At 45.0% G+C, this 120,765-nt stretch overlaps 4 protein-coding genes, 1 long non-coding RNA gene and 1 pseudogene across 15 annotated transcripts; 4 read left to right on the top strand and 2 right to left on the bottom strand.

Moving 5' to 3' along the window:
- The first annotated feature begins 11 nt into the window (after window positions 1-11).
- On the top strand, window positions 12-1,308 carry LOC117077268 (annotated as a pseudogene).
- A 3,456-nt stretch (window positions 1,309-4,764) lies between these two features.
- LOC117077466 (chondrosarcoma-associated gene 2/3 protein) lies at window positions 4,765-5,767 on the top strand. 2 transcript variants are annotated; one of them, XM_033201159.1, is made up of 2 exons: window positions 4,765-5,231; window positions 5,391-5,767. In XM_033201159.1, the coding sequence occupies exons 1-2, from the start codon at window positions 4,918-4,920 to the stop codon at window positions 5,458-5,460; spliced, it is 384 nt and encodes a 127-aa protein (XP_033057050.1). In that variant the 5' UTR covers window positions 4,765-4,917; the 3' UTR covers window positions 5,461-5,767. The 2 variants fall into 2 exon arrangements, with proteins under 2 accessions (XP_033057050.1, XP_033057051.1); XM_033201160.1 differs by having other exon boundaries at window positions 4,765-5,180.
- Window positions 5,768-14,773: 9,006 nt separating this feature from the next.
- LOC117078173 (melanoma-associated antigen 3-like) lies at window positions 14,774-18,773 on the bottom strand. Its single transcript, XM_033201649.1, has 3 exons — window positions 18,647-18,773; window positions 16,770-16,834; window positions 14,774-16,359 (listed from the first exon to the last, which is right to left on the bottom strand). The coding sequence occupies exon 3, from the start codon at window positions 16,292-16,294 to the stop codon at window positions 15,347-15,349; it is 948 nt and encodes a 315-aa protein (XP_033057540.1). The 5' UTR covers window positions 16,295-16,359; window positions 16,770-16,834; window positions 18,647-18,773; the 3' UTR covers window positions 14,774-15,346.
- LOC117078174 lies at window positions 18,771-24,294 on the top strand. Its single transcript, XR_004434942.1, has 4 exons — window positions 18,771-18,838; window positions 19,273-19,488; window positions 20,020-20,078; window positions 24,275-24,294. It is a non-coding gene; the product is annotated as an uncharacterized LOC117078174 (long non-coding RNA).
- Window positions 24,295-65,753: 41,459 nt separating this feature from the next.
- Window positions 65,754-69,233, bottom strand: CETN2 (centrin 2). Of its 3 annotated transcripts, none has more exons than XM_033201661.1 (5): window positions 69,122-69,233; window positions 68,014-68,172; window positions 67,563-67,691; window positions 66,955-67,092; window positions 65,754-66,365 (listed from the first exon to the last, which is right to left on the bottom strand). In XM_033201661.1, the coding sequence occupies exons 1-5, from the start codon at window positions 69,122-69,124 to the stop codon at window positions 66,276-66,278; spliced, it is 519 nt and encodes a 172-aa protein (XP_033057552.1). In that variant the 5' UTR covers window positions 69,125-69,233; the 3' UTR covers window positions 65,754-66,275. The 3 variants fall into 3 exon arrangements, with proteins under 3 accessions (XP_033057552.1, XP_033057550.1, XP_033057551.1); XM_033201659.1 differs by having other exon boundaries at window positions 68,981-69,128; XM_033201660.1 differs by lacking the exon at window positions 69,122-69,233 and adding an exon at window positions 68,756-68,824.
- Window positions 69,234-69,385: 152 nt separating this feature from the next.
- Window positions 69,386-108,779, top strand: NSDHL (NAD(P) dependent steroid dehydrogenase-like). Of its 8 annotated transcripts, XM_033201653.1 has the most exons (10): window positions 69,401-69,531; window positions 70,048-70,114; window positions 71,408-71,469; window positions 85,284-85,434; window positions 89,301-89,462; window positions 98,222-98,368; window positions 102,057-102,185; window positions 105,259-105,401; window positions 107,013-107,115; window positions 108,223-108,779. In XM_033201653.1, the coding sequence occupies exons 4-10, from the start codon at window positions 85,327-85,329 to the stop codon at window positions 108,553-108,555; spliced, it is 1,125 nt and encodes a 374-aa protein (XP_033057544.1). In that variant the 5' UTR covers window positions 69,401-69,531; window positions 70,048-70,114; window positions 71,408-71,469; window positions 85,284-85,326; the 3' UTR covers window positions 108,556-108,779. The 8 variants fall into 8 exon arrangements, with proteins under 8 accessions (XP_033057549.1, XP_033057548.1, XP_033057542.1 ...); XM_033201658.1 differs by lacking the exon at window positions 71,408-71,469 and having other exon boundaries at window positions 69,386-69,531; window positions 89,304-89,462; XM_033201652.1 differs by lacking the exon at window positions 71,408-71,469.
- Window positions 108,780-120,765: the final 11,986 nt, after the last annotated feature.

The raw sequence follows: 120,765 nt of genomic DNA on the forward strand, positions 1-120,765 counted from the left end.
CTGAGTCACCGGGTCCTCCCCAGAGTCCTTAGGGAGCCTCCACCCTCCCCACTACCATCAACTGTACTCTCTGGAGCCAATCCGATGAGGACTCTAGCACCAAGAAGAGGAAGGGCCAAGCACCTTTCCTGACCTGGAGACCGGGTTCCAAGCAGCACTCAGTAGGAAGGTGGCTGAGTTGGTACATATTCTGCTCCTAAAGTATCGAGCCAGGGAGCAATTCACAACGGCAGAAATACTGGAGAGTGTCATGAGAAATTGCCAGTACTGGCCAGGCACGGCGGCTCACGCCTCTAATCCCAGCACTTTGGGAGGCGGAGGCGGGTGGATCACAAGGTCAGGAGATCAAGACTGTGAAACCCCGTCTCTACTAAAAATACAACATATTAGCCGGGCGTGGTGGCGGGTGCCTGTAGTCCCAGCTACTCAGGAGACTGAGGCAGGAGAATGGCGTGAACGTGGGAGGCGGAGCTTACAGTGAGCCGAGATTGCACCACTGCACTCCAGCCTGGGTGACAGGCAAGACTCCGTCTCAAAAAAAAAAAAAAAAAAATGCCAGTACTTCTTTCCTGTAATCTTCAGCAAAGCCTCCGAGTACTTGCAGCTGGTCTTTGGCATTGAGGTGATGGAAGTGGTCCCCATCGGCCACTTGTACATCCTTGTCACCTGCCTGGGCCTCTCCTACAGTGGCCTGCCGGGCGACAATCAGATCATGCCCACAACAGACCTCCTGATAATCATCCTGGCCATAATAGCAAGAGAGGGAAACAGTGCCCCTGAGGAGAAAGTCTGGGAGGAGCTGAGTGTGTTGGAGCTGTCTGGCAGGAGGGAGGACAGTGTCTTAGCGAATCCCAGCAAGCTGCTCACCCAAGTATTGGTGCAGGAAAATTACCTGAGTACTGCAGGTGCCCTTCAGTGATCCTGCATGCTACGAGTTCCTGTGGGGTCCAAGGGCCCTCGTTGAAACCAGCTATGTGAAAGACCTGTACCATATGCTAAAGATCACTGGAGAGCCTCGAATTTCCTACCCACCCTTGCATGAATGGGCTTTGAGAGAGGGGGAAGAGTGAGTCTGAACGGGCGTTGCAGCCAGGGCCAGTGGGAGGGGGTCTGGGCCAGTGCACCTTCCAGGGCCCCATTTATTAGCTTCCGCTGCCTCGTGTGACATGAGGCCCATTCTTCACTCTTTGAAGAGAGCAGTCAGCATTTTCAGTAGTGGGTTTCTCTTCTATTGGATGACTTGGAGATTTATCTTTGTTTCCTGTTGGAATTGTTCAAATGTTCCTTTTAACAGATGGTTGAATGAACTTCAGCATCCAAATTTAAGAATGACAGTAGTGGCCGGGCGTGGTGGCTCAAGCCTGTAATCCCAGCACTTTGGGAGGCCGAGACGGGCGGATCATGAGGTCAGGAGATCAAGACCATCCTGGCTAACACGGTGAAACCCCATCTCCACTAAAAAAATACAAAAAACTACTGGGCGAGCTGGCAGGCACCTGTAGTCCCAGCTACTCGGGAGGCTGCGACAGGAGAATGGTGTAAACCCAGGAGGCGGAGCTTGCAGTGAGCTGAGATCCGGCCACTGCACCCCAGCCTGGGTGACAGAGCAAGGTTCCGTCTCAAAAAAAAAAAAAGAATGACAGTAGTCACACATAGTGCTGTTTTATAGTTTAGGAGCAAGAGTCGTGTTTTTTATTCAGATGGGAAATCCATTGCATTTCGTGAATTGTGACATAATAACAGCAGTGGAAAAGTATTTACTTGAATTGTGAAGAACTAGCAATAATACATGATACAAAGAACTCAAGACATTAAAAGATAATTCTTGCCTTTACCTCACTCTATTCTGCAAAATTGAAAAAAAAAAAAAACATGGATACCTGGATTTCCTTGGTTTCTTGAGAATGTAAGAAAAAATAAATCGGAATAAATAATTCTTCCTGTTCACTGGCTCATTTCTCTCCCATTCACTCAGCATCTGCTCTGTAGAAGGCCCCAGGTTAGTAGTGGTGATGCTAAGGTAAGCCAGACTCACGCCTACACATAGGGTCATAGAGTCTAGCAGCTGCACTCGTATAATTAAGGTGATGAGAAGTCCTGTAAGATGTAGAGGAAATGTAAGAGAGGGGTGAGGGTGTGGGGCTCCAGGTGAGTGTGGTGGAGTGTAAATGCCCTGAGCTGGGGCATTTGGGGCTTTGATAAATTGCAGTTCCTTCTGAAGGAGCTGACTCTAATGAAGCTGGGTGGGTCCAGGGTCAGATTCTCAGAGAGTGAGAGAAAAGCCTGGAATGGAAAGCAACTCTGAGTCGTTTATTTCGGATCGGGGATGAACAGAGAGGAGTCTCCACCTGGGGCAGAAATGGAAGGTGTCCTGTGCTTTTGTCCCACTGCTATTGAACACAACCAAGATCTAGGTGAAGGACATCCATCATTTGCAACGGTTTCCTGAGCAATAAGGCTGAATTTTCCAGCAGGGTGACCCAGAAGCCGCTGGCCAGGTGCTTTTCTGCCGAGCAGGGAGAGCCAGAGCTGACTCCATTAAAAAGGCATTCTAACTAGCTTATCTCAAGTGCAATTTGACCAATTGTAAGCATGAGCCAGATTTTAGATGGTAACAAAATGGATATAATAGTGGTTTGGGTGGGAAAGCAGCTGGGAGAGAGGGAAGGAGTTGGTCTTTGACACAGATTCTAGGAGCTTTGAGCTGCACCTGGCTGGGCAAAACACCTGCACACCCAAATTTTGAAGTACATTCTCTAAGAAGAGAAATACTTAACTGAATTTATGGGTGAAGTTTCCTTTTTGGGCTAATTGTTCCATGTCCTGTTGAGATGTATATTCTCTGATGACTCCTAGAGAACAACGACAACAACAACAAAATCCCAGAGTGTTAGGGCCTGGGGTTTAAAATTATTAGAAATAACAGCCATCGCCATTTGATAAACTACTAATTTACACCAGGCCTGGAGTTCTGTTGCTCCACATCTTCACTGGCCTTGGTTTGTTTTCTTTGTTTTGCTTTTTATTGATTTTGGACATTCTTTTTTTTGTGAGACGGAGTTTCACTCTTGTTGCCCAAGTTGGAGTGCAATGGCACCATCTCGGCTCACCGCAACCTCCGCCTCCCAGGTTCAAGCAATTCTCCTACCTCAGCCTCACTGGTAGCTGGGATTATAGGCATGTGCCACCACGCCCAGCTAATTTTGTTGTATTTTAGTAGAGACGGGGTTCTCCATGTTGGTCAAGCTTGTCTCGAACTCCCAACCTCAGGTGATGCACCTGCCTCGCCTTCCAAAGTGCTGGGATTACAGGCGTGAGCCACCGCGCCGGTCCGTTTGGACATTCATATAGGTGTGTAGTGGTATCTCATTTTAGTACACAATTATCTAATGCCAAAGGACACTCAGTACTTATATTATGCTTATTTGCCATGTGTGTATCTTCTTTGGTGTAAATGTTCAGATCTTAGACCGTTTTTATTTTTTTCTATCATTGAGCTTTAAGAGTTCATACATATTGTAGAGACAAGTTCTTTACCACATATGTCTACCACAGATGTTTTCTGCTAGTCTGTGGCTTCTGTTTTCATTCTCTTGACATTGTCCTTTGAAGAGCATAAGATTTTTATTTTAATAAAAGCAACTTGGCAAATTTTTCTTTCACTGATCATGCTTTTGGTGTTGAATTTAAAAACTCATCACCAAACTCAAAGTTATGTGGATATTCTCTTATGTTTTCTTATAGAGGTTGTATAGTTTTTGGATTTTTCATTAGGTCTATGATGTATCTTGAGTAAATTTTTGTGGAATATGTAGTGATATGTCCAGGTTATTATAATTTGTGTATAGATGTCTAATTGTTCAGGCACCTTTTATTGGAAAACATGTACGTTCACCATTATTGCCTTTGCTGTGAATCACCTGACTGTAAGTGTGCAGGTCTGTTTCTAAGATTTATTCTGTTTTATTAATCTACGTGTCCATTCTTTGCTAATACTCATGTCCTCCACCAAATTCATATTTTGAAGCCTTCAGCCCCAGGGTGTCTGTATTTGGAGATGACGCTTCTAAGGAAGAAACTAATGTTAAAAGAGGTCATAAGGGTAGGACCTTGATCCCATAGAATTAGTGTGGTTATAAGAAGGGAGAAGAGACAGAAGAAAGTTCTTTTGTGCCTGCATGACCTTTCTCTCTCTCTCTCTTCTTTCTTTCTCTCTCTCTCTTTTTCTCTTCTCTCTCTTTCTTTCTCTCTCTTTCTCTCTCTTTCTCTCTCTCTCTCTCTTTCTCTCTCTCTCTTTCTTTCTCTCTCTCACTCTTTCTCTCTCTCTTTTTCTCTCTCTCTTTCTCTCTCTTTCTTCTCTCTCTCTCTCTCTTCTCTCTCTCTCTTCTCTCTCTCTCTTCTTGCTCTCTCTCTCTCTTCTCTCTCTCTTCTCTCTTCTCTCTCTCTCTTCTCTCTGCACATGCACAGAGGAAGGCCAAAAACGGACATACTGAGAAAGGGCATCTACAAGCCAGGAATCATGCCATCACCAGAAGCCAACCTGCAGTCTACGATCTGGGACTTCCAAACTTCAAAAGTGTGAAAAAAAATAAATTTCTATTGTTTCAGCTACTCGTCTATAGCATTATGTTATGGCAGCCTGAGCTAAGACATAACCTCGGGTAACACAATTTTTTTTGTTTTGTCCTAGAAAAAAAAATTGTAATTTTGGCATTTAAAGTCTGTGGTTCACTTTGAGTTACATTTTTGTATGGTGCAAGATATGTGCAATGGCTAGAATTATGTGTCAACCTGTCTAGGCTATAGTGCTTAGCTGTGTGGTCAATCAGCAGTCCACATGTTGCTGTGAAGGTATTTTGTAGATGTGATGAACATTTACAATCAGTTGACTTTAAGTAAAGCAGTATAACTTCCATAATGTGGATGGGCCTCATCCAATTAGTTGAAGGTGTTAAGAGAAAATACCAAGCTTTCCGGGAAAAGGAATTCTACCACAAGACTAACATAAAAATGTGGTGTGAGTTTCTAGCCTGCTGGCCTGCCTTCACTGTCCTGGAGGAGGCATGGGGAGACCAGGTGGACTGGAGTAGACTGTTGAGAGATGCTGGTGTGGTGAACATGTCCAGGAAACCACGAGCCTCCAGCCCATTGTCCAACAACCACCCGCCGACACCAAAGAGGCGAGGAAGGGGAAAGCATCCTCTCAACCCTGGCCCAGAAGCCCTGTCAAAGTGAACGGCCCACCTAAGCTCTGACTCCTATCCTGTGCTCCCCTGGCAAAACGCCCACCCCAGTCTGTATCATTTCTCTATGAAGCCTCTGTTCTCCCCCCTCCTCCATCCTCTTCCCCAAACCAGTGCCCTTCTTTGATCTCCCTGTTGTCCTTCCAGGTTCCCGAGACAACCCGGAAGGGAAAAGGGACCCGCCAAGGAAGTTCCAGGAACAAAAGCCTCTCCCTGAAAGACCACCATTTCAAAAATCCCTGAGGAATGGAGTGGGCCAACACTATCCTGCCACTCTGACCAGCCAAATGAGGAACTCAATCAAAATGAGCCACAGCAGGACCACAAGGACATGGAGACTTCCACCGTCTCCAGCAACTCCTTGGGCAACCAGTAATTCCTGGGCAAGGCCAGAGACCTCAAGTCTATCTGTAAAGTCTCCAGAGGTCTAACCCCAGATAAGTAGCCAACAGGGTGTAGAGTACATTTTACACCCCACAGGGTACGCCCCATGGTGATGGAAATAAAATGAACATGTTGTAAAATGATGTGTGTGTCTGTGTGTCTCAAATGGTGGGGGTAGGGAGTAAGGGGGAAGAGGTGGGAGTGTGGGAAGGGAGGGAGGGGGGATCCTCTACAATTTCTTTAAATCCAACTTGCTCTTCTTTCTTTAGTTTCCTAGGGTGATAGTTTTGGTTATTGATTTTAGATTTTGTTTTCTAATATAAACATTTAAAATATGCTATATATTTCCCTCAAAGAAACACTCTAGCTGAATCCCACTTTTTGTATGGATATTCTTATTTTCATTCAACTTAATGCATTTTTTAGAATTCTCCTGAGACTCCCTCTTTGACCCACAGGTTATTTGGGAGCATATTTTAAAATTTCCAATGTTTGGGCTTTTTCAGATACCTTGGTGTTTGGTTTTGAGTTTATATTATGGTCTAAGAAGAGGCTTTCTATTATTTCTATTATTTTCAATTTGTAAGCTTTGTTTGATGGCCCAGAATACCATCTATCTTGGGAAATATTTCATGCACACTTGAGAGGATTGTTTATTCTGCCAATCTTGAATGCAGTGCTTTTCTTACTCTTTTATTTGGTCGGAGTAGTTAATGGTGCTTTTCAGGTCATCTATATACTTCCTGGTTTTCTGCTTACTTTTTCTCCTAAATACTGAGAAACAAATCAAACAGTTTTGACGAATATTTAGTCCCATGAAACCACAACCACAGTGAAGGTGCAAAATATATTCATCATCCCCAAAAGTTTCTTCCTGTCCATTTGCTGTCAAACCACCCCTTCAGTAGAAGTGATCCAAGGTGAGCAGAAGTGAGCATCCACCAACCATGAGCATTTTCCCTATTAACAAAGGCAGGTAGGCACAGAGAGCAGCAGTTGCTTTCACACACAGGCAGCATCCAGGAGGAAAACCAGATTGATAGTGTCATAGAAGGAGAGCTTTCTGGCCGGGACACAGGCTGTCGCTGCCTTTCTTGCACACTGCCAGTCCCCAAGTCTGGCTCTGCCTTCCTGGCCTCCCTGGCTCAGGTGGGTGATTCACACCACCTCTCCATCTCCCCCACCCCCCTACAGACTGAATTAAGGGACTTGCCACTTTCTTTTGTTTTGTTGACTTGGTGTTTCCTCAGCATATATTCAATAAAAGTTTCTGTAGGAATTATAAGTGCATGGAATGAATGAAATTACCAGGCATGGGAATTCTTTTATTCAAATTATGGAGTCTGCCTATCCCGGGCCTCCTGCCTACACGAAGAAACCCACAGTTCCTTCACCTGTGCTCCTTTGGGGTCAGAATTCCGTGGCAACTATCACAGAGCGGGTCACTGCAGACGCCTTCTCCCTAGGCCCAAACACTGTCATGGAGGTGAGGATGCTCCCAACAGGATGGTGCATGATGCTTCCTCTATTGGACCCCACATATCCCCATCAGTTCCACAAGGAAGGGTGCCAACTCCACTGCCTTGCTATCCAACCTGCTTATGTACACAGCATGGGCCAGCCCACTACGCAGACACTGTCTGGTGGCAATATAGGCCAGTGATCAGAGCCCCAGGACACCTGTCTCCTCATGTGCCAAGAGATCAGAAGTCTCACGAGTCCATCGGAGACATAGTCACCACCTGCATCTTTTTCATTGCATGTCCACAGTCAGTCCTTCATCTGCAGAGTTGGAGCTGACTAGTCCCAGGGCACTCTTCCTCCAACTTCCTCTCCATGCAGCCATGCTGCCACCTTACACTCCTCATAAATATTCCTGGCCTGTCTTGGCTGTTGCTCAGTCCAGGCTCTATGGAGGGTCCACAGGGGATAAAACAGCAGCCTGTAGCAGGCATGAAGACAACTCCCTGCCCTGGGACACTGGCAAAAGTGCACACAACCACTGGAGTGGTCGAGAGAGGGAGCTCACCCAGAATGATGCAGGGAGCCAGCCATACTCTTCGTAAGAGAGGGAAGGGGATTCTGAGGGAGGGTTGGGTGTTCAGCACACCGCTAAGGCCTGCTCCATTCCTTCAGACACATTCAGATCACATGGACCTCTCCAGCTGGTGATTATGATACTAGAATTTTCGAAGCCTATTCCTGTTCATTCTCCTGCCCTCCATCTTCCCTTACCCCTTCTGTCCCTCAGGTTCCTGCCCCCACCGGGCTGAACTCTGGATTCAGAGCTCTGAATGCCAGCCTGCCTGAGGATCTGCGGACTTGGTTTCATATATGGTCTCTCTCATGGACTCTGGCCTTTGCTCTCCCCTTGTATTCATTCATTTTCATACTGCTGTAAAGAAATACCTGAGACTGGGTAATTTATAATAAAAAAAAAAGAGCTTTAATGGACTGACAGTTCTACATGGCTGGGGAGGCCTGGCAATCATGGCAGAAGGCAAAGGAGCAAAGATATGTCTCACATGGCAGCAGGCAAGAGAGCATGTGCAGGGGAACTGCCCTTTGTGAAAACATCAGATTTCCTAAGACATATTCACCATGGCGATAACAGCATGGGGGAAACTTACCCCTGTGATTCAATTACTGAAGGGGTGGCCTGCCCCTCCACACCTGTGGGTGCTTCTCGTTAGGTGGAACGAGAGACTTGAGAAAAGAAATAATACACAGAGACAAAGTATAGAGAAAGAAAAGCGGGGCCCAGGGGACGGTGCTGTGCTTACAGAGGACCCACACCGCACCGGTCTCTGAGTTCCCTCAGTATTTATTGCCAAAAGATAAGGGAGTAAATCAGCAGTAAGACATACAGATACACGGAGATGTTCCATTTACCAGGGACGGGCAGGAGACAGATGTTTTTTTTTACTGAGATTTAGAGAGAATGGGATGGCCTTTAACCACCAGCAGCCTTTAGGCATTTGTTTAACAAAGCGCATTCCTTACAGCCCAAAATCCTTTTAACCTTACATCACCACAGCGATGTCTCTTGCAAGGACAAGGTTGGGGGTAGGGTCACAGATTAACAGCATCTCAAATACAGAGCCAAATGGAGTCTCTTAAATTTACTTCTTTCTATATAAACACAGTAACAAGCTGACCTCTCTTTTCACCACAAATTACCTCCCAACTTGTCCCTCCCATGACACCTGGAGATTAAGGGAGCTACAATTCAAGATGAGATTTGGGTGGGGAGACAACCAAACCATATCACTGCTGGATCCTTCCGATTACCCTCATGGGCCGAGGGTGTCCTGTCTGCTCTCCTTCCCTGGCTCCTGTTTATTCTGACCAAATCCTTCTCAAAGCACAAGAGAAATGTCCTGTCCCCACTTCAGAATTTGAAATCATGCCTAGAGAAATGTTGCTCAGCATGTCACTGTATAAATCCAACTTCATATGGCTAAGGGATTAAGTTAGTGTGTACTTAACCTAATCAGAGAAAGCAAAGACACAATTTAAAATAACAGTGAAATAATATATCTTCACCAAATTTTATTCATAATTTTCACCAAAAATTAGAAGATAGGTAACACAAAATCTTTCTGTGAGTGTAGGATATTCACGTCTATTCGTTTGTGAGAAAATTAATTGGTACAATATTTTTGGAATAAAATTTTGACAATACTTCTAAAAAGATAAACTATTCACACCATTTCCACTTTAACCCAATGTCCATGTTAATATGTCTTTCTTATCGGAAAGCCTGCATATTTGTCCAAAAACGAATGCTTATTTCAGTTCTATTAATCATAGCAACAAATGGGAAAGAACGTATGTGTTTATCAGGAAAAGAAAGGTTTAATTAACTATGGCACCCACCCACTTTAGAATTCTAGGGGATATTTACAAAAGTGATCACGATTGTAGGTACAGTTGCGGGAAGACCTTGCGTTCATCTTATTACGTGGGAAAGGCATGTGACATATCAATATGTACATCACTACTTGTGGGTGTTAGAAACACTATGTATTTTCATAAAACATCCATGTCTAAGAAATCCTTGACTGAGCTTTAAAATGCTGCACATGGATCTCATCCTCCACACTCTTCTTCATCAAATCACCACCAACTCTCACCCTTCTCCCTCCCTCTCAACTAACGGAACAACATCACCAACCTCAGAAGTCAGGTCAATAGAGAGTGTCTCCATCAGTTCACAGTCCCTCAGTTCCTAAAACTCTTACATGTCTTTCCACCTCACCATCTCCCTCACGCCCCCCAGAGACTGAGTTAAGGGTACTGCTGCTTTCTTGTGTTTTGTTGACTTGGTGTTTCCTCAGCATATATTCAATAAAAGTTTTCTGTAGGAATGAGTAAGTGCATAAAATGAATGAAATTACCAGGCATAGGAATTATTTGGTTCAAATTATGGAGTCTGCCTGGCCTGGGCCTCCTACCTGCATGAAGAAAAACCCACAGTTCCTTCACCTGTGCTCACTTGAGTTCAGAAATCGTGGAAACTACCACTGAGAGGGTCACTGCAGATGACTTATCCCCAGACCCAAAGACTGTCATGGAGGTGAGGATGCTCCCAACAGGATGCTTCCTGTATTGGACCCCACACATCCCCATCAGTTTAACAAGGAAGGCTGCCAACTCCAGCCTGCTCATGTACACACCTTGGGTCATCCCTGTACGCCAGACTATGTCTGCTGGCAACATAGGCCAGCGAATCACTGCCCTAGGACACCTGTCCCCTTGTGTGTCAAGAGTTCAGAAGCCACAGAAGTCCATCTGAGACACAGTCGCCACCTGGATCATTTTCAGGGCACATCCACAGCCAATCCTTCATCTGCAGAGTCTGAGCTGACTAGTCCCAGGGCACTCTTCCTCCCATTTCTCCTCCATGCAGCCCCACTGCCCCTTTCAACTGCTCATCCGCATTCCTGGCCTGTCTCGGCATTTGGTCATCAGTCAGCAACCCACTCACATAGCCCAGACTCTGTGGAGGGTCCCCAGGGGATAAAATACCAGCCCCCAGCAGGCAGGAAGACAGCTCCCACATGTGGGACGCTGGTGAAGGTGCAAAGGACCACTGGAATGTTCAAGAGAGGTAGCTGGCCCAGAATGATGCAGAGAGCCAGCCAAGCTCTTCCTGAGAGAGGGAAGGGGATTCTGAGGGCAGGAAGGTTGACCAGCACAGCCCTGGTGCATTCAGCCAACAGGCCTGCCCACTCAGATCACAGGCCCCCCTCCAGCTGCTGATGATGGTGCTGGGATTTCCCAAGCCTATTCCTATTCATTGTCCTGTCCTCCCTCCTCCTTCCCCCTTCTCTCCCTCAGCCCCGACTCCACCGGCCTGAAATCTGGATTTAGAGCTCAGAGTGCCAGCCTGCCTGGGGCTCTGTGGACTTGCTTTCTCATGTGGTCTCTCTCATGGATGCCAGCAACGGCTCTCCCCTGGATCCTCCTGGGATCCTCCCTCACGGGCTGAGGGTCTCCTGTCTGCTCTCATTACCTGGCTCCTCTTCAGTCTGACCAAATCCTTCTCAAAGCACAGAAGAAATGTCCTGTCCACATTTCAGAATTTTAAACTGATTGTGATTTTTATGAGAATTTGAATTGGTACAACATTTTTGTAATAAAATTTTAGAAATATTTTAAATGTTAAACTATTTTCGCCCTTTCACTTTAACCAATACCCGTGTAAATATATCCTTCTTAGAAGAAAACCATGTTTGCCTAACAATTCATATTCAGAGACGTTGATTTTATTGTATTTATCATACGGCAAATCGGAAACAACTTATATGTCCATTAGGAAGAAAGAGTTTAATTAATTATGGTGCATGCCTACTTTAGAATTAAAGAAAGTGGTTCCAAAGTGAGATAGATCTACTTATCTTATTATCTATCTATCTATCTATCTACCTATCTATCCTGTTGTGGAAATATCTTACATCCATTTTATAAAGTGATAAAGGAATATCAATATGTATATCATTGTTCTCGTATATTAGTAAAAACAACATATTTTTATAGTTTATCTGTCAATGAAAAGCCTAGAGTCAGCAGTAAAAAACTACACAAGATTGTTAACTGTGGTGACCTCTGCGGGGTGTGGGGTGGGTAGGCGTTGCTAACTGTGGAGGAGCTTTGCAAAGGGGAAAATAGTGAATAATCCACATTTCTATAATTTTTGCAATAAGAATACATACAATACTACATTTTAAATAGAAAATATTTAAACCTGGCAAACAGAAATACTAGCCATGTCAGTTTAAGTAACTGCCAGCCAATGCAACAGAACAACCATGAATGGCTTGCCACAACACGAGTTTATTTTATGTGCAAATAAGTTCTGATGCAGTTTGCCAGGTGCTCTCCACTCTCACGGGACCCAGGGATCCAAGCTGCTTCCACCTTGTGATTCCATCATCTCAAGATGAAGCTGCCATTTTGGCCGTTGAAAGCGGGGCGAAAGCGTGGAAATGGCACACTGGCTCCCACATGCCAGGATGTGACAAACCATGCTTCTGCTCCTATATTGGTATAAAGGAAATGTCACATGACCCATCCTAACTGCAAGGACTTTACTGTTCCCATGTGTCCAGGAAGGAGACAAAGACAAAATGTGGGTGAGTAGGATACCCTCCCCCATAAACTGTTACACAGTAGGTGCTCAACAAAAAGCAACTATGATTATTTGGTATTACACTACCCATCTCATTTCTAGGAGGAATTTCTGAGAAGGCCAAATTTGCCGTGACATTCTCCAACTTTTTCCAGTGTCAAATATGTGACTGATGTTTTCACATATACGATCACAACTAACTGCCCAATAATCTTAAAAGTCTCAGCAGGAAGCCTTTACTTTGCAATACCCTTTAAATCCATAGTAAGCTGAGAAATTTTCCTCCATTTGATTCCCGGTCAAAATGTTAACCTGTGAATTTGTGCTATCCTCCACGCGCCTGAACACCTGTCTGGTGCCTTTACGCACACTGAAGGCCAGTACTTTCCCGTGGAGCAGGTAAACAGACAAGAAACAGAAGGCTGCTTAATTATTCCTCTTTCATGAGAGTTGACATGTTTTCAAGGAATCTTTTTTAAACTCCTGGAGGACTCCAGATATTTAGGAATTCAGTCTCAGTAAGTAGATGTTTGTTCTACTGGGATTTCCCAAGGTTTTTCTCATCTAATACTCATGAGGGATGATTTGCTCTTTGACCATTTATCTGTGCATGTATTTAGAGGCGAATTCCAAAAGGAGGCACTGTGAAAGCTTGATTTCAAGTATCAAGGTGGTTCCAAATTCCTCTGACTTCAGGGTGATATCACACAAGAACCCTTAGATAATATGGCAAAGCAAACTACTCAGCCCATTCAGAAAACAATTAGAGAGTGTGTTGAAGACAACCAGAGTCGTAACCAGGTGTCTAAATGTCACTGTCCCCACGTGAATTTTTATATCAAAAGGATTGTTGATATCATATGGCTTCCTGGGTGAGAGATGGGACAGCCAGAGGACTTATACAGGGAAAAGGAATGCTCCCTGTCAGGAGGTGAGTAGCGGATTCTGGGCTGTTCTGTGGGGACCAGTGACGAGCTGATCAGCAGGCCAGGTAGGTTCCAGAGTCAGACAGGATACATGGAAGTGACCCGAGGAAATGTGCTGTAATTCTGAAAGTGCTGGGGCTGCACAGAAATGCCCACATCTGGGCAGCGTCAGCTCTCAGGGAACCCAGCGCACACCAGCCCCAAATGGTGTTTGATTGTCATTGTTGCGTTCCACGCCTGCTTCACTATGCTGGCCTCAAGGTCCTTCTTTTTGTCATCTGAGAGACATGGTGCGTGCTGAGATGAAAGATGAAGTACCCGTCAGGAGGTCAGCCTTGGGCTGGGAGAAGTGGGAACAGCATGGGCTCTAAAGGAATTCAGAACAGGGGTCGGGTTCTGCTCTGTTCCTGACTAGCCACGTGATCCTGTGAAATACCCAATAAATACCCTGTTTTTAGGTCTCAATTCACAAACCCTGAGCCTTGGATTCTTCATCTGTAAGCAGATGTGATAAGGCCTGTCTAGTAGGACACTTGGAGTGTATGCAACGCAGGTGAAGCACCTGGCTCTGGGCCTGGTATAGATTAGAAGTTTAACGAATGGCTGATGGCTGTTATTTCTCATATTTTTTAACCCCAGGCCCTAACACTGGGATTTTTTTGTTGTCGTAGTTCTCCAGGACTTATCAGAGAATATACAGCTCAATAGGTATTAGAATAATTAGCCCAAAAAGGAAGCTTCTTCCGTAAAATTCAGTTAAGTATTTCCTCTCAGAGAAAGCACTTCAAAATTTGAGTGTGTGGGAGTTTTGCCCAGACAGGTGCAGCTCTAAACTCCTAGAATGTGAGTCAAAGACCAACTCCTTCCCCCTCTCCCAGCTGCTTTCCCACCCAATCCACTATTTTCATCCATTTTGTTACCATCCAAAATCTAGCCCGTGCTTACAATTGGTCAAATTGCACTTGAGATAACCTAGTTAGAATGCCTTTTTCATGGAGTCAGCTCTGGCTCTCCCTGCCTGGCAGAAAAGCACCTGGCCAGTGGCTTCTGGGCCACGCTTCCCGGGGAATTCAGCCTCATCGCTCAGGAAACCCTTGCAGATGATGGGTGTCCATCACGTGCATCTTGGGCTGTGTTCAATAGCAGTGGGACAAAAGCACAGGACACCTTCCATTCCTGCCCCAGGTGGAGACTCCTCTCGGTTCATTCCCCATTCTAAAGAAACTGCTCAGAGTTGCTTTCCATTCCAGGCTTATCTCACACCCCCTGAAAATTTGGCCCTGCACCCACCCAGCTTCATTAGAGTCAGCTCCTTCAGATCCAACTGCAGTTTATCAAAGCCCCAAATGCCCCAGCTCAGGGCATTTACACTCCACCACTCTCACCTGGAGCCCCACACCCTCACCCCTCTCTTACATTTCCTGTACATCTTACAGGACTTCTCCCCACCTTAATTATATGACTATAGCTCCTAGACTCTACAACCCTATGTGTAGGCGTGAGTCTGGCTTACCCTATCATCTCCACTACTAACCCAGGGCCTTCCACAGAGCAGATGCTGAGTGAATGGAAAAGAAATGAGCCAGTGAACAGGAAGAATTATTTATTCAGATTTAATTTCTCTTGCATTCTCAAAGAAGCCAAGGAAATCCAGGTATGCATATTTGTTTGATTTTACAGAATAGACTGAGGTATCAGGCAAGAATTAACTATCTTTTAATGTATTGAGTTGTTTATCTTTTGCATGTTATTGCTAATTCGCTCACAATTTTAAGCAAATACTTTTTCCACTGCTGTTATTATATCACAATTCACAAAATGGAATGGATTTCCCAATCTGAATAAAAAACAAGACTCTTACTCCTAAACTATATAAACAGCACTATGTGTGACTACTGTCATTCACAAATTTGGATGCTAAAGTTCACTCAACCATCCGTTAAAAGGAACATTTGAACAATTCCAACAGGAAACAAAGATAAATCTCCAAGTCATCCAATAGAACAGAAACCCAAAACTGAGAATGCTGACTGCTCTCTTCAAAGAGTGAAGAATGGGCCTGATGTCACAGGAGGCAGTGGAAGATAATGAATGGGGCCCTGGAAGGTGCACTGGCCCAGACCCCTCCCACTGGCCCTGGCTGCACCGCGTACTCGGACTCACTCTTCCCCCTCTCTCAAAGCCCATTCATGCAGGGGTGGGTAGGAAAAGTGAGGTCCTCCAGTGATCTTTAGCATATGGTACAGGACTTTCACATAGCTGGTTTCAACAAGGGCCCTTGGACCCCACAGGAACTCGTAGCATGCAGGATCACTGCCTGGCACCTGCCGGTACTCCAGGTAGTTTTCCTGCACGAAATCTTGGGTGAGCAGCTTCCTGGGATCCGCAAAGATACTGTCGTCTTCCCTCTCGTCAAACACCTCCAACACATTCAGCTCCTCCCAGATTTTCTCCTCAGGAGCACTGTCGCCCTCTTTTGCGATTATGGCCAGGACGATTATCAGGAGGCCTGCCTTGGGCATGATCTGATTGTTGCCCAGCAGGCCATCGTAGGAGAGGCCCAGGCAGGTGACAAAGATGTACAAGTGGCGGACTGGGTCCACTTCCCTCAGCTCGATGCCAAAGACCAGCTGCAAGCAATCAGATGCTTTGCTGAAGATCACAGGAAAGAAGTACTGGCAATGTCTCATGACATTCTCCAGCATTTCTGCCTTTGTGACTGGCTCCTTGGCTCGATACTTGAGGAGCAGAAAATGAACCAACTCAGCCACTTTCCTACTGAGTGCCGCTTGGAAGCCGGACTCCAAGTCAGGAAAGGCGCTTGGACCCTCCTCTTCTTGGCTGCTGGAGTCCTCATCAGATTGGCTCCAGAGAGTGTAGTTGATGGCAGTGGGGAGGGTGGAGGCTCCCTGAGGACTCTGGGGAGGACCCGGTGACTCAGCAGCAGGCATCTCCCCCTGGGTGACTTCCACTACAGTAGAAGAGGAGGAGGCAGTCTCCTGCTCCTCAGTAGCAGGAGCCTGCGCACCCACCAGGCCCAGGGCATCTCCTTGGGCCTCAAGGCCTTCTTCAGGCTTGTAGTGCTGACTCCTCTGCTCAAGAGACATGTTTACTCTGGTCAGGGCAGCAGGCGGGAATGTGGGCAGGAGCTGGGCAATGGAGACCCACAGGCCTGGGGAGAGAGGAAGTGTGTGAGAGCCCTCAGCTGACAACTAAACTGAACCTTGGAGACTCTAACAAAGGTTTACGGCCGGGCGCGGTGGCTCAAGCCTGTAATCCCAGCACTTTGGGAGGCCGAGACGGGCGGATCACGAGGTCAGGAGATCGAGACCATCCCGGCTAACACGGTGAAACCCCGTCTCTACTAAAAATACAAAAACTAGCCGGGCGAGGTGGCCGGCGCCAGTAGTCCCAGCTACTCGGGAGGCTGAGGCAGGAGAATGGCGTAAACCCGGGAGGCGGAGCTTGCAGTGAGCTGAGATCTGGCCACTGCACTCCAGTCCGGGCGACAGAGCGAGACTCTGCCTCAAAAAAAAAAAAAAACAAAAACACAAACAAAAAAAAAAACAAAGGTTTACTTACAGATCTTCTCCTTCCGTGCTCCTCCAGGGGCCTCTGGTCCTCCTTGTCAGCCTGTCCCTCAGAACCTGAAGGAGGAAGTGAGAGAGCACCTCAGGTTATAGCTGGCCAGCGCATGCTGAGGCTGCAGGACTGAAAGTATTGAGGGTGAGGCCAGACGCTCTGGAGTCCCACGTGTTCTGGGGCTGGTGTGGCCCTTGGTGTGAATTCAAGTCAAACCTTCACTGTTGCCTCTATCTCAGCCCCCTCTACTCTGTGACCTGAGGTCACTGCCTCAGACACATCGTTACTGCTTTGTTCCTGGAGCTCCCGATTCCTGGAGAAGAATCCATGGGCCCTCAATGTGCAGACAGTAAACCCAGCCATGGATTCCCAGAACTGTCAGGAGGGTTGGCGAGACTCTGTGGGGTCCCCACTCTACTGGGGTGGAGGGTACCCTCTGTGCTCACTCAGGGCCCCCACCTTTCTCCTTACAGGGCTTAATCCCTCCCTTTTGCTGACCTGAGAATCTCTCATGTCAAGAACTCACATCCCTGATGTGGTACAGAAGGGCATGAGGGGACTCACATCTGGCCACACATACCCAGGTCCTCCCAGGAAGGACAACGAGAGATGTCCAAATTTACTGAAGTCCATGTGCCCTGGGTGAGGAGCCTGCTTGGTCCTCACCTCCACTCCTGGCAGAGTCTGAGAGCCTCCCTCTATTTACCTGAGTGCAGCCCCCTCAGACCAAGGCCTCCCCTTCCCTGCCATCAATGATCCTAGGATAATGGAGGGACCTCAGCTGAAGCCCTGCCCGGGTTCTCTGAGGTAACAGCAGGGGCAGGGTAGATTTTTTGGGGCCCGCAGTCCACATTCTGTCCCAGGGGTACCCTCAATCCTCTCTCAGGCTCCCCACCTGGACGCTTGGCAGAGCCTAGTACCACTGCATCTGTCAACCAGATGGGGGCCCCATGGAGGTACACCTTGGGTCCTGCAGATCCTGGGATTCCTCCCTCTGCTGACCTGAAGTCCCACTCTTCAGGCCACAGCCCTCAACCCTGTCACCCTGAAGACGCAATGAGCACGGGGCACATTCGGTCACTGTGCCCAGCATCCCCTAGCCCAAGGTTCCCACTGATCTGGACTCCAAGGTCCCCTCAGTCCTCCCTCTTCTTCCTCCCCTTGACTCCTGGCAGGGCTGGGCCCCAACGCCCTGCTGAAGTGGCTCTGCATGCCTAGGATTCCCGTGGCCGTATGAAAAGGTGCCTCAGTTTGAGACAGTGGTACAGAGGGCCTCTTGTCCTGGCATGCTGGGTCCCCTCAGGACTCCATTATCTTCCAGGAGGGCCTGGGCCCTTTTGCTGCTTCCCAAAGGCGGTATTGACCATACCGAACCCGTTCCCTCCCTTCGCCGTAGATGTGAACCTCAGGACTCACGGGCCTGGTGCCATTCCCGGAGCTTCTGTGAGTTGATACCAGGCGCAAAGCCTGGATTCTTCCAGGATAGGGGTGGAGGTGGGGATGGAAATTGGGAGTGGGGAATGGGGTGGGGTTGGTGTTGGGGGGTGGGGGTGCGGTGGATGTTGGGGGATGGGAATGGTGGTGAGGGTGGGGGTTAGGTTGCCCTCAGTCGCCTCTTGGGGTCCTGACCTTGATTCCTGGAACAGCCTGGGTCTTGACCTCTTCTAACTAGTCCTGCCCTGGGAACATTAAGCTCTGTCCCCAGAGTTCCCTGTGGTTAAAGCAGTGGGGGTTGCCGGGGTGAGGTAGTGGCGACCCAGCCTTCAGGACGTCTTCCCCTGCAGAGTGGTCCAGCCCGGGCAGTAGAGGCAGTGCTGGATTATTTGGGGCCCTCTATCTGGGGTAAGGCCTGCCCCAGTCCTCCCTCAGCGTCTCACCTTGCCTCCTCACCAAGCCTCGGCCTGCTTCCCTCCGCCGACATCAGGCCGTTGCTCAGGGCGAGAATCTCGCGGTCGTCTTGGCGCCAATGCGCAGTCGGTGATGTCACATCCGGGCAACGGTACTTCCCTGGGTTCACAGCAGGGGTGGAACTGGATTCGGCCTGGATGGGGATCTGGATGGGGATGAGGGTGAGCATGAAGATGGTGATGGGGGGAGGGGTAGGGATTGGGATGGGGATCCTGAGGCTATAGATCCTGGGAGGTCGGGGGAGTTGGGGGTGGGAGGAGGCTTCGGCCATCCCTCAGGGTCCTGAAGTTGATGCCTGGCTGAGTCAGGACCGCCATCATCTGCCAATGGTTTCTGCTCCACTCAGACCAAGTCTCTGAGTCCCCCCGAAGTGGCATTGCGGGAAGGGCTGTGGTCGGGGTGACATCATTGCCTGTGTTTACCAGGGCTGACAAGAGGGGCTGAGCTGGATTCTGTGGTCCCTCTATGTGTGTGTGGGGGGGCGGGGGGGACCCTCAGTCCTCACTCAGGAGGGTCCTCTTCCTCACCCCTGGCTGTTGGATGAAGTGATGGGCAGGAGATGCTCTGTTTCTGTCACCTCTGAGCATTTACACAGCTGCACCCCTTGTAGAGAATGGCTGCGGGTCCCAGGTCAGGTGCTCCTTGCAGGGCGGCAGCCCCCGCGGTTGTAGTGACCTCTGGGAGAAGACGCACACCTTCCCACGGGGGCTCCTCCCCAGCCAGAGCTACACTTGGCAAACTTTTGGTACTAAATGATTTATTCTCTGAATCAAAGAAATAGGGTTTACATATCTTACAAGTATATGTGTAGGTAGCAATATATATATACACATATATATATTTATTTATTTCTATGAACTAACACCTACCCTTAGTATGCATAATTCACTCTGATATCCTATTCTACCTCTATTTCAGTCTTTGTGTTCTGTTGAAATAATTTTTTTTTTTACACGTAATTCTTCTCCCACAGTGTTGGTTTCAGGTTGTTGTTAGCAGAACTCTGGAGCCATACTGCCTTAACCAACCCAGTTTTCCTGGTATCCTGCTGTTTCCCTGGGCTCTTGGCATCGTGCTTTCAGGGGCTGCCTCAGATTGTGCAATGAAGTGAAGTGGAAATTTTAAGACTTTTATTCCACCCATTCTGTCTTCTGCCGTCTAGGCAGGCTACAAACCTCCCCAACATCCCTGCTGCTAACCCCCTCCAACTGACACTGCAAGTGTCAAACACAGGTACCAGCTCAACACAGTCTTCAGTCTCACCGTGGGCTTTCTCTGTTTTGTTACGTAGATTTTGTTGCTGATACTGTTAACTTTCTGTTTCCATTCTGTAATTTTCCAGGTTTGATTTGGGAAGCAGAACACAGCAGCCCAAATTTGTTGTAATGTTGGCGGCTACAGGTAAGGCACTAAACTGTAAATAATTTAAGCTGAGTTTACATTTTTACACTGTTGTGTTCCCCATTAATGAATATATTATATTCCTCTATGTATTTCAGTCTCTTTTTACCCAAATATGTCCGTATACTTTGATAGTTGTCTCTATAAAGACCTTATACATTTTTATTAGACTTCTTTTCAGGTAATTCTTGGATTTTGTTGCTATTGCAAATGGCAAATTGTCTATTAATTGTTGTAGTTAGTTATTGCTTTTGTGAGATGAAGATTTTGATTTTGCTGTAGTAATCTGTTGTGCACCTCATTCTGAAGGCCGATGCACTTGAATTTTCCACACACCTTTTCCTTTGAATTTTCAAGTTCAACAATGGTATTATCACTAAACATTACATATTTTTCCAATACTCATACCACTTACTCATTTTGATACTTATAGCTCTTTGTGTCTCAATCCTGATTTCAAATGTAGAGATAATAGCCTACATCTACTTCTCATTCCTGACTTGAATGATAATTCTTCGAACGTTTCACATTTAAGTATGTTTGCTGTTGATTATAGAAAATGGAATTTATCTTTGAATATAGGTTAAGTACTTTTTTGTTACGATGAACTCATATTAAATTTCTTAAAAAACTTTTTCTGTACCCGTGACATGATCAAAATTTTTTCTCCTGCATTTTGTATGTAAGGAATTACAATGAAAGAGGTTTTTTTCCCTAATGTTAAACCATATGGTATTTCCATGGGCTGAGCCTGTTTACTCATTTAATATGCTAGTAATTTACGTAGGATATATACTGCTATGTAAGGGAGCTTACTTAATGTGTTTTTTTTCCATAAGGGGTGGGATGTGGTCCTCATCTGGTTTTGAATCCAGGAGGGCTAGTCTGGGAGAATGAATTGAACAATTGTCAATATTTTGTGTGTTCTAGAAGAGATGAGATAAGATGGTGGTTAGTTTTCCCTGATCATTTGGTAGAATTGGCCTCCAAAACTGCCTGACCTGGAATGTTTAAGGGTAGCTTCAGCTTTGAATGTTGTACAGTTTCAGTTTTTATAGTTTAAATAATGTTTTCTTTTTGGATCAGTTTGGTTACTGATTGATTTTATTTCTACAAAGTGGTCAGTTTCATTTAGGATTTCACTTTTAATGGCATATTTATGATAAAAAAGATTTTATTAGGGAAAACCTTCACACATACAGAATAACAGAAACTAATATAATGAACCCAGTATACTTGATACCCAGCATGAACATCTTGAAATACACAGCAAATCTGGTTCCAGTTAGACACTTGCCTACCTGCATATCAGCTTGTGGAATAACATGGAGCAAATCTAAGGCATTATACCATTTCATCTCTAAATAATTCTATATGCATTTTTAAAAGATAGGGACGTTTCATTAAACAAAATAACAATAGTTTTCATATCTGAAAAATTATATAAATGATTATCAAATGTTCAACGATTTTACACGCTTATCTGGCGGACTTATACTTTATAAAAAATATATTTATTTGAGGGAGTACCCAAATATGGTAACTTTCCCCCTACTTGCTTCACTGCGGTGGTTTCATACATCTGTAATACAGCTAGGTAGGTTTGTGTGTGTGTGGAACATTCTACATTCTGTCCCATGATTCTCCAACTTCTTAAGTTACTTTAAAAATTTACATACATTAAGCTTCACTCTTTGTGCTTTAAAGATCTATAGGTTTTGACAAATGCCTCGTGCCATTGTCTTAGTCCATTTGGGCTTCCATAACAGAAGTAGTGTCGACTGGGTGGCTTATAAACAACACAACTTTATTTCTCACCTTCTGGAGGTTGGGAAGTCCAAGATCAAGGTGCTGGCAGATTTCATGTCTGGTGGAGACCTGCTCCCTAGTTCATAGACAGCTGCCTTTTCCTATGTCCTCACATGGAAGAAGGGGCAAGGAATCTCTGTGGGGTGTATTTTATAAAAACATTAATCCCATTCATGAGGACTCTGCTCTAGTGATCTAGTCATTCCCCAAATATCCCACATTCTACCTACTACCATCATCTTGGTATTTCAGCACATGAATTTTGTGGAAACACAAATACTCAGATGAAAGCAAGCATGCATCCACCATTACAGTATTACCATGCTAGTTTGACTGCCCTGATAAATCCCTTGTGCTTGTCAGATAACCCCGTGGATACCACTGACAGGTTTTTCATCTTTATAATTTTGCCTTTTCCAGAATGTCATATGAATAGAATTTCATACTATGTAGCCTTTTTAGACTGGTTTCTTTCACCTAGCATAATGAACTGAAGAGTCATGTATAACTTTGTGTGGCTTGTAACTTATTCCTTTTCATTGAGGAGTAGTAGTATCATTGTCTGGTTGTGTGTGTGTGTGTGTATCTATATATATATAGATACACACACACACACACATATATATATCCACCAAATGAAATACATTTTGGATGCTTCTATTTTTGGTGATTATGAAATGAGCTTTGTATACATTCATATACAACTTTTTATGTAGACAAATTTTTCAAATCAATTGGGTAAATTGATTATGACTGCTGAATCTTATGCTAAGTCTATGTTCAGTTTTTTTAAGAAAACGCCCAATTATCTTCCAAAGTGGCTGTACCATGTTGCGTTTCCACCAGCAATGAATGAGAGTTTCTGTTGCTCCACATCTTCACTGGCAATTGGTCTGGTGTTTTTTTCTTTGTTTTGCTTTTTTATGGATTTTGGACATTCTAATAGGTGTGTAGTGGCATCTCATTTGTACAAAATTGTCTAATGAGAAAGATGCTCAGTACTTTTATTATGCTTATTTGCCATGTGTGTATCTTCTTTTGTGTAGAGTGTGTTCAGATCTTTGACTATTTTCATTTTTTTCTATCATTGCGCTTTAAGAATTCGTGTATGTTGTAGACACATGTTCTTTATCACATATATGTACCACAGATGTTTTCTGCTAGTCTGTGGCTTCTGTTTTCATTTCTTAACATTGTCCTTTGAAGAGCACATGATGTTTATTTTAATAAAATCAACTTGGCAATTTTTCTCATTGATCATGCTTTTGGTGTTGAATTTAAAAACTCACCACTGAACTCAAAGTTATGTGAATTTTCTCTTATGTTTTTCTATAGAAAGTTGTATAGTTTTTGCATTTTGCATTAGGCGTATGATGTATTTTGAGTTAATTTTCGTGGAATATGTAAGGATGTGTCTAGGTTATTATAATTTGTGTATAGATATCTAATTTTTGGCACCTTTTGTTGGAAAAACTGTACTTTCACCATTATTGCCTTTGTTGTGAATCATCTGACTATCTGCGTGCAGGTCTATTTCTGAGCTCCATTCTGTTTTATTAGTCTACATGTCCATTCTTTGCTAATGCTCATGTCCTCCACTACATTCATATTGTGAAGCCCTCAGTCCCAGGTGTCTGTATTGGAGATGAGGCCTCTAAGGAAGTAATTAATGTTAAAAGAGGTCATAAGGGTGGGGCGTGGATCCCATAGGATTAGTGTGGTTATAAGAAGTTAGAAGAGAGAGAAGAAATTACTTTTGTGCCTGCACTAGCTCTCTCTCTCTCTCTCTGTTTCTCTTTCTCTCTGCACATGCACAGAGGAAAAGCCAAGAACGGACATATTGAGAAAGAGCCATCTACAAGCCAGGAATAAGGCCATCACCAGAAACCAACTCCCCACTTCTTGATCTGGGACTTCCATACTTAAAACTGTGGGAAAAAATAATTTCTATTGTTTCAGCTACTCAGTCTATGGCATTTGTTATGGCAGCCTGAGCTGACTAACACTTAACCTCAGTAACACAATTTTTGTTTTGTTTTGTCCTAGAAAAAAAAAAAAAAACGTAAATTTGGCTTTTAAAGTCTGTGGTACATTTTTGAGTTACATTTTTGTATGGTGCAAGATATGTGCAATGATTAGTATTATGCGTCAACTCGTCTAGGCTATAGTGCTCAGCTGTGTGGTCAAACAGTAGTCTAGATGTTGTTGTGAAGGTATTTTGTAGTTGTGATTAACGTTTACAATCAGTTGATTTTAAGTAAATCAGTTTAACCTCCATAATGTGGATGGGCCTCATCCAGTTAGTTGAAGGTTTAGGAGAAAAGACCAAGGTTTCCCTGGAAAAGAATTCTACAAGACTAACATTAAAATGTTGTGTGAGTTTCTAGCCTGCTGGCCTGCCTCACTGATTTGGGATATACCAGACCTCATAATCGCATGAGATAATTCTTTATGATATCTTTATCTTTCTTTCTTCTCTCCCTTTTTACATAGATAGATAGGTAGGTAGCTAGATAGATTCAATTATCTCCCACTGGGTCCCTCCCACAACATGTGGGAATATTGGGAGTTACAAGATGAGATTTGTGTGGGGACACAGAGCCAAACAATATCATTCCACCTGTGGTTCCTCCCAAATTTCACATCTTCAACTTTCAAAACCAATCCTGCCTTCCCAACAGTCCCCAAAGTCTTAACTCATTTCAGCATTACGCAAAAGCCCACAGTCCAAATCTTGAGAAGTTTTCAAAGGACACTCAGTTTCTTCAGTTAACAATGTGAAAGGACTGCATTGATGTGGTTAAATTCCCAGGACTCTCAGTTCTTTGGAATGGACTAAATATCTAGTATCATCACTTACAGAATGTCTTGAACTTGGTATAGTTTATGATCAGAAATTAGTTCATATTTTTTATTTTTTATCTTTTAATTCAATTTTTTTCATGAGCTTTTTGAAGGCCCCTTGGATATGCACCCTGTATGAAGGTGAAAAATTCTTGTGACTACTAATTTTGACTGAAATTATTGTTGATTTAATTTATACAAACACAAAAGGTGATATAAGCATTTTTATAACACTTAGTGAACAGATTTGTGAAATAAATGCATTCAAAACCAAACTAAAGCAGAAAAATATAAATATAAAATAAAATAAAATAGTACACAGCAGATTGCTAATTGTGGCAACCTCTGAGGTGCAGGCTGAATTGTGGAGGAACTTTATACAGAGAAGAATTGTGAATTCTCTGTATTTTAGATTTTTTTTTTTTGCAACAAGAATATAGGCACTATTTTCTTTTTAATTAAAATATCTAAATAAGCCTAACAGCAAAAATAGTAGCTGTGTATTTATCAGTTAAAGTAACTGAAGTAACTGTTAGCTCATGCAATAGGCAAACCATGGAATTTGAGTGACTTGACAAAACACAAGTTTATTTTATGTGCACATGAGTCCTGATGTGGTTTGACAGGGCCTCTCCACTCTCCTGTGACCCAGGTATCCAGGCAGCAGCTTCCACCTTGGGATTCCACCATCTCAACATGAGGAGAAAGCATGGAAATGGCACCACTGGCTCTCAGATGTCTGGATGTGACAAACAATGCTTCTACTCATGTTTCAGCGGTAAGGGGTTGTCACATGACCCTTCCTAACTACAAGTGGACTGTACTGTTCCCATGTATCCAGGAAGGAGAGGAAGATGAGATGTAGATGAGCACTATAGTCTCTCCCATAAACTGTTACATAGTAGGTGCTCAACAAAAAGGAACTCTTATCATTTGCTATGACAAAAGCCTTCTTCATTGCCGGGAGGAGTTTCTGAGAAAGCCAGATTTTCTTTAAGTTCTCCAACCTTTTTAAGTGTGTACCGTATGACAGATGCTTTCAAATACAGGATCACATGTAGTTTTTCTAAGGATGCTGTAAACCTCAGCCCTTCGTGTGATATAGTAACTTCGTCACTCACTAGTATAGTTAGATATACTAAGTATCTTCACTTACTAACACTTTTCTGCACTATCATTTGCAATAATATCTGAAACCTTAGTGGACTGAGAGTTTCTCATTCTTTTAATCATGGTTAAAACCTTAACCTGTGGGTCTCTGCTATCCTCCTGTTACCTGAACATCTGTTCAGATGCCATTAGACATATAGAAAGCTATGTCTTTTCTGTGAGGCAGATCCACGGACCAGAAGTAGTGCCAAGAAAGTTTTTATTTTTCATTTTTCAATGTTTTGATTTTTTCATTTTTAATCAGCTAGCATGCCTACCAAGGCACCACTTTTTATCTCCTAGGAAAACGTTAGGGTTTTAGGAATTCAGCTTCATTGGATATTTGCCCCACAGTGATTTAGAAAGTCCTTCCTCATCTATCACTTATGAAGGCGATGTTATGAACTGAACTGTGTCCCCGCTCCCGCCAACATTCATATGTTGAAATCCCAAGACTCATGTGATGTACCTGTAGATGAGGCATTTGAAAGTAATTAGAGTTAGATTACGTCATTAAGGTGGGACCTTCATGATGGGATACTGCTCTTATAAGAGATCAGAGAGCTTGCCTGCATTCTCTGTTTCTGCCATTGCAGACAACAGAGAAGGTAGCTGTCTACAAACCAGGAAGAGACCCTTGCCGGGCATCAAACCTGCTAGTAGCTTGATCTCAAACTTCCCAGCCTCCAGAAATGTGAGAAACATCCATCTATTCTTTAAGCCACCCAGTGGTACTTTGTTATGGCAGCCTGAGCTAATACAAGAGGCCTTGGCTTTTGACCATCTATGTATGTGCTCTGTGGCCAGTTTCCAATGAGACAGCTTGTTAAAGTCCTACTGTAAATATAGGATGGTTTCAAACACTTTCTAACTTCAGGGTTGTATCCCAGGAACTGATACATTATAAGCCAAAATCAGGCGCTACTCACCAGCTCATTTGGAAAACATTTTAAGAATGTATTGAAGACATGCAGCAGGATGATCAGATGTCTAAAGGTCGCTATTCAAAGTCAAATGTATTTTTGCTATTGGGGGGCCCCAGTGTGAGGAACAGGGACAGTCAGGGACTTCTGCAGAAAGTAGAACTGTTCTACGTCAGGAGAAGGGCAGGTGACTCTTGGCTGTTCCACTGAAAATAGGGCACAGCCTTTAAAGGATGCAACCATGAAGAGCTTAGCAGCAAGCTAGATTCCAGAATTGGACAGGCAGGCATATGGGGCAAGACCATTGTGGAAGGGTGCTATAATTCGGGAAAGTGCTGGGAATGCACTGAAATGCTGGCACCTGGACAGAGTTGGCTCTCACGGAACCACAGACAATCCCTGAATTCTGTTGGTTCTCCTCGTCATCTTCCTTCTTGTCTTAGTTATTTCATGGTGCTGTAAGAAAATGCTATAGACTGAGGGTCTTACATAACAGACGTTTATTTTCTCCGAGTTCTGGAGGCTGGGAAGCCAAAACCCAGAATGCCAGTATGGTGGGTGTCTGGTGAGGGTTCTCTTTCTGGCTTATGGATGCCTACCTTCTCTGTGAGTCCTCACATGGCAGAGAGAGAAAGGGAGAAAAGTGCAAGCATTCTTCATATAAGCAAGATATGGTCTGGATCAGTGTCCCCACCAAATCTCACACCGAATTGTAATCTGCAGTGTTGGAGGTGGGGCCTGCTGGGAGGTGACTGTATCATGGGGACAGATTTCTCATTAATAGTTTAGTACCATCACCTTGGTACTGTGCTCATGATAGTGAGTGATTTCTCGCGACATATAGTCATATAATAGTGTGTGGCAATGCCTCCCGCTCTCTTGCTCCTGCTTTCACCAAGTGAAGTGCCTGCTCCTTCTTTGCCTACTGCCATAAGTAAAAGTCCCTAAGGCTCTCGAGAAGCAGATGCTTCCATGGTTCCTGTACATCCTGCAAACCATAAGCCAATTAAACCTATTTTTTAAAAATAAATTACCCAGTCTCAGGTATTTCTTTATGGCAATGCAAGAATGATCTAATACAGACATTAATCCATCGTGAGGGCCTACGCTCTCAGGACCTCATCTAACCCTAATACCTCCAAAGGCCCTTCTCCAGACCATCACACTGGGACTCAGAGCTTCAACATATATATATATTATATTATTTTTTTTTTTTTTTTTTTTTTTTTTTTTTTTGGAGGGGAGCACATTTCAGTCCATAGCACTTCTTTAGGTGTACTTTTTGTAGCTTGACCACAGGGTCCTTCATTTGGTTGCCTGAGAGACATGGATTCCTGAGAAGTAATAGCAAGACAAAAGTCAGCTTCAGTTTGGGACGAGAAGGAATGACATACACTCAGATGAATTCAGACCATGTGTATTTGTTTGCTTTGGCTGTCATAACAAGGTACCACAGACTGGGGGAGCTTAAGCATCAGAAATGTGTTTTCCGAGTCCCAGAGGCTACAAGTTCAATCTCAAGGTGTGGGCAGAGTTGAGTTGTCCTGAGGCCTCTCTCCTTGACTTGTAGATGGCCATTCTCTTCCTGTGTCTTCACATGGTCTTTCCTCCGTGTGTGTCTGTGTCCTAATGTCCTCTTCTTGTAAGGACACCAGTCGTATTGGATTGGAGCCCACCCTAATCTAGCAGGGATACAATCTCAACCCTGTTGCTTATTAGCCATGTAATTATGGGGAAATTATCAAGCTGTATGAGCATCAGGTTCTCCATCTGTGAAGCAGGTTTGATAAAGTCTTATAGGACTGTTGGAGTGTGTGCAATGAAAGTAAAGCACTTGGCTCAGGGCCTGGAATGTATTAGATCATTAATGTGTGGCAGTTATTTGTGTTAGTATTTGGAACTCAGATCCTACCATAGTTTCCTCTGGAAATTTTGTTGTTGCTGTTGTTATTGTTATCTAGGAAACCTCAGAGTACCTAGCACAATAGTACAGGGAATACCAACTCAGCCCAAAGTGTTGCTTCATAGACAAAACACAGTAGAATTTCCCTCCTAGATGATCTATTATTTAATTTGTGTGTGGAGGAGTCTTCTTCAGCTGGATGCAGCTCAATATTTCCTGAATTTGAGTCCAGGACCAACTCTTTTCCTCTCTCTCAGCTGCTTTTCCATCTCAACCACTATTTTCATTCATATAATCACCACCCAAAATCTAGCCCATGCTTAGGAATGGCTAAATGACACTTGAGACAACCTAATTAGAATGCCATTTGAAGAGAGTCAGCTCCAGCTCTCCCACTAAGGCAGAAGAGTACCTTGCCAGTGGCTTCTGGGCCTCCCTTCCTGAGAGATTCACCCTTACCTCCCAGGAAACCCTTGCAGATGATGAGTATCCATCACCTAGCTCTTGGGCTGTTATCAACCGCACTGGCATAAGAGCACAGGATGCCTTCCACTCCTGCCCCAGGTGGAAACTCATCTATGTTCATTCACCAACCGTAATGAACTGCCCACAGCAGTTTTCCATTCCAGGCTTTTCTCTCACTGTTCGAGAATCTGGCCCTGGACCCACCCAGCTTCATTAGAATCAGCTTCCTCAGAAGGAACTGCAGTTTCCCAAAGCCTGAAAGGCCCTGGCTCAGGGCATTTACACTCTACCACTCTCACCAGGGCACCACACATTCTGCCCTCTCTTACTTTTCCTCTAGGTCTTACAGGACATCTCACCAGCTTAATTTTATGACTATGGCTCCTAGACTCTACCACCCTTCGGGTAGGGGTGGGTCTGACTTATTCCAGTATCTCCACTAACATAGGGCCTTCCAAAGAGCAGATGTTCAGTGAATGTTTGAGAAAGAATGAGCCAGTGACCAGGACTTCCATTTAAGATATAATTTCTCCTACATCCTTGAATAAGCCAAGAAAATCCAGGTACACATATATGGTCTAATTTTATAGAACAACACATGAATAAAAAGCTGAGAATTAACTGTCTTTTCCTTTTATTTTTATTTTATAGAGTAAAGTGAGAGCAAGTTTATTAAGAAAGTAAAGAAATAAAGAATGGCTGCTCGTGGTTGTCTTTTTTTTTTTTTTTTTTTTGAGACTGAGTCTCACTGTCGCCCAGGCTGGATTGCAGTGGCGTGATCTCGGCTCACTGCAAGCTCCGCTTCCCTGGTTCACACCATTCTCCTGCCCCATTCTCCCAAGTAGCTGGGCTACAGGTGCTTGCCACCCCGCCCGGCAAATTTTTTGTATTTTTAGTAGAGACGGGGTTTCACTGTGTTAGCCAGGATGGTCTCAATCTCCTGACCTCATGATCCATCTCCTTTGGCCTCCCAAAGTGCTGGGATTACAGGCTGAGCCATGGTGCCCGGCTGGTTGCCCATTTTTATGGTTATTTCTTGATTATTTGCTAAACAAGGGGTGGATTATTCATAAGCTTTTCAGGAAAAAAGTGGGCAATTCTTGGAACTGAGGGCTCCTCCCTTTTTTCAGCCATATAGGGTAACTTCCACACATTGTCATGGCATCTGTAAATTGTCATGGTGCCGGTGGGAGTGTCTTTTAGCATGCTAGTGCATATAATGAGCAGTGAGGATGACCAAAGGTCACTCTCATTACCATCTTGGCTTTGGTGGGTTTTGGCTGGCCTCTTTACTGCAACCCGTTTTATCAGCAAGGTCTTTATGATTTATATCTTGTGCTGACATACTGTCTCATCCTGTGACTAAGAATGCCTTACCTCCTGGAAATGTAGCCCAGTAGGTCTCAGCCCTATTTTACCCAGACCCTATTCAAGATGGAGTTGCCCTGGTTCAAACACCTCTGACATTTCCCCCCTCCCTTTTATCTGAGAACCTTTATTCCTAAAGGTTGTAGAGGGATGAAGATCCATCTTCTGTAACTTCTTCAGGTTGAATATGGGTGATGATATTACTGCGTAATTATGAGAGTCTTTTGAATTCAGGGCAGAGAGGAACTCAGTCAGAAAGCATCGGTTTGGTGAGGGTCATACACAACTCTGAGTTCTGACAAAAGGCGGTATCTGGAAGATTAATAAGTGTTCAGTTTAAGAAAACATTGAGTAAGCTTATCCTGCACTCCTACACCAAGAGTACAACACCAGTGTATTCCACAACAGTAAAGCAAAATAAGTAAAATTATCCCAAGTAAACTAAATAAGAAGGCTTTCCTTGAACTGGGCAACTGTTAGAACCAGGCAGATATGGGGTCATTATCTGATTTCAATATGTGCCCAGAACTAGAATATTGATCCAGATTTTTACATTACCCATCCCTCTTGTTTCTTCTAAATAGCAGTCAGAGATCACTGAGTAGTTCACAGGAATAAGAAAAGTGAGTTTAAATTGCAGAAAAAAACTTGAAAACAACTAATGAAACTAGAATCTAATAACAGGTGTACCATAGTTTTTGCACCATAATGTTTTTTCTCTCTCCAGTCTCCTACTTTTACTAAATACAAATCGTGGTAAGACTGGTTTGTTTTATCATACTTGGCCTGATCATTTGTATAAAGTGTAGCAAGAATAATTATTTTTCACATACACTCTTTATATTTTTATTTATATTTTGTTTTTTAATAGAGTCAATCTCCCAATGTTGCCCAGGCTGATCTCGAACTCCTGGCCTCAAGCAATCCTCCTGCCTCAGCCTCCCAAAGTGCTGGGACTGCAGGCATGGGCCACCATGCCCAGTCTCACATAAGCTCTTTTAAAATTGACTTTGATGGGCCTGGCATAGTGGCTCACACCTGTAGTCCCAGCACTTTGGGAGGCTGAGGCAGGCAGATCACCCGAGGTCAGGAGTTCAAGACCAGCCAGGCCAACATGTTGAAACTCCATCTCTATTAAATATATATATATATGTATATATAATTAGCCAGGTGAGGTGGTGGGTGCCTGTAATCCGCGGGAGGCTGAGGCAAGAGAATCGCTTGAACCCAGGTGGTGGAGGTTGCAGTGAGCCGAGATTGAACCCCGTCCCTGCACTCCAGCCTCTGCAACAAGAGCGAAACTCTATCTCAATAAATAAATAAATATAAAAATTAAAAATAAATGGCTTTGATGGAGCTCTCTTCCATAGAAGGAATCTCAGATAAGACCTTTTAAAAGCTGAGTCCATCCAGGGGTTGGTGCCATCAAATACCACGAGTAGGGTGAAATCCTCTCCTCTTGAGGTTCCAAGATAATTGGGGCTCCTGGGCGTGTCAGAAAATGACATTCTTTATTTACCACAGGTCAGAAACCCTGCCAGGGACTGTGTAGACAAGTTATGAGGCTAGTTTTCCCAAGGGTTTTTATTGGCTCTATAAGTCAAGTTTGAATCCCTGAAGAAAAGAATACTATTCCAGTCAAAGCCTTGGTAAAATAACCAGTTTCTCGAATTGTGTCTGGTTGCAAAAGAAAACAGATTCTTATTGTACTTACGCAAATAACTATATTGCTATAAGTTAAGAATATTCACAGGTAATTTCCACATTCTAGAGAAATTAGGTAGAGAGAAACAAATATGCTCTGAATTTTTTTCATGAAGTATACTTTACTGAATTGTTAAAAGCTGTCAATAGCTCAAAAGAAAAGTTTTCCTGACTCCTAAGTCTGCCAGTCAGTGCAGCTGTCTATTTCCTTTGGGTCAGGGGGTTTTGTCCCATCAGGGTTCACCAGAAAGATGTTACTTGAATGGGGTCCCAATCCAGACTCCAAGAGAGGGTTCTTGGAGCTCATGCAAGAAAGAATTCGAGGGAATCCATAGAGTAAAGTGAGAGCAAGTTTATTAAGAAAGTAAATAAAAGAATGGCTACTCCATAGGCAGAGCAGCCTATCTTTTCCTTTTATTTCTCTATTTCATGACACCATCAATTTTTTTGCTAATTTATTTCACTTTCCAAGGAAACACCTATTCCAATGCCATGGCATCTTGTTCCAAACCACAAAACAAGATGAAGGGCTTCCCAATATGTTTTAAAAAATAGCAAACTCTTACTCTTGAAACGGATTAGCAAAAATACATGTGCAACCAATATCATTAATACACTGAGATGTTGAAGCTAGTTATTTCTTCTACTAAAAGAAACAATACTTGAAAATTACCAAAAGGAAACAAAGGTCGAATTCTAAGTCATCCAAATAGAACAGAACACAAAGACATTATACAATGTGTTCCTTCCACCCACCGTGCCTTTCACTAGTGAGAACGCCGACTGCTCTCTTTAGAGTGAAGAATGGGCCTCGTGTCACACTGGGTGGAGAAGCTGCTGGATGTAGCCCTGGAATGTGCACTAGTGTACCCCTCACCCTTCACTGACCCTGGCTGCATCTCCTGCTGAAACTCTCTCTTCCTCCTCTCTCAAATCCTCTTCATACAGGAATAGGTATGAAGTGAGTTGTCTTCCACTGATCTTGGTCACGTACTCCAAGACTTTCTTCTTGCTGGTTTCAGCATGGGCCCTTGGACCCCACAGGAACTCACAGCATGCAAGATCACTTCTGGGCACCTGCCAGTACTCCAGGTAATTTTCCTGCACCCAATCCTGGGTGAGCAGCTTCCTGGGCTCCCCATGGATGAAGTGCTCCCACCCAGCATACACCTCTATCACATTCAGGGCTTCCCACATAACCTCCTCTGGGGCACAGTTGCCCTCCATGTAGATCACACAGAGGACAATTATTAGGAGGTCCATCTTGGGTCAGGTCATCAACCAGCATGCCATCATAGGAGAGGCCCAGAGAGGTGACAAGGACATAGGAATGACCGGGGGGGACCACTCCCTTCACGTCAATGCCAAAGATCAGCTGCATGTACTTGGAGGATTCCTTGAAAATGAAAGAAAAGTAGTCTTTGTAATTTTTGATGACACTATCCACCATTTCTGGCTTTGTGATTGACTCCTTAATTCGAAAATTGTGGAGCAGGACACTAACTAAATCAGACACCTTGTCAGAGTGCTTCTCAGAGCAAGGACTCCATGACACTTGGGTTGGGCAAGGTGATTGGCTCCTTCTTTTCTTGGTTGCTGGAGCCCTCATCAGATTGGTTCCATAGAGTGTTATCGATGGTAGTGGGGGAGGAGGAGGCTCCCTGCATACTCTGGGGAGGACTCAGTGCCCCAGGGGCACACAGCTCCAGGGTGCCCATGATCGGACTAGAGGAGGAAGAGGCAGCCTCCTCCTCCTCAGGCACAGGATCCTGCCCACCCACCAGGCCAAGGGTCTCTCCTTGGGCCTCACGGCCTTCCTCAGGCATGTAGTGCTGACTCCTCTGCCCAAGAGGCATGATGACTGTGGTCAGGGCAGCAGACGGGAGTGTGGGCAGGAGCTGGGTAATGGGGATCCACAAAACGCTCAATAAATTCGGTATTGATGGAACGTACCTCAAAATAATAAGAGCTATTTATGACAAACCCACAGCTAATATCATACTGAATGGGCAAAAACTGGAAAAATTCCCTTTGAAAACTGGCACAAGACAGGGATGCCCTCTCTCACCACTCCTATTTAACATAGTCTTGGAAGTTCTGGCTAGGGCAATCAGGCAAGAGAAAGAAATAAAGGGTATTCAGTTAGGAAAAGAAGAAGTTAAATTGTCTCTGTTTGCAGATGACATGATTGTATATTTAGAAAACCCCATCGTCTCAGCCCAAAAGCTCCTGAAGCTGATAAGCAACTTCAGCAAAGTCTCAGGATACAAAATTAATGTGCAAAAATCACAAGCATTCTTATACACCAGTAACAGACAAGCAGAGAGCCAAATCAGGAATGAACTTCCATTCACAATTGCTTCAAAGAGAATAAAATACCTAGGAATCCAACTTACAAGGGATGTAAAGGACCTCTTCAAGGAGAAGTACAAACCACTGCTCAGAGAAATGAAAGAGGACACAAACAAATGGAAGAACATACCATGCTCATGGATAGGAAGAATCAATATCGTGAAAATGGCCATACTACCCAAGGTTATTTATAGATTCAATGCCATCCCCATCAAGCTACCAATGAGTTTCTTCACAGAATTGGAAAAAACGGCTTTAAAGTTCATATGGAACCAAAAAAGAGCCGCATTGCCAAGACAATCCTAAGTCAAAAGGACAAAGCTGGAGGCGTCACGCTACCTGACTTCAAACTATACTACAAGGCTACAGTAACCAAAACAGCATGGTACTGGTACCAAAACAGAGATATAGACCAATGGAACAGAACAGAGTCCTCAGAAATAATACCACACATCTACAGCCATCTGATCTTTGACAAACCTGAGAGAAACAAGAAATGGGGAAAGGATTCCCTATTTAATAAATGGTGCTGGGAAAATTGGCTAGCCATAAGTAGAAAGCTGAAACTGGATCCTTTCCTTACCCCTTATACGAAAATTAATTCAAGATGGATTAGAGACTTAAATGTTAGACCTAATACCATAAAAACCCTAGAAGAAAATCTAGGTAGTACCATTCAGGACATAGGCATGGGCAAGGACTTCATGTCTAAAACACCAAAAGCAACGGCAGCAAAAGCAAAAATTGACAAATGGGATCTAATTAAACTAAAGAGCTTCTGCACAGCAAAAGAAACTACCATCAGAGTGAACAGGCAACCTACAGAATGGGAGAAAATTTTTGCAATCTACTCATCTGACAAAGGGCTAATATCCAGAATCTACAAAGAACTCAAACAAATATACAAGAAAAAAACAAATAACCCCATCAAAAAGTGGGCAAAGGATATGAACAGACATTTCTCAAAAGAAGACATTCATACAGCCAACAGACACATGACAAAATGCTCATCATCACTCGCCATCAGAGAAATGCAAATCAAAACCACAATGAGATACCATCTCACACCAGTTAGAATGGCAATCATTAAAAAATCAGGAAACAACAGGTGTTGGAGAGGATGTGGAGAAATAGGAACACTTTTACACTGTTGGTGGGATTGTAAACTAGTTCAACCATTATGGAAAATAGTATGGCAATTCCTCAAGGATCTAGAACTAGATGTACCATATGACCCAGCCATCCCACTACTGGGTATATACCCAAAGGATTATAAATTATTCTACTACAAAGACACATGCACACATATGTTTATTGCGGCACTATTCACAATAGCAAAGACTTGGAATCAACCCAAATGTCCATCTGTGACAGACTGGATTAAGAAAATGTGGCACATATACACCATGGAATACTATGCAGCCATGAAAAAGGATGAGTTTGCGTCCTTTGTAGGGACATGGATGCAGCTGGAAACCATCATTCTTAGCAAACTATCACAAGAAGAAAAACCAAACACCGCATGTTCTCACTCATAGGTGGGAACTGAACAATGAGATCACTTGGACTCGGAAGGGGAACATCACACACTGGGGCCTATCATGGGGACGGAGGAGGAGGGAGGGATTGCATGGGGAGTTATATATGATATAAATGATGAATTGATGGGTGCTGACGAGTTGATGGGTGCAGCACACCAACATGGCACAGGTATACATATGTAACAAACCTGCACGTTATGCACATGTACCCTAGAACTTAAAGTATAATAAAAATAAATAAATAAATCAATAAAAAGAAAAAAAAGAAAAAAAAAGATAGGGCACCACTTCATTACTGACATGTGGGAATAGAAGACTAGGTTCCTCACTTGGCCTCCATTAACACCCAAGTGGCAGCCCACTCATTACTGCTGGGTTTAGGTGGGAATTCTGGCCCCATACTAGGGCTCTACTGATACCTTCTTGTCTGAGAGGAGTGGGTGTTTCTCATTACTGTTCCCCATGTGGCCTCTACTGACAACACAGGTTGTAGGGATGGTCTCATTGTTCCTGGACAGTGGTGAAGGTCCTTACTTTTTACGAGGCCTCCTCTGATGACACCCGAGTCAAGAGAGGAAGGGGCAACTTGTTATCTTTGAGTGGAAGTGTAGGTTCCCCACATGAGCTGTGTAAACGACATACTGTGGGGAGGGAAATGCTTCATTACTACATGCTGGGAATAAAAGCCCTAGGTCTCTACCCAGTCACCTCTGACACCACTCTAGTGCTGGTGAGGCAGTACTTGGAGCCCTTGGTATAACCTAGTGAGGGTGGCAGTCTAGGCTCCCTTCTTAGCCTTTACTGGTGTGCATGTGAGTGGGGCCATAGATTTTTTGTATGTGTTGATATTTGTTGAGAGTAGAGCAGTTAGTGTCTAAAAGTTTTCTGTCTTGCTAGGTTACCCTTTGCCTGATTTTATTTTTTGGTTAGAGAGAGGAGGCTTTTGTTGAGGCTACTACCCTCAACTCCCTGTACCTGTTGGCTTATTTAGCTCCATTTCTGGGATATATAAGGCATAAAGAAAACACAGGGAATCCCAGCATTTTGGGAGGCCGAGGTGGGCAGATCACGAGGTCAGGAGTTTGAGACCAGCCTGGCCAACATGGTGAAACCCCATCCCTACTAAAAATACAAAAATTAGCTGGGCGTGGTGGCGTGCACCTGTAATCTCAGCTACTCGGGAGGCTGAGGCAGAAGAATGGCTTGAACCCGGGAGGGGGAGGTTGCAGTCAGCCAAGACCATGCCACTGCACTCCAACCTGGGTGACAGAGCGAGACTCCATCTCAAAAAAAAAAAAAAGAAAGAAAGAAAGAAAAAAGAAAACATGGGGAACTCACCACTATGTTGCTCCTTGGATTCCAAGGTCCTTAGCCGGTCTCCCTCTTTTCTCTACCATTCAGACCTGTCTTGCTGCTTGTTTTATGTATAACATTCTGGGCATTTAGTTGTGCTTAGCAGGAGAAATAGGAGAAAGGGTGTGTACTCCATCTTCCCAGAAGTGGAAGTTGAATCCCTACAGATAATTTTAAAACAATGAAATTGATAAAAGCCAATCTTGATTTTTATCACCACCATACTCCAGTATGTCTATATAATTTCTGTGATAAAATGCTCTCCCCTCAATCTTTTATCCTTATTTTTTCAAAAGTTATTTTTCTTTTCAGGGAATTGTCAACCTAAATATACAGAGAGAGGGTCTCTAAAAGAAAATTGGGGAATAGAGCATTGCATTGGGATTACACGTGCCATAGTAAATGATGTGTATTCAGAGAGGTAAAGGAAGACAAAGGTTTTAAAAGGAAAAAATAAGGAGACTTACATAAATCCTCTGAAATAATTATCCTTAGGCCAGTCGCGGCAATTCACGCCTATAATCCCAGCACTTTGGGAGGCCGAGGCGGGCAGATGGCCTGAGCTCAGGAGTTTGAGAACAGCTTGGCCAGCAAGGCAAAATCCCATCTCTACAAAAAATACAAAATATTAGCCAGACATGGTGGTGCACACCTGTGGTCCCAGCTACTTGGGGGCTGAGGTGGGAGGATGGCTTGAGCCCAGGAGGCAGAAGTTGTAGTGAGCTGAGATCGAGCCATTGCACTTCAACCTGGGTGACAGAGTGAGAACCTGTCTCAAAAAAAAAAAGGAAATAATTATCATTGACTACAAAGATCAATAACAAAGGTGATGCCAGGCTGAGGTTGGATAAGCAGTTGCTGGGCAGATGCCCTCACAGAAGTACTTTTTGCACAAGGTTGTAATGGCCTTTGTGTAAGGTTGTAGTTTTTGCAGACTCTTGTTATCAGGCATTCTTACATGAGAACCCTTCCTTCATAACTTTTTGCAGCTATATTTGTCAGTGGTTTTTTAACATTAGTGATTCCATTTTGATTCTGACAACTTTCACAGAATATAATTTCTAAAAATGGTTTTATTGAGATATAGTTGATATACAATAAACTTCCCAAAGTATACAATTTATACGTATTTTCATATGTATACATCAGCAAAACCATCACCACACTAAAGATAGTGAACATATCCATCATTCCCAAAACGTTTTTCCCGTTGTAATTCCTCCCTCTTGCCACTTCTGAATCCCCATTCCCAGGCAACCACTGATCCGTCTGTCGTGATAGACTATTTTAAATTTTTTAAAAGATTTACATAAATACTTAGAAATGGGATAGCTCCCTCATATGATAGGGGTATTATTAACTTTTTAAGAAACCATCAAACTGTTTTGAAGATGGTTGTATAATTTTATATTCTCACCAGGTATATATGAAAGTTCCAGTGTTTTATATTCTTGCCAACATTTAGAAGGACTAAATCTTTTCAGTTTTAACCATTCTGATATGTGTGTCATTATCTCATTGTGATTTTGATTATCAGTTTCCTAATGAATAATGATGTTGAATTTTTATTCATGTGATTATTTTCCAGATTTATCTCTATGCATTTCTTATTTTCTAAAGTTATTTTAAATTTCACTGTTGTGTATTTCAACTTCAAATTGTTCATTGTTAGTTTATACAAACACAATTGATTTTTGTATACTGATCTTTTATTCTACAACTTGCTAAATTCAGTTATTAATTCTAGAAGCATTTTTTTTAGATTGATAGAACTTTCTACATATATTATCTTGTGGTCTGTGAAAAAGACAATTTTACTTCTCCTTTTCCAATCAGGAGGCCTCCTCCAGTCCAGATGATCCATTGTACTGAGAAGAAGCTCAAGTACAATGTTGAACAATTTCTCTCTCTTTACCACAAACTCATCAGTCTTAGGTTATAGTTTCTACATGCAAATCCCCAACACAAACTCCAACACAGGAATATCTGCCTCATCCTCCCTATACTGTTAAAACCCAAGCCTTCTTTGGGAGGCTGAGGTGGGCGGATCACGAGGTCAGGTGATTGAGACCATCCTGGCTAACATGGTGAAACCCCGTCTCTACTAAAAATACAAAAAAAAATTAGCCAGGCATGGTGGCGGGCCCCTGTAGTCCCAGCTACTCGGGAGGACGATGCAGGAGAATGGCGTGAACTTGAGAGGTGGAGCTTGCAGTGAGCCAAGATCACGCCACTGCACTCCAGTCTGGGCAACAGAACAAGACTCCATCTCAAAAAAAAAAAAAAAAAAAGAAGAAGAAGAAAAAGAAGAATCCCAAGCCTGGGTGCTATACTTAAAGAGATTAACATGACCCCCATATTTGAAACAAGACTAGAATATGTCTGACAGCCTGAAGGCAGTGATTTCAGATTGAAAAACAAAAAATTGAAAAGAGATGAGTATACTGGGAAAAGGAGGGGGATGGTAAAGTCCCCTGGTGGTAACCAAGAAGTAGATGGTCTCCAAGATGCATGAAAGCATTTGTAGGCAGGAAATGGAATGATTCGCATTTCCACGAAAGACTTAATATAGCTACACTACCATGGAGGGATTTTTAGGTAAGACACACAAACACTAGGTAATGGTGAAGGGTGGCAGAGGACAGAATGTATTAATACCACTGAATGGGGTGGGCCATGGGAGAAGACTTGAAGGAGACACCCTCTCTCTGCTACGTGACCCACCAGAATTGAAGATGGGGAAAGGGTGGCACATCAGTTTGGAAGGCTCTTTGTGGGTGCTAAAGAAATGCCCCTTAATTCAACCAGAGTATCTAGGCCCTCCAGTATCCTCCTCTGAATAATCAAAGCTCAGGAATGTGTCTTGCCGTTATCCTGGGAGGGGTATATATAGTGAGGCTAGGACGCCTGGAATAGACTGTTGAGAGACACTGGCATGGTAAAGATGGCCAGGAAACCATGAGTTTCCAGCCCAGTTGTCCAACGACTACCTACCAACACCAAAGAAGAGGAAAAGAGGACAGCCACCTCGCAATCCAGGCCCAGAAGCCCTATCAAGGTGGGCGGCCCACTCAAGCTCCGACTCCTACCCTGTCCTGTCCTGGCATAACCCCCACCCCAGCCTGCACCCCTTCTCATGAAGCTTCTGTTCCTACCCTCTTCCTTCCTCCTCCCCAAAGCCAATTCCCTTCTGTGATCTCCCTGCTGTCTTTCCAGGTTCCCAAGACAACCTGAAAGGGAAAAGGAACCCTTGGAGGGAGTTCCAGGGAGAAAAGCTCCCTGAAAGACCACCGCTTCCAGCAAACCTGAGGAAGGGAATGGGCCAACACTCTCTAGCCACTGCAACCAACTGAATAAGGAACTCGATAAAAATCAGCCACAGCAGGACCACGTAAGCCAGGAGACCTCCACCATCTCCAGCATTTCCCTGCACAGCCTGGAATTTCAGGGCAAGGCCAGAGACCTCAAATCTATCTGAGAAGTCCCCAAAGGTCTGACCCACTCCCCCAACCCTCGGCCGGAGAAATAGGCAACAAGGTCTAGAGTGTATTTTGCACACCACAGGGTGATGAAAATAAAATGAACCTGTTGTAAAATGATGTGTGGGTCTGCATATTCTCAGATGGTGGGGAGGGAGGAAGGAAGGAAGAGGCAGTGGTGTGGGAAGGGAGGGAGGTGGGTATTCTGGGGTTAGGGCCAGATGTACAGTCCACAGTTAGCCAGACATGCAAGAAAAGGGTTGCATCAAGGTTGGACACTGAAGACAAATCTCCTTAAGTTTTTATTTATCTGTAATAAATGGCCAATAGCCTAATTTTAGGGTCATATGCTAATTGCATATTTAGTTTTATTAGAAACTCTTAAACTCCTTTTCAGAGTGACTGTATCATTTTACATTCGCTATCAATATATGAGTGATTCAATTTATCCACATCCTTGCCAACATTTGGTATTGTGACTATTTTTTATTGTAGCTGTTATGAAAGATTATAATGATATTTCATTAAGGATTTGCATTTCCCAATGGGCAATGATGTTGAACATCTTTTCATGTGCTTTTCTGCCATCTGTGGATTCTCTGCCTTTTTACAGTGTCTAGAGCTTCTAGTACTATGTTGAATAAGAGTGAAAAGAGCTGAGAGCAATCATCCTTGCCTAATTTTATGGAGAAAGCATTCAGTCTTTCATCTTTAAGTAATGATGTTATCTGTAGGGGTTTTTTTGTACATGCTGCTTACCAACTTGCAGTAATTTCTGACTATTACTAATTTGCTGAGAGTTTTTAAATCATAAATGGATGTTGAATTCTGTCCAATTATTGTTTCTGTCTCAAATTTATGTTTTTCAAATTTATCTTTTAATTAAATTTCTATGATTTTTGTTGAGAATTTTTTTGTTTAAGTTCATGAGAGATATTGGTCGTGTGTATTTTTGTGTGTGTGTAGTCTTTGTGTCGGGTATCAGAGTAATAAAGGCTGCATAAAATGAGTTAGAAAGTATTCACTCCTCAGTTTTCTGGGAAGTTTTGTGTGGAATTGTATCATTCATTCGTTAAGCAGGTAGGATTCACCTGTAAAGTCATCTGAGACTGGAGTTTTATCAGTAGAGACACTTTACGTACTAATTCAACTACTTTAACAGATATGGGGCAGTTCTTTGTGTCTTATAAGGAATTTGCCTATTTATGGTAAGTTGTTGAAATTTTTGGCACAAGCTTGTTCATAATATTCTCTTTTTTTATTTTTTAAATCAATTTATTTTATTATTATTATTAGAATTTTTTTTTTTTTTTTTTTTTTTTTGAGACAGAGTCTTGCTCCATCGCCCAGGCTGGAATGCAGTGGCACAAACTTGGCTCACTGCAACCTCCACCTCCCTGGTTCAAGCAGTTCCCCTGCCTCAGCCTCCCAAGTGGGGTTACAGGCGCATGCCACCATGCCTGGCTAATTTTTTTGTTATTTTGAGTAGAGATGGGGTTTCACCAAATTGACCAGACTGGTCCCAAACCCCTGACCTCAGGCAATCCGCCCACCTCGGCTTCCCAAAGTGTTGGGATTACAGGCATGAGCCACTGCGCCCGGCCAATATTCTCATTCTTTTTTAATGGCTCTAGGAACTGTGGTTATGTTACCTGTCTCATTGCTGATATTGGTAATGTGTGTCTTCTCTCATTTTGTTCTGAGCTGTCTGTTTAGAAATTTACTGATTTTATTTATCTCTTCAAGGACCAAGTTTTTAGTATAATTGCTTTCTTCACAGTTTTTCTATTTATTACCCTATATTGACTTTAATTTGCTCTTCTTTTTCTAGTTTCATAGGGTTTTCTAAATAAGCACTTAGATGTCCTTCTAAGGGCTGCTTTAATGGCATGCCACAGTTTTTGAGATGTTGTATTTTCTTTTTTTAACTTTTATTTTAAGTTTGAGGTACATGTGCAAGTTTTTTATGTAAGTAAACTTGTGTCATGGGGGTTTGTTGAACAGATTATTTCATCACCCAGGTATTAAGCCTAGTACCCAATAGTTGTTTTTTCTGCTCCTCTCCGTCCTCCCACTCTCCAGCCTCCAATAGGCCCCAGGGTGTGGTGTTCCTCTCTAGTGCTCATGTATTCTCATCATATAGCTCCCACTTATAAATGAGAACATGCAGTATTTGGTTTTCTGTTCCTGTGTTAGTTTGCTAAGGATAATGGCTTCCAGCTCCATACATGTCCCTGCAAAGGACATGATCTCCTTCGTTTTATGGCTGCATAATATTCCATGGTGTATATGTACCACATTTTCTTTATCCAGTTTCATTTTAATTCAGTTCCAAACGTTTTTAAATTTCCCTTGGGACAAATTATCTTTGATGTATGGATTATTTCGAAGTATAATTTTAGATATCCAAATATTTTTGAATTTCCCAAATATCATTATGTTGTTGACGTCTAACTTAATTCTGCTACTGAGCAGGAACATGCCTTTATTACCTCAATCCTTTTTATTTACTCAGACTTATTTTATGGCCCAGGACATAGGCTATCTTGGTAAATGTTCTATGTGCACCTTTAAAAAATGTGACATGACTGTGTACATTGATGTTGTTGGATGGAATGTTGTGTAGATGTCGACTATGTTATGAACACAGATAATGCCGTTCAAATCTTCTATATTTTTATTGATGTTTGTGCACTAGTTCTATCAATTATTGAAAGAAAGGTATTGACAGTTCCAAATACAGTTGTGGATTTGTCTGTTTCTCCTAAAAATTTTTTCATTTATTTTGAAGCTCTATTATTAGGTGCATACACATTTAGAATTAGTATGTCTTCTGGGTAGATTGGCTCTTTTGTCATTATGAAATACCTATTTTTAATCCTGATAATATTCCTTGCTCTGAAATCTATTTTATCTGATGTTAGTATAACTAATTCATGTCCCATCATTTAGCATTCTTTTATTTCTAATTTATCTGTTTCTTCATATTTAAGGTAGGATTTTATAGAAAAATGTAATTGAATCATTCTTTTTATCAAATATGACAATCTTTGCTTTTTAATTGGAGGGTTTAACCTAACCAAAGATTATGTAATCTCCCTAGGAAAAATCTGCATCCAGTGACTTGTAAGTGGGGGAGTATAAAGACTGGGCCCCTTTGACTCAATTTAAGACAATTCTGAGAGGACATGTCAGCTACAAGGATCCCCATGGGATAGGATGAAGTCTCCATCATTACTGAGTCACAGCTGAATGCTTTCTCTGCCACTTTTTCCTCCCTGCTTCCTTCACTTCCTCACAGATGTTGTTCCTGAAAGCACTTTCCAATAATAGGTTCCTTCATACAAACTTCTTGGGAATCTGACCAAACACAGGCAGTTCTAAAATGGTTAAGCACACACCAGTTAAGCACACACCACACCAGCCCTTTCCCAGAAATTCTACTTCTAAGTATTTTTCTCAAAATAAGTGAAGCCATGGGTCTGCAGAAATGTTTGTATAAGATTCTCATAGCAGGGTAATAACAGTCAAACATGAAAACAACCCAAATGTCTGTTAACAGGTAAATGGTTTTAAAATTGTGATATATCCATACAATGGAATCCAATAATAAGAACGAATAAAATACTGATTCATGCAACACAATGAATGAATCTCAGAAACGTGATGTTGAGGGAAAGAATCCTGACACAACAGAGTGCATACTATATGATTCTAATTATATGCAAAATTAATTTATAATGATGGCACACAGAATCGAGGGTGCCTTGGATGAGGAAAGATTGAATATAAAATGAAATGGAGAACTTTCTGGTCATGGAAAAGTTCTACATCTTAATTTTGGTGATGGATACATAAGTATTCACATTTGTCAAATGTGAATATATTGAGCTCATGTAACAATGGGCTCAAAATCTGTCAGTAACTATTGAAAATTAAACCTGTATAAAAAGCTTAAAACTCAAGTGACACTAAACAATATTGTTAATAAATGTATTGAAAAGTAGGACAACAAAAGGAAAAAATAAGATGATTATTACAAAATTCCCCCTTTACTGTGGAGAAAGTTGGCCATAATTTACATAGGTAAGCTTCTGCATTGCTGATAATGTTTTATATCTAGACTTGTGTAGTGAATATATGGGTGTTGACTTCATAACCACTGCTAAACTGTATGTATTTGCAGGGTTTTTGTATGTTATACTTCACACTTACAAAAATATTTAAACAAATATGTTTAACAAAGGATTAACACACAAAATATGTAATAAACTCCTATAACTAACAGGAAGATGACAACCTGATAGAAAAAAATGGGCAAAATAAATAAACAGGAGTTTAACAGAAAAAAAAGCACAAATGTATCATAGACATTTTTATTTTACTTATCTTTTGTATAGGGATGGGGTCTCGCTGTGTTGCCCAGATGGGACCTCAAATTCCTGGGCTCAAGCAGTCCTCCTGTCTCAGCCTCCCAAAGTGCTGAGATTACAGGCATAAACTACCACACCCAGCCAGTAAAGTAATAAGCACTTTTAAACAGCTATATTGAGATATAATTTATGGCTCATATAGGCCATCCATTTAAACTGTATGAGTCAATAGTTTTAGTCATGGATTTAATTACCTCTTACTGTTAGTTGTCCATCACTGCTCATTCTTACTCTCTTCCTCTCTCTCTCTCTCTTTCTCTCTCTCTCTCTCTCTTTCTCACACACACACACACACACACACATTACACACACCCCACCGTACCCCCACAATGTAGAATACTTGAGGGAAGGGACTTTATCTTCTTCACTTGCTATGTCCTAATATCTAGAATGGTGCTTCAGAATTGTAGGTCCTTAGTAAATGTTTGTTAGCTGACTGGAATGAAGGCAGTGGAGATGGAGAAAACTGAATCGATGTGAGGAATACTTAGGACCTGAAAATGGATAGAATGTGGGGACTGATGGACAGAGATGTGTCATGACTTCCAGATTTCCGGTTTGGGCCATTCAGCAGTTGTTGTCAATAACAGAGCCATAGAACGTTGGAGGCAGAACAGATTGGGAGATACAAAATGACTGGAAGTAGAATGACATCTTGTAGTGAAAAGAACATGTATATAGAAAGTAGAAAAACTGAGTCATAGTCCTGAATTTCCTGTGTAACTCTGATGGGGCTACTGCCCCCTTCTGGACCTGTTTTTCTTTTGTGAGTTGATTGGTTTGGACTGAAAAAACATCCTGTGTTTTTGCATCCAGATCTTGGTAAACATTTTAGGACATGTAGAATCTGTCCACAGAGGTATGTTTCACTGAGTCCGTACCCCTCAACTATCTTACAGCTATTATCACAAATCTGTCCGTGGCATCAAATCTTTGCCCAGAGATCTCTGAAATTTCTAGAGAGTGATGCACCTGGGCTGACAAACAAGTCGCTCATCTACACTTAGCCCGAAACACAAAGTGTCCTTTGTCGTTTCTGCTCCCACCGTTCATTTCTGAGTCCAGGGAAGTCAGGTGAGGGCAGTTCCTCACCACTGCCACTGCCAGCTGTTCCCTGCACAGCAGTGATGATGAGTTCACCAAACATGTTTTCCTGTGGAAGCTCCTAAAACAACCGGCCCGATCAGAAGCCAGGCCTTAAGATGCCAAAAGATTGCTCGGGGGCCTCATGTTATAGCATGATGAGATAGTGACTATAAAATGAATGTGTTAAACATATTTGAAGACATAAAACACAGAATTTTTTAAAAACACAAAATAGGCCGGGCACGGTGGCTCACACCTGTAATCCCAGCACTTTGGGAGGTCGAGGAGGGTGGATCACCTGAGGTCGGGAGTTCGAGACCAGCCTGACCAACATGGAGAAACCCCGTCTCCATTAAAAATACAAAAATTAGCTGGGCATCATGGTACATGCCTGTAATCCCAGCTACTTGGGAGGCTGAGGCAGGAGAATCACTTGAACCTGGGAGGCGGAGGTTGCGGCGAGCCAAGATCGCGCATTGCACTCCAGCCTGGGCAACAAGAGCAAAATTCCATCTAACAAAAATAAATAAATAAATAAAATAAAATAAGAACCTTCTAGCGACTCCCCACTTTCCTTGGAATAAAGTCCAGAACCCTTTCCATGGCCCATGGGGTCCTGCATGGTGGGGACATTGGCCTCCTGTCCAGCCTGGGCTCCTGCCACTCTCCCTGCTTAGCTAAAATCTGAAGCCCAGGGTTCCCTCACCCCCTCAGGCAAAACTTATTTTTGCTGTGCTGGAGTCCCTGTGAATACTGCCTCTCTGCCCTTGAACTTCTGTGGCCTGTGAGGCTCACCCTGTCCAGAGGCCTTGAGCCTATACAGTTCGGTGGTACATTAAGCACATTCACAGTGTTGTGCAACCATCACCACCATCCATCCACAGACTTGTAAAACTAAAACTCTGTCCCCATTAAACACTAACTCCCCATTCTCCCTCCCCCTACCCCCGGCACTGATCATTCTACTGTCTGTCACTATGGATGTGAGATTGCTAGATCATATGATAATTCTGTGTTTAATATTTCAAGGAACATCCATTCTATATTCCACCATTTTACATTCCCACATATGGTGTATAAGGGTGCACAAGGGTTCCAATTTCTCCACATCCTCACCAACATTTGTTTTCTGTTTTTGTGATACTAGCCATGCCACTGGATGTGAGGTGGTGTCTCACAATAGTTTTGATTTGCATTTCCCTAATTGGTGATATTGAACATCTTTTCATATGCGTATTGGTCATTTGTATATCTTCTTAGAAGGATCATCTATTCAAGTCTTTTGCCCATTTTTAAATCTCGCTTGTTTTTTGTTGTTGTTTGGTTGTAAAAGTTCTTTATGTATTCTTCATAATAACCCCTTATCAGATGTGCGAATTGCAAGTATTTTCTCCCATTCCATTGATTGCCTTTTAATATTGTTGATTGTTCCTTTGATGTGCAGAAGTTTTTAATTTTGGTGTAGGCCGGCGTGGCGGGTCACGCCTGTAATCCCAGCACTTTGGGAGGTCAAAGCAAGGGAATCACTTCAGCCCAGGAATTCAAGACCAGCCTTGGCAACATAGGGAGACCCTGTTTTTATTTTTAAAAGAATTTTTTAAAATTTTTAGCCAGGAGTGTTGGCACGTGCCAGTAGTCCCAACTACCCAGGAGGCTGAGGCAGGAGGACCACTTGAGCCTAGGAGTTTGAGGCTGCAGTAAGCCATGATTGCACCACTGCACTCCAGCCTACGCAACATAGTGAGACCCCGTTTCCAAAAAAAAAAAAAATTCATGTAGTCTCATTTGTCTGTTTGTTCTTTTGTTGCCTGTATTTTTGTCATTGTATCCAAGAAAGCATTGCCACATCCAATGTCATGAAGCTTCTCCCCTCTGTTTTCTTCAGTTTACGGTTTTGGCACTTGTGTTTAGGTCTTTCATCCATTTGAGGTAATTTTAGTATATGGTGTAAAGTGAGGGTCCAGTTTCATTCTTTTGCATGTGGATAACAAGTTGTCCCAACATCATTTGTTGAGATTCTCCTCAGCTCTTAAAGGAAGAGAGGACAAGGAGCATGGTGACTGAGGATGACAAGACCTCCCTTTCTCTTGCTGAGTCATTCACTCGATTGAGGACCCGGGGCATGAATTTATTTATTCATTCATGCATTGGGCAATGTCCAAACCCAGAGTTCACAACCTCCATAAAATTTAGGGAGTCAATGCAGTTAGATCGTGGAAGAATACTTTTTTTTTTTTTTTTTTTTTTTTACTAACCTCTAGTTGAAATTACCATCATGGATAACGAATGCAGGCAATCAACCACAGGAAGATTAGCAGTACTTATAACAGTCACTGAGTGAAATCCCCGATATTTTGTATTATATTAACTGTGGAAGCAGCTCTCTAAATATGCTTTATACTTGTCACTACTTCCAAATTATAGCAGTTATTAGACCTTTCCTCAATTTTATTATTTAACACATTAATGAAAATGCACATATATTTCATGGCATCGCAATTGTGGTTTAAAAAAATATTTTGATAACTCTTTCAATAAAATTGCTTTCTTTGTATTTCTACCAATTTTATTTCATGAATTCAAAAACATTATTCTGAGAAGAAACACACAGATTTCCCCAGACAACCAAAGAGAAGGTTCCCTGTGCTGGGCACTGAGGACACCGCAGCCCATGATACAGACCTTGGTCACTGGCTTTAGAAAGATCTCAGCCACTGAGGGTGGGAGGGCACACAGATATACAGATACAACACAGTCTGGGGATTTCTGTCCCACACGACAGCGGGTACTGTGGGACCCCAGCAGACTACACAGTTCCAAATTGACTAGCCATTTCTTGGAGGTTTTTGCGTGAGGAAGGACTGTCCATTCATCAGCCTGGAGGAGTGATCCTGTCCCTGGTGACCTGTTTACCCCTCTTTGTGCAGGTATTGAGATTCAGAGAAACCAGTTCTGCCCCGCTGGCAGCAGAAGATCATCTCCCTTCCCCCGTCTTCTGCTGGCACCAGATATATTCAGCTGTGGGAGCAGAGACGCTTGGTGTGCTCTCGGTAGCTATGGAAATCCCAGGGTTTCCCTAGCAACAGCTCCAGATGGGTCTTGTTGCTAGGGAACGCTGGGATTTCCCAGGCTGCCAGATGAGCAATACAGCTCTAGCCCCAGGGCAGAGGTGCTGGCAGAGACGTGGGTCTGACCCCCAAGGGATAGATGGTCCCCTTTGACTCTGATCCTTTGGGGCACCCAGCCCCATAGCCAAGTGAAAGGATGCTGCACACTGAATGAGGAGATCTTGAGAGGGGGATGAAGAGGGAATGCTCTGGGTAAGAAAACTGATTAGAAAAGTCCAAATGATGCCAGGAAAAGGAAGACAGTAGACTTTGGGAAGCTTGCAACCTTCAAGTCCAGCACTTGGCTGTTTCTAAAGCACTTTTCCTGAGATTGTCACATAGTATACACCTGCTTGGTTTCGAGAGAAGGTCCAAAATTAGAACCAAGGCCAGTCTCAGGAGTATGCAGCGTAAGCAGTCACACAGAGTCCCACACTTAGAAGGGCTCTGCATGCTTGAATTAATGCTCTACTGCCACTGACTTGAAATGCTTAATAATGTTTAAACAAGGGGCCCTGAATTTTTATTTTGCACTAGGCCCGACAAATTACATAGCCAGTCCTAGCTAAAACCTTTATTTTATAAGAGAGACGGCTGACCCACAGGGAGCAGATGTACTTAGTCTGAGTTCACGTGACTGAAAGTGCACCTCAGGGGCTAATGCATTTGCACTTAGCTGCTTTCAGGCACCAGCAACTAGACTGAAACAGGCCTTCAGTGTGGGAAGGCATTCCTGGGGTTCCCATGGCAGAAAGGTAGGGGTAGCCGGAATCACAGCTCCCTCACTTGTTCTAAGGATCCAACTCAGAACTGGTGAAATGAAGGCTTTGGGGAGCTCTCAGGCTCATAGGGAAGCAGACAGCATTAAGAAAATACAATTGGAATAGGAGCTGAGGAGGTGACAGCAGGACAACACCTGTTAGGGGCTAACTGGTGTCCCCCAAAATTCATATGTTGAAGTCCTATCCCCTAGTACCTCAGAATGTGACTGTTTAGACATAGGGCCTTTAAATAGATAATGAAGATAGAAGGAGGCCGTTGGGTGGTCCCTGATCCAATATGACTGCTGTCCATATAAGAAAAAAAAAAAGAAAAGAAAAGGAGATTCAAATACAGACTTGTGCAGAGGGAGAACCACGTGAGGACACAGGAGAAGTGGGCCATCTACAAGCCAAGAATAAAGGCCTCAGAATGAACCAACTCTGCCCACACCTTAGTCTCCAACTTCCAGCCTCCAGATCTGGGAGACAATGCATTTCTATGGTTTAAACCTCCCAGTCTGTGATGCTTTGTTATGGCAGCTGGAGTAGACTAGTACAATATCCTTCATTCCTCCCACTCCTGTGAAATGAAGCCTATGACTATTTCACAGAGAAGGGCCCAAGACTTTAAGAGGTTAACTATCTTGCTCAGGGTCACACAAACTAGTAGGCAGCCATGCCAGGACTTGAACGCAGCTTGATCTGTCCCCAAGCCTGTGTTTTCCACTCCACCAGCCTAGGGGGAATTGCACCCCAGTTCGCCCAATTCAGAACATCTGAATCCCTTTCCTAGGCATGCCCATCCCTCTGCTGCCCTGTGGGGCTCAGGGACTTCCTGGCACAGGTCTCCCAACCCCAGACTCAAAGCTTCCCTGTGGTTTGCATTCTTGTCCTAGGCTAAGAGGACTGCCATAGCTGGATCCTTTGACAGAAGGACTCTGGAACCATATCAGCATTTACCCTAACTCTAAGGACCGAACAAAAGAGTGAATATGACAAGCCTTTAAAAGTGTCATACACCAGAGTTCCAGGTGCATGGGGTTCATGAACACTTCAGCACTAAGGGAATATTCTTCCTTTACTATTAAATTCAGCTCTCTCTGTGACTCTCTAATTTCAACCCAGAGGCAGCCAGGTATCTTCCTAAACAAAGAGCTGTCTACCCAGGGACAACCATGTCACTCGCCTAAAAAGCAAAAGCAACCGCAGATAGTTAAGGAGATTTTTCTTCTTTCTTTTGTTAAAACAATTTTAGGTTAATGATGCTTTATTGGGGTATAACGTATATACAATAAATTACCCAGATATTAAGTGTCCAACTTAATGAAAAATTTAACAAATGTACACTCCTGTGGAACCATCATCCTGGTTGCTATGGTAGTTGTATTTTAAATAGAAATCCCACCTTCTTTAGCCAGGTGTGGTGACATGTGACTGTAGTTTGAGCTACTCAGGAGGCTGAGGTGGGAGGATTGTTTGAGCCCACGAGTTTGAGGCTGCAGTGAGCTAAGGTCACGCCACTGCACTCCAGGCTGGGTGACAGAGCAAGATTCCCATCTTTATTTACAAAAAGAAAAAGAAAATCCCATCTCTCTGCTGTGAGGCTTCCATGCTGTGATGAAGAGAACAAGGGCCGGGGGTAGCACAGAGAAGAGTACAAATCCAGCATGGAGGAATCCTGAAAGCATCCCCTCGAGCGTGTGACAGACAGGTAAGTTAGATATTGCAGAGTAAGGAGTCTGCTGAGAGGAGACAGAGAATAAAGGGACATTGTAGACAAAGGCTTAGGGGTTTCCAACAGCTTAGGAGAAAGTTCAGAGTAAATACAGCAGAAGATGGCTCACGGGGTGCCATCTGGGGTCAGGAATAGATATGATTATATAAAAATGAAACCAAGCTTGCTGTCTGATTTAGAAGCTATTTCTGCTACCAGAACAGTCAGTGCCTGTCTAATGTTCATGTCAGGTTTTATTGCTTGTGGTCAAAGGCTGTTGCACAGTAGACAGAGCAAAGAGCAGAAACGGCATGATTTTTCAGAACAACATCCAGAATAAATATGAATCTCTGCCTTAAATGGGACATTGCTGAGCAAGTTACATAAAGAATTATCTATCTAATAGATCACAGCACTAATTGATCAAAGTACTTAACAACAGCTTAGCACCAATGTTTAAAGTAGTCAGCATCAAAGAGATACTTAAAGTTGAAAAATCTAAATACATGTTTCCTCTCGTTGTCCCCACATGTCATTTTCTCCCTCTTTAAACGCTTGTCTTACTCTATTGCTTAGAATTCATCTTTTAAGCTGTTTTAAATCCTTTCTGGAAAAAGGAAAGTATACAATATACACAGATTACCACATACATAGGTGCATGCCTGTCTGTCTCAGAAACAGTCTATCATTTCATGTCAATTTTTAGTACCACCCCTGCCATAAACCAGATTGCCATATGCACTTGAGCCTGTTTGAAGGCTATTTCTTCTGTTCCAGTAGTCCATTTATTCGTTCCTGGTAGTATACCACACTCTCTACTTTCTGTATTTTCTTCCATTTAAACAATCAAACATTCTCAAGTCTTTCCCATTAAAAAAAGAAAATTATCCCACTGCCACCCCTACATGGCCACTAGCTACCATGCTGACTCTCTTTCCATCCTTTTACAGTCACATTTTTCAAAAAGTCTTTGCATGTGGCCCTCTGTTTCCTCAGCCACTTTTCAATCCTAAGCCACTGCAATCTTATTTCTACTCCCATCACACCACACAAACTGCTCTTGCTAAGGTCACCAATGAGCTTATGTTGCTAAATCCAGAGGGCAAACTCCAGCCTTCACTAGCTTGACCCAGGTGACCACTTCCTCTCCCTTTGCTCCTATGCTCTTCAATCCTCTTGGGTTTCCTGCAGTCGCTTTCCTTATTTTCCATCCCTGTTCTTTGCCTCTCCTCCTCTTCCCACTTCTTAAAGACGGAAGTTCCTAGGATTTCGCAGCTGGGTTACATTATCTTAACAGGATCACCACAGTTTACCTAGGAGCACTCCCCCTCATCTATGGCTTCCAACATTACCTGCAACATGGACCATGCTACATGTTCACCAAACACCATTTCCTTTTCCTGCTTTGCATGCAGCTAAACCATATTTCCTGGAATCCCTTTTGATTACGGGTCACTAACTTATGACCAGTGGGATGTGGGAAGAAGAGATGTTTAACACTTGCAGGGCCAGCCACTCAAACCTCACATGTGATCTTCCATGTTCTCTTTTCATTCGTCTGCCAGCCCGGTGCCAAAAAAAAAAAAAAAAATGCCAGTAGAGATCTCTGAGTGCCTAGGGGCCCCTGGAACTACGGGACAAGAGGAAGCTTGGTGTCTAATATCCTGAATAAAACAGAGCCCAACCTCCACCCCAACCCACTCCCACTGACTTTGAACATGAGTGAAAAATAATCCTTTATTGAGTCAGCTCACTGAAATACAGAAATTATTTGATGAGGCAATTAACCTGGCCCAACTAATACACTATCTCTATGCTAATGACAACCAAATATTTGCATTCTGGGCTTGTTCTTCTAATTATGCATCAAATGATTGACAATGCAGCCCAAACTGATGGGATAGTTTTTTTTTAATAGATTACTAGGAAGTCACAGAGATTCATGCATGCATTCTTTCATTCATCAAATGTTTACTGAGTGCCTGCAGGCACTAGACACCGTGCTAGAAACTAAGGTTGCAATGATGAGCAAAGATAAAACCAGTCCATTCACTCACAAAGTTTACTGTGAGCTGGATGGCAGCTGATCCTCAGGTCTCATTATATTCCAGCTGTGAGAAACTTCTGTAGCATTTGCTGCTTCATGCAAGCCCGCTACCCATAAAACCGAGGCTTCCCCTCTCTAGATCCTGGAATCCACTGTTCTTCCCTCTGTGGAAGGGTGCAACTGGATGTGATAGTATAACACCCCTTTCTCTTAAGTAAAAAATATATAACACAATCATCATCGATTTAACAATTTATTGCTAATTCAGTGGCATTAAATATATTTACAATGTTGTGTAACTTTTACCACTATCTATACCCCAAAATTGTCACTATCAATAAAAACTCTATGCCCATTAAACAGTAACTCCTCTTTCCCCTTCACCCCAGCTTCCAGTAACCTCTATTCTACTTTCTGTCTCTAGAATTTGCCTATTCTAGGTACCTCATATAAGTGGAATCACATAATATTTGTCCTCTGTGTCTGGTTTTATTAGGAAACATAGTTTTTAATAGTACATCCATGTTATAGCATGTATGAGAGCTTCATCCCTTTTCATGGCTGAATAATATTCCATTGTATGGCTAGACCATATCTTGTTTATCCACTCATCTGTTGATGCACTTGGGTTTCTACTTTTGGCTATAATGAATAATGTTGCTATGAACATTGGTGTACAAATATCTTTTCAAGTCCCTGTTTTCAATTCTTTTGAATCTATATCTTGAAGAGTGATTGCTAGATCATAATTCTACGCTTAAACTTCTGAGGAACTGCCACCCTGTTTCCCAAGGTGACTGCACCATTTTACATTCCCATCAGCAATGAATCCGGGTTCCAATTATTCCACATACTTGCCAACACTTGTTATTTTCCTTATTTTTTATTATAGCCATCCTAGCGTGTCCCAGCATGTGTGAAGCTGTATCTAAGAACATTTTTAAGTATAAATGTTATATATGAATACAATTTTGTTCTGACAAATTCAAACCCAGAACAGAATTTAAAAATCTACTTCACTGTAGCCATGTCCAAGCTCCTTACCCTCTCCAGAGAAAATCACTGTTAAAAATTTGGTATGCATCTTTCCTGACCTTGTTCTTTGCATTTGTGTTCTTTTTTTTTTTTTTTTTTTTTTTTTTTTTGCACATATGGATTTTTATCTATGGCAGAATTTTTAGATTTTATAAATCAGTTGGAAAAAGGTAAACTATTCAATAAGTGATGCTGGAACAAATGAGTCTCCGTATGGGGTGAGAAGGAAATTTTGCCACCCACGAAAAAATTAAGATGAAATAGACGCTAAACATGGAAAACAAAACTATAAAACTTACAGAGGAAAATATCTTCATTATACCTGGGCAAGCACAGATTTCTTTTTTTATTTTATTTTATTTTTCCATAAGTTATTGGGGTACAGGTGGTATTTGGTTACATGAGTAAGTTCTTTAGTGAAGATTTGTGAGAACCTGGTGCACCCATCACCCAAGCAGTATACGCTGCACCATATTTGTTGTCTTTTATCCCTTGACCCTCTCCCACTCATCCCCCCAAGTCCCCAAGGTCCATTGTATCATTCTGGTTTTTTTTTTTTTTTTTTGCATTTGTATTCTTATGGGTGTGTGAATGCAAGATTATGCATGATGGAAACAGCCATTCTGTCACTGTCAGTTTTCCTCCTTCTTTCCAACTGTTCCACTATTTTTTTTTTTTCTGTTAGAGAAGTTCCACTTCTAAAATTTTGCCCTTAGCTTATACTGCTGGCTATAACGTGGTCTTTGATTTCCAGGAAGAGTATGCTGTTTTGGGTGAAGTCACTAGCAGAAGAGCTTTGGTGTCTGCCTCATGTAGAATGCATTGCCTAGGTCGTCTCAGGCCTGATCTGAGCTGAACTTCTCCTATCACATATACCAACAACTCTTTATGCTTCTCTCTTTCTCTGAAATTACCTTCTTTTGTATGGAAAAAAAAAGGAATGAGATTTTTCACCCCTTCGGAGCAAACAACCATCCAACAGGATGAACGTGGGAAACAGCCAGTGTTTGGTAAGAGATCGCCCTCTGCTGCCTGTGTTAGTCAGGGTTCTCCAGAGCAGCAGCCAATAGGAAAGATAGATACATTGTAAGGAGTAACATAATACATATAAATATACATATTTAACATATATATTTAGATTATAAATATAAATCTATGTCTATATTGTATATAAATATATACAGGTTGGTTATAAGGAACTGACTAACACTGTCATGGAGACTTGCAAATTTCAAGATCTGCAGGGTGAGTTGGCAGCTGGAGATCCAGGAGAGATGATAATGTAGTTCCAGTCTGAGTTGGAAGGCCTGAGACCCAGGAGAGCTGATGGCGTAGTTCCAGTCCAAAGCCCAGCAGGCTCAAGACTCCAGAAAAGCCGATGCTGCAGTTTGAGTCCAAAGGCAGGAAAAAGCCAACGTCCTAGTTTGAAGGCCTTCAGACAGGAGGGATTCTCTCTTACTTGGGGGAGAGTAGGCCTTTTTTTTCTATTCAGGCCTTTAACTACCTGGATGAGGCCCACCCACATAATGGGGGGCAATCTTTACCCAGTCTCCTAACTCAAATGCTAATCTCATCCAAAAACACCCTCACAGACACACTGGGAGTGATGTTTGACCAAATGTCTGGGCACTCCGTGGCCCAGTCCAGTTGACACATAAAATTAACCATCACACTAGCCATATGGGCCTTTTAAGGAGCCTGAACCCATAGCAGGAAGCTCTGGTGTATTGAGCAATTGTCCTGATGGGCATTATAGGCAGTTAAAATTCTAAGCAAGAAAGATCAAGAAAAAAAAAAAAAGTGTGTAGGCCAAACTGGAGAGAAAGAGAATGCAGTGGCAATGCTATTCGGGTTTCTTTCCTGCTCAGAACCCCGTGATGACTCCTCATTCCCCAGAGAACATACCCTCACCTTATGGGGTTTATGAGGCCTGACTCACCACCTGCCTCCTGCTGCCACCACACATGCTTCTTCGCTGTTCCTCACTTCTGCCAAGCCTGTTGCTGTTTCATGGCCTTTGCACTTGCTGTTCCATCTGCTTGGGCACTCTTTCCCAGATCCTTACAGGGCTTCATGGCAAGGCCTTCCCTGACTGCTCTCCCCAGAATAGCACTCCCTCCATCCCTTTCCACCTCCTTACCTCCCTTTATTTGTTTGAGCTTGTTTCCTGTCTTCTTCACTAGAATGTAAATTCCACCAGGTCAGGGACTTTATTTTTTCTCTGCAAGGCCTGGATCAGAATAGGTGCTAAGTATTTGCTGAGTGCGTGGATAAATGAATAAATGCAAAAGATAGAAGGAGGGGACAGATCTAGTGATGGATAAAAAGCACATATGAAATGGTGTGGATCCTAACGAATAATTAATTTGGGGAAAGCTAAAGCTGAAAATGAATTGAGGCTTTAAGAAAATGCTGAAGACGGATAAGTAAAATGCCTTTTAGTGAGTGTAAGGAAGTGTGAGAGCAATTTCTTGGAAAAAAATAAATCCTCTTTGTTGGCATTTTTCCTTCCAGAAGATTGATCTTCAAGCTAAAGAAAAGTTGGAGGCGAGATAGGAGAGAGACCGGGAAATCCAGACAGCTGGTGAAGTCGCTAGATCCCAGAGGCTCCAAGGAGCGACTGATTGCGGGGGATGTCTAGATAGTGACAGAGAAAGCGTCATAGAGATCTCCAGGCCCCAGAACAGCAAGGAAGCAGCAGCCTCATGCCCTCAGGCATGGCATAAAAATAATGCTAGAGCTGCCTCACTGAAAAAAATCCAGAAGGGCCAGGAAGCAGGCAGATCTCAGGCAATGTCTGTATGGACAGAGGATCTCTAAACCAGTTCCCACCCCCAAACACACACACACGCGCGTGTGCACGCGCGCGCACACACACACACACTCTCTCTGCTAGGGCACAATGCTATGGGTTTGCATATTTTTCTCCATGCCCCCCAAGTGATGTCCAAATCTAGAGCAGTGGGTCTGAATCTTTTTGGGCTCGTGAACTCTTTGAACAAATCTGATGAAAATTGCCACATGTGCATTATTTCAGGGAATTTAAGGAAATTTCAGGAATCCTCCTCCAGGCAATTCATGGACACCTGAAATCCAAGTGCCCCAGGTTAGAAACCCCTGTTCTAAGGGTATACCCTTCAATTGCAGCACTTGGATTAACGATGTAACTCTTTAAGCCTAGAGTTGAAGATTGCAGCCAAATTCTGAGTGTATTCATTCAACAAATATGTATTGAATGACTGCCAAGTAGCTTATTTAATCCTCACAACTGCCCTTGAAGTAGATTATATTAATACCACCTTCACTCTTGACAGATGAGACAAACGAGGTACTGGGGCTTTGGGTAACTTGCTAGAGATCACTCATTTTGCACTAGTCACTAGTAGGGGCGGAGCCAGTGATGGAACCCCAGAAGTTCAGCTTTAGAGACATTTTACTGCTACCCCACGACGCCTCTTATGAGGTTGGCGTCTGTCTTTCAGATAGCCCCTTTCACCCTGAAAATATTTCTCTTAGACTACATATAGTAGGTTAGAAGTGAAAATCCCACCACCAACGACACCCGGAGGCTCTGTCACCCTGCCTCTGCTTATTCATCGTTCCCATGGTTTGCTGACTCAGTTTTAATCATCGGTTTACCTTCTGGATCTATTTGTATGAGGGATTGCACAAATATTTCCCTGCATCCAACATCTCACAAGGAGATGGCTTTACATGCATGTTCAAGTTCAGTCTCCAAGTTGAGAAGAAAGCTTTCTGATAGCAATCTGCACACACCCAGGGGCTCATGGATCTCTCAGGAGAGGCCACATCCAGTGTCCACGAAGTCATGAGTTCTGCAGCATAGATTCCAAGTTCAGGTTTTGTTTCATCAACATTACTGTGTGCACTTCTGGTTGAGACACTTAGGGCAACAGAGACAATTCTTCAGTAAGAGAGAGGATGTATGAGCTTCCTGTGGCTTCAGTAACAAAGTACCCACGGACTGAGGAGTTAAACAACACAAGTGCATGGTCTTGCAGTTCTGGAGGCTGGAAGTCAAAGATCAAGATGTCAGCAGGGTGGGTTCCTTCTGAGGGCTGTGAAGAAAGGATGTGTTCTAGGCCTCTCTCCTTGGCATGAAGATGACTGTCTTTGCCCTGTGTCCCTTCACATCATCTTCCCTCTGCAAGTGTCTCTGTCTGTGTCCAAATTTCTCCTTTTATAAGGAAATAAATACTGGAAATATTTATATATTTTGCACTATAATACTGGAAATATTTATATATTCCTAGTGTTTATTTGTATATTTATATATTCCCAGTATTTATTCATATAGTATATATTTCCAGTATTTATTTGTATATTTATTCAATATAAGGAAATACTGGTTGTATTGGATTCAGGCCTACTGTTGTAAACTCACTCTAACTTGATTACCTCCACAAGGACCACACCCCCAAATAAGTTCACCTTCTGACGTCCTAGCAGTTAAGACACCAACATATGAATTTGAGGGGTCACAATTCAACTCATAACAAGGGATAATGGTCAGGAAGTAAAAGAGTCACAGAATACTAGACATTTTTAATAAGTTAATAAATCCTTGCTATAGGATCAACAAACTTAGTAAATGAATAAGCCTGATGATGGATGGATGGAGCATTGTACCAGGCACAAAGCCTGGCTATGATGACATCAAAGGCACCCTGCGCTCTTCCATTGAGAAGTGCTCAATGTAGTTAGGGAGTCTCAATGAGCCCATGTAGCAGGTAAGCAATCTTGATCGCTCACACTCAAAAATGCAAATGTATCATTTTGTTCACTTATAACTAGACTTAATAGGGCATCCATTCAAATGACCTGTCATTCCATCAGTGTCCACACCTGGTGCCCTTTTCCAAGGGGTCCACAGCCCCACCAGGATTCTTCCCACTGTGGCATTCTCTCCATCACACTCCAAGGCTAGATGAGACCACAGCCCTCTTGGGGCACTAGGAAGATCCAGTTTAAACCACTGCTGAACTCGAGGTGATTTAGTGGCACTGCCTCAGAACCTCTCTGTCCTGGCACCCCATCTAGTGGCAAGGGACATATCTGCAAGACTGCTGTCTTCCAGAATTCCAGCTGGGAAGCAGTCCTCTATTCGAAAACAAGTTTTCTGGAAGGAGGGAGCTCTGAGGAGGAGTTTCACAAGGAGAACACAGATTTGGGATAAGATGGGGGGACAATATTTCAGTAGGGACAATGACGGAGACATGAGTATAATGTATATATAGCAACTAACTTTATATGAAGGGAAACACACATAGACACTTATTAAGGACACGGTGTCCAAGTCAGGGGAAAAAAGAAAAACAGGCTAATTAATGAACAGCCATCATCAGTGGCAAAGAGGCATCAGGCTCTATGCTAGCTTTTGTTCGCTGTCTTTGACCTTACTGCACCCTTGTTTTCTAGATGAGCAAACTGAGGCTTGAGAAGGTTGAATCCTTTCCCCCAAAACCACAGCTGCTGGGTTGAAGAGTTGGGATTTGAACCAGGGGTGACTGAATCGAAAGGCTAGGTGTCTTCCCTGAGCAAAATAATGGCATGACAAAGAAAGTACTGCAGAATGTCTTGGGAAAAGACAGGACAGGGAAATCAACTAGGAGGACATTTCAGCAATCTGAATTTGAGTGGAGGCGGTGGCTTCAGAAATGAAAAAGGAAGGGGTGGATGGGTGTGAATACTGTAGGGAAAGTCTAGGTGACATATGAGGCAAAGACAAAAAAGAAAATGAAAATGACATCAATCCTGTAAACCGATGCAATCAGAAAGATAAAGGCAAAAGGTGATGGTTAAGGAGAGGCTTGGAAGACCGGAGGACTGGGAGGCCGCAGGGAAAAGCTGGAAATGAGGGTAACTTTAGCTCCAGATACAGCAAGTGCTGATGGCGATGTTCTTCGAAATGAGTCCAGAAACCCACGTAAGAATTTGGGGGGCTGCTGACAGAGATTTGGGTCAGGAAATGGGTCCGGTATGTCCCAGCATGGCACAGCTGCAGTTGATGCAGATGCACTACTTTTGCTACAACTGAAGATGTGGCCATTCCAGCAGCTTCCAGCATGTAGGACGATGAACTAAGCAGGTCATGAGACATGGAATGGAGAAAGGAGCAACCTGCTGTAAGATACTTCTCACTAATGGTGATGGGGGAGCTCAAAAAAGGGTAGCTCCTGCACTGTGTAGGAGCTTGACACCATCTGGACAGCAAGCCATTCCAGTCCAACTGAAGGGTAACTAAGTGTGTAGTGGGCTGCCTACTGGCCCAGAGTAGTGACTAAGTTGTAATTCTCATTAAACTGTTGTTTTGAGTGTATTACTTCCTTCTAGCATATTGTCAAAATTCTTGTATTCAAAGGTGTGACAAAAACATAAAGTTGAGCAGCCCTGGAATACAGTCATCCTTGACAGCAGGAGTCCCTCGAGGGAAGAGCTGCCCTAAGATCGAGTTTTGAGGTTGGCCCAATGACAGTCAGACATCCTGGCACTTGAGGTTGCATTTGAAAGATCAGCATTCTCAAAAGCCAGATTGAACTTTAAGGAAATTTCTCCCAGTGTATGGTGGGGAGCCACGTGGTCCCTGAGATAACTGGGTCTAACCTAACGGTCTAACTCCTAGACTTCCTAAAGAGGTGGTTAAACAAGAAAAATGGTAAAACGTGTTCTTTCTTCTCTTCCCGGTCATCATAGAACTTAAAAAAAATCTGTCCCAGCAGCTGTTCCATGTCTTACAGAGACAGAAACTGAACCACCTCCTTTCTTAAATCATTTTGTTATATCAAGCTTGAGCAACAAATTCTACTGTTCACAGTAGTTCTAACACTAGGGAGTAAAGAAAAGATGAATCTACTGGACAGTTTTTTCAAGGCAATTTAGCACAACCCTAAGTTATTAAGGAGGCCCACAAGACCAAACAGTAACTGAGTATTCTCCCTCCCCCTACCCTTCCTCCCCTCCGGCTCTCTGGTCCATCCTTAGGAAACTGGCCTGCATTCCCCCCAACATCCCTCTGGTCCAGCCCGACATGAAGGAACCCCTGCTCCCTCTTCCTCCCCTTTTTCTCCAACTCTGATTGAATTTTTTCGTTCAACCTCACATGAAGCAATCTCTGGCCTCTCTAGTTCAAAATTCCACCTCCACCCTCCTGCAGCTCTCCAGTCCAACCCTGCATGAACTGCTCTCTGCTCTCTCCTGTGCCCTGCCTCCCCCCATTGCACTACTGCTCTCTGCCGCAGTTACACATGAATGAACTTTTGCCCTCTCTCCAGCCCAATCCCCACATACAACCGACATTTCTCTGGTCCAGTCCCACATGAACTGCCCTCTGCTTTCACTCCTGACCCTTCCCCACCACCTCCGTACATTGCTCCGTCCCACGCTGCATGAACTGACCTCAGCCCCTTTACTTCTGATCTTCTCCCCAATGTCCTTCTGCTTCAGTCCCACATGAACTGACCTCTGTTACCTCTCCATTCCAAACCCACTCCACTCCTCCTACGTCTCTCTGGTCCACCCACAGGGGCTGACCCCTGCTACCTCTGTCTCCCTGCCTGTCCCCTGCATCTCTGTACACAACTGGCATTTGAACCCACTTACCCTGCCTCTCCCTCCCTAACAACAAAATGGGAGGCAGGGCCCAGTCTTTTCACTACTCTCCAATAGTATATGTCTTTATCCAATCATATGCTACCTCCACACCCCTTAGAACTTACCCAGTCACTCTTCCTACGTCTCTCTGGTCCAGCCCTCATGACATGAACTCAGCTCCGTCTCCTTCCCTTCCCCTTCCCCACCATACATCTCTGGTCCAGCCACAGATGAACTAAGCTCCATTCCCTCTCCTTTCCCTTGCCCCACACTCCAGCTACCTCTGCAGATACGGCCACACATAAGCTGTCCTCAGTGGCTTTTCCTTTCCCTCTCTGACTCTCTACATCTCTCCAGTGCAGCTGCACAGGAGCTGGCCTCAAATGCCTCTCCCATGCCATCCCATTCAACCTTCTGCATCTCTTGGTACACCCTACATGAACTGGCCTCTGTTCCCTCTAAGTGTCCATCGCCCTCCATCCCCTCCAGCTCCCTGGGCCAGCCCCACATGAACCGTCAACATTTCCCCTCCCTCCCCCACAACTCTATTGTCCACATGAATAAGCCACTGACTCTACAAACCCACCCACCGATACTCCCAAGAAAACTCAGTTACATCCTCACATGAACTGATCCCTGCTCCCTCTCACTCCCTTCTCCCTACCCCCTCTCCCCTGCACCTCTCCAGGACACCCCATGGACAGATCTCTTCTACTTCTCTGTCCCTGTCTTCTGCAATTTCCTACCACCTCTTGGTCCAGCCCCACATGAACTGACCTCAGTTACTTCTCCATCCACATCCTCTCCCGCCTTCAGGACTCTTTTCTGCCTCCACATGAACTGAGCCCAGCTCCCTCTCCTTCCCCATCTTCCTGATCCCCTTGCAGCTCTCTGGTCCAGCCCCACTGACTCATGCTCCCTCTCTGTCCCCATCCCTTCCACTGAACAACTGCACACCTATCTTAGAATGGCTGCCAGGCATAGCTATGGTGAACACCTTATGTTTGTTTTTATCCTCAGGGATAACCTATTACTTGCCACTCTCTGTCCTCTCTCAAGAGATTCCTGAGAGATTTTATTTATGAGAATATTAAGCAGGAGGAGATAAGAATGTGTCCAGGATAATCCATTAGCTTAATTTAGCCATTCGACAATGTACACGTTTCAAAATGTCATATTGTATACCATAAATATATACAATGTCAATTTAAAAACTTCTTTTTAATTAACTTTTTTTTTCCTTATCCCTGAAACTGTTCTCTTTTTTTTTTTTCTAAGTTCCAGGATACATGTGCAGGATGTGCTGGTTGCGTAGGTAAATGTGTGCCATGGTGGTTTGCTGCACCTATCAACCCATCACCTAGGTATGAAGCCCCACATGCATGAGCTATTTATCGTGATGCTCTCCCTTCCCCCACCAACCCCTGCTGCCACTGGCAGGCCCCTGTGTGTGTTGTTCCCTTCCCTTCCCGAGTGAGAACATGCGGTGTTTGGTTTTCTGTTCCTGGGTTTGTTTGCTGAGGATAATGGCTTCCAGCTCCATCCATGTCCCTGCAAAGGACATGATCTCATTTAATTAACTTTTTTTCAAAGAGTGTTTCCAGGGTTACAGTTAACAGTAAAATCGGAGGCAGGGCCCAGTCTTTTCACTCCTTTCCAATATTATGTCTTTTATCCAATCATATGCCTCTTATTAGAAAATCACAATACAACAAAGGTCAAATCTTCTTAGGAAATGCTATCAACAGACTTTGGGGACAGTAATGATAAAAGCTTCATGGACCCACATTTAACAACAAAGCTTATGTGATAACTATAGCAAAGGAATGTGAGTGAGACTGAACACTTCTGAATCCTCTTATTCTTGAACACCTTCAAGCCAGGTCCTTTCTGTAAGTTTGTATTTCACCTCCAGTGATTCTGAGTAGGCACAACTCTTCTCCCCATCACACAGACATGAAATTCCAGGTACCTAGAGAAGTAGCTTGGCCCAAATTGCCCGGCGCGCAAGTGGGTATGTGTGTGAGAACCCAGTGATGGGCTAGTCTGGGCTCTTCCCCCAAGTGTTTCTTAAGGAGCAGTCCCTCTGCATGAGACGCCTCTGTGGGATATGGTAAAGTTCATATTCCTGGGCCCCCAAGTCCTACAGGATGCCAGGGTCCAGGCATGAGACCCAGGGCCAGGCTTCTGGCCTCTGTAACGTGCTCCCCAGGTAGGGTTACCAGTGGCAATACGGGATGCTCAGGTAAATTTGCATTTAAGATCAACAATGAATAAACAAAAAATCCAAATGGGATATATTCATACTAAAAAAAAAACATGCAGTTGATCTGAAATGCAAATTTACCTAGGCTTTCTTTTTATTAGCTAAATCAGTACAACCCTATCCCCAGGGGACTAGCCTACCCCCAGAAGTTTGAAAATCTGTTTTCTCTGTCTCCATGTGAACAAATGAGCATTCCATCATTGTTCATTTTCTATTCTCCCTTACCCCTTCCGTCTCCCCACTCTCAACCTGGAGCAGAGACTTTCATGTCATCTACCACGATTTCTCTCACAGGCAATCCCGTGCAAGGCCAGGAAGACGGCTGGACAGGGTCACTCAGCCCAACCCACCTCCAAGAGTCGATGAGGCACCATAAGCAAATAAATTCATGAGAGGGTGGCTGAATCCATCCTAGTGTTGGATTAGCCTGGCTCTCCCCATTTTATTCAAGCACAAATTACTAACAAGACTCTTTTCTAGTCTTACACTTTGCCAAAACTATTTTTAGAGCATCATTTAGGCTTAGCTAATATAAAATTTCTGCTAGTTTTACAAGCCAGCAGGTTCCCAAGGCAAAAAACAATTCACGCCAGGAAAGTAGCAAAGGATTATTCATTTCTGTCCATAGGCTGGTAAGGAGTTTTGTATCTAACAGGCTGCCTTCAACACAATAGTTGAGAAGAGGAACTCATAAGCAAAGCTAAAGAACTCATCCTTAGAGAACACAAGTTCAAACCGAGAAAGGTTTTATTTTTAAGACAAAACAAATAGCATTAACACACATCCAAATGCCAGTGCAAGAGTTCACTGGGTTTTATTAAAGAGAAAACTAAACTCAAGTGTCAAATAAAAACTGGAGCCACTCAAGAATGACTGCTTGTGGTGACACAAGTGTAACATGTGCTTGTCTAAAGTCGTCCTGTGTGTGTGGATATGTGGAAATGCATGATAAGAGGGAAACAATGCAAGGCAAAATGGCAGGTGCTCAAAGCTTTAAGATCCTTTTCTTCACGCTAATGTGCTCTTGTTTTGCTTTTGAGAATTAGGGTAATTCGCAGGTCATTTTACAAAGAACTGTAATATCAAAGAACACTTCCAAACAGCTAAAATAGACTCAAGGTCACTATTAAAGTGATAAAGGGAGGTCAGTGGGGGAAAAGTTTGTATTCTCAAAAGCCAGATTTCACACAATGGCAGGCACTAAATCTAGTTACATGTGCTTGCAGTAGAAAAAGAAGACACTGATCTTAATAGAGGCTGGTCTTTTTCATGATGCGCAGGAACTCTTGCTCACTGACCTCTCCATCTCCATCTCGATCAGCTTCATCAATCATTTCCTATATGACAGTAAAGATTCAGGTTAGATTAATTTATAAACTAATGCCAAAAGGTGACTAAGTAATAAGACTTTTTTTAGAGACAGGGTCTCTATGCTGCCCACACTAGTCTCAAATTATTGGCCCCAAGCGATCCTCCTGCCTCAGCCTCCTAAAGTACTGGGATTACATGCATGAGCCACTGTGCCTGGCAAGCAATAGACTTTTAATAACACTATGTGAACAGATAATTGTAGTCCACCCAATGCCAGTATGCTACTCCTGATAATAGCTTGGTTCCTGAAAACTTATTTGAAAATCAACTCATACTTTGTCAAACATTATCACCTGGGAGGGAGCTTGAAGATTACCTTGACTAGAGGGATTCCTGGAATGTAAAATAGTAGGCAAAACTGTGCATATGTGCATTTTTCTGGAAGCAGGGTTCATAGGTTTGTCTGACTATTAAAGGAGAATTAAGTTGTCCACAGAGGGACAAAGTACACTGGCTTTCCTTCAAAGAGGTGCTCACACTAGGGCAAATGTAACAGAAAAGTCACAGAGGGCCCAAAGGTGGGACTCTTAGGTTCCAGTGTGATGCATTACAAACCTGCAGCTCCTCATCAGTCAGGTTCTCACCCAACTCCTTGGCCACGCGTTTCAGATTTTTGAATGAAATCTTCCCAGTTTCATCATCATCAAAGAGCTTGAAAGCTTTCAGGATTTCTTCCTTGGTATCTTTCTCGGACTTACCAAATAGAACATAAAACCCATGAGTAGGGGGACACCATGGTTACTCGTGTCCTGTAGCCCTGCCACTGCCCCGTCAGGTCACCCTTTCCTTTTTAACAATGTAACTCGAGTCTAGCCTTGCAGCAAGTGTCAGGAAGCCCATTTTGGCCTCAGAGAAACACCAGGCAAGCCAGGCACTCCATCCAAGGTGACGTTTGCTCCCCATCCCTATATCTCTCCCTATCCCATATCTATTTCCTAACTGGTTTGGAATTCTGTGGGAGGAGGTATCTGCTTGGAAGTCTGGAGAAAGAAGTATAAGGGCTTGTTTTGGGAGCCCAAGGTAACATGATGGAAGGGCAGGCCTCCTGATGCAGCTGCTACCTGGACTGCTCTGTGGTCACATGACTGTTTTAACAGGCAGATGCCATGGGCCTCTGCAGATGACTGGGGCACCATACCATGCTAATTGTCTTAGCTACTCACCATTTTCTGGGTCATCACAGTTAAAAAGTCACCAAAGTTCATTTTTCCTGTCCCTTCCTTGTCAATTTCACTTATCATTTTCTTAATTTCTTCTTTCTTAGGTTCAAAGCCCAGGGCCCTCATTGCCACCTATAATGAAAACAGGATTGTCTCAATAAGCACATCTGAACTAGCAGGAGCAAAAATCACAGTGTTGAGAGCATTAAGCCAGCATCTGATGTGGTCATGTTAATATGATTGGGGAACACTATAACATTGATCTAATTGACATTTGCAATCAATTTTATTTAATAACACTCTAAGTAAAGACAGGAAAACAGAGCACAGTACAACCTCCCCTGTTACTTATTGCAGGGAGAAGAGGGCAGAAGGGGTAGAGAGGTGATAGGGAGATGACAAGGAAGAGGCAGAGGAAAGGAAGGGCAGTACAGCAGGAATGCATAGAGCTTGCCTTAAGTTCTTTAACATCTATGGTGCCAGTTCCATCCGCATCGAAAAGATCAAAAGCTTCCCGGATCTCCTGCTTCTGCTCTTCAGTAAGCTCAGGCTTAGGACTCATTCTTTTTCTCTGGGAACTTGATGTCATGTTTGTCTTCTTAAAGTTGGAGGCCTTCATATGTTATGCAATACACAAGCACAATAATATATCGTACAGTCCATATTTACATAACATAGTTACAGACACCCATATGTATTTTTAAAGATTTTTATAGCAACCAATTCCAAAGCTTTGCTTAACAAGAAAGATAACAGGGTTTACTGGCAAGAACAATGAATCTTTCCATGAACTTCTATCCCTCCGTTTTCTTTACTGTCGTTTCTAGAAGCAGGGAGATCACTTGTTCAGTAAGGATACCTCTTACTGAAAATCATCCCAAAAGAGAGCTAGTCAAGAAAATGACTGTGAATAAGTAGAGATAATCAGCTCTTCCCGAAGGTGGGGATCCTGGTTCTGGAAACTGCCTTACAATGCCCACTCCCAGTACTCCGCTTCCCAGTAAGTACTCTGACTTCCCAATTACTTCTAGATTTGGCCAAATATTAGCAAGTTGTTAAGATGTATATTGTGTCAGTATAGAGTAATAAAACTCAATCCATCTGACACCTTCGTGCCTTCTCCAAGAAGCTACAGCATCCCCTGAATGCCCCTATATTTAAATTGTAAAAAAACACTTTAATAGAACACAATACACCTTCTCCCAGCTCTGTGTGGAAATTTTGGCAGAATGAGGCGGCCAGGGGGCCAAGGTCTGAGAAAGTCAGGGGCCTGTGAGGGATTCGAGTCCTTTTTGCCCAGGGAGGTTCACCAAGGTGATCAGGGAAGGCCAGGGGAGCCCGAAGGGCGGGTGTGGGCCTGTTGTGGGTGAAGGGGAGGCAGCAGCGAAGCGCAGGCCCAGTAGGTTGGTTAGCGTCTGTACCCTACTCTTCCGGGAAAGAGCTCAAAGGAAGGACTGGTGCGTCAAAGCCGAGAAAGGCGCAGGAGAGGCGGCGTGGCCGAGCTGAGGCCTGGGAAGGGCTCACCCTCTGGGCGTGGGGCGCAACAAAGCGGCAGCACTCACCATAGCCAAAGGAGTCCACTGCCGGTTGTTAGGCAACCGACGTGTACACTGATTCGGCGCCGTTCCCACCGCCCCACGCGCACAGCCCCGCTCCCCATTGGCCGTCCGCTGGCCGCCGCCGCTCCCTACTGGTACAGGGCCGAAGAGGGTGGGACTAACCTGGCAAAGCCCAGGCCCAGCGCGGGGAGGGGCACGCTAGCGACAGAGACTTGTCTTTATTGGGCAAGATCACGCCGTGAGCGCCAATTAGCTGAGCCGACGCCGAGCTGGGCCAATCATCTTGGTAGAAGAAGCTCGGCTGATTCTCGGCTCACATGGGAGGGGAGTAAAAGGTGGTGGTCCGGGACTGGAGTTCAGTGGGTGCAGCCTGCTTGCGAGGTGAGGCCAGCCAGTGGGGCACCTGCGGACGGGTAAGAGTCGTGGCCTTGCCCTTGGAGGCCACTCTCTGTCAGCGACTGGGCAGGGCGGGAGGGTGGGGAGCTGCGGGGCCGCCCGGGTCGGGTGCTTTCTGGGCTGACCTAAGGCTAAGTTAGGGACCGAGTGCATCAGAGCAGCCAAAGACGATTGACCTTGCATGTTGGAGCAGGGACTGTACTCACGGGGCAACTGAGACCCGGAGAGGGGAAGGGGTCCGCTGAGCGTTGTGGCAGAGGTCGGACGGCTGGGACCTAGGAACTGAATCCAGCCGAGGCTCGCTCTTTGAAGGTGGCCCTTCGAGAGCACCCCCAGACTGACCCAGATGTGTAGGCCCCAGACCAGGTTCCAAGAGAGGATCACTTCAGGTCTTACCTGGCTAAAAGCAGCCCAGGACGGTGAACTGGGGGCTTTGGGAACGGACTTTGAAAGGAGTGAAGGGGATGTGAGCAAGCAAGAGGGGCGGGGAGAGGTCATCAAAATATACTCTTTTTGACACCCACACAATGCAGATAAGGAGGAGCATTCCAGGCCGAGACGCCCTCATCAGCAGAGTCACAGGAGTTTTGGAAGTGAGAGGTATGCTTGGAGAATTAAAAGGGAGCTTGTGCAAGGGCTGTGTGAACTGAGATAGACCTGCAGAAGTGGAGCTGGAGGTCCAATTTGCCCTCTTTAGCTATCTACGTGGCTTTTAGCCTTCACCTGATTTTCCTCCAGGCACTGGGGCAGTAATCTAGGGAGGCAGAGGGCAGAAAGTAAGTTTCTCAGGCAGAGAAAGGCCCGAGGCTTATTAGAACCTTTTAAATGGAGCTTCTGCCCTTTGCCCTCTTCAGCAGTGAACAGACTCCTGATTTTTGGGTCATCATCATCCCCCCAAGTAGTATGAGCCAGAGTTCTCACCATGGTCTCCAAAGCTTGGCACGACGTGTCCCCTCCCATCACTCCACAACTCTTCTCTCAGCCCCAGAACACTGGCTTTGTGGTTGAACCTCATGTGCCAGCCATACTCCTGCCTCTCATCTTTGTCCCAGTTGTCCTCTCTGCCTCCTCTTAAGCACCCTATTTAAGTACTGCAGCCCCCAGTACAAACCGGCCACTCACCTTTCTCTACTTTTTTTTCAATAGTCCTTATCACGTTCTGACCTACTGTATATTTTGCTTGTTTATTTTGTTCTTCGTTGTTCCTCCGCTAGAAGGCAGGCTGTCTTGAGAGCGGGCATCTTGGTTGTATTCACTACTGGTACTCCAGGACCTGGAACAGAGAGGGGCACATATTAGGTGCTCAGTAAATCTTGGTCAGACAACTGATGAGTAGTTCCCCTCTTTCCCACCTCTCACCTAGCTAGTCCTCCCTGCTCTGCCAGGTTAATCTTCATAGTGAACAGCTCTGGTCACGGCATCTCCCTGCTCTTAAACCTTCAGAGCCTGGACTGTAAAGGGCTCCTTAGCCTGGCCTGTGATCCCTCTGCCCAGTTTTGCCCCTGCTAACCCTTCTAACTTAATGTCCCTCCACACTTTGCTTCCCAGTCCGTCAGCCTGCAGATCGGAAGCCTGACAGAGTACAAGGGACAAACACAAGTTCTGCCCAGGCTGTGTGCAGGCTGTGTGACCTTGGGCAAGTCGCTTAACCTCTCTGAGCCTGTTTCTTATTTGTCGAGTGAGACCAGTACTGTCTACCTGATGGGATACTTTTGCATCTCAATGGGATGAGGTACTTATATGTACAGTGGCCTGATGTTGAGCAGGTCTTCAGGCCTGTTGACCCCGGAACACCATGGGTTTGAACCTTGTGAGTCCACTTACAGGCAGGTTTTTTCTCATCTCTGCTACCCCTGAGCTGCTAGATCAACTCCTCCTCATCTTCCTTCTCAGCCTGCTCTGCATGAAGACCATAAGGATGGAGACCATGATGACCCGCTTTCACTCAATGAGTAGTAAATACATTTTCTCTTCCTTACGATTTCATAGTAACATTTTCTTTTCTCTAGCTTAATTTATTGCTGGAACACAGTATGTAATGCATGTAACGCAGAAAATATTTGTTAATCAGCTGTTTACATTATTGGTGAGGCTTCCAGCCAACAGTAAGTTATACTGGTAAAGTTTTAGGTGAGTCAAAAGTTATATGTGGATTTGTGACTTTGGGGCTCAGTGCCCCAGCCCCCACATTGTTCAAGGGTCAAATGTAGTTCTCGTCTCTGATTTGCTCTTGTCATTCCCCCTACCCGCCATGCCTGGAGCCTTAGACTTGTCCAAAATCTCTTCCCCACACTGCAGCCACGGTGATCTTTCCAATCGCAACACTCACTCCTGCTTCCAACTTCTGGGGGCTCCGCCATCTTTCCCCCCTTGTAACTGCCTAGCTTGGCACACAGGCCCCACATGTTCTCAACTTTGCTCCTGATCTTGCTTCACACTTGCTGTGACACAACTTGTCACAGTTATAAAAACATGCTGGCTCTGTGGCTCTGTGCCATTGCTTCGTCCTTCCCACCCCTGGCCATGGAATGCCTTGCAGGACACCATCCCCTCTGTCTTACTCACTCTTCTGGGGCCTTTTGAAGTCAGCTTAGGGATCTCCTAGTTGGGGCAGGCTTCCCTGAGCCAGCAGCCTGCATTGGTGCTCTGGGCTTGCCCTCATCAGAGTGGAAACGCACTTCTGTGACTCTTCGCTTGCTCCTGTCTCCCACCCTAGATGGTGGGCTCCTTGAAGGTCAGCACTGTGTCTTTGTCAGCTTCTGCCTGGTAGTGACTGGCGTTTGGTGCCTTGTGAATGAGGAAATCAATGAATGAGGTGACACCTGGGGGTTCTTTTACAAGTTACCGCTCCCACTTTAACCCTGGGGTTTTGTTTGAGCCTCACAGTGGCTCTGAGGTAGGCGAGGAGGATGCTGTTTTACAGATAAAGCCTCAGGGCCAGTGGCAGCATGATACATCACTCCAACCCATCTTCCATTCCAGACTGCCTGCTGGGCCCCCAGGGGCTCGTGGGGTCCTACAGGGTGCTGAGTGTGAGGATGAGAGCAGAAACAGGTGCTGTGGAAGCCACTCACCTTTCCTGCAGAGGGAGAGGAGGTTTCACAGAGGGTGCAGTTCAACTAGGCGTTGAAGGAAGAGGAGGCCGTCACCGTGGAGAGGAGAGAGAAGCTATTCCATGCAGAGGAGCAGCAGAAGCTAAGCTCACAGGCATGCTGATGGGTTTCCGAGAGGTCTACCACAAAATAAAAGCTGGGGACTTTTTTTGTCCTAAAAGTAATAGAGAAACAAACAACTGGTGGAAACGTGGACACCGCAGGTCCATGGAAGGACAAGGTCGAGCTGGGTTGCCCCAGCATAATCAAGGCTAAACTGACACCTGTGAAGAGAAATGACCTCTGAGCTATTGGCCTCACTAATCCTAATCTGGCCATTTTCTTTCCCATATCACATCTTTGAATTCTCAAAGGGAGGCTTTATTTTTGTTCCTACAGAACTCCTGCTTTGCTGTATTTTCTCTTAGAACTATATCCATAATGAAGGTGTGTGCCGCCTCGGGTGAATCCTTCTCTTTCCATCTGATCATCTGGCCCAGTCCTGCAGAGGAGGCCAAGCATGAGGCATGAGGTGATGGGAAATAGGGGAATCCTCTTTTATAATCCAAGGCTCAGGCCACCATTTCAGGATTCCAAAGAAAGTTCTAAGAAACATTACTTGGCGTTCCTTGGATAGCCAGACTCTACTGAGATGTTTGGGAGAAGGACACTTTACCTGGCATTGTCTGTCCATGGACTGAAGTGATGAGCTCTCAGTGGCCACATTCTAGCTTCCTGCACTGGACCTTGTACAAGCGTGGGGCTCTGATAGCCTTTCCCCTTTACGAAGATGTCACACTTCTTTTTAGAAGGAGGGGACACTCTCATCTCTGTCTCTAGTTTGAAACAGAATGTTGTCTTGTTCTCTCCTTTTCCCTCCAGGAATCAGTGGTTGGAATGTTCCCCAGCAGGAAGGAGGAGGTTGGGCTAACTTCTCTCTTCTCGCTTCACCTGAGGCGGCACACACCTTCATTATGGATGTGTTTCTTAGCGAAGATACAGCAAAGCAGTAGTCCTGTAGGAGCAAAAGTAAGGCCTCCCTTTCAAGATGTGATATGGGAAAGAAAATACCCCGATTAGGATTAGTGAGGCCAGTGGCTGCGAGGTCACATCTTGTTTTTTTTTTTTTTTAATTATTATACTTTAAGTTCTAGGGTACCCGTGCACAGCGTGCGGATTTGTTACATAGGTATACATGTGCCATGTTGGATTGCTGCACCCATCAACTCATCATTTACATTAGGTATTTCTCCTAATGCTATCCTTCCCCCAACCCCCTACCCCCTGACAGGCCCTGTGTGTGATGTTCCCTGCCCTGTATCCAAGTAGTCTTATTGTTCAGTTCCTACCTATGAGTGAGAATGTGCGGTGTTTGGTTTTCTGTCCTTGTGATAGTTTGCTGAGAATGATAGTTTCCATCTTCATCCATATCCCAGCAAAGGACACGAACTCATCCTTTTTTATGGCTGCATAGTATTCCATAGTGTATATGTGCCACATTTTCTTAATCCAGTCTATCATTGGTGGACATTTGGGTTGGTTCCAAGTCATTGCTGTTGTGAGTAGTGCCACAATAACATACGTGTGCATGTGTCTTTATAGTAGCATTATTTTTAATCCTTTGGTATATATACCCATAATGGGATCACTGGGTCAAATGGTATTTCTAGTTCTAGATCCTTGAGGAAACACCACATTGTCTTCTACAATGGTTGAACTAATTTACACTACCACCAACAGTGTAAAAGCATTCCTATTTCTCCATATCCTCTCTACTTTCTGTTGTTTCCTGACTTTTTAATGATCACCATTCTAACTGGTGTGAGATGGTATCTCATTGTGGTTTTGGTTTGCATTTCTCTGATGACCAGTGATGATGAGCTTGTTTTCATGTGTCTGTTGGCTGTATAAATGTCTTCTTTTGTGACGTGTCTGTTCATATCCTTTGCCCACTTCTTGATGGGGTTGTTTGTGTTTTTCTTGTAAATTTAAGCTCTTTGTAGATTCTGGATATTAGCCCTTTGTCAGATGGGTAGATTGCAAAAATTTTCTCCCATCCTGTAGGTTGCCTGTTCACTCTGATGGTAGTTTGTTTTGATGTGCAGAAGCTCTTTAGTTTAATTAGATCCCATTTGTCTATTATGGCTTTTGTTGCCATTGCTTTTGGTGTTTTAGTCATGAAGTCTTTGCCCATGCCTATGTCCTGAATGGTACTGCCTAGGTTTTCTTGTAGGGTTTTTATGGTTTTAGGTCTAACATTGAAGTCTTTAATCCATCTTGAATTAATTTTTGTCTAAGGTGTAAGGAAGGGATCCAGTTTCAGCTTTCTACAGATGGCTAGCCAGTTTTCCCAGCACTATTTATTAAATGGGGAATCCTTTCCCTATTTCTTGTTTTTGTCGGGTTTGTCAAATATCAGATGGTTGTAGATGTGTGGTGTTATTTCTGAGGCCTCTATTCTGTTCCATTGGTCTATATATCTGTTTTGGTACCAGTACCAAGCTGTTTTGGTTACTGTAGCCTTTTAGTATAGTTTGAAGTCAAGTAGCATGATGCCTCCAGCTTTGTTCTTTTTGCATAGGATTGTCTTGGCTATGTGGGCTCTTTTTTGGTTCCATATGAACTTTAAAGTAGTTTTTTCCAATTCTGTGAGGAAAGTCATTGGCAGCTTGATGGCGATGGCATTGAATCTATAAATTACCTTGGGCAGTATGGCCATTTTCACGATATTGATTCTTCCTATTCATGAGCATGGAATGTTCTTCCATTTGTTTGTGTCCTCTTTTATTTCGTTGAGCAGTGGTTTGTAGTTCTCCTTGAAGAGGTCCTTTACATCCCTTGTAAGTTGGATTCCTAGGTATTTTATTCCCTTTGTAGAAGTTGTGAATAGGAGTTCACTCATAATTTGGTCTCTGTTTGTCTGTTACTGGTGCATAAGAATGCTTGTGATTTTTGCTCATTGATTTTGTATCCTGAGACTTTGCTGAAGTTGCTGAAGGAGATTTTGGGCTGAAACAATGGGGTTTTCTAAATATACAATCATGTCATCTGCAAACAGGGACAATTTGACTTCCTCTTTTCTTAATTGAATGCCCTTTATTTCTTTCTCTTGCCTGATTGCCCTAGCCAGAACTTCCAACACTATGTTGAATAGGAGTGGTGAGAGAGGGCATCCCTGTCTTGTGCCAGTTTTCAAAGGGAATGCTCCCAGTTTTTGCCCGTTCAGTATGATATTGGCTGTGGGTTTGTCATAAATAGTTCTTATTATTTTGAGATACGTTCCATCAATACCTAGTGTATTGAGAGTTTTTAGCATGAAGGGCTGTTGAATTTTGTCAAAGGCCTTTTCTGCATCTATTGAGATAATCATGTGGTTTTTGTTGTTGGTTCTGTTTATGTGATGGATTACATTTATTAATTTGTGTATGTTGAACCAGCCTTGCATCCCAGGGATGAAGCTGACTTGATCATGGTGGATAAGCTTTTTGATGTGCTACTGGATTGGGTTTACCAGTATTTTATTGAGATTTTCTTTTCTTTTCTTTTCTTTTTTTGAGATAGAGTCTCGCTCTGTTGCCCAGGCTGGAGTGCAGTGGCGTGATCTTGGCTCACTGCAACCTCCGCCTTCCAGGTTCACGCCATTCTCCTGCCTCAGCCTCCCGAGTAGCTGGGACTACAGGCGCCCGCCACCCCGGCTCATTGTTTGTATTTTTTAGTAGAGAGGGGGTTTCACCGTGTTAGCCAGAATGGTCTCCATCTCCTGACCTCGTGATCCGCCCGTCTAGGACTCCCAGAGTGCTCGGATTACAGGCGTGAGCCACTGCGCCCGGCCTTTATTGAGGATTTTCGCATTAGTGTTCATCAGGGATATTGGTCCAAAAATCTCTTTTTTTGTTGTGTCTGCCAGGCTTTGGTATCAGAATGATGCTGGCCTCATAAAATGAGTTAGGGAGGATTCCCTCTTTTTCTATTGATTGGAATAGTTTCAAAAGGAATAGTACCAGCTCCTCTTTGTACCTCTGGTAGAATTCGGCTGTGAATCCGTCTGGTCCTGGACTTTTTTTGGTTGGTAGGCTATTAATTATTGCCTCAATTTCAGAGTCTGTTAATGGTCTATTCAGAGATTCAACTTCTTCCTGGTTTAGTCTTGGGAAGATGTATGTGTCCAGGAATTTATCCATTTCTTCTAGATTTTCTAGTTTATTTGCATAGAGGTGTTTATAGTATTCTCTGATGGTAGTTTGTATTTCTGTGGGGTCGATGGTGATACCCCCTTTATCATTTTTTATTGCATTTATTTGATTCTTCTCTCTTTTCTTCTTTATTAGTCTTGCTAGCGGTCTATCAGTTTTGTTGATCTTTTCAAAAGACCAGCTCCTGGATTCATTGATTTTTTGAAGGGTTTTTTGTGTCTCTATCTCCTTCAGTTCTGCTCTGATCTTAGTTATTTCTCACCTTCTGCTAGCTTTTGAATGAGTTTGCTTTTGCTTCTCTAGTTCTTTTAATCGTGATGTTAGGGTGTCAATTTTAGATCTTTCCTGCTTTCTCTTGTGGGCATTTAGTGCTATAAATTTCCGTCTACACACTGTTTTAAATGTGTCCCAGAGATTCTGGTACGTTATGTCTTTGTTCTCATTGGTTTCAAAGAACATCTTTATTTCTGCCTTCATTTTGTTATGTGCCCAGTAGTCATTCAGGAGCAGGTTGTTCAGTTCCCATGTAGTTGTGCGGTTTTGAGTGAATTTCTTAATCCTGAGTTCTAATTTGATTGCACTGTGGTCTGAAAGTCAGTTTGTTGCAATTTCTATTCTTTTACATTTGCTGAGGAGTGCTTTACTTCCAACTATGTGGTCAATTTTGGAATAAGTGCGATGTGGTGCTGAGAGGAATGTATATTCTGTTGATTTGGGGTGGAGAGTTCTATAGATGTCTATTAGGTCCACTTGGTGCAGAGCTGAGTTCAATTCCTGGATATCCTTGTTAACTTTCTGTCTCATTGATCTGTCTAATGTTGACAGTGGGGTGTTAAAGTCTCCCATTATTATTGTGTGGGAGTCTAAGTCTCTTTGTAGGTCTCTAAGGACTTGCTTTAAGGATCTGGGTGCTCCTGTATTGGGTGCATAGATATATTTAGGATAGTTAGCTCTTCTTGTTGAATTGATCCCTTTACCATTATGTAATGGCCTTCTTTGTCTCTTTTGATCTTTCTTGGTTTAAAGTCTGTTTTATCAGAGACTAGAATTGCAACCCCTGCTTTTTTTTTGCTTTCCATTTGCTTGGTAGGTCTTCCCCCATCCCTTTATTTTGAGCCTATGTGTGTCTCTGCACGTGATATGGGTCTCCTGAATATGGCACATTGATGGGTCTTGACTCTATCCAATTTGCCAGTCTGTGTCTTTTAATTGGGCATTTAGCCCATTTACATTTAAGGTTAATATTGTTATGTGTGAATTTGATCCTGTCATTATGATATTAGCTGTTTATTTTGCCAGTTAATTGATGAAGTTTCTTCCTAGCATCGATGGTCTTTACAATTTGGCATGATTTTGCAGTGGCTGGTACCGGTTGTTCCTTTCCATGTTTAGTGCTTCCTTCAGGAGCTCTTATAAGGCAGGCCTGGTGGTGACAAAATCTCTCAGCATTTGCTTGTCTGTAGAGGATTTTATTTCTCCTTCACTTATGAAGCTTAGTTTGGCTGGATATGAAATTCTGGGTTGAAAATTACTTTCTTTAAGAATGTTGAATATTGGCTCCCACTCTCTTCTGGCTTGTAAGGTTTCTGCCAAGAGATCCACTGTTAGTCTGATGGGCTTCCTTTGGGGGTAACCCGACCTTTCTCTCTGGCTGCGCTTAACATTTTTTCCTTCATTTCAACCTTGGTGAATCTGACAATTATGTGTCTTGGGGTTGCTCTTCTCAAAGAATATCTTTGTGGTGTTCTCTGTATTTCCTGAATTTGAGTGTTGGCCTACCTTGCTAGGTTGGAGATGTTCTCCTGGCTAATATCCTGAAGAGTATTTTCCAACTTGGTTCCTTTCTCCCCGTCACTTTCAGATACTCCAGTCATACGTAGATTTAGTCTTTTCACATAGTCCCATATTATTTGGAGGATTTGTTCATTTCTTTTTTACTCTTTTTTCTCTAACCTTGTCTTCTCGCTTTATTTCGTTAATTTGATCTTCAATCACTGATATCCTTTCTTCCACTTAATCAAATCGGCTATTGAAGCTTGTGCATGCATCACATAGTTCTCATGCCATGGTTTTCAGCTCCATCAGGTCATTTAAGGTCTTCTCTACACTGTTTATTCTAGTTAGCCATTCATCTAACTTTTTTTCAAAGTTTTTAGCTTCCTTGTGATGGATTAGAACATGCTCCTTTGGCCGGGCGCGGTGGCTCAAGCCTGTAATCCCAGCACTTTGGGAGGCCGAGACGGGCGGATCACGAGGTCAGGAGATCGAGACCATCCTGGCTAACATGGTGAAACCCCGTCTCTACTAAAAATACAAAAAACTAGCCGGGCGAGGTGGCGGGCGCCTGTAGTCCCAGCTACTCCGGAGGCTGAGGCAGGAGAATGGCGTAAACCTGGGAGGCGGAGCTTGCAGTGAGCTGAGATCCAGCCACTGCACTCCAGCCTGGGCAACAGAGCAAGACTCCGTATCAAAAAAAAAAAAAAAAAAAAAAAAAAGAACATGCTCCTTTAGCTCGAAAAAGTTTGTTATTACAGACCTTTTGAAGCCTACTTCTGTCAACTCGTCAAAGTCATTCTCCGTCCAGCTTTGTTCTGTTGCTGGCGAGGAGCTGCGATCCTTTGGAGGAGAAGAGGCGCTCTGGTTTTTAGAATTTTCAGCTTTTCTGCTCTGGTTTCTCCCCATCTTTGGGGTTTTATCTACCTTTGGTCTTTGATGTTGGTGACCTATAGATGGGGTTTTGGTGTGGATGTCCTTTTTGTTGATGTTGACGTTATTCCTTTCTGTTTGTTAGTTTTCCTTCTAACAATCAGGTCCCTCAGCTGCAGGTCTGTTGGAGTTTGCTGGAGGTCCACTCCAGACCCTGTTTGCCTGGGTATCACCAGCAGAGGCTGCAGAACAGCAAATATTGCTGCCTGATCCTTCCTCTGGAAGCTTCGTCCCAGAGGGGCACCTGCCTATATAAGGTGTCTGTCGGACCCTACTGGGAGGTGTCTCCAATTACCCCCCTGACACTTGAGGACGCAGTCTGTCCTTTCTCAGAGCTCGAACGCCGTGCTGGGAGAACCACTGCTCTCTTAAGAGCTGTCAGACAGGGACGTTTAAGTCTGCAGAAGTTTCTGCTGCCTTTTGTTCAGCCATGCCCTGCCCAACAGGTGGAGTCTATAGAAGCAGCAGGCCTTGCTGAGCTGTGATGGGGTCTGCCCAGTTCGAGCTTCCCGGCCGCTTTGTTTACCTACTCACGCCTCGGTAATGGTGGATGTCCCTCCCCCTGCCAGGCTGCAGCCTCACAGGTGGATCTCAGGCTGCTGCACTAGCAGTGAGCAAGACTCAGTGGGCTTGGGACCCGCTAAGCCAGGCACAGGAGAGAATCTCCTGGTCTGCCAGTTGCTAAGACTGTGGGAAAAATGCAGTATTTGAGTGGGAGTGTCCCATTTTTCCAGGTGTAGTCTGTCACGGCTTCCCTTGGCTAGGGAAGGGAAATCCCCCGACCCCTTGCAATTCCTGGGTAAGGTAACACCACGCCCTGCTTTGGCTCACTCTCCATGGGCTATACTCACTGTCCCACCAGTCCCAATGAGATGAACCAGGTACCTCAGTTGGAAATGCAGAAATCACCCGTCTTCTGTGTCGTTCACGCTGGGAGCTACAGACCAGAGCTGTTCCTATTTGGCCCTCTTGGAACAGACCGAGGTCACATCTCTGTAGAGGTTTCAGTTTAGCCTTTATTTTGTTGGGGCAACTCAGCTCAACTTTGTCCTTCCATGGGCCTGTGGTGTGGAGCAAGGTGGTTGGATTTCACCAGTACAACGTGTCTCTGTTTTCCTAGATTATTTTTAGCTTAAGATTTTGTCCCAGTGTGCATCGTGGGTGCACATACTAGTTTTTAATGGATTAAAATAACTAACATTTTAAAGGAAAAGACTCGAGGCTTCTGATGTGTGAACAATCTACCAGCCCCTAAAACATTGCTTTTTGGAGTCTTGTTTTCAATAGTTCAGAGCTATTCTGTGTGTCTGTGTGGTAAAGTAGATATAACAGAAAATGTACCATCTTCACCATATTTAGGTGGACAATTGAGTGGCATTACATGCATTCCCATTGTTGAGCGAACATCAACCCATCTGCCTTCAGAACTCTTCCTCCTACAGCACTGAGAGTCTGTTCCCATCAGCAGTCACTCCCCATTCACAGAGCACTTGTCCTTTTGTGCCTAGCTTATTTCACTGACCATAATGTCCTCGAGGTTCACGCATGTTGTTGCATGTCTCAGAACTTCATTCCTTTTTATGGCTGAAAAATATGCCCATGCATGGCTAGACCACATTTTGTTTATCTGTTCATCTGTCAGTGGACACATTGCTGCTTCTACCTTTTGGCTGTAGTGATTAATGCTGCTGTGAACATGGATGTACAAATTTCTGTTCAAGTCCCTGCTTTCAATTTTGGGGGCATATGCCCAGACATGAAATTGCTGGATCCTATAGTAATTCTCTGTTTAATTTTTTTGAGGAGCTGCCATACTATTTTCCAAGGCGCAGCATCATTTTACATGCCCATGAACAATATATGAGGGTTCCAGGTTCTCCACATCCTCACTGACACTTGTTATTTTCTCTTTTCTGGCTTTTGATAATAGCCAGCCTAATAATGGGTGTGAGGTGACACCTCACTATGGTTTTGATTTGCATTGTCCTAATGATTAGTGATATTGAGCATCGTTTTTTGTTTTTTTTTTTGAGACAGTCTTGCTCTGTCGCCCAGGCTGGAGTGCAGTGGTGGTACCATCCTGGCTCACTGCAACCTCCAACTCCCAGGTTCAAGTGATTCTCCTGCCTCAGCCTTCTGAGTAGTTGGGATTACAGGCATGTGCCACCACACCCAGCTAATTTTTGTATTTTTAGTACAGATGGGGTTTTACCATGTTGGCCAGGCTGGTCTCGAACTCCTGACCTCAAGTGTTCCACCTGCCTCAGCCTCCCAAAGTGCTGGGATTACAGGCGTGATCCACCACACCCAGCCTGTTGAACATCTTTTCATGTGCTTTTTGGCCATCTTTAAAGTAGATCTTCTTTGGAGAAATGTCTATTCAGTCAGAGCTATTCTCAATGTACATTGTAACCTGAGCATATATCACGTGGTGAATTTAGGTGAGTAGGCAGCAGGCGGGGTTGCCTATGGGATCTGACTCATTTGTGAGGCTAGCTCTGGGTACTCCAACCCATAGAGACAGCTAAGCTGTCACCAAAATTCTTATCTGACTCATAGTATTTATAAACTTTAAAATAATTGGTATATAATTTGAGACAAAGGAGATTTTGTTTTGACAAGAGGCTGGTTTGCAAAGAATTGTGTGATTATTGTTTCAGCAGTACAGCTCCGTTGGGGCGAGACGTGTTTCTTCTTTCACCTCCTACATCCTCCTCTAGCAAATGAGGAGAGGAATAGGCTCTAAGGCTTCTTGCTTTTGTTAGTCGTACAAGGGGACCTGTGGAATTGGCAGCTCTGCTATTTGGATTTCGGGACTGCAAAGGATACTTGTATGGTTTGCTGGGTCTGCTGTAACAGATGACCACAAACTGTGTGACTTAGAACAGCAGAAATGTGTCTCTCACAGTTCTGGAGGCCACAAGTCCAAAATCAAGGTGTTGACAAGGTCGTGTTCCCTCCAAAGGATCAATGGGAGACTCGTTCTTCATTTTTTCCAGCTTCTGGTGGCTCCAGGTGTTCCTTGGCTTGTAGCCACATCACTCTAACCTCTGCCTCCATCTTCACATGGCCTCCTCCTCTTCTCCCTGCCTTTCCCCTCTGTATGTCTCTTGTAAGAACACTTGTCATTGGATTTAGGGCCCACCAGGCCTCCAAGGACCTCTATTGGCCCATTCTTTTCCTATTTTTCATGCAAAACGTAAGGCTACAGGAGCAGTTAAACTTACTCTTTGGTTCGAGAAGAACTGAATGAAGTGTTTGGTGTTAGTCATCTGCTATTCATTGAATAAGGCCAAAGAGGAAATAATTCTTTCCACCCAAGTTTGCTTGTGAGTCCCAATCTGTCTTATTCTTTCTTTACACCCCTGCCCTATGGTCCCGCTGTACACATACTTTACAAAACAAGTCCTTGGTTGTTGATTTGTTAGCCAGCATCTAGTTGTTGCAACAACCCCAGGAGTTAGCCTTTAGGCAGGACCTGGGAGCCGTTTCCAGGGCAGACAGGACAGCCCCTGCCTGCCCAAACTTACACCGCATGGCAGCAGATTAGATAGGGGAGGACTAAAGTGGTGGAGAGAGTCCAAAGGCAGCCCAAGAAGGAGGCATGGGCAGGGAGACTCCTGCACAGGAAGCCATGTTACAATAATAATAAAATTAGCTGCCTTGAATGGTACGTTGACAGGTATTTGACACAATCCTCATAATGACCTTAGGGGCCATTTACTTTACAGATGAGGAAAGGCAGACTCAGTTCTTTTAAATAACTCCCCCGAGGGCTACCTGCTGGTAAGGAATAGTAGCTGGGATTTGAACCCAGGCAGCAAGCCGACTCTGGGTTCATTCATTTATTGCCAGCTGCACTGAGGAGTGGCGTGATTTGTGATTTTCTCAGGCGTAGAGGGTGAGCAGAGGCTTACAAGAGCAGAACTCCACAGGGGTGGGCTTATTTAGCCTGGCTGGCCTAGTTAGCCTGTCATGCGCTGCTGTCATTGCCCCAGGCACATACCCCTCAGACCCTCTGCCAGCAGAGGTCAATAAGGCCTTGGTGGGGTCCAGGCCAGATGTGGGCAATCTCCTTGCCCCTGTAGATGCCAGGTGCCTTTTCATTTGCTCACATTTCCCTGAATATCTGGGGAATCTGGATAAGAAGCCAGCAGTGGGCATTCGTGATCGTATCATCACAAAATAATAGTCATTTGCCCCACTGAAGCCCCTGCACCTTAGATGGGATATGCGTGTATGCAGTAGAGAGCAGTATGGGAGCTCTGGTGGGTGTGCCCACACACGGTAGTCTCATGACCCCCGGCCGACATGTGAGTGCCCACTTTGTGCTGGGCACTATGCTTCATGCGCAAGTTGCAGCAGTGGGCAAGGCTTTAGTGTAAGGTGCCAAAATCCTCGTTCTCTAGCTGCTTTGGTCCAGATACACATTGAGTCCCAGTGAGTTGAATATCAGCCACATGTCTTTCGAATGAACAGTTGACAGGGCCCCTACCAACGTCAAGGGGATCGTGGGATAAAGGGAAGGACAAGGCAGGCACAGAGCTACAGATTGACTTCAGTGCATTCTAAAAATGGCCATGACAAGTCAAGTTTTGAAATACAGTTTCTTGATAACTTTCATTATGAGTTCAGAAAAATGTTCCCCCAAAATGGCCCCTCCAGACATTGAGGGTCCTGCATCCATTTCAAGGCCATTTTGGCCTTCTACATGCCCATAAGTCCCCACTGGGACACATGATCATGCCCATTCATTAAAAGTGGCGAGGAGTGTAAAATTTGAGGTGTGGGGTTGGATTGCAGCAATCACAGCAGGTGGAACCCCAGTGCTGCCTGCCTGCCACCTCCTCACTGAAGTGTTCTGTGAATCTAGCTTTTCATGAGCAAAGTTAGACTCTTGTCTTGTCGTGGGTTCTGCCATCTCCAGATGTTAGGGGATCCATGACTAAGTAAATTGGCAACTACCAAGAAAACATAGACACAAGACCAAACACATCGTAGTCAAGTGGCATCTTTGTGTTTGCAGTTCAGTATCATGGTGACTAAGGAGAGGAGCACCTTAAGGGCTGTCACTAAAGCCGTACTCTTCTGTTTGGTAACACTGTTGGACTTTGTTGCTACTGTCTCCCTGCTGTGAACTGCTGGGTGCCCACCATACTCTGACCACTTCCCAAGGGTTTCTGATGGCCCTAGATACTCTTAAGTTCCTCCATGCATCGTCGGGGTGCATTTAACTTAGCCAAGCAGGAGAACTCCGTCTCCTATTGCACTCCACTCATCCCCTGTCCCAGCATCCCATATCCTGAGCTCCTAGACATGAGCCCTTGCGCCCATTTCATTGATGGGAAAACTGAGCTGCAGCAAAGGAAGTGACTGGAGCAGATCCATGCAGTTCACGATAGGCCCAGACCAGGACTCCCTAGGTGTGGGCACTGCCACACCCTAATGAGCACCACAGGAGAAATTGAGGCTGACTGAAGCATGGGAGAGCCGTGGAAAAAGCTACAATGCCAAAGACATTTTTTATGTTGTAACTGATAAGTGAACTGATTTAACTGGCCTCCTATGCTGCCTCTAATCCAACAGTATGGTGAGTCGTGGGCCCAGTCATGCCTACATCACAGAAACATTAGCCTGGTGTCTCATCGAACAGCTGTAGCTATGGGTCAGCTATTTGTAAAAACATTAACGGGGGGATGGCATCTGCCCAAAACACTAACAGCTAAAGGTGTTTTGACTTAAGCAACATTAATGTCTATCTCTAACTATGTCTTTAAGAAAAGAAAGGTTGATTACAAGCAGGACCATATTTTGCTTCGAAATGGAACCAGCAGTTAGCGAGCCAATGAGAGACCAAGTCACACGGACTCATTTGACAGAGGACACTCCCAAAGCGAGTTCTGACATAGAAAAGGTTAACCAGAATCAGGTAAGGAGAAAGTTGACATGTACATACCAACAGGCTGATACTGTTTACCTGTGGGTGAAAAATTGTATTTGTACATGTATTAATCAATGTTGGGTATTTTTTAATATAAGATATATAGCTTTATTTAAGATGTATCAGTTACTTATTGCTGTGTAACAATATCAGAGCACAATGGTTTAAAAGAACAACCATTTCTTTGCTCATGACTGTGGTTTGGGCTGAGGCCCCCTGGAGTGTTCTTGCGTGGTCTCCTGTGGGCTCTTGCGTGTGGTTGCAGTCACATGGGGACTCCTTGAAGCGTATGTTCCCAGGCAGCCTTGCTCACACCTCTGGTAGTAACTGGTGGCTGTCAACTGGGCACCTTGGTTTTCCTTCATGTGGCCTCCAGTAGACCAGGCTGGACTTCCTAGTGGAATGGCAGCAGCTCTCCCGGGTGGCGACAGCAGTATTTCTTAGGCCTAAGATTTAGTGTCCCAAGTCTCAGAGAGGACTTGAAGGAATAGTTGAGCCTGGTCATTGTCAGGCTTCCTGGAGAGTCTTCCCATAAGTCTGCAAAGGTTTGCTTTGATTGATTCTTAATCAGTGTTGCACTTCAAAAATGTGGCTGGGCACGGTGTCTCACCCCTGTAATCCCAGCACTTTGGGAGGCCGAGACAGGTGGATCACCGGAGGTCAGGAATTTGAGACCAGCCAGGCCAACATGGTGAAACCCCGTCTCTACTAAAAATACAAAAAATTAGCCAGATATGGTTTCAGAGACCTGTAATCCCAGCTACTTAGGAGACTGAGACAGGAGAACCGCTTGAACCGGGAGGTGGAGGTTACAGTGAGCCAAGATCACACCATTGCACTTCAGCCTGGGTGAGAGAGCGAGACTCTGTCTCAAAAAAAAAACAAAACAAAACCAAAAAAACAACATAATTACACCAAGACAAAATGTGTTTATATCAAATGTTAATAGGTTCAAGATCCCTAAGAGGTTATCATGGGCCATCAAATCACCCTGTTTTTGGTGTAGAACTCAGAGTCAAGCCTCCTCTGGGCCTCTGTGGTTGAAGCCACTTGCCATCTGCAGTTCCTCATTTATGTGGGTTTTATTGCTACTTGGCAGCCAGCAAACAAATGTGGATTCCAATGATTATAGCAAACTGCCATTTTCAGCTAGTTTCAAATTTTTGTGTCCTTCGAAATAACATTTTTTCCTCTCATTGGTGGACTGATTTTATAAGAAGTAAAAGTTGTAAATTTAAACTACTAAAATAAAAAGAACACATTTGTCTTAACTTACGTACACATTCTGCATAAGACCTCTCTGAGAAAACGGTCCCACTGCTGACAACAAAGAAAAACAAGAAGGGTTGGAAAACCCAATGCCCTAGACTATTCTGTTATCTCAAGATTCTATTGCAATTAGATTAGTTTGCCTAAATGGTTTTGTTTCTTTTTTTTCTTTTTCTTTTTTTTTTTTTTTTGAGATGGAGTCTGGCTCTGTTGCCCAGGCTGGAGTGCAGTAGCGTGATCTCAGCTCACTGCAACCTCCGCCTCCTGGGTTCAAGCAATTCTCCCTCCTCAGCCTCCTGAGTATCTGGGACTATAGGCGCCTACCACCACACCTGGCTAATTTTTTGTATTTTCAGTAGAGACGGGGTTTCACCATGTTGGCCAGGCTGGTCTCGAACCCCTGACCTCAGGTGATCCACCCACCTCCGCCTCCCAAAATGCTGGATTACAGGCATGAGCCACTGTGCTCAGCCCCTATTCTTAACACTGTCTCCAAGAGGTTGATCTTATAACTCACCTCAGTAACCCATTATGGAGTCTTGCTGTTTCCAGTCTTGAGTCTTACACTTAATTGTTAGTACATGTTCATTCTTGTCCACTGTGGCAGTGAGAAGTAAAAAGTGGTCATGAAAAGTTTCATGTGATCTCCTCTAATCACATAGCATTACAGGTGTGATTAAAGACATCAGCCCATCACACATTTGACTTCCCTGGGGTAAAGGCGGTTTGATTCCTATCACTACAAGGGTCTCCACAGAACAGCCATTAGCCCTCTCATCCCAAACATTATTGATAAACATTTCAGTATCATAAAATAATCCACGTCACATTGTCCAAGAGTAGCATAGTGATTAGTCACAATGAAAATCGTGAAATGAAATCGCACTGGACATAACAGCAAGGTTATTTGTTTTTGAAAAGATTAGCAACCTTTTGAAACACCTGTAACTAGAGATGCCAAATGAAATAAACAAGGCAGTCTGAAATCCTTCAGGATGCTTCCGACTGTCTTTGGGCTCAGCCAGACTTTTAGTAAACTGCAGAAACCCAGGTTGGGAAATAGGCAGCTCAGAATTATTCTAAATAGCTACAGTTTGCCTGTACAGCTGACTTGCAAGGAGGGGAGAAGAAAGGGATTGTTAGAAAAGGGATTGATGTGAGTTTTGTATTTAATTTGCCTATGACTTGAGGAAATATACATCTCAGTCAAGGTGCAACTCATGTAACCTGGTATGATTGCATGTGTTTAGGAATAATCAGAATAAAACCTAGAAAAAAACAGGTTGGGAAGTTAGTTTTGGGTGGTAGAAGAATGGTGAGGCTGATTTTGTTAGTAGATTGCACATGGACAAATGGAGGTAAAGTACAGTGCCAGCTCCAGGTGGGCCTGGTGGAATCTGGTATGAGTGCCATTTCAGATGAGACACCCCAACTGGGAGAGAGGTGGATCTGGAGAGGATGTCTGGCCCTGGCATCCCTTGAGTCTCTGTCATAGCTCAATTGTGTTGACGTTTAAGGAATAAGTAAGGAGATTTGTTTGTTTTTTAAATCTAGAACATAATTTCTTTAAGATCTTTCATTTCCACAAACCCAAGTTGGATTTACTGTATATGAGCTAAGGAAATCGGAGGATGTCATCTTAAGGAGGCCCAGATACAGTTTTAGAAAGACCCTAGGGAGGAGGGATATCACAGGTCCTCCTTACAGACACCCGTAGCCAGCTTGTCTGGTGTGCAGCAGCCACAGTTTGGCATTGACATCCTGGAGTGAGGGTATTTAAGTGCCTGCATGTGCTACTCTGTCCTTTCATTATGCCCAGTCACCAGAGTTGGAATTACCCAAGGAATCATGCGTGTTGTGGAGGCTGAGACATAAACACCACGGCTCTCCCCATTTCTTCAACTTCCTTGCAGTTCGGAGGAGGGAAAGCAGAGCCCTGGGCTCATCCATCCTCACTGCAGCCCCACCAGGAGATCCCATCAAGGCGGTCTTAGATTTCTAGGCTGAGGCAAGAAGGGGTTGGGCAATGAGCCCAGAGCCACACAGCCCAGCCCTGTTGTGGCCAGAGAGGAAAAGGGACTGACTTTGTCCTGCGAGAATGGAGACTGCTTTCTTCTTTCTGATGTTTTCAGTGCAGGCTATCAGCTACCAAATGGCTGCCTTTTTGTTTTGTTTTGTTTTTGTCCTTAGAGAAGCACCCAGGGATCAGCTGTCGGGAACAAGAAGGTATCACTGTTTTTTGGGGGGTTTTCTTTTTTCTTTGGTATTTTTTAGATTGTCCAGTTTTGGTCATAGGTGGTTTGATTTCCTTTCACTAAATACAAAGCATGGATCTTGTCATCAAACCCAACCAAAGTCAATCTCAGTGTCATTCGCTATCTCTCTTCCCTCCTTACTGATCCCAGGAGAGAAGGTTGCACTAGTGATGGAACACCAGGATGATATAAAGCTTCCTTGTTGGCTCAGGAAGAGTCCAAACAAACAAGTATATCTGCCATTGCAGTGGCTCATGATATGTACGTCTGGACTCTCTATAGCTTCCAGTTCTCACTACGCTGGTCTTCCCCACCTTTCCTCTCTTTCAACAGGCCAAGAAATGCACAGTGATCGGGGGCTCTGGATTCCTGGGGCAGCACATGGTGGAGCAGTTGCTGGCAAGAGGATATGCTGTCAGTGTATTTGATATCCGGCAAGGGTTTGATAATCCCCAGGTGCAATTCTTTCTGGGTGACCTCTGCAGCCGGCAGGTAATGGACCATGCAGCCTTGCTGATTTCCCACAAGCCCACCAAGGGAAACCACGATACTTCCCTTGCTCAGAGGCCAGCCAATTTGTTTGAAAAACAGTTGTTTCATTGTGAACATTTTCAAAGTTATAGGAAAGTACACCACATTCTTACTACTTAGAATGAATAACCATCATCTCTGTCACAGCTACTCAGCTCTCTCCTGGTAGCACAAAAGCAGCTATGGTCAGCATTTAAGTGAACAAATAGATGTGGCTGTGTGCCACTGAAACTTGACTTCAAAAGTCATCCATGGGCTGTATTGTTCCAACTGCAAAACAAGTGTGAGTGCTGGTCCACAGAGTCTTGATTCTTTTAATTGAGATATAATTATATAATTCATGTACCATAAATTTCACATTTTTAAAGTGTGCAATTCAGTGATTTTTAGTACATCCACAAAGCTGTGCAACCATCTCCCATGATCTAACTCCAGAATATTTTTATTACCCCAAAATGAAATCTTGTAGCCATTCCCTCTCTTACCCTCCCAACCCCTGGCAGCCACTCATCTGCTTCCCATCTCTGTGGATTGGCCTCTTCTGGACATTTCATATAAATGGAATCATGTAATATTTGTACTTTTGTGCATAACTTTTTTCACTTTGCATGATGTTTTCAAGCTTCATCCATGTTGTACAGGTATGAATATCTTGAATTTTATTAGATGGTGCCAAATGGTTCAAGAAAGCTGCTATGTCAATTTTACCTCCACATCCGCAGTGCGGCGGAAGCCCCATTGCTCCACATCTTTGCCAACACTGGGCATAACAGACTATTTGGTGTTGCCATTCTAAGAAGTATGAAGTGGTGCTTCACTGATGTTCGGAGTCACATGTCCTCCCTGACCAAGTAACCAGCCACTCTGCCACTGGGTGATCGGCTTTCAGGCTTCCTCCTGTGTGAAATGTTTGTCTGTGTCATTTGCCCCTTTGTCTTTGGGGTTACCTTTTCTTCCCTGTTGATCTAGTTGAGATGCCAATCCTGTGCCCATTGTACTTATTATGGATGGCTTCCCTCAGCCTGTCACTGGGCCCTTATTCTTGGATTTGGTGTCATTCGCCATATGGTTTTTGTTGATGAAATATTAAGGCCATTGCTTCCGCTGCAAAGTTATGGTTGTTTTCTCTCCCATGCTGCTCACACCTCCAGGCCTGGAGATGGGGTAGGTATCTTCCATGCTCATCATTGCTGCCTCCGAACCATTCTCCCTCGTGCTGCTCTCAGCCTTGCCAGCTTTGAAGAGGATACCCTCAGATTATACAAACCCCGACACCTTCTTTCCTTATGGCGGCCACCCACAGCCACCTGCTCCCCTTCCCGTGACTCCACTTCATTTCTCAGTGATTTCAGTTCCTTTTGGCATTATTATTGGTGAATTCAGTGTTCGTGTAGATGATCCTACCAGTGCCCTCGCCTCTCTCATCCTTGGCCTCCTCTCACCCAGTGATGTTGCCCTCCACTCCCCTGTCATCACCAGTAAGCATGTCCTCTCCTTCATCTCAGTTGCAGGCATTCTACTCTGTCGTTCTACTCCAGCTCCTCTCTGTCCAGCTCATGCCCTCTATTGCCTCAGCTGTCCCAATTCCTTAACCCCACCCAGACATCCAGCCATGCCCACTATGGCTCAGCCTATTTGTGCCTCACTGCCTTTAGTTCCCTGGTCCTCTTGTTCACTTGCATAGTCTTCACCCTCTTCCCCTTTCTCTTTTGGTTGTATGTATCCATAAAGTTTCTCCAGAGAAACAACCAGCAGGGGGATGTGTGGAGAAGGGCAGCGAGAGAGATGGATGGGTGAGGGAGAAAGCGAGATTCAGATTTAATTCACGGAATTGGTTTACATGATTGTGGGGGCTGACTGGGCAAGTCTGAAATTTGTAGGGCAGACCCGAAACTCAGGCAGGAATTGACGCTGTGGTCCCACACTAGAGTTTCTTCTTACAGAAACCTCAGTTTCACTTTTAAGGTCTTTGAACTGAGTATATACTGCCTGTCCAGAGTATCAAGGCTAATCTCCTTCATTAAAGTCAGCTGGTTGTAGATGTCAACCACAGCTACAAATACCTCTATAGAAACACCTACACTCGTGTTTAATGGAGTCACCAGGGACTAGAGCCTGGCCCAGGTGGCAAATAAATGTGGCCACCACAGTGTACTTCACATTGTAACCCCCACCCTGGTTAAATCTTGCCTTGTGCATGGCCATGGGCCTCAAGCAGACCCTTGGTACCACCGAGCACCTCCATCTCCACAAACCTGCCCACGTCCATGTCTCCACTCAGCCTCCCCTGCTGTTCCCGAGGATGCCTCATCCCCACCAAAGCACCCATCCTGGTGCCAGCCGGAAGCCACCTCCTCTTCCCTACCCAGTCACTGCCTCCAGGGACCTTGAGGCAGCCATATCCGGTAGCTGAATCTCAGACCTCCTCTGACTTGACCCTTTAGCAGCATCTGATGCTTTCTTTGCTTGCCTTCTAAGACGCCACCTCACTCATTTCTCCTGCCTCAGTGATTGTCTGCTGATCACTGTCATTTCTAAACTTTGCAGGCTCCAGGACTTACTCTCTTTTCCAAGTTTAGACAGTGTCCCAGTGACTCCATCCCATCTCATGGATTAATTACTGTCTAGAAGCTGATGGGCTCCCTGCTTGTTATCTCCAACCCCTAGCTCTCTCAGGCGTGTGTGTATGTGTTTATGTATATGTGTGTGTATATATGTGTATATATGTATATATGTATGTGTATATGTGTGTGTGTTTGTGTGTGTGTGTGTGTGTGTGTATATATATATCTCTAGCTGCCTGCTGGACATCCCTACTTGGATACCTCATGGACACTTCAAGCTTGCTACATCCAAAATTAAGTTCCTGGTTCCCTGATGCAAGCCTCTCCCCCACCACAGCAAAACTACTTCTGCTAAGTCTTCTCTATCTCCATAAATGGCCTACTCTGCTTTTCCAGTTCCATCAACCAAAAAGTTTAGATTCATCCCTGCCTGATTGCTTTCTCTCTCATGCCCTTCATCCCATCCATCAGGAAATCTTGTTGACTCCACTCAGCATAGATCCCCAATCCAGCAACTTCTCACCCCTTCCGTTGCTGCCACCCTGGTGCAAGCCACCATCACTCTCTCACCTAGATGTTAGAGGGACTCTTAATGGATAAATCAGATCACACCACCCTCTGTACAAAAGCCTCCAGTGGCGTCCAGTCCTGTGTCGAGCAAACAGGCCTCTGTAATCACCCATGAGGTCCTGCACCGCACGTCCCTACTACCTGTCTGGCCCACTTCCTCCCACACCCGCCTCATGGCTCTGCCCCAGGCACACTGGCCACCAGCCAAGTTTCTGCCTCAGGACCTTTGCACTTGGTGTCCTTTCTGTCAGGAATGCACTTCCTGAACCACAGAACTTGCTCCCTAACTTCCTGTAAATCTCCAACCACCCTGTGCTAAGGAACAAGCCCCCACTGGTCTCCCTTACTGTGCTCTAGTTTCTGCATAACACCTGCCAGTGCGGACATCCTCTAGATTACTTGTTTATTTACTTATTTGTCCTGATTAAAACATGATTGACCATGAGCGGATACAGAGCAGAGGAGATCTCTGAAATGTGTCCTCTCTACCATAGAATGTAAGCTCCATGAAAGCAGGAATTTTGTTTTTTGATCACTGCTTTGTCCCCCCAAAGGAGATGAGAATCCTTAGCAAGCTTTAACTTCTCTCCAAAGGCTCCCCAGCTGCCATGCTGTTGTTGCTAGTATATTATTTCCAGCTTTCCTTGCGTACACATTTCAAGGGAGACCCTCCAGCATGCCATGTTGTTCTCCAGCTACACTCAGCTGCTCAGCTGCCAGCATGGAGAAGGGGCAAGTTGCATTTAACCAGGGTTGGAGCTTGCTAGACAAATTTAATAAAGGGAGAGGGGAACGAGGCAAAGGTGGTACAGGTGGAGCATGAAATCTAAGCTAAGTCCAAGGTGGATGTGATGTGGGTGAAAGACATGGGAGGAAAGGACTTATTTTATTTTTATTTTTTTAGACGGAGTCTTGCTCTGTTAGCCAGACTGCGGCACAATTTAAACTCACTGTAACCTCCGCCTCCCAGGTTCAAGCGATTCTCCTGCCTCAGCCTCCTTAATAGCTGAGATTACAGGTGCCCAACACCACGCCCAGCTAATTTTTATATTTTTAGTAAAGACAGGGTTTCTCCATGTTGGCCAGGCTGGTCTTGAACTCCTGATATCAGGTGATCCACCCACCTTGGCCTCCCAAAGTGCTGGGATTACACGCATGAGCCACTGCGCCCGGCCGGGAAGGACTTTTAAAATGTACTTTCACCTGGGTGTGGTGGTATGCACTTGTAGTCCCCCAGCTATTTGGAAGGCCAAGGTGGGAGGATCACTTGAGACCAGGAGTTCAAGACTAGCCTGGACAACATAACAAGACCCCCATTTCTTTTTTTTTTTAAATGTGTTTTTATAGTCAGTGGAGAGAGACAGATATACATACATATAGATGAAGTTTATGTATATATAGTTATATAGTTTTATATACACAGTATGTATTACATAACACTTTTGGTTTTTTTTTGAGATGGAGTCTCGCTCTGTCGCCCAGGCTAGAGTGCAGTGGCTCAATCTTGGCTCACTGCAAACTCTGCCTCCTCGGTTCAAGAAATTCTGCCTCAGCCTCCCGAGTAGCTGGGATTACAGGCCCCCGCCACCACCCACGGCTAATTTTTATATTCTTAGTAGAGACAGGGTTTCACCATGTTGGCCAGGCTGGTCTTGAACTTCTCATATCAGGTGATCTGCCCGCCTTGGCCTCCCAAAGTGCTGGGATTACAGGTGTGAGCCACTGTTGCCACCACGCCCGGCTCGTAACACTTTTTAAAGTCACCCTGGTCTTGTGCATCTTCTGTTGCTGACAGGAAGTCTACTCTCAAGCTGGTCGTTGTTCCTTTGTAGGTTGTCTGGCTTTCCCTCTCATGGCTTTTAGGATTTTATTTTTTATCATTTATAGTCTATAGAGAATATATCAGTGCTTGGGTTTTAGTTTTGAGTTTAAATCTTACTCAACACCTGGTAGGCCTTTGCAATCTGAAGATGAATGTCTTTCCTCATTTCTAGAAAATTCTTCAAAGATTAACTCTACCCCTCTTCTCTCTTTTCTCTCTTTCTGGAAGCCGTGCTGGACGTATGGTAGTCTTTCATTGTATTAGCTGTCTCTTATCCTCTCTTTCTTGCATTCCTTCTCTTTCTTGCATTCCTTCTCTTTCTCTTTTTGTATTATTTCATAGGAGATTTCCTCCTCTCCTCATCTGCTCATGGCCAATCATGTTTTACCTGTATTCCCCCTCAGATTATGTTGAAGTCAGTCCTAGACATCATATCATTTTATCTGTAAATATTTCAGTATTTGTCGCTAGAAGATAAGGATTATTTTTTAGAACACTGACAGTAGTTCCTTAGTATCTAGCCAGTGTTCAGATATCCCTGAAAGTCTTACAAATGTTTTTATATTATTGTTTTTCCAAATAACGAACCAAGCAAGGTCAATACTTTGGATTTGATTGAAATATATAGCTCTCTTTTAATTTACAATTCCCTTCATCTTTTTAAACTTCAGTCTATTTATTGAATAACTGATATTTAGTAGAAACCATGTTTATGGTGCTGTAGTATTTCCCACAGTCTGGGTTTTGCTGATTACATCCCCATTGCATTTAACATGCCTTTCTATCCTCCAGTATTTTCTGTATACTGGTAGATCTGGGATGGCGCTGTCCATTAAGGCAGCCATTAGCCACATGCAACTATTGGGCACTTAAAATGTGGCGAGTCAGAATTGAGAGGCACTGTAAGTGTAAAGTCCGCACCAGATTTCAAAACCCACGTACAGAAAAAAGGAATGGAATGTAACTATCTCATTAAAGTTATTTTCACCTTTTTCTTTTTACTTACTACAAACTTTAAGTCACTGTGACTTTTTATTATGTTTCTACTGGGCTAAAGATTTGATCGGACTCTGGTTCAGTTTTTCCCTCTGGAGTATTATTACTTCTGATACTCCAATAGTAATAAGCATGCCTGGTGCTCAGATTTGGGTTCTGTACACTATTTCTCATAGAAGGAACTCGAGCTTCTTGGGGAAATTGCTCATTCTGGGACCCTAGGGCAAGGGCAGCACAAAATGAGTCTGGGACATGTGCTTAGCACAGAATGAATGAGGACATGTCAAGAAGATACAAGTGCCAACTTGAAGGGCTTCCACTGGCCAAATTTGGGACATTTTGAGCATTTTGAGCCTCGCAAAACATAACAGTAGTGGATGACAATGCATTTTGATTTCAAAAAGAATCCATGGGCCGGGTGCAGGGCTCACGCCTGCAATCCCAGCACTTTGGGAGGCCGAGGCAGGCAGATCACCTGAGGTCAGAAGTTCGAGACCAGTCTGGCCAACACGGTGAAACCCCATCTCTACTAGAATACAAAAAAATTAGCCAGGCGTGGTGGCGTATGCCCATGATCCCACCTACTTGTGAGACTGAGGCAGGAGAATTGCTTGAGCCTGGGAGGCGGAGGTTGCAGTGAGCCGAGGTCGTGCCAGTGCACTCCAGTCTTGCCAACAGAGCAAGACAATGTCTCAAAAAAATGAAATAAAAAAGAATCCATGGGTCCATAGAAATACTGAAAAGAACAATTGGGATCAGGGAGAAGGGGAAGCTCTACAGAGGAGTGCCAACTAATGACTATAAAGGCCATGAATTAAAAGGCTGGACGGCAAGACTTAGAATGTCGCCATTTTTTTTTTTTTTTTTTTTTTTGAGACAGAGTCTCACTCTGTGGCCTGGGCTGGAGTGCAGTGGCCGGATCTCAGCTCACTTCAAGCTCCGCCTCCCGGGTTTATGCCATTCTCCTGCCTCAGCCTCCCGAGTAGCTGGGACTACAGGCGCCCGCCACCTCGCCTGGCTAGTTTTTTTGTTTTTTGTTTTTTTTGTATTTTTTTTAGTAGAGACAGGGTTTCACTATGTTAGCCAGGATGGTCTCGATCTCCTGACCTCGTGATCCACCCATCTCGGCCTCCCAAAGTGCTGGAATTACAGGCTTGAGCCACCGTGCCCGGCCAGAATGTCACCATTTTATACTCAGTATATTGATTATTGTTCCAGGCAGGGACTATCAATAAATAATGAGGTTAATTGGTAGAATTAACATGCTGCAGATTACTTATCAGTTGCAAGGGAAAAGGTACCTTTTCGATGGCTGGAATCTGTCAGCCATCATCATCACCACGTGCTCCAACTTAATATCGGCAAGAGTGGGACAAACTTCCACCTCCTGAGGTAATTGCCTGAGAAGGGCACACTGCCTCTAATGTGGTGTTCTTACCAAAACCATGAAACCTGAATCCAATTGTGAGGAAACAGACTAATCCAAACTGAAGGACAGTCTATAAAATAACCAACCCGAACCCTTGAAAAATGGCAGCATTAAAATAAGACAGAAAAGATGGGAATTTGTTTCAGATTAAAAGAGATGGAAGAGACATGAGGACTAAATACTACATGTCATGCACAATTGGATCCTGGACCCCAAAAGGCTATAATAGACACTATTGGGACAATTGGGGGAATTTGAATATAGACTAATTATTGGATAAGAATATCATATCTGTTAAGTTTCTTGAGTGTGATCATTGTTTTATGGTTATTTAGGAGAATGCTTTTGTTCTTAGGAAATACCTGGTGAAGCGTTTAGAGGCAGCATGATGCCTGCAACTTACTTGCCTCGTTTCAAGAAAAATATATGATTGTGTGTATGTAGAGAGAGGAATTGTGGCAAATATTAATTGGCACATGTCATAATTGTCTTTTGGTGACAAGCATGAATCATACTTAGATCCTATTACTTAATTAAGGTTTGACAAAATGGTGACATGCTATTAGTCTTCATTTAGTAGCTCTAATCTTTATACCTTATGCAGAATAAATATTTGGTTCTTTCCATTTATTTACCAGTTTCAGAAAGAATTTTTATTCTTACTTGTGGTCAAGCTGTCCATTTTTTGCCCAGTGGGAACCTCTTCAGGTTGGCACTTGAGTGCTTTTAACATGACCCCAGTAGTATTAACTAGCTAGCATCCTCCACTCTCTGGTACAAGGTGTGCCTGGTTCATCTTCTGTATTTCCTGTCCCAGATCTGCAATCAGCCATTTCTCTCAGGAGCTCTTGTTCCTTTTAGCAGTAAATCAAACAGACCTGTTTTAAAAATCCCTTTCAGGTTGCCGTATTGTGTCTAGTTTCGCAGGAAGGAATATGCCTGTTTATTGGCTATTTGCTGTCTTTAATGGTGTGGAACTTTTTCATATGATTCATAGTTTCTATCTGAGTTCACCTTCCTGGGGAGTTTTACCCCCTAGGTGCCTGCCCTGAACCACCCAAAAGGATGTTGCCTCTGTGTGGATCCCACAGACTTCTCATGCCCCAAACCCCTTTTGATTGGGGACTAGTTAGTAGGGAGAAGGTGATTAAAGGGACAACTTGGTTTCCATCCCATGTACTTCAGTATCATTGATTTTTTTATGAGAATGTATTTCCATATTGATTATAGAATTATGAGACAAGGAACCTACAAGCCACAGGTTGGAGAGTGAAAACGTGGGAATGCCGTTGACCTGTCCAAGCAGGAATGATTATTTTGTCTTTGTTTGCTTTTCCAGGATCTGTACCCAGCTCTGAAAGGTGTAAACACAGTTTTCCTCTGTGCATCACCCCCATCATCCAGTAACAACAAGGAACTCTTTTATAGAGTGAATTACTTTGGCACCAAGAATGTCATTGAAACTTGCAAAGAGGCTGGGGTTCAGGTAAGGGGAAAACTGGAGTGAGTGCTATCAGGAGCGTGTGGTAGCCCTTTCTAAGGGTGTAAGGTCGTAGTTCTTGCAGTCTCCTGGGCCTAGGCCGGGTTGCTTCTTCAAGTGTTGGGAAGATCTTAGAAATTACCTTGGAGTCACTGGGGATCGTGAAAGTCTGCTTGCCAAGGCTGATTTGAGATGTAATATTCTAACTGCACACAAATAGAACGTCTGAGGACCTCAAGGCAATATTAGCCTTCAGTTAAAGAGCTGCAGAACTTAGACATTGCTTATATTTTTATTGTGATAAAATATATATCACATACAATTTACCATCCTAACCATTTTTAAGTGCAGAGTTCAGTGGCATTAAGCATACTCACAATGTTGTACAGCCATTACCACCATCCATCTCTAAACCTTTTTCTTCTTCCCTAATAAATCTCTATACCCATTAAACAGCAACTCCCCAATCTCCCTTCCCCACCCAGCCCCTGGCAACCACCCTTCTACTTTCTGTCTCTGTGGGTTTGACAACTATTAGGGACCTCACAGAAGTGGACTCATATGGTATTTGTCCTTTTGTGTCTGGCTTATTTCACCGAGCATGATGTCCTCAGGGGTCATCCATGTTGTAGCATGTGTCGGAATGTCCTTCCTTTTTAAGGCAGAACAATATTTCATTGTATGGATGGATCACATTTTGTTTATTCATTCAGCCATCAATGGCCATCTGTGTTGTCTTCACCTTTTGGCAATTGTAAACATTAGTGCTGTGATCACAAGTGTACAAATATCTGTTCAAGTCCCTGTTTTCAATTCTTTTGAGCATACACCCAGAAGTAGGGTTGCTAGACCATATACTAGTTCTATGTTTAACCTTTTGGGGAACCACCACATTGTTTTCCAGACCTTGCTTGTATTTTAAAAGAAAAGCAAACTGTGTTTACCCTTAGCCAATAGAAACGTGTTATAACTCAGGCCTGAGGGGATACAAATTTCTACCCATTGAAGCTTGCTGCATTGTTACCAATCCTGGTTCTTAGAATTGTCTTTATAGGACTCCAGCCACTGGCTAAAACAGTTCCCTGTCAGCTCAGCATCCTGACCCTCACAGGGACGCATGCCACAGGTACTGCATAAATTAAGAGAAAAGATTGAAGCAAGCCAGGGGGTTCCTCTCCCAGCAACCTCTCCTGGCACTGTTGGCTGGTCCCCAGCGTCCCCAGCATCCTCAACCAGCCCAGCAGGGTTGGAGCTCTTCTGGGCTTGGACCCTGGAAAAGATCAGTTATAACTGACCCCTAGCAGTTGACAAGATGCTTTGCCCTGCTGCAGTTATCACCTAATTAGCTCCTCCGTAGGTAACCAGGGGCTAAACGATGTCTCTTTGCTAGTAAATGGGAGAGGTGGGGTCAAAGCAGATTCTCCAAGTCCCAGACTCTGCACTGTCATGCTGATGTAACTGGAGCCCTGGGAAGGGCCCTGCTGCTCTTTGTTAAATGGAAGGTTCCTGGCATACAAAAAAGATTTGCGCCCCAGGTGTGGCAGCTCACACATGTAATCTCAGCACTTTGGGAGGCCAAGGCAGGAAGATCACTTGAGTGCAGGAGTTCAAGACCAGCCTGAGCAACATAGCAATACCCCACCTCTACAAAAAATTTTAAAAGCCAGGTGTGGTGGTATGCACCTGTAGCCTCAACTGTTTCGGGACACTGAGGCAGGAGGATCACTTGAGCCCAGGATTTTCAGGCTGCAGTGAGCTATGATCCCAACACTACACCCCAGCCTAGGCAACAGAGCAAGACCTTGTCTCTTAAAAATAAATAAATAAAATAAACAGGATTTGAGAAGAAAACAGCACCTCTCCACTCACCACAGTATTTAAGTAACAACATTACTGGCGTGTGTAATGTGTGCCCATCCTCGATGCCATTGCTCTCCTCTTTTAGCTATGGTAGCAATTCTGACTTTGGGTTTATTTCCATTTGCTCCATGTGTAACCAATATAAGGTATTGGATTGCATGTTATAAGATTTTATAAAATGATATCTTATTGAACAGATCCTCCTGCGACTTGCTTTTTTCCCCAACGTTATGTTTTTCTTTATTCATCTTGGCATATGTAACTGGTTCATTTACTGAAGGGGCAGAGTAGCTTAGTATGTATGAGTGCAGAAAGCGATTGCTGTGTTGTACTGAAGGAACAGGAACATTTTCCAACACTGAGATCAAAACATTATTTAATGTACTTTTTTCTCAAAGGTTTTAAGTGTTGCTTTCCACATTTAAGTCTTTAATCCACCAGGAATTTATGTTTGCATATGGTGTGAGATAGAGATCTAACTTTTTGCCATGTGTATAATCAGTTCAGTGCCATTTATTGCATAATCCGTCTTTCTGCATTGCTGCACACCATCTGCAGCATGTCTTAGGTGTTTGTGTCTTGCATGGGCCTATTCCCAGGCTCTCCCCTCTGCCCCATTGACCTCCCTGTCTGCCCATGCAGAGAGGCTCTGCCTTTTTAGGATAAGTCTCAGTGAACGGTAGATAAATCACCCCCCAACCAATTTCTTCAAACTTTACTTGGCTATTCTGAGCCCTTTGTTCTTCTACATATATTTGGCTTAACCAGTTCCTTGCTAACGCCAGCTGAGACTGCTATTGTAATTGCATTGAACTTGTAGGTAATTTTGGAGAGAATCGATATCTTTCCCATATCGAGTGTTGCTGTCCATAAATATGGGATATTTTTCTGTTTATCTCGCTCTTTAACGTCTTCAATAGAGTTTTATACTTTACTTCGTAAAGATTTTGCATATCTCGTTAAATTTATTTGTATGTACTTCATTTTTTGTTATTTAATAACTTTATATTACATTTCCAATTACTGCTAATATATAAGACTAGTTCATTTTTGTATATTGATTTCTAATTCAGCAACTTTGCCGAACTCTAATATTTTCTACATATTTGCCTGTTTTCTGTGTAGATTTTTCTCTCATCTGCAAGTGATGGAAGTTCAGTTTCTTTTCAAATCATTATAAATTCTTGTTTATCTTACTCTACCACTCTGGCTAGAGCTTCCCATACAATGTTGAATAAGAGTGGGAACGATATGATTCATGCTAATGGTGTCCGGTGTTGGATGAACTACTCTTAACCAGCAGGCTGGATGCTGGGGACCCTCATAAGAGAGCATCTTCCTTTAGAATAGCATTTCTTAAGAGGTCGTGTGGTGTGTGTATTCCTATGTGTGTTCACATGGCCAGGTCACTATCAGAATAGCCAGTGATCTTTTTCAAAGAGACATCTTCCTAGAAGTTTGCGGGCTGCCCTTCACTTACAGAGAATCACTGTCATAGTGAGGTACCGTGAATGAAAGTCTGTTCTGTCTCTCAGGTGTGATGGGATAGAAACAAAATGTGTTAGCCCTTGTTTTGGAACCAAGATCTCTTGACGCTTGGTTAGAATGTAATACCAAAGTGTGTCTGGAATCCACATAGCTGCAGAAGATGGTGATCTTTGGATTATTTTAAGAAGGCCTGAAAAGCAAAGGCATTGCAGCAAATAATTTCTGCAGTGCCTCGAATGCGAGGGCAGCGAAGGGATGCCCCTTGATTCTCTTTCATACAGGATCATCGCACTGTTTGAATCATGATAATTTGTGACTTTTATTTTTTCTTACCTTCCTCTGTCAGAAACTCATTTTAACCAGCAGTGCCAGCGTCAGCTTTGAGGGCGTCGATATCAAGAATGGAACTGAAGACCTTCCCTATGCCATGAAACCCATTGACTACTACACAGAGACTAAGATCTTACAGGAGAAGGTATGTACCTTGGAACTGGTTGAGTGAGCAGACTGAAGGGTTTAGAATCCTAAGAAAAATGTTTATGAACTTATGAAGTTCATATTCTGAGGCCTACGCACCTGACTTGAGATGTAAAATTTGTGGGTGAAATTAAATTTAAAAATACTGTGAGAGGCCGGGCATGGTGGCTCAAGCCTATAATCCCAGCAGTTTGAGAGGCTGAGGTGGGCGGATCACCTGAGGTCAGGAGTTCGAGACCAGCCTGGCCAACATGGCAACACCCCATCTCTACTAAAAATACAAAAATTAGCCCAGCATGGTGGCAGGCGCCTGTAATCCCAGCCACGTGGGAGGCTGAGGTATGAGAATCGCTTGAACGTGGGAGGCAGAGGTTGCAGTGAGCCGAAATTGTGCCATTGCACTCCAGCCTGGGGGATAGAGAGACAGACTCTGTCTCCAAAAAAAAAATACTATGAGAACAGAAAACCCTGTGTTCTGAGTGTTTTCCAGGAGTATTTTCCTTGTTTAAAGGTCACAGTTATCCCATCATCACCAGATTACAGATGAGGACTGTGGTGCACGGAGAGACTCAGAACCTTTCTAAAGCTGCGCAGCTAGGAGGTGGCTGACTCCAGGCAGTCTGTCTCCAGAGCCTACACTCCACCCTCAATGCCATGGGAGCTTCCTCCCTTGCTATGGGAATTTACAGCAGTTGCAAGTGTGCGGACAGGAATCAGGCTGGAGGCACCTTCCTAGTGGCACGCTCGCCCCCTCCCTTACTTAGAAAAACAAACAACGGAAGGATCTTGCTTTATTTTAAGGAAAAGTACTTTTCCACTTGGCAAAACAGCTTCATCAGAGGGCACCTGATTTTCGTGTGGTTGGAGTCAGCCGCAGTCGCTACCAAGCCTTCCGGCTGCCTGGGCGATGGGGCCCCTGACAACTGCTAGCTACAGATGGGGATTGTCACCCTGAGGCCATCCTAAGCTGCAGGCCAGGAGTGCTCCTGAGCCTGGGATAGCTCACCTTAGCTGGGTAGCTGTGAGTATACCCCTCCCAGGTGTGTGTACAGTGTATCACATCCACTGAGGTTTTCTTTCAAAGCCAGTACATACTGAACTGGAGCTGAACACTGACCTGGCTACCTGAGAGCCAGCTGCCTCCCGGCTGTTTGCTGTATTTTTTTTTTTTTTTTTTTTTTTTTGAGATGGAGTCTCACTCTGTCGCCCAGGCTGGAGTGCAGTGGCATGATCTTGGCTCACTGCAACCTCCACTTCCCAGGTTCAAGCAATTCTTCTGCCTCAGCCTCCTGAGTAGCTGAGATTACAGGCATGTGCCACCACGCTCAGCTAATTTTTGTATTTTTAGTAGGGATGGGGTTTCACCATGTTGGTCAAATGGTCTCGAACTCCTCCTCATGATCTGCCCACCTTGGCCTCTCAAAGTGCTGGGATTACAGCCATGAACCACTGTGCCCAGCCCGTTTGCTGTTGCTTCAGCTCAGAAAGTCCTGGCAGAACTGGTCCACAGGGAGACACAAGGGCCACCCAGACCAGGGGTGGAGGCTTGACCTTTGGCAAGCCACAGTCCTGGCTCCAGACTATGCTATCTCGCTCCTTGGAGCACCCATGTGCTCGAACTTGGCCCGAGGAGTACTAAAGCCTCCATGCGCCTTGCAGGCAGTTCAGTCACCATGGAGGCCCTGTGCATTCTCAACCCAACATGCCGGATACTGACTGCCACCAGAGCTGAGCCCACCGAGGCTCAAGAGCTTCAAATGATGGCCTTGGCCCAGACCATCAGTGTCTCACTTATATCAACTTTTGGGTTCTCAACTGGAAATAAGCAAAGCCTTCAGATGACTCTAGCAGTAACTCACCTGGAGCCTCCTTTCAGCCAAGGTTGACACCCACTGTTGGCTTTATAGCCTTCCTGCTGATCATAAACCAAATGTGATGGGGAGCTAGGACTCCTTCACCTCTCTTCCCTTTAGTAGTAGAGATGAGCTTTGGTGGAGGCCATTTGAGGGCTTATTTAGTCATTTCCTCCATCGCTGTGGAGACCAGAGGCCCGGCGGGAAGAGGAGGGCCAGCTCTGGGAGTCTGTTGAAACGAGGCAGCTTTTCCATTGTTGAGTAGCTTAAGATCACTGGGGCCAAAATATAGACCAGCACTTTGCTACCATAGAGTAGAAATTCAAGGTGACATGACAGCAGGAACCGTACGTACCAAGCATACAGACACGCACTGAAACAACTGACGTGGGCCATCTTGTGTAATTCGCATGCAGCCCCATCAAGGTAGGTACCTTGATGATCACCAGTTTTACCCGCAATAAAACAAATCCTTTGGGAAGTTTTGTTACTTTTGAGGCAAAACCCGTTTCTCTGTACTTTAGGCTCTTGAGTTCTAGTTTGTCCATGAGGTCACACAGAAGACACCCTTTCCTCACAGTGGCAACAGGGGCACTGGCTCTGGACCAGGCACTGCTCTGAGGACTTTACATGTCTCGGCCTCCTTTGCCCCCCAGCTGCTGGCCTGTTTCTCTCCGGGCATGGTCTTCAGACCCTTCACCTTCTCTGACCTTCTTCTGGGCCCACTTGGGTTTCTCAGAGCCCTCCCCTCGGAGGTGGTACTCAGAATTGCCCGGAACAGACCTGGCCTGGTGGAAACGTGGGCGGCACGTGCAGTTCAAGGCACTGGAGGCTCATGGCTAACTTGTTCACCAGAACCTTCAGATCTTTTCCACAAACTGCTGCCGAGGCATGTCTTCTGGCAGTGTTGGTGGATTTTAGCCTTTGAACCCAAACCGGGGCCTTCTGATTTGATCTTACCGGTTTTTGCCCGGCTGTCTGTCCTGCATTTTCAGATTTTGGTGTGAGGGTGGGTAGGGTGGAGAAGTAGCCCAGAATTATACCAGCCACTGACGTAGGTTGTCAGCTCAAGGCAGACCACTGCTCAGTGGCCATATGCCAGCAGAGTGTGTCATCTGTCTGTCCCCCATGAGTGGTGCTTCTCACCCAGTGAGGCACTCTCTTGGCTTGGGCCTAGGAATTTGCAATGAATGTGCTCCCTCTCCCACTCTCCTCCAGGCAGTCCTGGGTGCCAACGATCCTGAGAAGAATTTCTTAACCATAGCCATCCGCCCTCATGGCATTTTCGGCCCAAGGGACTCACAGTTGGTACCCACCCTAATTGAGACAGCCAGAAACGGCAAGATGAAGTTCGTGATTGGGTGAGTCAGCCCACAGCGGCTCTTCCCTAGTCCTTCCTGGTCTGTGCTCGCGTTCAGAGGGCACTTGGCAGGAGCCAAGTGGCATTGTAGCTCTTTTCTTATGTGACTGTCTTGGTCCATGCAGGCTGCTGTAACAAAATACCTAATACTGGGTAACAAACAACAGACAGGTTGGAGGCCGGGAAGTCCAAGATCAAGGTGTTCCCAGATTGGGTATCCAGTGAGGCCCTGTTCCTCATGAGTGGCACCTTTTCACCATGTCATCACATGGTGGGAGGGGCAAACAGGCTCCCTTGGGCCTCTTTTATGAGAACACTAATCCCATTCCTGAGGGCAGAGCCCCCATGACCTAATCACCCCCTAAAGGTCCCTTTTCACAGTACCATTGCATTGGAGATGAAGTTTCAACAGATGAATGAATGTTGCGGGGATACAAAGATTCAGGCCATAGCAGTGACCTTGTCTACTGTCCTCTGTGTTCATTTCTTGTAGTTGCCATAACAACTTGCCACAAAGTAAGTGCTTAAAACAACAAATGGATTCTGTCACAGTTTGGGAGGCCAGAAGTCCACAGTTAAGATGTTGGCAGGGCTAGTGCCTTCTGGAGGTTCACAGGGAGCGTCTGTTCCAGGCCTCTGCTCTAGCTTCTGCTGGCTTCTGGCCATCCTTAGAATTCTGTGCTTGGAGAGGCATCACTCCTGCCTCTGCCTCCCTTTCACATGGCTGTCTTCCTTGCTTTCTGTGTCCAAATTTCCCTCTTATAAGGACATCATTCCCTGGATTTAAAGCCCACCGTACTCCAGTATGAGCTCAGCTTAACTAATTGCATCTGCTGAGCCCCTATTTCCAAATAAGGTCACATTCACAAGGTCCAAGTGGACAGAAGCTTTGAGAGTATACTGTTCAGTCCAATGTACCCTCTCAGGTAAGCTGGGAAGGTATTTGTGACCCTGTCTGGAAATTGAAGAAACTGAGGCTCAGAGGGGAAACAATGGGCCCAGGGTCACGGGCCAGGGCTTGACTCTCCTTGCATCTTGGAAGGCAGGTGGGGGGCATTACATTTCTCCTCGGGGAAAGCGTAGGTGGAGGGGCCTCCACAGGGGACAACAGTGTGACTCTCTCCCAAGTAGGCCTTCTCTTCCTTCATTTCCTCCTTCTCTCCTCTCTTTCCTCCTTTTTCCCTCTGCCTTGCCTTCCTGTTTCTCACTTAGCCTCACTGCTACCCTGACTTGTCACCTTGAAGGATTACAAGGAGACTGGTCAGTAAATGGGAGACCAGAGCAAGGCGTTGGCCCCGTGTCTCCTGGGAAGGGGCTGAAAAGCTGCGACCCAAATCGGGACAGGAGAGACAGCACCAGTGTTGGCCATGCTGGAATGGGTGGGCAGGTCCCCCAGCTTTCAGATTCCACTAACCCTGAAGACCCAGGAGTTCCGGCCCAGTGTACATCTTTAACCAGTACAGGCATCCATGAGTGCCTGGACTGGCCTTGCCAAGTGAGGTGGCAGCCATTCTGCAGGTCACAGTCTCTCAAATGCTGAGACTTGGGAGCAGCCCTGACCTTCGTGCAGGGGCTCCCAGTACGTATTCTATCATCCCTTGTGCACCTGCAGAAACGGAAAGAACTTGGTGGACTTCACCTTTGTGGAGAACGTGGTCCATGGACACATCCTGGCTGCAGAACAACTCTCCCGAGACTTGACACTGGGCGGGAAGGTAAGGCCTGCTGCCCCCGTCTCTGCACGGGTGCCTTTCTGCGGGTTTCTTCTTGCCACTGGATTTGCTGGCAAGTTGCTCCTGTGATCCTGTGTCGTGGAGGATCTGTGTTAGGACCCCCTGTGCCAAGGTCAAGCCCCTCTGATCGAGCATGTGGTGTCACTGCAGCATCACCTCACTTGGGCAGCCAAAATTGGGGAGCTGATGAGCTGGGATTGTACAGACATTCAGGACGCAGTCCCCTGTGGCCCCCTGACCTGGCTGCCCACCTGTTGGCATGGCTCCTCGTGGCAGGAGCCCATGTACATTGGGCAGGGTGCTTGCTCCTCACCCTTTCTCCCACTCATTCCTCAGGTCTCTCCCTCCCTTGCTGTTTGGTCCTCTTTTATTCTCCTGAACCTCTACCGTTTTCCCACTGATAACTTTCAAAGAAGTTGGGAGTAGGTGGGTGTGGCTTTTTTTTTTTTTTTTTTTTTGAGACAATCTCACTCTATCACCCAGGTTGGAGTGCAGTGGTGCGATCTCAGCTCACTGCAACCTTCGCCTTACTGATTCAAGCGATTCTCATGCCTGAGCCTCCTGAGTAGCTGGGACTACAGGCCTGTGCCACCATGCTCAGCTAATTTTTTGTACTTTTAGTGGAGATGGGGTTTCACCATGTTGGCCAGACTGGTCTCAAACTCCTGACCTCAGGTGATCTGCCCGCCTCTGTCTCCCAAAGTGCTGGGATTACAGGCGTGAGCCACCATGCCTGGCCCGGGTGTGGCTTTTGATTTAAAACAAGCCCAACTCCGTCAAGAAATATCATATGAGCAATTCATTGCATCCAAAGATATGTAGATGAGTTTTATGATGATTAACACTTATCGAATTAACAAATGTGCCTTTCCAAGTGCAATCTATGCTTCACTTAAAATCCTGGCTCATAGATAAAACTTTCATCATCTGCCCTTTCTACGCCTTAGCAGTTGTGCAATTGAGGGCAGGCCACATGGAACGCTGCAGCAGTTAGGCAGTGAGGATGCAATCTGCATGGGCTAATAGATGCCTCAACTTTGGGCAGGTGGGGGTGGTGTTTCTAACTTCTTGTTCTTGTTCTCCCACCAGGCATTTCACATCACCAATGATGAGCCCATCCCTTTCTGGACATTCCTGTCTCGCATCCTGACAGGCCTCAATTATGAGGCCCCCAAGTATCACATCCCGTACTGGGTGGCCTACTACCTGGCCCTCCTGCTGTCCCTGCTGGTGATGGTGGTCAGTCCTGTCATCCAACTGCAGTCCACCTTCACACCCGTGCGGGTCGCACTGGCTGGCACATTCCACTACTACAGCTGCGAGAGGGCCAAAAAGGCCATGGGCTACCAGCCACTAGTGACCATGGATGATGCTGTGGAGAGGACCGTGCAGAGCTTTCGCCACCTGCGGAGGGTCAAGTGAGGGACACGTTCCCCAACCAGTCACTCCTTCCCCTGTGCAGTGAAGAAATAACACCCTTCGAATGAGTTTGCTCTGAGCCTGTGACTCCTCCTGCTAGGCAGAGAGTGCACCCTACTACTTCCATGACCATAAAGGCAGTAAAAACAGATATATCCTCCTTCATGGAATTGGATTTGGATTTCTTGAAGCAGGCAGCTTCATATTATACTGATTTGTTCTCTGTCTTTTCGTGTCTCTCTGTATATCCCCCTCCCTTGCCCCTCTTCTGGGTTATACGTTTCATTCCAGTGTCCTTATACATCATCAAGGAAGCTGTAGGAAGCTACAACGCATTTGTTAGTTGTGATGGAGAACCATTTCCATGCAGACCAATACTAGAGTGAAGCCTCTAGACTTTGTGCAAGATACTGCATCTTCAAAATATCCCGGCAGAAAAGCAGAAGTTGTTAACACACAGGTGAGACTTTACATGTACATTTCATACTGACAGTAAGCTTAGAGCAAAAGCTGAAAGCTGAAATGACTGTAATTCAGTCTCAGTTGCTTGTTCAACTCCTTACATGCTTCCACATTCTCTTTCAGGTACATTGCTGTGCCTGCCTGCATTGTTTTTTGTTGTTCTCGTTGTAGAGACAGTCTGAGTGTGTCTCTGTTGCCCAGCCCAGAGTGCACTGGCTAATCACAGGCCCAATCATAGAGCACTGCAGCCTTGAACTCTTGGGCTCAAGCAGTCCTCCCACCTCAGCCTCCTGAGAGCAAATGTGCCGCACCACACCAGGCTTGCACTGTTTTCACAAAACATTTATCAACAGAGTTCTGTTGTTTTTAGAGGCAAGGCAGTGATCCAGCCCAGTGGCACGCTGTTTGATCTGTTCAGCTCCTCTCCTAATGTGGGACACTGGGCTGGGTGACAGTAAGCCGGGGGAAAGGGGCTGCTTGCCTGCAGCTCACCCCCAGAGCCCTTCAGGCCTGTTTCCAAAGGGCGGAGCACAGAGGAGGATTCCTCTGAATGAGGAGACACTGTGCTGCCCTCTGCTGATGGGGCAGGGGGATATACACATAAATAGACAGCCTTTGCCCTGAAGGCGCTTAGAATCATGGACTTAAGATATGTTCACAAGCCCCTATAATGACAGGCAGGACATGATACACACACCTAAGACGCGGTGGTACATGTTCACCTTCTGTTGGGGAGGTGATGCCTTCAGTCGGACCCTGAAGAGTGGATAAGCAATCAAACTTACTGTGGAGTTGGCATTTCAGGCTAAAGATGTCAGAGTGTCACAGTCAATGGCATGTCATAGTTTAATTAGCAGCACATTGTATTTGTTAGTGGTCCATGGGATATAATGGTGTCTTAGATTCAGTGAAGGACAGACATGCCAGCCTGGTTTGGGGTGGGAAGCCAGCCAGACTGATGGTGCAAAGCTGAAGGGGATGTACTTTTATCTCCTAGGCAGTGGGGGCCAAGCATCAAGGAAACCATCATGGCTCTTAGAGGCAACAAAGGCCCATGCAATGATGGAGTTGGGCGGGGGCAGTAGGGTCGGGAGTAGAAATGAAGCCTTATAAGAAATGGCCTGGAAGGAGTCTGAGCTCAGCACCTGATTTCCTGTGGGGAGTGAGAGGGAGGGAGGAGGCCACTCAGGCTGGAATGAAGCTGCAGAGCAGCTCTAAGCTAGTGGGAGCCTGGTGTCGGGCCCGGAGTGGGTGAGGCCAGCAGACCTTGCTGATGAGCACCAAGGGCCAAACTGCCCTCGGCTTCGACCTAACCACTTGCTCAGGAAAATGCTGGCTGCCATCTAGACCAAAGATGTCCCTCATGGAACCAGAGTCTTCTCTGCCCTCTCTGTTCACTCATTCAGACCACACATATTCGTTGGGCCCCGCCCTGCCCTGCCCTGCCCTGCCCTGCAGTGGTGAATAAAACACGCAGCCCACAGACCAATATATTATTCAAAACTGCTGCAGGTTCCAAAAAAGAAAAGTGCAGGGTGCTATGAGAGGGACATAGGGCTGCAAGCAAGCCTGGCCGAGGTGGCGATCACGGCAGAACAGTTGCAGAAGCAGTGTCTGCTCAGATCCGAACGATGAGGCTGTACACAGAGACCCTGAGCCCCCCGCTAGCCAAGCTAACGCCCTCCCCGCTGCTCCTTGTATTTCCCTGCATTCCTGACCCAGACCTATCTCGCCCCACCCGTTTGGAGAAGTCTAACCACCAGGAAACCACAATCTCAGTACCCCCTGAGAGCTTGTTAGAAACCATCGGGCCCCACCCCGGACCTACTGAACTGAGACCCTGGGCTTGGGCCAGCACTCCCTTCATAAGCCCTGCGGATGGTTTCTGACCAGTGAAGGAGCCTTTCTACAGGTCACTGAGTCCAGCTAGAACCTCCCCTTGGCCGCAGCAAGACTGAACTTGCCCTACTCACAGGCCCAGGCCTGGGGGCCACCCCCACCCATTTCTTTCCTGAAAGCTGATGGCCTTGCAGCACACTGCCCTAAGATGGCATCCTGGAGTGTGGACCCAGGCCTGTGCCTGTCCCTCATGTCACATCCCATCTGGAGAATTGGGGCCAAGGGAAGGCAATTCTCTCCCAGACTGGAGACAGCTAAAAGCCCTATTGCCAAGTGCTGCGTGTCCTTTGGGATGATCTCATTCAATCCCTCTTCCTTCCCTTCCCTATCGACACTGACCGAGTTCAGCACCTGACCCCATCTGCTCCTAGGTCAGGTATCCTGGGACGACCAACCTGATCTGTCTGCGTACTCTCGCCCCTCCTCCCATCCAGCTGCTGTGTGTACACCCAGGGTGTCCTGTCTCTCCTCTGCTAAAAACACTAAAGCGGGGCCCGATTTTCTCCCAGCCCACGTTTCCAGCTCCTTCCACTGGCTTCACACCTGCTGTGTTGTAGCCAAATGGAATCATCGTTTCCTGTTCACACCCTGTCATGCATCCCCTGCTCAGGCTGTCATGACTGCATGCTGTGTCCTCTCCCCACTGTGTCCCAGGTCCAGAATGGCCCGCTCCCTTCCCCTAAAAAGCTGGACCTGATCCTCCCAGTTGGAAACCACCTATTTTCTCTGGATTCCCAGCCCTGGGGCTCCTGACCTGTGCCTAATTTTGTGTTTCCTATTTGTGCTTTTTCCCGCCCCCACCAGCCCAGAAGTTCTTAAGGACAGAGGCAACCACTGTCCCCACAGCATAGTGGGTGCTCAGGAAACCTCCCTGTCTTATAATCCTGGAGTCACAGTGCAACAAAAGAAAATGGTCCCAGGAATGGGGAAAGGCACAGCCCATGAGACTGGGTTGAAGCAGAGAGAGGTTGCCAACCTGACATTTGGATGGGGACTTGGGAAGTCTGTGAACTCCATAAATTCGATGCAGCCTTTGGATTTTGTGTGTGTGTGTGTGTGTGTGTGTGTGTGTGTGTGTAGGTGTGTGTGTGTTGGCATGAGAGGGCACATGGCTTTCATCAGCTTCTGAAAGAGGACCGTGGCCTAACAAAAACTAGTGAGTGGAGGGGGACCAGCAGCTGTCAGGGGAGGGGCCAGGAGAGACATGCCAAGGGCAGAGTGGGGCTCCCAGGCCTCATCGTCACCCCGTCTGTGCGTGTGGCTGACTGTTCCATCATGGGGTCCGTGGCTTCAAAACAGGGAAGCAGTGGAATCCACGAGGAGGAGGGCTCGCCAGACAAGACGGCAATGGTTGAGGCCTCTGGCCCCAGCCCTCTGGGCTGTGGTGCCCATTGCCCCTGGAAGATTCTTAGCTTTCTGGATGAGACAGCCCTTGCTGGTAGAAAGCTCTACCTTCTGCTGAACTGAAACACCATTGGATGTGACTTCACTTGTCCTCCCTCATCTCCTCCCTCACCAAACCCCAGCAAATGCAGCTTACACAGGTGCTGTTCCCTCCAGTATCCCGCAGCTCCTCAGCGGCACCGTCCCCTGCTTGGCTCACCTGCCTCAGGGCACCTGCTCCTGCCGGGCCATCCACTCTTCTTCAGACTCCATCTCCAACATCATTTCCAACATCATTTCTTCTTTGCAGTTGTCCCCCACAGGTCTCTCTGGCTTCATACAATGGCTGGCCTACATCTCCATCAAAGCACTTCCTCTGTCACAGGGCAACCATCTGCTTAGCTGCCCAGATAGAACTCTACAAACTGCTTTGCTCCTCAAGGGCTTTTGATTCGTTACCTGTTCCAGGGAAGTAAGGGTGCCCAGTTCGTGTGCCAAGACTCCAAGGGCATTGACAGGAGAAAGCCACCAACTCATTGGCCAGCTGGGGGAGCCCCAGAGAAAAGAGGCCATGGCCAAGGGCACTCAAGGGCAGTTAGCAGAGCCAGGGCTGGACCACTAGCTCCTGATCCCCCAGGCCAGCGCACCCCAGGTCACCCATTCAGATCCAGGGAGCCTAATGCCACATAGGTGCCCATGTGGGAAGGAGGCAGTCAGGATACCGGCTCCAACCTGAGGTTCTCTTAACATGAAGGGCTGAAAAAGCACAAATGGATCATTAGGAACTGTAAGAAAGAAGATATGTTGGCAGACACTAGAACCTTCCATTCCAGTATGTACCTATTTTCACCAGCACTGCCTAGTCATTGATCGTGGAAGGCTCCAAAGGATGGTGGACCCAAAGTCAAGACTCTTTGCCACCTCTGCCTCTTACTGGCCCTAGGAGGTTTGTTCATATTAACTCGTTCGGCCCAGAGAATTTCCCAGAGAACTTTCTAGAGTGACTGGGGTAGGGGAGAAAAGGAGGGAAGAGGATGGAGGCCTCTCACCTTCTTTTGTCCTGTATCACTGCCTGGCTCCCAACAACACTTTTGGGATGCCTCTTGGAGCAGGTACTGGGAGACATGCACACCACTGGCTTTGTTCTCCATGGTGGGCAGGGGGAACATCAATTCAAAAACTTTTAACTGGGCATCTGCTGTTTCCAAAGGGATGCAGAAGTGATCAAGATAGAGCCCTTGCCCTCAAAGAGCTCACAGTCCCATAGAAGAAATGAAATGCAGACATTAATAACCCAAGCGCTCCTTCCTTTAAGAGCGGAGGTCAGCAAACTATGAACTCAGGCTCCAATCTCGCTTGCCACCTGCTTTTGTAAATACAGTTTCGCTGTCACACAATCACATCCATTTATTTACGTATTGTCTAAGACTGCCTTTTCACTACAATAGCAGGGTAGAGTAGGTATGACAGAGGCCATTTGGCCTACAAAGCCAGTCAAAATATTGACTATCTTACCCTTCATAGAAAAGGTTTTGTGATGGAAGAATGAGGTCAGAGAAAAAAAGAAGAAAAGGAAAGGTTTGTCAACCCCTGCTTAAGAGTGACTGAGAGGCCATGAGCACATGATGCTCAGCATCACTAATCATTAAGGACGTGCAAGTCAGTACCACAGTGCAACATCACCTCACCCCATTAGGATGGCTACTATCAAAACAAAAAAATAGGCCGGGCACAGTGGCTCATGCCTATAATCCCAGCACTTTGGGAGGCTGAGGCGGGCAGATCACTTGAGATCAGAAGTTCGAGACCAGCCTGGCCAACATGGTGAAACCCTGTCTCTACTAAAAATACAAAAAAATTAGCCGGGCATGGTGACAGGTGCTTGTAATCCCAGCTACTCGGGAGGCTGAGGCAGGAGAATTGCTTGAACCTGGGAGGCAGAGGTTGCAGTCAGCCAAGATTACACCACTGCATTACAGCCTGGGTGATAGAGCTTGGACTTGATAACTCCCTGGAGGGTGACATGGTGATATTTGTGTTTGGATGGTGGGGAGAGTGCAGGGAGAGGGACCAGAGGTGGGGCACCAGTGGGGAACTACCTCTAGTCCAGGGGAGAGACGATAAGAGTGTGTCTATCCTGAGGAACTGGCAATGGGGCTACAGTGCAGACATAATGGAGAGATGCTTCTGTGCAAGAATGAACCATCCATGGTGACTGATTGGATGTGGGGCTAAGGGAGGGGAGGGGAAAAAGAGAATTAGGAGACTGAAGCTTAGAAGAATTGGTGGCCAACCATGCCTTCTGCTGAGCTGGGGACCCAGGAGAGGGCGAGATCTGGGCAGCAGCAAGGAAGAAGCCGAATTCCATTCTGGCCATAATGAGTTGAATGAACCTTGGCAGTTTCCAGGTAGAAAAGTCTAGAAAGCAAGAGATAGTTACTTCAGACATCTTGGCTTATTGCTGCTACCAAAAGCCACAGGAAAAGCAGGAGGATGAAAAAATGGGACCCTGAGAATTAAGAAGTGAACCAAATACCCGGGTGTCAAGGAAAGAGATATCAAGCTTGAGAGGATGGTCAGCAGCGTGGGTGGTGCTGGGAAGTTAAAGAGGCTGAAGACTGAACAAGGAAATGTCCCTGAAATCTAACACTGAACACCCACTTTTTTTTTTTTTTTTTTTTTTTTTTTGAGGCGGAGTCTTGCTCTGTCGCCCAGGCTGGAGTGCAGTGGCCAGATCTCAGCTCACTGCAAGCTCCGCCTCCCGGGTTCTCGCCATTCTCCTGTCTCAGCCTCCCAAGTAGCTGGGACTACAGGCGCCCGCCACCTCGCCCGGCTAGTTTTTTGTATTTTTAGTAGAGACGGGGTTTCACTGTGTTCGCCAGGATGGTCTCGATCTCCTGACCTTGTGATCCACCCGTCTCGGCCTCCCAAAGTGCTGGGATTACAGGCTTGAGCCACCGCGCCCGGCTACACCCACTTTATAATTGGCCTTGTGCTGGGGATAAGAGCCACCGTGGTAGACAGTCTATCCAAGAGTCTTTCCAGAGCTCCTGATCTAGCTAAGGGAAAAAACCACAATTGATTCCAGCTGAGCTAAGCTGAAGCTGGAGCACAGACTATTTGGCAGTACACTTGTGCCCAGCATGGATTTTCATACCCTGCTCATGGACTTGTGTCCTTCATCCTCCCTTCCATATTCTTCCTTGATGTTGCTCTTCTCAACTGTAGATTTTCTTAGACCTTTCAGGGACCCATCCAGCTTCTGACCCAGACAGTGCTAGCCAGGCTGTGGGCACTCCAGGTTTGTTGAGTGGTTTTGATGGGAGATTAGAGGAAAAGCCAAAGATGAATGCTGAGCAAAATGATAGGAGCAGGGTTGTGGGAAGGAGAGTGCCTCCTCGGTCAGCCAACGCCTTCCCAGGTGGTCAAGCACTTTCTCCTTGGATCCTCAATAAGCTTGTTGAGTCCAGCAGTGTCTCCCATTATCCCCATTTTGTATAGGGAAGCCCAAAGCTTCAGACAGGGAAAGGGGCTTTCTGAAGATGCACAGTGAGTTAGGGACAGCATCCTTTTCCTCAATGGCCTTCTACTCTCTTGGGATAATGTTGAGTGGCATGAACTCCTTGCCTATTCACTGGCTGGGAACACTGGATGTATTCCTTTCCTATGACTACTGTGTCAGATTACCACCAGTTGAGTGGCTTAAAACAACACAATGTATTATCTTATAGTTCTGGGGGCCAGAAGTCCAAAATCAGCTTCACTGGGCTAAAGTCCAGGAATTGGAAGCTCTGAGGTTTGTGGAGGCTCTGAGGGAGGAGTTCCATTTTCTTTCCTCCTTTGAGCCTCTGGTGGCCACTTGTTTTCCTTAGCTTGTGGCCCCTTCTTCCATCTTTGAAGCACATTACTCCAATCTCTGCTTCTAAGGTCATATTTCCTGCTCTTCTTCTGTAGTAAAATCTCCCTCTGACTTTCTCTTATGCAGACACTTGTGAGTACACTTAGGGCTCACCCAGATAACCCAGGATAATCTCCCCATTTAAAGATCTTTAACTTAATTGCATTTGCAAAGTCGCTTTTGCCATACAAGGTAAGAAGAGTAACAGGTCTCAGGGGACCTTCATGTGGACATGAAGCTGGCTAAGAGAGGCAAGCCCTTGGGTAAAGTGCCACCTCACAAAAGACCCTGCTTGGCTTCAATAGTCTGAGGACCTTGAGCAAACTCTGCTAGATCCCTACAGCCCTGTCTGCCAGAACTATCCAGATCGCTCACTGGGCTGGTTTGGCACCAGCCAATGATTGTGAAAACTGTACGGAAGTCACCAATAGGATGGTGCCAACTTAGTGCTAGAAAATGTGGGAGGATCGGCAGGGCAGGTTCAAAAAGGCCCAAGAATCCAGCGGCCCAGGTGAGCAAGTGCCTGTACCAGCACTGCCTCCAGGCTCGGGACTGGGGCTTCCGATCCTGGGTCTGGACTTCAGGTCCTGCACGGGAGGGACTCAGACTTACACATCCTCTTTGTACCTTGTTTGCTGCTGGGATTAGAATTTAGGGGAGTGAAGTTCAGGGACTAATCTAAGGCCTCCCAGCCAAAGGTCATCTAGCCACAGCCCAAACAAAGGGGCTTCTGACATGGTCCTAGGTGGCACTGAGACCAAGCCTGCAGAGACTGGACCTGTGAGAGAGGCAAGGCAAGGCCCTAGGGCACTGCAGGCTGTTCAGGTGAGGGCATCTCATGCCACCGTGGAACCAGGAGCTCCCAAGGTCCCTGTTCTGTTAGCAGTGTCTGAGTGTTGAGTGTCTGATTGCTCCCTTCTCCAAAGCCAGCTCTGGCCTAGAACCCTAGGTGCTGAGACACTGCCTTTGGTGAGCATGGGCTGCTCAGGAGCTTTAGAGGGACTCCTGCTGAACTGGGGGTCCTCTGTCTGCAATGCCTTCTGCCCTGTCTGCCTGCCTGACTCCCACATGTATCTCTATGGGCTAGTAGCCTGGTCGAGTGAGGCTCCCTCTGTGCCTGTCCAGCTTGGCACCAACTAATGATTGTGTCCAGGAGCTCTGGACCTACCTCTTTCTAGACCAAGGAGTCCTCAAAGGCAGGGCCTGCTGGGAGCCTCCCTGTGACCCCTGCAGTACCAGCACAGGCATTCGTGCCATGAGTTGAATAGAATTGAAGAGAAGGGAGAAGCTTCCTGGGGGTAAGAGGAGGCCTGAGAGCCCAGGAATAATGGGAAAATAGTAATGGCCCAGGGCTAAAGGAATCCTCCAGAATCCGAGTTCTGTGGATCCAGGTTGGCCTGGGACTGCCTGAGAATGGGGCAGGCCCTGCCCAGAGGTCTCTTGGAGCCAGCCTCCAGCACCTCCTCAGCCTGACCTTCCTCCTTCAGTGTTTAGAGCTGAGAGAGCAGCCTACGGGGCACGTAGGTCAGCCCTGGATTGCTTACACAAGTGGGCCAAGACTCCAAGAGGGGTTGAGATTTGGCCAAGGTATTTGAAGAAGGAATGCCCATTTATGAAAGAAGAGCTATTACAATGTCTATCTCCTTCTAGAGTCTTCTTTCCAGCTCTTCCTAAAAAAGCATGGCCCTCTTAATCATTCTCAGGCTCCTGTGCTGAGAACAGGAGTGAGGAAGGGAAGCTCACAGGAATGAAGCACCCACTGGCCACTGGAGATCAGATGGGCATATTATATGTTGGATAATATTCCTCCAAAAACTATGTTGAAGTCCCAATACCCAGTGCCTGTGAATGTGACCTTATTGGGAATGAGAATCTTTGTAGATATAATCAAGTTAATATGAGATCATTAGAGTGGGCACTAATCCAACATGATGGTGTCCTCATAAGGAGAGACAGAGACACAGACATGTGGGAAGACAGTCACGTGGAGATGGAGGCAGAGACTGGAGTGATGCAGCCACAAGCCAAGAACACCTGGGGCTACCAGAAGCTGGAGGAGACAAGGATCCTCCTCTAGAGGCTCCTGAAGGAGCATGGCCCTAATGATACCTTGTTCTTAGACTACTGGCCCCAGAACTGGGAGATAATTCATTTCTGTTGTTTCCAGCCACCCAATTTGTGGTACTTTGTTCCAGCTACCCTAGCAAACTCATACAGACACTTTCACAAATGTCTCACAACAGCCTCGCAGCCAGGCAGAGGTGGCAGCATCGGCCCCGTCTTCTCTTTCTAATGTCAGCTTCTTGCATTACCTCTCCAGGCTTGCCACCACCCCAATTGTGAATAAACAGTGCTCCTCATCTTCAAAGCCCTTTGGAAATACTAATTAACTCTCAGCTAATTGGATGAAAGAACGTGAAGCTCTAATTACATCATCTCCATTCTGTGCCCAGATCTAGCCACAAGCGAAATCTGGGACTGCTGGGCTATGAGCCTTGTCTTGTGGAAACATGTTGTGCCCACGAAACATGGCCAGGGATGGCTTTCCACTCACTTTAGCTCCATGGGCTTCAGAAAACAGCCAGCTGTGGGCACACTTGGCCAATCAAGCACGCATAACACAAACAGTTTCTGTGATTAAGAGTTTGTGTGGGTGTGTGTGTGCGTGTGTGTTAATCACATACCTTTGCACTTTGCACATCACCGAGATTGTCTTATTGGCCGTTCTAAACAGAAGCTTACAAAAATACGTGTACTTTCAAATATTCCTCAGAATGCCACCCTGTGATCCTGAGGGCCTGTGTACCCCCTGCCTCATAGAACCAAGAAGAATCCCTCTGTGTCCAGGGCCCCAGGGGGTGAGCATCGGTTTTTCTGGGCAAGTAGCTGCGTGCGAGGCCTGGAGGCAGGAGCCTGCAAGTCAGAGGCCGTCTGAGCCAGGAGCCAGAGCTGAGAGAGATTCTGACCAAGGCCAGAGGGCGGTGAGGAGGAGGCACAGGGCGGGGGCTGTCCCCACCACAGCAGGGTCTTTGGTGGACAGACAGTAGGCATGCTGCAGTGGACAGAGGCAGGAGACGAGGGTTAGAATACTGCCTTTGACTGTGCCACTCATTCACCTGGATGACAGTGACAAGCCCATTCCAGGTCTCCCTGACTCCATGCAGTCTCTCTGTCCTCTACCCTGTGGCCAGGAGCACCATCCATGCACCAGGCAGATCTGCTCCTGGCACTGAACACTAAAATCCTCACCCGTGTGTCCCAGGGGATGGACTTGAACATGATGGGTACTACAATGGCCGTCTTTGTTCAATAACAAAGAAAGAAAGAAAGGCCATTCCTGCTCAGTTATCTTTCAATCCTTCAGATCCTGAAAAAAAAAATTTTTTAAACTAGAAAAAAAACCCAAAACCTCAGAGTTCCATGCTCTTAAGGTTTTTGACTTTGTATTGAAGCATGATATACACTTTAAAAAGTACATGTCATACATAAGTGTACGGCTTGATGACTGCTCGCAAGGAGAACATATCCATGTCAAAGAACCCAGACCGAGAAACAAGATGGCCACTACCCTGACATCTAGCAGCAGAAATTAGTTTCACCCGTTTTTCTGTTTTATTTAAATGAAATCGGCCGGGTGCAGTGGCTCATGCCTGCAATCCCAGCACTTTAGGAGGCCGAGGAGGGTGGATCACCTGAGGTCAGGAGTTCAAGACCAGCCTGGCCAACATGGCGAAACCCTGTCTCTACTAAAAATACAAAAATTAACTGGGTGTGGTGGTGTGTGCCTGTAATCCCAGCCACTTGGGAGGTCAGGGCACAAGAATCACTTGAGCCTGGGAGGCGGAGGTTGCAGTGAGCAGAGATCACGCCACTGCACTCCAACCTGGGCGACAGAGCGAAACTCTGTCTCAAAAAATAAAAATAAAAAATAAAAACAAGAAATCACTCTATATGTGCTCTTAGGTATTTGGCTTTCTTCCTCAACATTATGTTTGTGAGCTGCATCCATTTGTTTCTACACTCATTGTCATTGCTGTAGAGCATTACATTGTGTGAAGATACCACAAATTACTTGTTCCTTCTACCTTAATGGGCATTAGGGTTGCTTTTGGCTATAACAAATAGTTCTGCTCTGGGTATTTCTTGGGTATATGTCTTTAAAAACATCCGTAGGCTGCTGACTGGGATCTGAAAGTGGGATTACTAAGTCAGAAAGTATGTGTGTATTCGGCTTTGGTGGGTAAGCTGAGTTTCCCAAGTGGTTGTACCAATGTACCCTCTCCACCAGTAAAATATGAGTATTCTAGTTGCCAACAGTTAATATTTTCTGTCTTCTTAATTTTATTATTTTTTTATTTTTGTATTTGTTTTTAGAGACAGGGTCTCACTCTGTTGCTCATGCTGCAGTGCAGTGGTACGATCTCAGGTCACTGCAGCCTCCCACTCTTGGGCTCAAGCGATTCTCCCACCTTAACCTCCCGAGTAGCTGGGACAACAGGCGTACATCACCATGCCCGGCTACTTTTTTATTTTCTAGTTTTTTGTAGAGAAGAGGGTCTCACTCTGTTTCC

This window comes from Trachypithecus francoisi, unplaced genomic scaffold (genome assembly GCF_009764315.1).
Source record: "Trachypithecus francoisi isolate TF-2019V2 unplaced genomic scaffold, Tfra_2.0 Lachesis_group6, whole genome shotgun sequence".
Classification (NCBI taxonomy): Eukaryota; Metazoa; Chordata; class Mammalia; order Primates; family Cercopithecidae; genus Trachypithecus; species Trachypithecus francoisi.

Bases quoted from the DNA above. Each gene is read 5' to 3' on its own strand.
- NSDHL (XM_033201651.1), top strand. From the start codon at position 85,327: ATGGAACCAGCAGTTAGCGAGCCAATGAGAGACCAAGTCACACGGACT. The intron at 98,369-102,056 runs GTAAGGGGAAAA...TTCCTCTGTCAG, and splicing joins GCAAAGAGGCTGGGGTTCAG to AAACTCATTTTAACCAGCAG. The intron at 105,402-107,012 runs GTGAGTCAGCCC...GTGCACCTGCAG, and splicing joins AAGATGAAGTTCGTGATTGG to AAACGGAAAGAACTTGGTGG.
- CETN2 (XM_033201661.1), bottom strand. The intron at 67,093-67,562 runs GTGAGTAGCTAA...CTATTTGGTAAG, and splicing joins CTGTGATGACCCAGAAAATG to TCCGAGAAAGATACCAAGGA. The intron at 66,366-66,954 runs GTTTGTAATGCA...ACTGTCATATAG, and splicing joins TGACTGATGAGGAGCTGCAG to GAAATGATTGATGAAGCTGA.
- LOC117078173 (XM_033201649.1), bottom strand. From the start codon at position 16,294: ATGTCTCTTGAGCAGAGGAGTCAGCACTACAAGCCTGAAGAAGGCCTT.
- LOC117077466 (XM_033201159.1), top strand. From the start codon at position 4,918: ATGTGGATGGGCCTCATCCAATTAGTTGAAGGTGTTAAGAGAAAATAC. The intron at 5,232-5,390 runs GTGAACGGCCCA...TTGTCCTTCCAG, and splicing joins GGCCCAGAAGCCCTGTCAAA to GTTCCCGAGACAACCCGGAA.